At 47.7% G+C, this 141866-nt stretch overlaps 5 protein-coding genes and 1 long non-coding RNA gene across 13 annotated transcripts in view; 3 read left to right on the top strand and 3 right to left on the bottom strand.

Moving 5' to 3' along the window:
• Loxl2 (lysyl oxidase like 2) overlaps window positions 1-44147 on the top strand; it is an 83718-nt gene extending 39571 nt beyond the window's left edge. The window contains exons 4-14 of one of the 3 annotated variants that reach the window (XM_040737311.1): window positions 7662-7873; window positions 12290-12512; window positions 16011-16212; window positions 21649-21800; window positions 24023-24190; window positions 26751-26913; window positions 31286-31529; window positions 37664-37779; window positions 38727-38863; window positions 40854-40965; window positions 41561-44147. In XM_040737311.1, coding sequence (XP_040593245.1) covers window positions 7662-7873; window positions 12290-12512; window positions 16011-16212; window positions 21649-21800; window positions 24023-24190; window positions 26751-26913; window positions 31286-31529; window positions 37664-37779; window positions 38727-38863; window positions 40854-40965; window positions 41561-41640 — 1809 coding nt within the window. In that variant the 3' untranslated portion in view covers window positions 41641-44147. Of the gene's footprint in view, window positions 1-7661; window positions 7874-12289; window positions 12513-16007; window positions 16213-21648; window positions 21801-24022; window positions 24191-26750; window positions 26914-31285; window positions 31530-37663; window positions 37780-38726; window positions 38864-40853; window positions 40966-41560 lie in introns of all 3 variants that reach the window. The other 2 variants (XM_040737279.1, XM_040737349.1) reach the window with 2 other exon arrangements.
• A 1489-nt stretch (window positions 44148-45636) lies between these two features.
• On the bottom strand, window positions 45637-53756 carry R3hcc1 (R3H domain and coiled-coil containing 1). Its single transcript, XM_040737475.1, has 9 exons — window positions 53670-53756; window positions 53210-53337; window positions 52704-52841; window positions 51538-52036; window positions 51115-51192; window positions 49790-49962; window positions 48427-48497; window positions 46785-46880; window positions 45637-45932 (listed from the first exon to the last, which is right to left on the bottom strand). The coding sequence occupies exons 1-9, from the start codon at window positions 53739-53741 to the stop codon at window positions 45799-45801; spliced, it is 1389 nt and encodes a 462-aa protein (XP_040593409.1). The 5' UTR covers window positions 53742-53756; the 3' UTR covers window positions 45637-45798.
• Window positions 53757-58666: 4910 nt separating this feature from the next.
• On the bottom strand, window positions 58667-73573 carry Chmp7 (charged multivesicular body protein 7). The gene is made up of 10 exons (XM_005071017.4): window positions 73198-73573; window positions 71233-71404; window positions 63011-63196; window positions 62586-62719; window positions 61834-61882; window positions 61473-61592; window positions 61115-61213; window positions 60848-60908; window positions 60253-60432; window positions 58667-60036 (listed from the first exon to the last, which is right to left on the bottom strand). Exons 1-10 carry the CDS (start codon window positions 73494-73496, stop codon window positions 59984-59986), a joined length of 1353 nt encoding a protein of 450 aa, XP_005071074.1. The 5' UTR covers window positions 73497-73573; the 3' UTR covers window positions 58667-59983.
• Window positions 73574-74184: 611 nt separating this feature from the next.
• On the top strand, window positions 74185-87750 carry LOC121136705. Of its 6 annotated transcripts, none has more exons than XR_005873815.1 (4): window positions 74185-74719; window positions 75055-75114; window positions 77592-78937; window positions 87378-87750. It is a non-coding gene; the product is annotated as an uncharacterized LOC121136705 (long non-coding RNA). The 6 variants fall into 6 exon arrangements; XR_005873809.1 differs by having other exon boundaries at window positions 77561-78937; XR_005873785.1 differs by having other exon boundaries at window positions 74194-75114; window positions 77561-77663; window positions 78787-78937.
• A 9980-nt stretch (window positions 87751-97730) lies between these two features.
• Window positions 97731-121617, top strand: LOC101833926 (tumor necrosis factor receptor superfamily member 10B). Its single transcript, XM_013114016.3, has 8 exons — window positions 97731-98067; window positions 99774-99858; window positions 106912-107025; window positions 109169-109280; window positions 110077-110288; window positions 110741-110853; window positions 116809-116884; window positions 118484-121617. Exons 1-8 carry the CDS (start codon window positions 97918-97920, stop codon window positions 118846-118848), a joined length of 1227 nt encoding a protein of 408 aa, XP_012969470.1. The 5' UTR covers window positions 97731-97917; the 3' UTR covers window positions 118849-121617.
• Rhobtb2 (Rho related BTB domain containing 2) lies at window positions 121604-141561 on the bottom strand. Its single transcript, XM_005071016.4, has 10 exons — window positions 140995-141561; window positions 136926-137127; window positions 135963-136066; window positions 134562-134747; window positions 132643-133661; window positions 132260-132378; window positions 130193-130343; window positions 124962-125050; window positions 124209-124314; window positions 121604-124085 (listed from the first exon to the last, which is right to left on the bottom strand). The coding sequence occupies exons 2-10, from the start codon at window positions 137115-137117 to the stop codon at window positions 123868-123870; spliced, it is 2184 nt and encodes a 727-aa protein (XP_005071073.1). The 5' UTR covers window positions 137118-137127; window positions 140995-141561; the 3' UTR covers window positions 121604-123867.
• Window positions 141562-141866: the final 305 nt, after the last annotated feature.

Raw genomic sequence — 141866 nt, 5'->3', positions numbered from 1 at the left:
TCCCCAAGCCTCAGGATACCCACTAAAACAATGGTATCCCAGGATATCCTGAGGGGTCAACAGAGGGATACTGAAGAGCCAGGAGAAAGTCATTTATTTATGTCCCTAGACTCTACAGGCTGATATTCTTCTGGGAATATGGTGGAGCCTGAAAAAGCCTCTTTTCCTTTAACCACAGGGACTGGACAAAGAATCCAGGTTTTTATTAGTCACTGCCACTGCCAGATGTTTCCATGTCTCCCTCCCAGTGACAGCCCTTATCTGCCCGCATCTGGAGGCCCAGGGGAAGTTCTCTAGAGAGACTTCCAGCACAGTGGGCACTTCCCAGCTGGGAGATTTCATTGTCTCTGATCCTAACACCATGCAGAGGGACAGAGTGTGCTGGGTGGTTTAAGAAAGGGGGATCTGTTACTGTCTGGGTGTGGTTTGGGAGAACCCATATAAACCAGGCTCCCCAGCTAGTTGTTCAGCAGGAGAGCTGAACAACTTCCCTTCTGTAAAAGAGAAAAGGTGACAATGACACTTTGCACCTAACTCTTAGGAGAGGAGTAAAAAAGACTGATCAGGGCATCTCTGATGGCCGAGCTTTGGAGCTGGGTGATGGAATGTGGCTCTCTGGAGTTCCTTTCTTTCCTCTCTGGGAGCACGCATTGGAAGATGTATGGAGTCTTACTCTGTGTTCATAGTCTGTGCTGTGTTCACTGAGAGCCTGTATGTAGCCAGGGCTATTGGCCACCATAAGGTACACAAGAGAATAAGCTCTAAGGTACCTTGTTTTCTCGACTGAAAATAGGTCACCATGTCTGAAAAGCAAAGAGTGTTTATGTGGCAAACAGAACCAAATATTTGAAATTGCACAGATCCCAGCAAATCTGGAAACTTGGTTTTGGCTGGTTGTCCATGCAACCCTTTGCAGAGCGTAGACACCATTAGAAAGAGCCATGAGATGAAACAAACAAATAGCATTGTAGCTGCTGGAGTGTGCAAACACTATGCTTTGCTTTAGATACAACAAACAAATGAGCAGTGTTTGCTCCAACTTCAAACATGCTGGATTGGACTGGTACGTTGGAAGGTGGTCTGGAGAAGAGATTAAGTGGGGGGGGGTGGGAAGTTTGCATCTGTGAATGGGCTAAGCTGGGTGGGAGAAAGCCACCCCCACTCTGGGTATGTAGTGCTGTTCTCTGTAGGGTAGTCTAGCGACTTTAGTATGGCAGGGCTAGTGGAGTTCAAGCTGGCTCTGCCACCTGCCCTAGAGTTAAGGTACAAAAGCCGTGCTGGAAAATGAACTCCGAATCTCTCCCTCATCCTCATGAGGCTGCTGTAAGAAGGATCTGCTCGTCCATTCTCCGTGTGTGTCTCCATGGAGCCCTAGGCTGGACATAAAGACGAAAGGGAATGATGGGTGAATCATCTTGCCCTTCTTGAGCTTACCGTCTAGCAGTGGAAAAAGATGATTTCAGACCGCACTGCTGTGTTGCCATGGTGATGATTGCTATGTAAAATCAAAGGAATGTAGTGTATAGTCTGGCCCAGCCTAATACTTGCTGAGTCTGACCCTCAGAACCCAGGCAAGGCCAGAGAAGCTTCTGGGCCACAAGGGGTTGGTGGCTGGAGCAGGTGTCTCACCGGCTTCCTGCCCACAGCAGGGCTGGCCTAGACTCTAAAGAAGCCTCTGTTACCTGGTCCCATTCTTCCAGGCTGGAAACTGAAAGCGTTTTCCAGCAGCGGTACAGAGCTCCTGATTTATAGGAGGTGCAGACAGACAGCGGGCTTGTTTCTCTAGTGGCGTCAGTGTGAGTCCAGCTCTCCACGCTGTCCAACATCCCCTTCACTACCAGTGCTGTCCAGAGCAGAGCTGAACAGTGGAAACCACAGAGATGAGCCGGGCCTGGTGGTGCAGGCCTTGGATCCCGGCTCCTTGGCAGGCAGAGGTAGGAGGACTGCAAGTTCAAAGTCTTCTCGGGCTACGGGGTGAGTCAAAAGCTGGCCTAGGCACTTAGTGACACCCCGATTCATAATAAAAGTCAAATGAAGACTAAAGATGTGGGTTAGTGCTCAGCAGGTCTGAGGCCCTAGGTTCAATCCCCATCACTGAAAAAATGATAAAAAAAGGGAAATCACAGAAATTGAGCCAGGCAGGGTAGTGCACACCTGAAATCCCCATGAGCTGAAGCAGAAGGATGTTGAGTTCAAGGTCAGCCTGATCCACATAGCAAGAGAGATCTGCTTCAAGATAGATGCACACTTACATACATACATACATACATACATACATACATACATACATACCTCTGTCTCTACTAAAAGCCTTATGACAGCTTGCATGACTGGTTGACCTGTGCATCTCGGGGGTCTTATGCAGGGCCTGGGGCAGAGTACCACTCTATAAACACTTATGAAGCAATAAGTGTATCTATGAGTCAATCAAGCAATCAATGACTCTTTGACCTTGAGCATTGACTGGGGAGAATTGCAGGGAATGGCTGAAGCCAGTGGCCTGGGGAGACACATGAAGGAATGACTAGTACATTGTGGTCATTGTGAATGAATGTGGACCAGAGACTGGCATGGACAGGACCAGACCTGAGAAGACATCTAGGGGATTGAGGTGGTAGAATTTGAATGGTCTGTTTAAATAGCCACAATTGCCTGGAATACCTGTTCGGGCTACAGACGTGTAGATGGGAAATCAATAGACAGGAAGAGGTGTGGCTGAGGCCAAATAGGCCATAGGGGTGAAGAAGAGAGAGTAGAAGAAGGGATGAAGGAACTGTGGTCTGCAAAGGTGAGACTCACTTGATGGCTCTGTCTGTGTAAAGAAGGACTGGGGGCATCTGGGTTGTGTGGTTTGAGATGTTGAGAGAGGCTCGGAAGATGAGTCTGAATGTGACTGCCTTCCAAAAGAATAATAGTCAAATCAGGCATTCTGTAAAGAACAGTCAAATCAGGCGTTCTGTGGGCCTTCTGAGCAAGATGCAGAAACTTGGTAGTGGAGGACAGACCAAGTGAGTGGGCTCTACCAACCAATGGTACATCCCAGGAGGATGTTGGTATAAATGACATTTCCTCCACTCCATCTGCACCCCCTGGGTAACTTCCAATAAGAGGTTAAAGCCTGGCTTCTAAAACAGAGGGAAGAGACAAGGCAGCTGGCTAAGATCTGCCTGGTTCTGATGCCTCCAGAGAGGCCATTTGCCTCTAGTTATTCCAGAAAGGAGTTGGCTACAATCTGAGCGCCTCTTCTCCATGCCTCTCCTTGCATCATACCCTGAGGCAATCTCTGACTAGTCTTTCAAAACGGGTGACTCCTCATGGGCAGAGATCCCAGGCTGCCACATTCCATAATTTACAAGTCACCGACAGATGCTGTGCCTATTGATTGGCATTGAGACATAAGCCCGGGCGTCCCTTTCCTTGCACTCACTCTATACCCACTTTCCCCCAGCCCAGCAGACACAGCATGGCAGGCCCTTGAGCTCATTGTTCTTGTTTTCCTCCACTGGGAGTGCCTTTTGGTCACTCACGGGGCCTCCCGGAGGGGTAGGAGATTAGTTCTGTGTGGAACAAGGACAGGGGAATTCTTCAAGACCCTGGAAGGAAAGCTCACTGGAGCCCTGAGACACTATTGTTTTTGGCAAGAGAACCGTCATTCAGGTAAATATTAGAATTTTAAGACATTCCAGGTGCTTGGCAGGCTCCTGGGCTTCAGTTTCATCTACAAAATTGGATCATCAAGATGGTAAAGTTGCTTGCCTCAAAGCCTGGCAACCTGAGTTTAGTCCTTAGGGCTATCCTCTGTCTTCTACACATATGCTATGGCATGCATGCTGTGACATTCACTCTCATACATGTTCTCAACACACACATTCACACACATGCAAATAAATGCATGCAAGAAAACTTTAACAAATCTATATGAAAAAAAAATCTGTCCACTTTGGTATTTCAAACAAACCTCTTTGGGAACTGAAGTTCTGGGAAAAAGAAAATCCAAGCACTTGTGGTTATGGAGGGATTCCACAGCAGTGAAGTAGGAGGGAGGCAGTCCATGCAGGCATGCGCTCTCTAACCCCAAGGTCTCCCAGGACATGGAGCACTGCTAAGCTCACATGAGCCCTGAGTACATGCCGCCAAAGCATGCCTGCCACTTCCTGCTGCCCCGAGGACAAGAGCAGCTCACCCCTCACGTCCACTGCCCTCTGACTCACAGTCCTTCTAGGGACAGTCTTGAACTTCTAATATGCACAGTGCTGGGCAGCCCTAAGGGAAACACCCAGAAGTCAGAGTCTGGGGATCCTCAGCATTAGAGTCACTTCAATATTGGGCATGGAAGGGGTGTGAAAGCAGAAACTCTTCAGGGGCCTGGAACTGGCTTGGAGACTGTTTCATTTTCATTTTGTCCTGCTTATTAATAAGTTGTGAACTTGAACAGGTTGCCCAGCCTCACCAAGTTTTCCTAAGTTTTTGTCTATAAATGGGGGTGTACCATTTAGCCATCTTGTAGGTGCTGTGGAAGTTGAAGAAGGGAATAGATGTAAGGTTCCATTCACAGAGCCTCAAGTGCACTTGACTGACACTTGGTTAGCAGTGGCCTTTGACTATGGTTACCCGTAAAGAAGAAACAGGGCACGGAGGTCCGGGGAAGCCTGACAAAGCCCATAGATGACAGAGTGAATAAATGAATGAGTGAATGAAATGGATGGCACCAGCTTAGTTACTTCTCTATATCTCTGACAAAACACCATGCCGAGGCAACTTTGAAAAGAAAGTGCTTATTAGTCTTATGGCTTCAGAGGGTTAGAGTCCATGGTGGCAGAGCAAAGATCTTGATCCACAAAGAGGAGGGACAATGGGAAGCACAGTAGACTTTTGAAACTTCAAATCTGGCCCCCAGTGACATGCCTCCTCCAAGGAGGCCACACCTCCTAATCCTTCCCAGATGGTTCCACCAACCAAGGACCAAGTGTTCAAACATGCGAGCCTGGGAAGCCATTCCCATTCAAACCAACCCCGTACCTCCCAGAAGAAGGACCTGCTTCTACGGTAAAGACAGGTGTTCTACCTCGGAAGAATGAATGCAAAGCCCATTCTCACTGCTTTCTTTCCTTAAGTGTTGCAGGGATTTAATCTATTTCTCCCCTCTCCATCCCTCAGGTACACATTCCACACAGAGACACGCACAGGCCGTCATATACCACCATGCACGTATATGACCAAGGACTCACATGACACACACACAGCCTTGCCACCGTACACATATCTTGTTCACACATACATAGCCACAGATACACAAAGATAGATTCAAATTCATGAATGTGTTGATGCGGAGAGAGAAATGCATACTATACACACAAAACATATACCGTTATGCACATATGCATGCATCACACAGAAACACATGTATGGACTGAACCAGGAGACGAATGAAGACAATGATACCTAAGGGTAACCCTAAGGCTAATCCCATCCCGAAGCCCACAGGTCTGCCAATGGGCCGTACTCTGTCCCACATCAAGGCAAGAAAGGAGACAGGTATGGCAGTATGTGGCCTCAGGTCCTGTGTAAGTCCCTTCTCAGGGCAGCTGCCAAGTTTCCCAGCCAGTTCTTCTCTCTCTACAGTACCATGCTAGGGTTACGTCTCCCACCCATAAGCTTGTGCAACTGCTGATGGCCAATAAAAGATCTGTGAATGGAATTATGTCAGCCGTGCCTGCTGTGGGTGAGTGAGACAGCCGTAACTTTCCTTCTGGGCATGATGTATCCATGCTGGATGCCAGGAGCCTCCTGCTGTGGGAAGAGGCAGGAGGGGGCTGGCCCACAGCCTCGCGTTAGACCTCAGGCCACTTCTTGGCTCATCACGGCCCATGTGTCTAGGTGGCACGAGTCCTGTGGGGTGATGAGGCTGTAAAGGATCCAGTCTGGAAAACATAACCCTGCCCCGGTAGCTTTCCTTCCGCTTTGTGTGGAGGGGACTGGGGCCAAATGTCATTTTCTCAGCCACATACTTTCCACCGCCTCACAGAGCCTGTGGAGTAGGACCTGGCTTTGGACTCCGAAGCCTGTGGCAGCAGGCATTAATCCCCGGGCATCCAAATAATGGCTCTGTTCAATCTGATTCATTTGCATCCTGGCTGGACAGACAGCGCTCTTGGGTCACTGAAGCCTTCCTTCCAGCTTGGCCCTTACTGTCCCTGGCCTTGCTCAGGGTATGTCTCACACAGCACCTCAGGGTGGTCTGAGGGAGAAAGCCCAATTACTTACTAGCTTTTTCATCCATCAATTGTAGACAGTAGCAGTAAGCCACATTATTCTGCTTAAGGATTAGGTAAGAGGCTGCATGGGAATTGATTGACACAGAGTCCCTCACTGCTAAGCACTGATGGCAGCTCTTGCTATTATGTGCTGTGCTTCACAGTGTCTGAGGGCAAATTTGGAGCTGGGGACATCTATTAGGGACAGGGGAATAGTTGGACTCATCCAGGAACGATCATGGACATCTCTAAGACATCTGTGTGTTAGAGACGGAAAGAGACCAGCTGAGAATCAAGCATAGATCAGTGCTTTAGACAGGACTCTCTGTGGTCAGTCCTGTGGCACAGATGGAGATAGGGACTCCTTTGGGGATTGTTACAAGATATGGCAACGTCTCCAGTGGGACAAGGAACGCGGGGGGGGGGGGGCAGGAAGTGAGAGGTTGTGAATGGGCTACGCCTTGGAGAAGCTTGAAAAGTGTCAGTAACTCTGGGGACCCCCTTCTTCCAGTCGTTTGTCTCATTCAGTGTGGTCTCTAAAGGCCTCAGTCTTCACACAAAGGCATTCCAACTGAGAGTCAGGGAACAGAGGAGAATATCGAGGAGTTGTTGCCTTCTTCCATCCTCCCGTCTAGCCTTCTTCCCTCAGAAGAGTCTTGCCAACGAGTCCCTCTCAACCCAGACCCTAACCTCTATTCCCACTGACCCAGAAAGATTAGAAAGTGACTTATTTTTTTAAAAAGACATTCAGAATTTGCCACAGCCAAATAATCATCCCAGCTCTATTTAGCTGTCAGCTCCCTAGGCTTGAGGCTCACCTACACAGGACATGCTCAACACTGGGTGGCTTTGCTTCTATTCCTGCAAGCAGGTCCTCTGGGGCTTTAGCAGGAGGGATGATGTAAAGTAGTCTGCAAGGTGACATCAGTAGCCTAACGAGGCCCAAGGTTCACCTGCATGACACTAGCACACATGGAAATGTCCACATACATATCTGTTGGTATGTTTGCACACACTTTGGAGTAAAATGTAAAAACCCAGACTATTTTGAGATCAAATAATACTTTCTTACGTTTTTCTATTTAAAGCCCATGCAGGAAGAATCTACTGCCCGTGGCTCTCCACGTTTTCTTGTAGGGAAAGGGAGAGTTTAGGGGGCCACTCAAGACTTCTCTGAGAACTCCAAGTCATCCTTGGTGCCTGTCACCACAACTACCTCCCAATGTATAGCAGTTGGTAACAGTGCCGTGTGTCCATGGGGAGTGCTTGGGGTCCTCTGCAGAGCCTGGAGAGAGACAGACCAGCAAACTCACCCTGTGGGCCCTGAGGAAGTAGTTGCTGTTTCACACCTCTCCAGAGCCAGGCTCCTGTCATAATCCCCATCCTTCCATGTCTCCTCCTTCACAGAGCCTAAATATACAGGTGGAAGATATCCGGATTCGGCCCATCCTTTCTGCCTTCCGCCATCGAAAGCCTGTGACAGAGGGCTATGTGGAGGTGAAGGAGGGCAGGACCTGGAAGCAGATCTGTGACAAGCACTGGACAGCCAAGAATTCCCACGTGGTCTGTGGCATGTTTGGCTTCCCTGCAGAAAAGACCTACAACCCCAAAGCCTACAAGTAAGTGGGCAGGGCCAGAGGGGGCAGGGTTTCCTGGGCTGCGATCCTTGTGGGGTCAGTGCCAGACCTAGTGACAGGCTGTTTCACTGACTGCTTAGCCTTGCTTTTGAGTAACTCACACTCGTGCTTCAGCCCAGGGAAATCCCACCATCAGTTCCAGCAGCCACCAGGGAACATATAGGCTGTATCAATACACAGGTTAGGCAAGGACTGCACTGAGTTAAGAAATGTTTGGCAGGCTCTTGGTGGCTGTTTGGCAGGCCAGTGTCTCTTGGTGGCTCAGGGTGTCTCTTGCCCTGGAGAAGATTACTCGAGTATTACTTTCAGACCAGTTCTTACCAACCCCACTTCTCCCTTCCGCCATCTCTGTCAGATTCTATCAGGGCATGTCTGTGGAGCATTTTCTTGCTTAATGATTGATGTGGAAGGGCCACACCCACTGTGGGCAGTACCAACTCTGGGAAGATGGTCTTGAGTTTTATCAGAAAGCAGGCTGAGCAAGCCATGGAAAGTAAGCGTTCCTCCAAAGGTCTCTGCTTCGGCTTCTGTCTCCAGTGCTCTGTATATGATGTGAGACAGTCAGTAGAAGTTGCTGGGACAAACCTCTTTCACCTTCCCTCCAAAAGGGTGTGAGGGTACAGAAACTTTTCCACATGTGTCTCAAAGAGGAAAGAATGCTTCAGAGTCACTCAGTTGATGGATAATGGTACTCACAAGCTCCAGGGTCACTCAGTTGATGGATAATGGTACTCACAAGCTCCAGTGTCACTCAGTTGATGGATAATGGTACTCACAAGCTCCAGTGTCACTCAGTTGATGGATAATGGTACTCACAAGTTCCAGTGTCACTCAGTTGATGGATAATGGTACTCACAAGCTCCAGTGTCACTCAGTTGATGGATAATGGTACTCACAAGCTCCAGGGTCACTCAGTTGATGGATAATGGTACTCACAAGCTCCAGGGTCACTCAGTTGATGGATAATGGTACTCACAAGTTCCAGTGTCACTCAGTTGATGGATAATGGTACTCACAAGCTCCAGGGTCACTCAGTTGATGGATAATGGTACTCACAAGCTCCAGGGTCACTCAGTTGATGGATAATGGTACTCACAAGCTCCAGAGTCACTCAGTTGATTATGATGCTCCTGGAAGGGGGATGAGGTTGACTAAAGTCTTTGGTTGTCCCAACAGATAAGCCTTAGGTCAAGTAAGGGGTCTAACCTGAATGATAGCAATGGGCTATCACACTCTTTTAATCAGTTCCAAGACTTGGGTCAGTTTACAGACCCAGAATCCCAGAACAAAAGGGAGATATACTCCCCTTGAGAAAGGACCTGGGTACCTTGTGCCAAAGCTTATGCTGCTTTTCTCCCAGCCCTCTCCATAGGGACCCTCTACCTGGATGGCTGTGTGTCAGGAAGGAAGGAGTAATTGGATCTTATGTGGAGTGTTGGGCACTAGCCCTGAACTGACCCAAGAGTCTAGTGTATGTGTGGTTCACTACTCCAAGGAGGAGTTTTAACTGAAGTTCTCACTGGCAGGCTCTCACAAAATCTAGCTTTGCCTTATCTGGGGAGAGCCACTAGGAATCTATGCTTCTAGAGTAACTCCAGATCATTAACTGCTACAGCCCTGCTGACTTCCAACTTGGCAGAAGGCTATCCCCAACCTTAGTCATCCCTCTCATGTCCAGGCCTGGGGGTGGCCATGTTTCCTTTCCCCTCATCTCATTCCTGCTTCTCTTGGGCCAGCTCAACCACCATGGGAGTGAATGAGGATGGGGTTGGGGCGGCGCTCTGGCTGCTGGAGGCATGTGGAGGGTCATGGTGGGCGGCACATTCCAGAGAGCTGACGTAAGACAGAAGCAGAGCTGTCTGGGGAAGACTGGAGCAGGTCTGAGGCAACCCCTGTGCTGGTTGAGTGAGGGCGGTGCTCACCAACAGCTGGAAACGGATGACTTTCCCAGGCCAGCCGTGGGTTCACTGTGCTCTGACCTGGAACAGCTCATGCTCCCCTGAGTGTATTCTGCCCATGTGTGGAAGGGAGGTGAGGTTTCTCAGAGTAAGGGATCTCACAGGAAGTGGGGAGGGGTAGTTGCTCTGGAATTCACAACTGCCCCCTCGTGGACCTCTCCACTGTATGATGTCACTGTGGTGAGCACACATCCCGATATAGTCTTCATGCTAGATAGTCCAGTGTTTGTTCCCACAGCTACACTAGAGTTGTTTTGGTAAAGGGAAGACAATAATGACGTCTAAAGAATTTGTCCTTCCTCTGCGTTCACATGCCATTCACCCTAAGACAAAGCAGATGTTTCCCAGGAAGCTGGACCAGTAACGACAAGACTTCACATAGGTCCCTCTGAGGGTCTCCTGTCAAGATAACCTCTTCCCCCTGGGTGGCAGGCAGCTATGCTGTTGGCCTCCTCAAGCATTTCTCCGAGCCCTGCCAAGCAGGGGCAAGAACACAGGCTCTAAAATACAGACAGCTTCAGGGGATGGGGTGCCCCCCACATACACATACCCTCTTTAGATCCCAAAATTGTTCATACCCTAATCTTCCAGCAAATGATCCTCATCAGTTCAAGCAAGGATCCTCTCTCTCTCTCTCTCCCTCCCTCCCTCCCTCCCTCCCTCCCTCCCTCCTTCTCTTAATGCAATTTCAAGGTTGTATTTATTTTTATTTTATGGTGTTGGTGTTTTGCCTGTATATATGTGTCTGTGTGGGGTTGTCAGATGCCTGGAGCTGGAGTTACAGACAGTTGTGAGCTGCTGTATGGGTGCTAGGAATTGAACCTGAGTCCTCTAGAAGAGCAGCCAGCACTCTTAACTGCCGAGCCAACAGACCCTCCCTTTTATTGCTGGTTTCCTCCTTTAGCCATTTTATTACTGTCTTCCTTTTAAAAGTAAGTGTGTGTGTGTGTGTGTGTGTGTGTGTGTGTGTGTGTGTACATGCCTGCACAGGCCTCAGATTCCCCTAGAGCTGGAGTTACAGGGGTGTGTGTGTGTGTGTGTGTGTGTGTGTGTGTGTGTGTATGTACATGCCTGCAGAGGCCTCAGATTCCCCTAGAGCTGGAGTTACAGGTGTGTGTGTGTGTGTGTGTGTGTGTGTGTGTGTGTGTGTGTGTACATGCCTGCACAGGCCTCAGATTCCCCTAGAGCCGGAGTTACAGGGGTGTGTGTGTGTGTGTGTGTGTGTGTGTGTGTGTACATGCCTGCAGAGGCCTCAGATTCCCCTAGAGCTGGAATTACAGGTGTGTGTGTGTGTGTGTGTGTACATGCCTGCACAGGCCTCAGATTCCCCTAGAGCTGGAGTTACAGGTGTGGTGCTAGTAACTGCACTTGGGTCCTCTGCGAGAGCAGTACATGCTCTTAGCCACTGAGCCATCTCTCTGCCCTCTAGTTACTTGTCACTGTGACAAAGTGCCTAGTTGATGCAACTCAGGGAAGAGTATTTTTCCTGACATTTTGCGAGGTTACAGTCTGTGGTGGTCGGGGAGGCATGGTGGAGTTCATGGTGATAGGTGTGTGCAGCCAGGGCTCCTCACACCCCTGTGCATAGGAACGGAGAGAGCACAGATGAGAATCCACCCCACGGAAACCCACTTCCTCCAGCTAGGCCCTGCCTCCTCAAAGCCCCACAGCCTCTCTGCCACCAGCAGGGGACCAAATGTTCAAGCATACAGCCTGTGGGGGACATATCACATCCAAGTCACACCACCACTACAATTTTTATTTGTTTCAAAAAACTCTCCCCGTGGTCCGTGCACTGTTTTAAGTGCTTTGCAAGCATTTGTTCATTTAACAGCAGCGATGTTATGGTAATTCCTGGCTGTAAACCCTTCCTTCTGAGTCATCTGAGTACTCAGGAGATGTACATATGTAGATTTAGCTGTGGGTGCCAGTTACCAGAACTGGAAGATGTCTTTGCTCTAGGAAGTGGGTCTTTCTCCTGGCACCAGGACTCTTTCCATGGACCATTGCCTCTTCCCAGCATAGTTCTTCCTCCCGTAGTCCCAGTCTGTAACCTTCAGTCCCTATCACAAGCCATGTCTTGATTGTCCCCCTCCACTACAAGTTGCAATGTAGTTAACAGTATTAAGAAGTGGTACCTTCAAGAGGTGTTCCGGTTGTAAGAGCTCTGTCCCTGAATGGACTGATGCTATCTATTTTCATGGGACCGGCTTAGTTATCTTATTAGTTGGCTGTTCTTCAAGGAAGGGGCTTTTACGAACCATGATTCTCTAACTGCTACACTTTGTAAAAGAAAAATGAAGCCTGGAGTGGTACTACATGCCTATAATCCAGCAGGTGGGAGACTGGGTTTTGGGAACTGAATCTGCTAGTTACAAAAGGAAGGGAGCAGGTGTCTGCTGGGATGCCCTGGTTGCCCATCTCTTCCCTCTCCCTGCAGGACATTTGCCTTGAAGAGGAAACTGCGCTACTGGCAGTTTTCCATGAACTGCACGGGCACTGAAGCTCACATCTCCAGCTGCAAGCTGGGCCCGCCGGTGTCCCGAGACCTTGTGAAGAATGCCACCTGTGAGAACGGGCAGCCAGCTGTGGTCAGCTGTGTGCCTAGCCAGATCTTCAGCCCTGATGGGCCCTCAAGGTTCCGGAAAGCCTACAAGCCAGAGGTAAGGACTGGGCAGAAGATATAGGCACTTGGCCACTGTCAGGGGTCATGATTAGAAGGGAACAGGAAAGAGCTGGCCACCGCTGAGACCATCATTATTGCTACCTCAGTCAAAACCAGAGTCCCCTCTGTGGCACAAGGAAATCACCCCATTGTTGGCCAGCACTCTGTTCCCTTAGCTCAGCATGAGCCAGTGATATGGAATAGCCATCCGGGGACCTCGTGCTCCTGCTAAGATCCTGAAGGAAACCACATCCAGGACTCAGGAGCTATAGGAGATACGATACAGCTCTCCAAGGCACACGACACCAGCTGTGTTGTTTCTAACCCACTATGGCTTATTTCACAAAGAAAAGCTAACTGCAAAATGCTTTCACCGGTTAGAAAATCTGCCGTTACTATTCCCAAGTCACCTGTCACTGGCCACATTATTATTACAGGAATCACTCATTGGTTTGTGTAGAACAGTGGTTCCCAGCCTTGGGTTGTGACCCCCAAAGGTTGTATCAGATATCCTCCATGTCAGATAATTACATTACATAACAAAATTACAATTACAAAGTAGCAATGAAATAGTTTTATGGTTGGGGTCACCACAACATGAGGAACTGTATTTTTTGTTGTTGATTGGTTTTTGTTTGTTTTTTGAGACAGGGTTTCTGTGTGTAGCCCTGACTGTCTTGGAACTCACTCTGTAGAGCAGGCTGGCCTTGAACTCACAGAAATCTATCTGCCTCTGTCTCCCAAGTTCTGGGATTAAACCCAGAACCGCCCACTAGAAGAGAGCCCAATAGAGGAGCTGTGTTAAAGGGTCACAGCGTTAGGGAGGTTGAGAAACACTGTGAGAGTAATTGGGCTTGGGGTGGTGGCATCGCCCCATATGAACTAGGTTATTAACTAGGTCCTCCATTTCAACCGGCTGATTTCCAGAACAGGTGAATGACCAAAACAGGCCAGGCTGACCCTCTGAAACAGAAAGGGTCTCTACCATCTTCCCTCCACAGTCCTGTTCTCTCTGTCTCTCTGTCTCTGTCTCTGTCTCTGTCTCTCTCTCTCTCTCTCTTGCCTTGCCCCCACGTGTGTGTGTGTGTGTGTGTGTGTGTGTGTGTGTGTGTGTGTTCTGGAAATTGCTAATACAGGGTCACTGGGTGGGAACAGCACATGAAAAGAGGATTGATCATAGATCTTGAGCCACAGGCCTGATGAAACCTCCATCATGGGCTAAGTCCTTGGGCCATTTAAAGCCTCAGTAGACATCATGCTCGCAGAATGAGTTCATGCCAGGGGAAAGGCGTTAGGGAGGAACCTGCAGAGGGAGGGCAGTTGGTGGAACAGTAGAAGCCCCTCCCCAGACCAATAATACCACAGCCTCCTCTCCCTTCCCTTCCTCCTGGCCTGTGCTTTCTCTCACTGCCCCACAGAGATAGGCAGTCAGGGGAGGAGGTGGTGGTAACCCTGGGAGGTGTTTGAATGAAAGTCTTGGTAGTAAGTGAGAGGAGCGAAATGCATGCTGGGAGTCCAGCCCAGTCTGTGGGGATTATTTAGAGGTACGTCCTAACTTCCTGGCATTTCTGGGAAACTAAACCTGACCTCAGTGTCCTCAAGGTGCGTTGGATATGCAGAGACGTGACTTCTTTATCAGACATCTGTGTCCCCGTGTCAGAGGCACAGCTAGCTGGTTAGTGCTATTTGTGGGCCCCAAACTGCCCCTGCCCTGAACCCTCACTTCCCCTGCCCTTTGTTCTGCCAGCCTCATCCTGCCTCCTCCCCCTGCCCGCCCCCAGCTCTCCCTGTCAGCTAGAGTTCCCTGATCCTACTGTTTTGGAATTCCTCTGCTGAGCTGTAAGAAAGGAAGCAGTCAAGCTCATACCAAACCAGTGAACGAAGTGGGAGGCTGACCTCACATTTTCCTTGGTTTCCGTCTTCACTCCATGGCCAGCTGGATCGCTACCTGGCCACTTCCAGGGTCTGTGGCTAGGCTATCTGATATTCTGTCTCCATCCAGTTGTGGTCAGGATGGCGGCTCCACGTGAGTGTGAGGGGCCCCCTGCACCCCACTCATGAGCTTGGGAAGGAGGTCACGTTTCTGCTGAGAACAGAGGCTGTAGCCAGTGGTTTCACTCACTGTGCTCTGCTTTCTAAAGTAAGAATGGAAGCTTTGGAAGTCGCTGAGTGTTTCCCACTCACCCATCCTCCTTTGCTTTTCCCGCTAGTGCAAGGCTCAGCAGTCTTAGGGGGAACCTGCGAATGTGGGTGGTGTCACAACAAGGCTAGCCCCCAGGTGTCATTGTGGGGGAAGCAAGAGATAACTGGAGAGAGGTTCCTACTTGGTGCCTTTTTCCTCAAGGTGGCAGAGGGCTTGAATGCTTGAAACATGCCTCCTTCCAGCAGACCTGCCTCATCCCGGCCATCAGTACGTGGCCTGAACGAAAGTCACAGGCTGGGAACTACATTAAGTCACAGTAGAACAGGAATCTGGTCTGGTCTGATTACCGTGGCTTCACAGCCCTCCAATGAGTGTCAGCAGTGACTCAGAACCCTGTAGACTTACCCTGCATATTCTCTCTCTCTCTCTCTCTCTCTCTCTCTCTCTCTCTCTCTCTCTCTCTCTCTCTCTCTCTCTCTCTCTGTCACACACACACACACACACACACATGCAGAGGCATTGAGAATGCAAACATAGGTTTGTACACATGCATAGAAACTGAGGCAAAGCAGCCTGTGTAGACAGGTGAAGCCAACAACTCTATCCTTTAAGACATAATCCACAGGCTTCATGAATCTGTCAGGAAATGGGTCCTGTGTAATTCCAGAAGTCCCAGGAGGGGCTGAGGCTTCCAGACAGTAAGTAAGACTAGAGGCATCTAAGCTACCATCTCCACCCTCTCTGCCCTCTCTGTCTGGACAGGCTGCATCTTCTGGACTAGGAGGGCGGTTAGTCTTAACTAGGAGGACTCCCCCATCACTTGCTGCTCGCCTGCTCTGAGTCAGGTCCTGACTATGTCTGTCTTCCCTGCTAGTGCCCTATGTTTTCACTCTCTGTCTTGCCGTTTCCTGTGGGTTCTCTCTTGCTTCCCCCCCTTATGAGCATTTAGCTCCTCACCAAGGAGTCTTCATGCAGGACTAGACTGTAAAGCTCAGTTCTATTATAAGCAGTGGAAAATAAAGATTCACTAGGAATCTGTGGACTTGGACGGCAGAAGCTTCCCCATGTAGCTCTACACGTTGGGAGGCTCCAGAGCTGGGGGTAGAAGGATGCTGATGCTGGAATCTAGGAGGCAAGCCTGGGAAGGAGTGATGTGCTGATGAGGGTCTTGGATGGCCTTCCTAGCGGTCCAGGACAGAGGCCCATGAGAAGTTACACAGGAAACTTTTGCCACCCGACCCTCAACAAGTCGAGCACTTTCAGACTCTGAGTTATGGGGATCTGGGGATGGAAGACAAAAGGGAGCAGGGCAGCGACAACTCGAAGGACGTGTGTCACTTCTGCACTCAGCAGGACCATCTGTCTCTTCAGCAACCCTTGGTGCGGCTGAGAGGTGGAGCCCAGGTTGGGGAGGGCCGAGTGGAGGTGCTCAAGAATGGAGAATGGGGAACCGTCTGCGATGACAAGTGGGACCTGGTATCTGCCAGTGTGGTATGCCGAGAGCTGGGCTTCGGGACTGCTAAAGAGGCTGTCACAGGCTCCAGGCTGGGGCAAGGTAAGGAATGGAGTAGCTGAAGGTAGGAGTCTCTCTTCAGGGGAAAACATGGCCCTTAGGAACCTAGGCCCAGCTGGTGGCCATGATCTCCTCAAACTCAACTTACTCTACTCCCTCCTTGCAGAAGCCCATCCATTAGGGAATCCTGGACGACCCCTCCCCACCCCACCCCAGCCAGATCCTTAGAGAACACCAGATCCCCATCTGATGGATTTGGAACTGCCACCTAGAGAAAGGATGAATGGGCAAAGTGACACACTAGAGCAGCAACTAGTGAACATGCCAGGTCTCCAGGTCTCCAACTCCGGCTCCGTCAATGAGAAAGCCAGAATCCCAGGTCCTTCCTCCAGGAACCTCAGAAACCATCCAGCATGGCTGCACACAAAACATCCAGCTGTCACCTCGCTTTCTCACCCTGGTGCAGCCTTGCGAACATTGGGCACCTGATGTCCAGAGAAGGGAAAATGGCAGCCCTCTCTGACGTCCTGAGACAGTCATGAGAAGGAAGCTGGCTTTCACCAAGTGTCCCCAGCAAATTGTCGGTATGAGTAAGGACAAAAGTACAGGAGGCATTAATAGGGAAACCTGGAGCAGTGGTGTTTCCTTGATCACAAAACAAATTGCAGCCTCTCCTGGGTGAGTCCGTGAAAACCACCCAGGCTTGAAAGCCCTGGTCTATCAGGAGCCTTCCCCAAGACCAAGCAGCCTTGTGAGTGTCCAGCCCGCCCCTGCAGAGCTGTGTTCAGGGGAAGGAGGTTTTGGTCTTTTCTGGAACTCTGTTCAGCACTGACCAGTACATAGAGAGGCTGCTATGCTTGGGCTACAGAGGGATAGGATGGCCTAGGCCAGTGGTTCTCAACCTGTGGGTCATGACCTCTTTGAGGGTCGCATATTAGATACCCTACATAGTAGATATTTATATTTCAATTCATAGCAGTAGCAAAATTACAGTTATGAAGTAGCAACGAAATAATTTTATGGTTGGCGGGGCGGGTGGGTGGGGCGGCAGTAATTTACCACGTGAGGATCACAGCCATAGGGTCACAGCATTAGGAAGATTGAGAACCACTGTCTAGTCTGTAAGAGGAGAGACCCATACCCTTGCAAATGCAGCCATCATCCCATGGAAGGAAGTCTGGTGAGGACCCTGGTCGAAGCCTGAAGGAAGTAATTTGCCCTCACTCACCCAGGTCCCGAACACTACATCAGTGGTTGTCTCTGCTCAGACTCCAGCATCCCGGTTGACCTTCACCCCCAGCTCAGTTAGAGAACACAGAACTCCCATGTCCTAGCAGCTCAGCTCATCCACTCTAGCTCATCTGCTTGACTGGCCTGCATCATGCCATGACCCCAGCTGTCCTGGGAAGGAACTTAGGGAAGTTCCTGGGGTCACAGACTTCCCTGCTGGAGAGGATCTCAGCTTCTCTGGTTCATCATATGAGGAATCTAAGGCTCAGGGAGACCTAATAGTTGGCAGACAGACTGAAGGTCAAGTTCCCTCACTCTTTAGATTTTGGCTTCCTTTTTGACACTGCCTGAATCCTTGCTTGACTAGTCTTGATGACATTTGATCATTTCTTGTGCCGATGTTGCAAGTGTGTACTAAAGGGTAGGTGGTTAGGGACAGATGCAACAGCAACAAACACATCGTGTTACCTGGAAGCCTCTGGCTATGCCACACAACAGCCCATTCTCCTTAGGCCCCATTGAAGGAATCAGGCTCCTCAGTGTTTCCACGGTCTACTCTGCTGGTTGATTCACATGGTCTGAGCTTTCCTAAGGTCCACAGGACCACAGCCACTCACCCCAAGGCATAAACAAGCACTTGATGACATGGACATTCCATGTGTCATGAGTCTGTGCTGTATGACCTAATTCTTTTCATCGCCCAGAGCAGCCAAAGGTTTACAAGTGCCTGAGGAATTCTAGGAAGAAGAGGCCTTGGGTGCCTTTGATGTTGGCCTTCAAGGCACCATGGAAGATTTATCTGCCTTCTGCCACGTTGGGTAGATGACGATTGTAGACAGGAAAGGAAAAGTACCACATTCAAAGGCATGCCCCAGAGCAGATAGGGTCAGCTCCTGAGTCCTGGCTCCAGTCGATGGAACAAGAAACCACACCCAAACCCATGGGTAGTGAAAGGGAAGAGGCTGAGTCCTCACCCTGGCCTAGTTACTTGTCTGTGACCTTGAAGAACCTTCTGGTCCTGAGATACTTCACTGTAAAACAAGGTAACTGGATAGGTGATGTGTGGGGCTCTCTCTGGCTCTGGTGTCACTAGGATGGATGATGTATTCCAACACATGCACCTTCCCTGACAACTGAACCAAGTGTGAGGGGACCTGTGTTCCTGAGTGCCTGTCCTTACTCTGTGCACAGCAGGTACTGCTCCAGAGATGTCCAGGAGGGTACACGGGGTGGGGGACTGAGGAAGGGAGGCACCTCAGGAAGAGGGGGACACACTCCAGTTGAATAGGTGTGGTCAACTGAACAAATACTTGGCAAACATTCCAACTCTGCAGACCAGTGCTTTCCAGCATAAAGTAATTTTGAATTTTTTAGTAGTCACTTGAGAAAGAATTGCAGGTGAAGTTAATTCTAACAATATATTTTTGTTCAACCTAGTGTATGTAAAACATCACGATTTTAACATGCAGTTGATAGAAATGCTGTTAACAAGATTGCTTGCATTTCCATAAAACAGCTTGTAATTCATCGTGTATTCTATGCTTACTGCCCATATACTTGCCCTGGCTACGTTTTTAGTAACCAGGCTCCTGAGTATTGGGAAGGGCAGTGCTAGAGAAGTGTCAGCAAAAGCCTTTTGTCCACAGTAAGAAATACACATGGCAGGTCTGTCGCACATGCAACAGTGGGTTGTTGTGATGTTTACATGAATTAAGGTAAGATGAATGTTTGGGATCCGAAACATAGTAGACACCTACCATGGCCATCTCTCTGCCATCACCCTCAAATTTATAACACAAGCCTTAATCCTATGACTCTGGCTCTGTATTTTGCTGTAGCCTTGTAATCTTCCAGCAACATTTCAATGTGTATCTTTACTAATGTATAAAATTCCAAGAAATTAGAAACGTATTCATTTATAAATTTCTAAGGAAGCAGAAACTTAGCACTTGCCTTCTTGCAGTCAGTTTTTGGCTTCAGGACAGCTGTATGGTGACTGTATCTAGACACTCTGCTCCCCTAATAGGTTCAAAGACCTTCCTAGGCTCTGCGGCCATCTTCGTGTTTATTTCTGACTACATATGTTGTAAGTCTCCACATGACTCCCGCCTACCCAGGGACTGGGAACTTTCCAGGGCAGACCCTGCCTCCTGAGTCCATAATCCACAGCACTGAGGCTCAGTGATGTCAGTTGCATCTGTGTGGATGCTGTGGGGATTTCCTGCCTTTCCAGGACCATCTGGGAATATAGCAAAGGAAAACATGTTCCCTGCCTCCTGGAGGGGATGATGGCATCAGGGAACCAGTTAGAGAAGAGTACTCAAAGTGGGAGACACACAGACACACACACACACACACACACACACACACACACACACACGACCACAGGACCAAATACAGTACAGACAGGGGTGGGGGAGTGAAGTGAGGACCAGAGAGGCTTCTCCAGGGAAATGAAGGATGGATGGGTGTCAGTGGTGGGCTGTGAGAGGGAGTGGACCAGGCAGAGGAAGGAGCACTTTGCTCCATGACAGAATCCCAGATCCCTGTGGCTTATCTGGGAGGAGTCTAAGGTTCCTGCAGCTGAGATGGAAGAACCTAAGAGCTCTGTGACTGAGACAGGAGGCGTGGACAGAGCTGGAACATGAGTGGGAGGCCACATGGTACAAGGCCTCCAAGACCATCTGGTGCCATTGGATCATGGGCACTGCTACCTAAGGGCAGTGAGAAGCCCTGGGAGGCATTTAACATGAATTTAAAACCCCATGGGGTTTTATGCGGGGGAAGATATTGGAATAGGGCAGAGAGGGAGACTAAATGTCATTTGGTCATTGTCCACAGGAGAGGAAACTGTTATGGCTCAGGAAATGGGGGGTAGGAACCAAGCACCCAGATTTGGGGAAATGAATGAGCCAAGTGTGATGGGTGGATTATCTGGGTTGGAAGAAACCCAGAGATGATCTTGGGGTTCCAACAATGCCATGGGTGCTAGGAGGTGTCATTTCCTGCAGTGGGGAGGGACTGTAGAGAAACTTCTAGGGACAAGAGGCAAAGTCCGATGACTCTTCAAGCAGAGGGGCCTGAGTACCCCTTTTCTCCAGTCCGAGGCTCTCTCTCATTATCCCAGCCTCAGAAAGACGAGCTTCTTAGCACCATCTCCATGTCGCCTTCAGCATGCTTCCTGTCTGCCCTTCCAAGTCCACTCCCCACCCTCACCAGGATGCCTAGTGCCTCGAGGCATGGTTGGGTTTTGCCAACACAGGATACTGGAGGTGACCAGAGGAAAAAGACATAGACATTGCCATGGGTGCTCTGTCCCTCCATGGAAGGTGACAGCTCATTTCAGGGGTCTTCTCCTCTCCATACCCCTGCTACATGAGTTATTGGCTCTTATCTCTCTCACAGGTGAGCTTATTATTAGCCCGGAGTTCTTAACTGCCCTGTGATTTGCACTCCCTATACCTCACCCTTGGCTGTATTTTAAAATGCCCCCCTCAGACCTAACTCAGACCTCCTAGTTTGTGTGTGCTAACTGTTTCCTGCAGGGACTTCTACAGGTACAACCATAGTTACTACTTTGAGACTCCTAGATGCCTAGACTATGGTAGCTGCAGGTGAAGGTGTCACCATCTAATCTGACTCCTTTATTAGTGACCAGGGAGGCTGAGTGTTTGAGTTACTGTTCCCATTGATGTGACCTGACAAGAAGCAACTTGAGAAAAAGATGGTTCGTTTGGGCTTAGTTTATTTAAGAAGGGATATAGTCCATCGTGGAGGGAAAGGTATGGTGGCCAGAGCATGAGGCAGCTGGTCCCATCGCATCCATCTGATGTCAGAAAGGAAATAAATAATGAACAGGAAGTGGTACCTGGCTTTCAAACCCTAAAGCCCTCTCCCCCATGACTCATTTCTTCCAACAAGGCTCCATCTCCTAAAGTTTTCACACTCTTTCCAAAACAGCGCCACCAGCTGGTGACCAGGCATTCAAGCACATGAGCTTGTGGGCAGTATTTACATTCAAGCCATAATACTAAGTGATCTGACCAAGGTCACATGAAAGTTTAGTAGTGAATTTTACTGCACTTATGGCAAAATATGCACCCCCAGTTCTCTCCAGGGAGAAGGGGCTGTGGTTGGAAGAGTTGTGAAGACAGAAGAGGCAGAGTCTGGTGTCTAGGATCTTTTTTGCCTGTTCTAGGACACTTCCTCCAGGTGATTTTATAGCACACATCTTCTTTCCCTTCCTAGGGATTGGACCCATCCACCTCAACGAGGTCCAATGCACAGGGACGGAGAAGTCCATCATAGACTGCAAACTCAACACAGAGTCGCAGGGCTGCAACCACGAGGAAGATGCTGGTGTGAGATGCAACATTCCCATCATGGGCTTCCAGAAAAAGGTGAGTAGATGGAATTCCCAGAGGGATCTGTAATGCTGAGGTCCCAAAGAATACAGACCAGGTGGCCTTACTCTGAATGACTGTCCAAGGTATGCACAGGTGCTCTAAGATGAACTCTTGACGCTGGCTCTGCCACTATCGCTATCAATGTCATCACCAGCCAGGATTTCTAAGTGTGCCAAATGAGCAAACATATAAATGCTGCTCTTGGTGTGGCAGCCGTCTGACGTCTCCCTGTGGATGAACCCTTGCTTTTGGGACTAGCCATGTGGTACAGTGGCAGAGGGACTGAAGGTCTACCACACCTCTGACACCCCTGGCATAGGTTCTCTTCGAGGACTCCGAGGTGCCTCATGGATAGATGGCAGGTCTGTGGAGCACTGTGTGAACATAGCGCAGGCAGCAGTGTGTAAGCAGAAGGAATTGAAGGAAGCCAGCAGAATTGCAAGCAGACTCAACCCTTCCTGAGGCAGGGTTTAAAGTTTGTCAGCCTTGCTCACAGAGAAAAATCCCCCACCTCCTTGTCCTTCAGAAGTCTAGCCAATGCTACAGAATACTCAAGATTGGCGGGCTGTGGTGGTACACACCTTAATCCCAGCACTCAGGAAGCAGAGGCAGGCAGATCTCTGTGAGTTCGAGGCCAGCCTGGTCTACAGTGCTGGTTCCAGAATAGCCAAGGCTGCACAGAGAAACCCTAACTTGAAAAACCAAAAACCAAGCAAACAAACAAACAAAACACTCAAGATTTCCTACACAGTGCTCTCCGCTGTGCCTTCAGTTTGTTGGGTGCTGCGCCATATGTCATCGAGCTAACATTGTATGCTTATTTAAACAGACTCATCATGGCACCAGATGTGGCAGGCTCCTGCTTGGACAGCAGTCCTGGACCTTGACACAAGAACACTAAGGCATGCCTGATGCAATTCACCATCCTTAACTGGTCATAGGTGTGAACCCAGCAGTAGGCAACTGAGCTATGCATTCCTTGTGGGTGAACAGGAATGCACACACGGCGGAATCTGCCATCTGGAGCTGCCAGAAGTATTCTAAGGGAACCCTGTTAGCACTGCAACCCATGGCAAGCCCTAAGTCCCAATGTGCTGAGTCATTCTCCAGATGAGTCAAAGCTCAGTGGCATGACAGACCTTAGCCAAAGAAAGGAGGCTTTCCAGAACCTTTTGATGGTCAGTAGATAGAGCCAAGCTAGGCCAGACGCTTGGTTGCTGCCACAAAAGTGCTGAATTCCCATTGCCAACAACTCTCACCTTTTCAAAGACCCAGGTTCAGGGCTATGCTCCCTGAGCTCAACCCCAATGCAAGATGGCTTTATGTTTGCTGTGATGGCCAGACAGACACAGCATGGGCAGGCATGAGACTAACAAATGTGCCAGCCACCGTGCTGGGAGAAGCACAGCATCTGAGTTTTATCACCATAGGTCTGCTTCTGCTGACAAAAATGAAATACCATCAGCTTCACCAATGGGATTGGTTTCTTCCTGGGTCTGCCAGGAGAATACAGCCAATCAAAGGCATTGCCAGGCTCAGTTTCTTCTGAGGCATCTCTGTTCTGACCTCTTTCCAGCCACCTTCTTATTGTCCTTATGTAACCCCTTTCTGTGCCTGCTACATCCCCCGGGGTCTCTTTTCTCCTTATAAAGGCATCAGTCTGGTTGAATTATAGCATTCCCATATGGTCTCATGTGACCTTAATTGTCCCCTTTGAGACCACACCTCCAAGTGGAGCAAATAGCATTGGGGCTTATGCATAGGCATTAGGGAATGGGATCTGGGATGTGGTTTAGTTGGTAGAGTGTTTGCCTAGCATGCACAAGGCTCTGGGTTCTGTTTGTCCAGCTACAGTGAAGCTTCGTTTCTTCTATCACTGGGAGAACAGAGGCACAGTGAGAGGCTCTGTGAGTGGTCTGTGGTACCTAGTATCTGTGAGTGAGTGAACAGATCTAGCAGGATCCAGATGCTACACACATAACTCATGCCGCCTCTTAGAAGGCACTTACATTACCAGAAGAGTGGTGTTCAGGATGGGGTCCAGACACCTGGGTGAGGCCTCTCTGAGTTCATGCTGGCATAATTTGACACACAGGAGGACTCTTAAGGATATTCTGAACCCAGAGGTGGCCAAATAACTACCTGGCTCAGAGCTAGTGGCAGTCGGGAGAGAACCTCCTGTCCATCCTCATGACCGTGTTTCTCCCTATCCACAGCTGCGTCTGAACGGAGGCCGCAACCCCTATGAGGGCCGAGTGGAGGTACTAACAGAGAGAAATGGGTCCCTTGTGTGGGGGACTGTATGCGGCCAAAATTGGGGCATTGTGGAGGCCATGGTGGTCTGCCGGCAGCTAGGCCTGGGCTTTGCCAGCAACGCCTTCCAGGTAAGTGGTCCTAGCCTCACAGCTTGGTCCACCCTCCATCCAGCCTGACCTTTCCCATCTTCATTCAGTTCTTCTGGTCAAGTAACTTTCCCCAGCCACTAAGAAAGGGCCCGATCAGGCAAACCCCGGACCAAGGCAAGAGACCTCATTCTAGCCAGAGCCCCTTCTCTGACAACCCTGAGGCCTGGGGCAAGTGTTTCCTATCCCAGTTTCAATTTCAAGCAACAGAATAAGGGGCTCCAGGTGTGTCCAGCCATTTGACATTGTGACACAATGTTGTCATGTACAAAGTTCACACCGGGCCTTCCAGTTGCAAGAACATTAGAGAGAAAACTCATAGTTTTAATTAAGTTTTTGATTTTGTGTTTAAACAGCATCGTTAGCTATGGTGGGCTTGTTGAGACCTCCTGTGACCCACTGGTTGCAGGCTGGACACCCCTGAGTCACTTACTGCTGTCTGTGAACCACTGCAGTCTGCATGTTGGGGCTCTCCACAGGCTGAGGGCTGAGCCTGAAGTGTCCTGTATGCTGTTTGTAGAGGGGTATAATTCAGTCCTTGAGGAAAGTGGGGAGCACCCAGTGCCAGGATCAACACTCCAAATGCCTTAGTTTGTTTCCTTGAAGCCCTCTGTGACTGGACCCTTTCCTCCTTGGTGTCTGTGCCTCATTGTCACATTGGCTGCGCCTTCCTGCCTGGGCCACTCTCTAATGACCTAATGACTCAGTAGAGACAGTAAGGTCACTCTGGTCTTCATTTCTGCTTCCCTGCCCCCTGTCACAGGGAACACAGGTCTAGAGGCCCAGGTATTCCCAAGTCAATTCCTGCATGATAGTCTGTGGCAAAATGCCCACTCTTGTGTGAGCCAGCTGTCCCACGAAGGATCCATAATCCTCAGGTCCAGCACTGAGCATTTTCAGGAAGCAGGACAAGACTTTGTGGGCCATCTTGTCTGCTGACCTGACTGTCTCCTGGTTCCAGGTAACCTTTCCTGGGGCCTGAGGAGGGAGCTCAGCATCCGTGCTGAGCTTGTCTGCCATGGACTGACACGGGCTGAGTCCTGAACTAGGGGTGTCTGTGTTCTTTGTCTGCATCTCACCCTTCTAGTATCCAGGAGAGACACGCTCACACCATCTTGGAGCTTAGCTTCCCAAGGCAAACTAGACACACACAACACTGATTCTCCAAATAGCAGATCTCTTAGCTAGATAGTTTTCTTCTCTGATAGACACTTAGGCCTCAGCTTGGGGTTCCAAACAGTCACTGAAGACAAGTCCTATCTCTGATTAGGGCCCTAGGTTTTTCCTGTGGAGAATTAGAAGGATTCTGTTCAGATTCTGTGTAAAACAGAACTAATAGGATGTAGATACAGTCATCCCTCAGTGATCTGGGGGACCAGTCTCCACGATGCTGCAGTCCTCCTATGAAATGGTGCAATGTTCCTTTGGAATCTACACATGTCCTCCCCTGCCAGGCGTTGGTGGCGCACACCTTTAATCCCAGCACACGGGAGGCAGAGACAGGTGAATCTCTGTGAGTTCGAGGCCAGCCTGGTCTACAGAGCACATGTCCTCCCCTGAGCTTTCTTGTCTTTGGATGGCTTGTCATCTTTAATATAGTGTAAATGTTATTCTTATGGTTATGGTATTGTTTTTCTTGGCAAAGGCTATATGAATCCCTGGCTGTAGAACTCAAGGAGAGAGGGCCACCTCCCTATCTCTAGGCTATCTGAAGCTGTCTATCTACCCATCAACCAATAGACAGAAATTGATTTGACACAATTAGCTCCCATGATTTGGGAAGCTGACAGGTCTAAATTGTACAGGGCCATGGACCCAAAGAATGACTCAAATCCAAAGGCATTCTGCAGGTAGAAACCCTGTTCACAAAGGGGCCTCCATCTTTTGTCCTTGTAAGGTTGTCAACTGACTAAACGAGGCCTATCCCCCATGATGCAATACAATTTCAATACTCAAATCAACTTAGTTTGACATTAGTCTTAACTAAAAACTACTTCATAGAAATATCTAGAGTAGTGTTTAAGCAACTATCTGGGTACTGTCACTGAGTTAAGTTGACCCATAAATAAACCCTGGAAACCTCAGGAGCACAGGATCTTATGTTCTCTTAAAGCTCTTTATCTGTCTTCCTCCTACCTACCCCCGTTTTCTCTACTGGAAAGTTCTTGAACTATAAGAGTGTATCCTAACAGTGTTTTGAAGTTCTGTAGCTAGAAGGAACATAATCTCAGCATCACAAACCCAGGGGCTACTCAGACAGCATCCTTTAAAATGCTTTTCCTAGAATTAAATCCAGAAGTTGAATTTTATGAGACAGCTAATTATTGGTATATGTGAATGGATTTCTCCTCTCCTGCAAACCCAGGGTTAGTCGCAGATGCTCACTCATCCAATCACCAGCTAACCACATGGCTGGGATAAATGGTTATCTGTGCCTCATCTGGCTCCATCTGGAAAATGGGATCATAAAACCTTGAGCATTTTGTGAAGTCAGAAGTTGACAAGGTGACATACTAATGACTTCTTTGGTTGATTTCTCCAGGAGACCTGGTACTGGCATGGAAATGTCTTCGCCAACAAAGTGGTCATGAGTGGAGTGAAGTGCTCAGGGACAGAGCTGTCGCTGGCACACTGCAACCATGATGAGGAGGTGACCTGCCCTGAGGGTGGGGTGCGGTTTGGTGCTGGAGTCGCGTGCTCAGAAAGTAAGAATTTCTAAGAACTGCTTCTCACTCTTCCCACCTGACCCAGGTTCTAAAGGAGTTCAGGAAACAATCAGTTATTCTTCCCAGACTCTGGGGTTTCACAGTGTGTGCTCAGGAGAGGGAAGCACAGTGGATTCTAGGTCAAAAGGGACAAACAATACCTATTCCACAACCACAGAACCTGGCTGATGACAGGGTAAAGAGGAAACAGGGAAGGATTAGTTTAGGTAATGTGTATCAGTAACTTTTCTAATTTTTAGTACTGTTCTTAGTTAGGGTTTCTATTGCTGTGAACAGATGCCATGATCACAGCCACTCTTATAAAGGAAACATTTAATTGAGGCTGGCTTATAGTTCAGAGGTTCATCTCATTATCGTCACGGTGGAACATGGCAGCGTGTAGGCAGAGAAGGAGCTGAGAGTTTTACATCTTGATATGCAAGCAACAGGAAATGAACTGAGATATTGAGTGTGGCTTGATCGTATATGAGACCTCAAAGCCCACCTCCACAGTGACACAGTTACTCCAACAAGGCCACACCTACTCCAACAAAGCCATACCTCCTAATAGTGCCACTCCCAATGAGCTTATGTTCATTTGTATTCATACTACCACAAATGCCAAATGCCTGATAAAAGCAACTTAAGAAAGGAACAGTTTACTTTGGCTAAAATTTGAGGATACAGTCAATCAGGAGAGGGGAGAGAGGCAAGCTGGTCACATTATATTCACAATCTGGAAACAGAGAGAGATGAATGCTGGAGTTCTCCTTTCCATGTAATTCATGGACTCTAGCCCATGGAATGGTGTCACCCATATTCAGGGTAGGTCTTCCCACCTATGGTGGTTCAATAGGCTCATATATTTGAGTACTTGGCTCCTAGGTAATGAACTCTCACTGCTCTACATACAGTCCATCTTCATCTTCACTTTCATCATTTTCTCAGCTGCATTTCCTTCTCCCCCACCATTACTGTATGTGTCTACCTGTCCACCTCCCCTTGCTGTATGTAGCATGCAGACTCTCGTGTGGGGTGGGGGAGAAGGTACATGGCTCTTTGATTTCCTTCCTCCAAGCCAGGCTAATGCTGTCTACACTTCCACTCTCCCGTTCAGTCTCCAGTGAACCCAAGACATCTATATCTGTTACTAGAATACTTGGTAGCTCCATGGCTGCCTATCTCTAGGCTACTAAGTCAAGTATAAACTACGTGTAGTTAACCTATCCTGAGTTCAAGGGAAGCTGACCTCCTCCCAGGAGAAGTCCCTATGGACACCTCTCTACTCAGTTCAGCTCAGAGTAGCTAGGGAACCAAGTCCTCAGTGCCAACCAGGGAAGCCACATCTTAGAAGAGTCGCACCACACTGTCGAGGAAGTCTGGGCACTGAACATTATCACACAGGGCATGCCCTTGAAGGGAATTATTTGCCAGCTGATCAAGTCTCCTGATGGAGGTTTTCCCCTCTCTGCCCACATCCCATCTGGGTGCCTTCCCTCCCTATTCCCCATTCCACACATTATTCAGTTGAGTGGATTTGCTCAACAGAGACTGCCCGCTCAGGTAAATGCCAGTGAGTTTGGTTCACTGAGAACCAGAGATGGGACTAGGTCACCTGGAGAGTTCTCAAGTTGCCAGTGGTTTATCTACAGAGTCAAGAAATCTCATTTTATCTACAGAGTCAAGCAAGGCAGATATGAAACCACTGAATATTTTACCAGGAGACACATGCAAGCCCAGTTCACTGCTTGAAACAAAAACTTGCAGAATAAGTATGGGGCTAGTTGGGAATAAACTGGAGATGTTCCCACGTGCATAGTCAAGAATGATTTCTTTGGGAAATCAAAGCTCCAAGCCATACTCTTGAGACATTTCCCTTTGCTCTAGTTCCATTCCTGTTGCTGGGATAAAATATCCTGATGAAAGTAACAGGAGAAAAGTGTCCACTTGGTTCATAATTCCAGTTTAGACTCTAATATTGCAGGGAAATCAAGGCAGGGACTTAAAGTGTCACGTCCATTTCAAGAGCCGGGAGACAAATATACCCATGCTGCCTGCTTGCTTACTGTCTACCAACCCTTTCCACAATAGGCTGGGCCAATCAGCAATAAGACAGTCTCTGACAGACATGCTCACTGGCCAGTCTGATCTAGGGAATCCCTAAGCTGAGATTCCCTTTGCAGGTCAAGCTGATAATTAAAACTCACCAACACAACATGCAACAGTTAGAAAATGAGATTTCTGCGTCTGTTGGAAGTCGGTCTTAGAGGACCAGTATTCTTAAGCCTTTCCACTCAAGATGCCTGAGATGTTTTTTACATGACTTTAACTAGTGTATAAAATAAGCATACAAGTCAAACATTTGCTGATAACAAGTCACACGTTTCCTTTGCAAAAGTTCTTTTGTATACATACAATTTTACCATTTATTAAGGATGAAATCAAATATGCACAGTTAGGGTTTCCGTTGCTATGATCAAAAGCAACTTGGGGGTGAAAGGGTTTATTTCAATTGGAAGTCTATAAATCCATCACCAAGAGAAGGAAGTCAGGCCAGAAACAGAGCAGGGACCTGGAGGCAGGAACGGAAGCAGAGACGGTAGAGGAGTGCTGCTTACTGACTTGCTCCCCATGGCTTGCTCACTCTGCCTTCTTACAGAACCCAGGATGACGAGCACCACTCACAATGAGCTGGGCTCTCCCACATCAATTACCAGTGGAGAAAATGCACCTGCCACAGATTTGCTCACAGGCCAATTTGGTTGGGACATTTTTCTCAATTGAGGTTCCCGCTTTCAAATGACTCTAGCTTTTGTCAAGTTAATATAAAAACTAGCCAGCACACATACTAATAAGATGGGTGTAATTTTTATTTTTGCATAAAGAAATCTTGATGAATAAGAGTTGATCAGTACTTTGATATAATTGTTAATGCTAAGAACACCATTTGCATAAATATGTAATACAAAGCAACAGAAGTATGTATAGGGCCATTTCAGAGATGATTGGAAACCTGTTCTAATCCCAAACCAAAATTTTTTTTTTGTTTTCCAAGACAGGGTTTCTCTGTATTGTTTTAGAGGCTGTCCTGGAACTCACTCTGTAGTCTAGGCTGGCCTCCAAAACAATACAGAGAAACCCTGTCTTTAAAAACCAAAAAAATAAGTAAATAAAAATAAAAGTGAAAATTCAAGTCAGTATCTCAAGCAGCACTTTTTGAAATGGGATATTATAATACAACTAAAGATATGCTGATGTGACATTTATTTGCCAAGGAATGATGGGAGGAAAATATTAGAAGTCTTTGTTGCCTATAATTAAACCATGTTTCTCCAAGAACGGAAAGCTCTTGTGTACAGTAAAAGCGCTATAAATCATAATATATGGAAATCTTGAATATGAGTTGACATGTTTTCGGCAGTGTTCATTGGTGCTGCACATGTGTCATGTACAATGCAAAGCGTGCATGCTGTGTGTTCAGAACCAAGGCTGTGGTGAAGTCACGCAATGCAACATAGGCAGGCACTGCTAGAAATACCTCAGCCTCATTATGCATTTGATTTTCAAATTAATTTTCAGTCATTGTGTATTCAGAAATCTCTTACTGTTCCCGAAATTTTCAAGACCCCCACATTCACTTATACAACTTCATGTGGGGGGTCTCAGCCCACAGTTTATGAAGCTCGGCCTGGGACATTGCTGTGGGCCGTTCTCTGAAATGCATTCGTTAAGCCCATGTTTCACAGGAGCTCTGCAATTCACATCTGTGGAAAGAGGCCTTCTTCCCCTATCTCCTACAACATGCATCCAAGTTTTTGGTTTTTTGCTTTCTTTCTTTTTTTTTTTTTCTTCTTGCATCTAAGTTTTAAAATCACGAGGCTCTTCCTCCTGGAAATATTCAAGTTAGCCAAGGTATTGCCTCTCTAAAAGATAGAAGCAGGTGATTAATTAAATATTACAGAACCATAAAATGAATGTTGCAGTGTTTAGACATCAATAGTCAAGATGCATTTTGAGGGGCATGGCCATAAATTCACATGTGTGCTGGGAGAGTCACACCAAGGGTGAGTGGTGTCTCCATTATTGTTCTGCTTTTTACTATGGGAAGCTTGAGGGGCTTGAAAGTGGAGAGAATGATCTAAGGAGCCGTTGGTCTAGCACCCGAACATGTCAGCAGTTTTCCCATCCATACTGGTAACTGAAGGGGATGTCCAGAGACTTCTGGAAAAGAGAAAGTATAATTGGGGGTGACAGGAAGGTAATATGGAGGAGCCCTAGGCCAGCTCCAGAAGGACATGAGAATGATGACACTTTTCTCAGGGGTGCCCTGGGAAGGGGTTTCCTGTCTGTGACCCACATCTGTCTTCCCCAGCTGCACCCGACCTGGTACTCAATGCGGAGATTGTGCAACAGACTGCCTACCTGGAGGACAGGCCCATGTTCCTGCTGCAGTGTGCCATGGAGGAGAACTGCCTCTCAGCCTCCGCTGTCCACACCAACCCCACCACAGGCCACCGTCGTCTTCTACGCTTCTCCTCCCAGATCCACAACAATGGCCAGTCCGACTTCCGCCCCAAGAATGGCCGCCACGCGTGGATCTGGCATGACTGCCACAGGTAGGCCATGGCTTCATTGGTCATTCAGTTACCCAGCCTGGTGTTCTTCATGTACCCAGACCGGAGACCTAGAATGCCAGAGTCACCTCCTGAAGGCCAGCAATCTAAGACGTAGGCAGAAGAGTAACTTGTGTCTCTGGAAGCCATTCTCCTCTCCTGGCTCACTGGCTGCCTCTCCTTTTGCAGAGTCCCTGTCTCTTGGCTTCAGTGGCCTTAAGAGACATGCTGATGTGAGTGCCAGGGTCCTCCGGGGACAACCTTCAGTCGGCAGTTTCCACATGCACGCACAATACATTTGTACTCTACAAGGAACATTCAGGTCTGCAGCCTCGGACCCTCAGTCCATATAGAAATATATTTTGCATACCATTATGAAGTTCTTTTGAATTAAATTTTAAAGTTAGCCTACAACTTAATGGGTTTCATTAGGGCATTTGCATACACATGGTTGTACTTTGATTCCCTCCCCCCCCCCACTGCCATTCCCAATCTCCCTTGGCCATCTCCTTATTTTTAATATCTCTAGGGAGACAGGTGTATAGAGATAGGAGCTCCAGGATTCAGAGTCATGAGAACTGGTCTAAGCCTGCTAAGCCAGCCCTGACCAGCAGCCTGACATTAGGCCAACTGAGCCACATTGCTGGGACTTCTGGGCTCCCTTCCAGCTCGTCTGTGGCTGTGATCCAGGTGCTGCAAAGACTGGGTCAGGACAGAACAGTGAGGAATCCTATAGACAATCCCACCAGGGCCTATGGAAGCCACCAGAACCTCCTCCCCTCCTATTTTCCTTTGCTCTTCTCGACTTGTAACCTAATCCAGGCTGTGCTGTCACTGCTTGGTCACATTTTGTCCTCAGTCTGGACAGGAAGAGGACACTGCAGACACACTGTTGGAAAGGAACTGCTATTCCTACTTTGAGGAATCCCTCTTCTAGAGGTCCATGAACTCCTAGTAGATCTGTTCTCTGGGCTCAAATATTCCATCTATGATGGGAAACATTTGCACTAAATCCCTGCCTTTCAAAGTGAGGCCCCTAGGCCAGTGTGTCTACCATTACAGTGAGAGCTGGGCATGCTGAGTGCCAGGGATGGCTGCAGACCAATGAACCCATCTGCATGGACCTCCACTGGTCTGTGCGCACATCAGAGCCTGGAAAGCTCCTTCTAGGCTTCCATCCAGTTCTAACGCTGGAGTCACATAGAGGCAGATGTACTCACATTTGGCCATTCCAAGGAATTCCATATAACAGCCCAAGATAGCATAAGGAGTTACAGTTCAGGGGTCTCAGCCGGGCTCACCAGCTCTAAAATGTGCTGCTCTCCCTATTAGCTCTTCCAAATTTTCATCAGACACCTCCCTATGCTTTTTTTTTTGTCATAAATCATGACCCATTGACATTTAAATCAGTTTGAGGATAGGGTTGTACAACCTATTCCAAAAGAAAATACTATGATCCCAGTTAAGCTTCTGATTTTCCTTTAAAACAAGTAGCTGAATGTTGTAAATATCCTAAAGCCCAAGGAATCACTTAGTCTTTGCCAGGATATAAATTGGAGTAGAATTAAAGTCTTGACAGTTTCAGTTCCTGATTTCCCTTAGAGACCATATGGTGAGAAGCCAGGACAGCAGGAGCTGCTGCTGCTGCCTATGGATCTGTAAGTAGAAGGTAATTGCATCCCAGCCATTCCTATGGTGGGCCACCCAAGATTGCATGATAGGAACCTCCAAGTGCCATACGCTTACCCTCAGAGTCATCGGTCTCCACTCTAAGAATAGTCATATGGTGACATCATGGCAGCTTTGTGACCTGGAGTCCCCGGGACTGTGACCCTCCCTCTGCACTTTTCTGTGGTCTCTTCTCTCCTTCATCTACGAATGCTCCCATCAGAAGTTTGGGAGGAGAGGGTGGAGAAGAAATGGACAAAGCATGTGACCCTTTTCCTGGCACCCCTGGTTTCTTGTCAATTAGACATGGAGGTAGCACCCTCAGTGTTGTTCTCACACTTGCACTGTGAACTTTGGTCAGTGACCTTGGTATAGTCCCTCTTCTGTCCTTGTTCCCAGGGACTGGCCCCACATCTTTTTAACTAACATAGCATGCTGCAGTTTCGATGTGGGATGGACAGTTAGTCACAGGTACATAACTATGACCACAAGATCCAAGGAACTTCATGAGACCCGCACACACACTCAGTCTCCAGAGCTCCAGGTGATATTCTCCAGGGTCACTGGTTTTGTTTTACTGCATTTTCTGAGACAGTGTTGACCTTGGATTCCCTATCTAACCAGAGCTGTCCTTGAACTCCTGATCTTCCTGCCCCCAATTCCAAAGTGCTGGGATTATAAACATGAGATAATGCCTGGTACTTTAGGCTCATTGGGAAGCCCTTCCGGGGGAGCTGAAGTGGGTCCCTTGCAGAGGCTCCTGAGAGCTCACCTCGCCCTTCAAGAAACTTGTTTCTGAAAGAACTGGCATTCCATTTCAGCAAGGTTACAGACACTCTGAAGAACGGGCATTCCATTTCAGCAGGGTTACAGACACTCTGAAGTCATGAATGGAGCTAAGTAGGAGAGAGCCCTGGTTCAGATTAATGTGAATGAGGAAACAACCACTTCCACAATCTGCTACAGAGAGGAGCAGAGCTTTGCTCTTGAAGACACAAAACTGAAACACAAAGATTAGAGCTCTTACACGCACTTGTGGTACCCTTGCTTGACCTCAGCACCCTCGGTGCAGTCAACTATATCCTGGGGCTTGCCCTTCACTTCCTGGGGAATCCCAGGCAGACTGGAGTGGAGAGGAGGGAGCTGGAGGAACAGGGGAATGGGCCCCAGCACAGGCTTTAACCCTGGATTCAGGAATGACACAGCTTCAGAAAGGCTAGTATCAGTCCAGCCTGCCTGCCCCCACCACACGCCTCGTAGCACCCCACAGGGTCATCATCCACGGACGTAATGAGGCCTCTGAACCAGTTAGAGGCTCCTCTTCTCACCATTCAGTAGGCACGACAAATGTGGATGGCAAGCTAGATGCCACAGCAGGACCCTTGTCTTTTATGGTGCATCTTCCTCGATCTATAGTGACAGTACATCAAGACATGAAGAGTTTCCTCTGAACACGCTGTGTCTGTCTTCCATCTACTCTTTAACCCAGCATGACACATCCCTAGAGGACTACCAGGTCTCAGGACACAGAGCCCTGGAGTCCTACAGTAAAGGCCAGCCTTCACTTTATCTACATTACAAGGACTTCAAAAGCTATACACGGTAACCTGTGCCTGTAATGCCAGTATTCGGTAGGTAGAGTAATGAACTTGGGGCCACATAGTGAGTCCACGGCCAACATGAACTAGTCTGTCCCTGTCTCAAGAAAAACCAGGGCTGGTGGTGTGCTCAGTAGTAGAGCACCTAATATTCCTAGCACCACAGGAAGGAAAATCAAATAAACAAATATATAAGAATTCTATGAAGCACCAGGCCACACTCCCTTTTTTTTTTTTTTTAGTATTCTGGGATTTCTTCTCAAGCCTGCAGTTTCCAATGCCCACCCCAGGGCTCAGTCTGAGCTGCTAAGAGGGCCACTGTGTTGCCCAAGATTTTCCCTCTTGCCTTCCCAGCACCCATCAATATGTCCTGGGTGGAGGCCTGTGGGAGGTGGCTTCCATTTCTACCTCAGACCAGCTAGGAGAGGCCTGTGGCCCCCAAGGATGTCTAAGAGATAAAGCAGATGCAATTCAGGACAGGGATCGGCAGGAAGCAGCGGGCCGTGAGGCCTATGGCTTCCTCCCAGTACTCATTCCCAGGAAGAAAATGAAGCTAAAGAAGACTAAAATCCAGACTTCAGGAGGCCACCTCACAACAGCCCATCTGTGGCTCCATCTGAATTCTGTTTAGACAACGGAACATAAACGTACTCCCCTGCGGTCTTTCCAGCCGGTCGGCAAGGCACATAAGCCCCTCTCTGAGGGAGCAGACATTTTTCATTCCGTGAGTCAGACCTCATGTCTCATCCGCTCCCCACAGGGAGCCAAAATAGACTGCCTCAGAGTCATCACCTCATTTGCTACAAAATGTTCCTTGTAAGGGCTGTTCGCTGGCCCTGGCCCAGAACCATTTTACCCAGAAACATGAATGACCTGGGGAAGCCCAACTTAGCAACTTCTGACATTATTTATATAGCATGGGCAAACTTGAGAGGAAGAAAAGAACCTCTAATTTCCTCTCTGAAAACCCTTTCCACTTCCCTCTTCTCTCCTGCACACATGGCGGAGGAAACTCCGGGCTGCTTCACCAATAGTCAGGCTGGGTGACAGGACATCGGGAGTCTTGAATACTGCAGCTGTGACTGCAGATGGGTGGAGACACAATAAGGACACCAGCCAACACTGAGAGCATCCTTTGTTACAGCCTCGTTTGGGCTCCTTTGCATGTCTGTCCTTTTATTTAGTTTTTGAGATGGGTTGTCCTGTACCTGGGTTGGCCTCAGATTCACTTATGCAACTGAGGGTGACCATGAACTTCTGAGCCCCTTGCCCCACAGGACACCATGCCCAGTTTATATGGTACTGAGGATCGAACCAAAGGCTTCCTGCATGCTAGGCAAGCATTCTAATAACTGAGCTGTGTCCCTGTATCTTATTTGAGCCTCAGAAGTTGGCAATAATATTCTTGCTTTACCAAAGAGGAAACTTGGGCCAGGTGTAAACAAAGCCAGAGCTTCTGCCCCTATGGTTCCTGGTCTTAAGAGGCTTCCTTTACTAAATGTCCCCTAATAGTGAGTGTGTTAGTATAGTTGCAGGTATGACACACACATGGCAGGTGAAGATGAGGCTAAAGCCAGCCTGATGTCTTTTGACCTAGGCCTGCATAGTGGAGGTTTCTGGAAACCCCTCAGCTCTCCTCAGTTGCACTGCTTCCCTTGTTATTCCTGAACCAGATGTGTCACTCTGCAGGACATCTGTTCTCAATTTCTCTCAAGTGACGGCATGGACTGTCATAAACAATCAGCCAAGGAAACTGCACCCGGCTTGTACACATCTTGTATACTCGCTGCCTCAGCTAGCTCCCGTCTAGATCCCTGGAGATATGCTAACCTGAGCTGCTGCCTTGTCCCTCCCTGAGAACCACCCACTCTCCGTCCCAGAAGCCTTCTAGCCCTTGTCCTTCCCCTTCCTGTTTGATTTGCTCATTTTTAGCAGCAAGCCCATGCTGCTCCCTTCCCAGGGCACCCAGGCCAAGCCCAGGCCTCCTCTCACACACCGGAGTGCCCATGCATCACTAGGGTAATGTGTGCCCTTCTCTGGGTACACGCCCTATTTCTTAGTGACTCTTGTTTCCCTGTGATTGCTACCCCCCCATTTATCTTCTCCCTTCATTCTCTATTCCTACTTAAAAACAAAAATATGTGATCTTAAAAATTAGTCTGTTGTAATAGTTTTATATTAGTCTAAAAAAATAGCTGAGGAAACTAAGTTAGACAGGTTTGTTTAGTTCACAGTATTGAAGGTTCAAAGCCATGGTGTCCAAGGGCAACAGATGGTGGCACATCTGTGTGGGCACGTGCATAGGGGCAAACACACCTGAAGCCAGCCAGCAGAGAAAGAAAGGGACTATGGTCCTGAAATCCCTTTTAGGGCATGTTCCCAATCACCTAAAACTCTCATAGGCTGCACCTCCCAATAGTCCTTAGTGTCCCAATAGCGCCCCCACAGGAAAGAATGATACATGGGCATTTGTTAGACCTATAGCAAATCTGGAGAAAGGTTCCTTGTGGGGAGTGGGCTGAGAGCCACTCAGGAAGGTCCCTGCATATTAAGATGCTTATTGTATTGGACTGATGAGATGCCAGACACTGTGTTGGGCTCACTGATACCTACAACATTCCACGAATTAAGTTATGCCATTCCCACTCCTGATGAAGGCACCAAGGCAGAGCAAAATGTCTGGCACCCCTGCCCGGAAGTTACTGTCTTTGCTTTGGCCTTCCCTTCTCTCAGTTCCTTCTTCATTTCTCTCCCTGCTACCCTTGGCCCAATGCCTCGAGGTTCTCGTAGAGGCAAACCACCAGCTAGGAAGCTGCTTCCAGGTAGCCATGGTTCCAGACACTGACGTTGGGCCCTGTTTCTGGCTTCCAGGCACTACCACAGCATGGAAGTATTCACGTACTATGACCTGCTGAGCCTCAATGGCACCAAGGTGGCTGAAGGCCACAAGGCCAGCTTCTGCTTGGAGGACACAGAGTGCGAAGGAGGTATTTTGGAAGGGGAAGGTCGGGGCTTCACAGAACTTTGAGCACTCCTGGGCTGAACACAGTTCATCTGAATGGAGGCTAGGCCACGTACCTCTCCATGTGGCCTTTATTTGTCAACTCCTGGGGCCTTCAATGGCTACACATTGGGGCTGGGGTTCTAACTGGAGGGGAGAGGGCTACATGGCTTCCAGGTGAGGTCTGGTCACTTGAGTCTGACTCACAGCCTCCACCTCTCTGCTTGCCACAGACCATTCTTCCTGGTGTCCCAATACCATGTTCTTCTCCCCTTTCGGGCTCTAGAGCTCTGTGATGTTCCCACCTCCTCTCTCTGACCCTCATGCATAAATCATTCTGCTTCTACCTCGGGTAGGTCATCCCACCTTACTGTGATCGCCTGATAGTACACCTGCCACTCTGACACACCAAGGACCTTTGCAGGACAGATATCTGTCCTCTACCTGTTGCCCACGTGAGGTTGTAGATGCTGGTGTGGCCCACTGCTGACATCATGAAATCACACAGAAAGCAGGTTTTGAACACCTACTGTGTGCAGACAATCTGTGAGGGACCAAGAAGACAGATTAAAAATGAGCACAGCTGTTGTGGTGGTCTATAGAAGAAAGTTGAGATGACCTCATGTTAAGCTAAACAGCAAGCACTACAGATGTTTCGGATCACCACGACACGCATCTCTGTCCCAGGCCAAGGATTTCACAGGAATGCCAGCATAGTCCAGATTGGTCAGGGAGCACTTTGTGGAGGAGGACCTTTAGCCAAGCTTGGAGGAAATGTAGCACGTAGGTAGGGAATTGAGTGAGGAGGTTCCGCTGAAACGAGAGGGTGTCAGAAACCCACATGGGAAGGATGGGATGGAACAGGGCCAGGAGGCTTGGGGACTAGAAGAGGTGAGGTGGGGACCGTACATGCTCTCCTCTGCCCGCCTGCAGACATTCAGAAGAGTTACGAGTGTGCCAACTTTGGAGAACAAGGCATCACCATGGGCTGCTGGGACATGTACCGTCATGACATTGACTGCCAGTGGATAGACATCACCGATGTGCCCCCTGGAGACTACCTGTTCCAGGTGAGGCGGGCAGAACCCAGGGCTGCTGGGAGGAGGAGAAGGATTTCATCAGCCTCCTTCCTGTGGGTGTCCAGAAACAAGATTCATGAGGCCAGACAGGGTGCCATCCTATCTGTCAAGCATTATACATAAGGCACGTGGGCCCGAGGGATACTGGGTCTGCAGGGCATGTTGGGAGCCCATAATGGAACCCAAGACGTAGAGACAGTCATATATAATTCAATTAACCTTGGGAGCTTGACACCAAAATGTATCTGTGAGCTGATTTAGACTTTGAGTCAGGAATTGGTCCATGAACCCTGAGGCAACCTACACCTCTGCTTCCCCTTCAGCCACCATCCTGATTTCCTCCACTCTTCACAGCCTTGCTTTGGTGTGTTCTATTGAGGCTGAAAGCAATTGTGTTATCTGCAACTCTGATTTTCAAGTGAATCTGTAAGGCTAGAAAGTCCAGCTAAGGACACCCTACCCAGGAGACTTCTGTGAGGGCTCCCGGCTGCCCTGCCCTGAGGAAGAGCCAAGGAGCCCTGGCCTCCACCTTCCTGCAGACAGTGTGGCATACTCCAGCAAGGCCCATGTGGCAGGGGTGGAGGCACCGCATCCCAGTTGTCTCCTGGCGTGTGGCTGCATTCCTGCCTACAGAGGCTTCATTTCCACAGAGCCCCACGTGTTGTGTTTTCCAGCTTGCCCTGTTGGATGGCAAAGTGTGTGAGCAGAAATGGGTTGGTTGTTCTGCTTTGAAAGCATTCCTAGTGAGGAATTCAGCCAGCCCAAGGTCTAGCCCACAGTCCCTACTGCTAGACGCTCCTTGAAGAGCCAACACCTGCAGAGAAGAAAACCACAGGGTGCTTTGAAATGGCCCCTGGGCTTCATCAGCTCTGAAAAGTAGACAGCCAAGCACTTTCTAGTCACAAGCCAAGCCCAGAACCACAGCAGGCCTGAGAGCAGAGTGCTCTTATTTAAAGAACGGACGTCCATGGCTATGGATGTGTGTGCGGGGTCTAGTGGCTCATGTTGGCAGTTTTCTGTCACTCAGCAGGGTACATGTATATCTGCTAAAAGTGCTTGAAGGTCTCTGGTGTCCCAGGTTGGCCTTTTCCCAGGAAGTGCATGACCCACAGACTTTCCAAGTGAAGGAACACTGTTAATATCCTCATGTCACAGCTAGGCAAATGCAGGCCACAAGTCTCTATGTGTGTTCTTGTCCCCTAAGAGGGACAATCAGCAGATGGGTAGACTTTGGGGTATGCCAATGTTTCTAATGACACAGAGCTGTGGATGCTCTGAACTATAAGTCAACAGGACACAAGAACTAGCCTCTGTGACAGACAGTAGAGCTTACTGTGTGACAGGCAATAGGGATTGGAAGAGGACTTTTGAAGGGAGGAAGTGGCCAGGGATGTGCAGACTCAGAGGCAGGGGTGGGTGGGCAGATAGGTTTCTGGGGTCCTTGCTTTGTCTCCTCCAGATATAAAGACCTCAATACACTTCCCTCATATGCTCCCGATGTGAGTGTGGGGAGGACTATGAGGATCACAGAAACTCGCCCCAGTCCCGCTCCAACATGGGCCACTCCCACCCCGAGAACCTGGCTGGAGCGCTCACGTCTATGCTTCAGGGATGCTAGAATGGTCAGGGAACTGTCTGGACCTTGGTGTGGGAGGTGCTGTCCATTCCCACGTTGGGTGTGTTGGGCTGAGGGGACAACTAGGATTTAAGGAGAAGAGAAATCTAAGAAAAATCAGGCCACCCCAGAGAGGGACATTCAGCAGTTTGTCTGAATGGACAGTGCCCATGGCACATGGACTGCGTAGGTTGTGGTTAGCAGGCCAGACACAGGCTTTCCAGAGTGGCCCCTACCAGGCCAGGATACAGCATCTGACCCAATCAGCCTGATTTTGCCACAGCCTCTCTTAGGGGAGACCCAACCACAATTAAGGGGGATGGCTAGCAAGGGAGTTGCAGCGCCCTCTGACTTGATTCCCTGCAGGTTGTCATTAACCCCAACTACGAGGTGCCAGAATCAGATTTCTCTAACAACATCATGAAGTGCAGAAGCCGCTATGATGGCTACCGCATCTGGATGTACAACTGTCACGTAGGTAAGTTCCCTCGGCGGCCCCACCCTCCTCAAGAGGCTAGGACACAAGACACAGCTGCCCTACTTTCTCCGGGAACCAGAGGCAGCTAATCTGGGAGAAGCTGGGAGTGAAGCCAGCATCAAATTCCTAGCTCAGAAAGAAAGCCAGAGATGCATGAAGGCCTGGGTGGGGACTGGGTATTCAGTCAGCCCTGGCCAAAGAGAGAGGGTGACGCAGTATTGGCTGGCCTAGCAAGAGCAGACCCCAGGTCTACATAAGGACTGGAGCTAAGGTCATCAGTCCAGCGCTCCTGTGACCCAACTATGTAGGCATCTGTTTCCGGGCTCTGTATTGGGTTTTCCTGCGAAGCACTCTCCTGCCTCGTCACCAATGAAGTTTTTTCCTTGGGAAACAAGAAGGAAAGCAGTTTTTGCCTCTGTTGGTACAGGACAGGTCCCACTCCTGGTGGCACTGTATCTATTTAAACACCCTAAGTTTGGCACTGTACCTGCTGCGTTCCTGGCTCTAGAGCTCACTGGTACCATCCTGGGGTATGCTCAGCAGGGCCACAGATGAGCATGTGCCTAATTTTGTCTCCTTGACTCCTGCTCTCCAGGTGGGGCCTTCAGTGAGGAGACTGAGCAGAAGTTTGAACACTTCAGTGGACTTCTAAATAATCAGCTCTCCGTGCAATAAAGAAGACCCTGGGCCAGGCATGATGGCTCATGCCTGTAATCCCTGCACTCAGACTGAGGCAGGAGGATTGCCACGAGATTTCCACTCCAGACATTAGACCACGCTTCTGTCTCGAAAAAAGAAAAGAAAAAAGACACAAGAGAGAAAGAAAAGAAAAATGACTTAATGGTCACCTACTCATTCAGGTGACTGTGTCCCCTGCGGGGAATACCAGTTGCCATCTCCCGGCTATCCAGATCCAGCCGAGAAGAACGGTGCTCTTTCACCAGGCATTGCTACTTGTCCCCGTCCTGAGGCCTCAGGGGCAGGGGCTTTGGCACATGGCTATGGGAACTGGCTGGCAAGCTATGAGAGGTTCCCATCCAAGTTTTGGCATTTCCTAATTGTCATATCACCAAGCTCTGCATTTCTTCTAGAGATGTGGCAAGTATGAACTTAGCAACTGCAGAGGTGGTCAAGCCAGATTCCATTTTTTCCCCCTTTTAGGTTATTTCTGGAAAACTTGAATATCAAGACCTCTATATTAAGTGTTTTTTTCTCATTGTACAAACTTCTTGACAAAATCAACTTGAGGAAGGAAGGCTTTATTTGGACTCATGGTTTGAGGACCCAGTGCCTCGTGGCAAAGAAGGCATTGCAGCAGGAGCATGCGGTATCTGGTTTCAAACTCACGATCTAGCTGAGGATGACCTTGAACTTCTGATCCTCCTGCTTCGGCCTCCAGAGTGCTGGAGATGAAACCCAGGACTTCACACATGTAAGGCAATGTGCTCTTTAACAATTAGAGCTGTTTCTCGGCACCCACCCTTCTCAGCACCCACCTTTCTCCGCTGCTGTAAACTTGTGCATGTTCTTTTCCTTACCAAACTGTATCTTTATGCTCCTGGGGGGAATACCAGTTGCTTTTTTTTTTTTTCTGTGGGCCTGAATAAGAGCAGTGAGCAGAACCATACCACAGCCTGAATGTCATCCCATCTTAAAATGTCCTCCGCCAAACAAATTAGCCCATCACTCTGACGAATCACCCCAGTGCTCAGGACACAGGCAGGGTGCAGCTGGGTTCTTTCCAGGACATAACACGGTTGGCCTCTAGCTCAGATCCAGATAGTCAGATAGTCCTAGCGCCCCCATTGAAACCTCAGGTATCAGGCCTCTCTTGGCATTCTGGTCTTCCAAACTCCCACCGGAATAGCCCATTCAGCTCTGTTCTCAACACTCTAGGGCTTTTCAGGCCCAAAGTTTCAAGATCTTCCAGATTCCTCCTGCAAACCTATTCCCAGAGCTCAAGAACTCCGTGGCCAAGCTTATCACATTGATGTCACCACTCACAGCACTAATCTTCCTGTATTAGTTACATTTCTCGTTACTATGACAATACCTGACAACAGCAGTTTAAGGGAAGTTCAAGAGTTCAGTCCATCACAGTGGGAAAGGCATGGCGGCAGGTGCCGGAGGCAGCTGGTCACATTGTATCCATAGTCAGGAAGTCCATAGCTGGTCACATTGTATCTATAGTCAGGAAGTCGATTGGTCACATTGTATCGATAATCAGGAAGTGGATTGGTAAATGCGCCAGCTGGTCACATTGTATCAATAGTCAGGAAGTCGATTGGTGAATGTTGGTGCTCCATTTGCTTTCCCCTTTGTATTCAACTTACAGCCCATCCCGAGGAATGGTGCTACTAGTGTTAGGGTGGGTTGTCCCTCTTCTATTAAACCTCTTCTGGAAGCACCCTCATAGACCCACCCAGAGGTGTGTTTTGGGGGTGCTTCTAAATCCCATCGAGGTGACAATCAAGGTTCCCTATCACAACCTGTTACACCAACTTCTGTATTCTATGCAATTATACCCACAGTTTAAAGTACAATAGCAAGACTTACATTCCAAGACTCCAAGGGGATGACTGAAGATTTGGATGGTTCTGAGACAGGATAGGAAGAGAAAATCGTGGGGAACATAGGATGGGCCCTTCACCTCAGAGTCTGGTTGAAGCTCTTGCCAGCTGAGAATGCTGACACTGAGCGTATTGTGAATGGTGCTAATATAGAGACAGTGTTCGTCTTATATAGAGATAATTCAAGTAAGAATGTTAAAATAGCAAGGAATTAGGAAGTACAAATGCCTTTCCTCCTTTTCCAGCTGTAAATGGACAGTGTCCTAGAACTTCACCAGGAACCCCATTTACAGTAAAAAGCATATCTCAAGACCCTCATGACCCATGGTTCCATCTTATCAGGGTTCAGTCCTATCCAAGGCACCTCTGGAGCCACCCTATAATCTATCAAGGGGAAGAGGTTGGGAGTGGGACTTAGAAACCCATCAATAATACCAAAGGCTTCCAAACCCCTGTGTATGGCTAGTTACTAGGACACTCAAGAACTGCTGTCCTTTGAGAAGCCCACAACCCAGCTCTCAGATGTGCCTTACTCTCTCCCTGAGCACCTCTTAGCCCCTGTAACTTAAATTTATATTTAAAATATTTTAAATAAACTTTAACTCTGCTTCATTCTTGCTCGTCTGAAATATCTTCTCTGTAGCAAAGTCAAGAACCGAGGTCTCCAAGGGGAAAGAGGACTTCAGGTGGATGTCAATGGTGTTGTGACATCTCCTGTTACACTATTCAGGGCGGGCCCAGCTTGTGTTATCCTGCGTATTGCTGCAACCACATACCCAAGAAGTGGCACTGGGGGATGCAAGGTTTTAGGCACATGGTTTGGGGGCAAGAGCAGCTTGAAGCTATGGCAAAAGCAGGGAGCTGCTTGCTCAAATCTCAGTGGACCAGGACAAAAGAATGCTAACACCCATGTGACTTTCCCCCTTCATTCAGTCGAGGACCCCAATGCACGGGATGGTACTACCCGTGTTCAGAGTGGGTCTCCCTTCCTCAGTTGACCATGTCCTAACAGACACATGCAGAAATGTGTCTTCCATGGGACTCTAGATCCAGTCAAGTTGATGATAAAGTTAGCCATCATAGAACCTTAATATGTAATACCATTTTTGTCTATACCTATGTAACTGTTGTGCAAGTGTTTTGTTGTTGTGACCAACATCCTAGAGAAACAATGTGCAAGGAGGAAAAAAATCTTCATTTGGGCTTATGGTTCGGTCCACTGTCAGCTGGCTCCATGTCACTGGGCTCATGAGACAGCGTCAGTCATAAGTTACTGACTTCAGCTGTGCTATCCACTGGACCATAGGTTATACTCACCAACACCTCCCCCACCACCACCACCACACACATGCACTTGTAGGCTGAAGTGAAATGTTCCTTATTCGTACCTAGGTTTCATTTGAATCACTGCCCCCAGGCCCAAAGCTTCCTACATCTAGGAGTGTCATACATGCTTAGTTTCACACTTTCAGGAAAGGTCCCTGTGATCTGGAGGGCTCTATCAGTACACAGTAGTGTGTCAGAAACAGGCAGGGCAGCCGGTCACAGGGCAGCTAGCTTCCCAAGGAAGAGAGTGTGCACTAGCAGAGCAGGTCTGCAGCCCTCCCTCGGGTCTCCTGTGTTAAAAACGTGCTGGCCCCAGCAAACCTGAGATCAGCAATGACCCCCAAACTCTAGAGTGGGCACCTCCAATACTACACCCAAGGTTCAAGAGAGGAGAGCACTGTCCTGTCTTACAAGGATGCCCCTGGGCCTGTTTCTGAGGGGAACACAGTGTGCACTCAAGCCTCGCCTCTTAGCTTTGTTCGAGCTTACTTTTGTAAGGAGCCCTTTTGTAACACACATCCACAAATAACACCCAAGCACTGCTACACTCACAGTTGCGCACAGCACAGGATGGCACGCTGGGGTTTCTGAAATGGGGGAGACTGGGCAGGTGACATGGACAAGTATTACCTATTCCCCAAACAGGCCACCCATGCACAAATGCCCCCAAAGTTAAGATGGGATCCTCCAGGCAAGGTCAGTAACCACAGACCCACAGTAAGAGATGGAATGGCACCCTCCAGTGTCCCTCAAGGCCACACTTGGATGCAATCAATACAACTTTAAATTTTTATTTCTTTTCAATTTCTGGGACCAGATCAACAAAAGCCCACTGTGCCCCACAGCAGTTCCAGTGGGGACAAGGGGCTGTCCTTGTGTCTGTAAAGGCGTGATGGTGTTGGAGTCCAGTCTAGTCTGGACAGCTGGATCTGGTGCCTCAAGATGGCAGGAGACTCGGAGCAGCAGACGGCTCTTTCTTTCTGTTGTGCTGGAGCCCCAAGGCCCGGGCTACCAGCCTGCGGGCCACTGCTGAATCTGTCTGCGGCCTCTCCTTTGATAGCTGCAGGAGCTCTGGAAGGAAGACCCAGTGGTGGGGCTTGGCCAGGATGTCTCTCCTCTGGGTGACAGAGCATCCTTGAAAGCCAGGTGAGGGTCAGCCATGTCTAGTGGTATGGCAGAGGCTGGGGCCCAGCTGTGCCCACAACAGCCAGGTGACTGTGAGAGGGACCCAGAAGAGCCCCGGGCCTGTATTTCTGCCTCCAAGTGGGACCTGACAAAAACCGGCCCCTCCTGTCAACCTGGTTCATCCGTACAATGGAGTCAGAAGGAATTAATCCCACATCCCCTTGCTCTGTGAGATTCTTTGGGAGGAAACACTCTGGACAGAACACCCGGACTGTTGGACATAAAGACGGGATATTTACTGTTTCTAAGAAGTGTAGGACAAGACCATGTCACCATCCACAGTGGCATGGATGGCTCTGGCAGACCTCCCCTGGGCCTATTCTGCTGGTTCCAACTTTGCTATCATAGAAACTGACCTCTCAGAGCCCCCGCCATGCTTTCTGGAAGAGGAAACGGAGGGAAGTGACCTAACAGTTGCCATCTGGCTCCTGTACAAGTGACTCGCCCCAGGTAACTGAGGTAAGTAACAGAACCAAGGTCCATGTAGGCCTTTTACCCTTCCAAAGGACAGTCTTCACAGCCCTCTGGAGGAAGGGCCTCTTCCTAGATCAATGACCCGAGGAGGGTGTGGGCAGGAGGACAAATGCGCATAGTAGCTGACCCTCTCCAGGCCCAGGGGAAGCTGAGCCCCGCTAGCTGCTGTAGCGCAGGCTCTTGAAGAGCAGGGAAATAAAGAAGGAAAAGCAAGCCAAACACAAAAGCACACAGCCTTCCCGTGGAGGGGCAGGCTTCCCTTACTTGGCCTCTGCAAGGCTTTGAGCTTGGACAGCTTGGTTCCCTGTGTGAGTGGCCGGATCTTGAGCACGGAGAAATCCCTGGCCAGGGCCTCAGCGGCTGGAGAAAGGAGAGGAGATCTGGGATGACTCTTGTGCTATGTGAAACCCCCAGGGCTCTGGAGCTCATGCATCACTCCAAACTGCCACAGCAAAGCTGACAGTGTCACCTCGTGCCCCAGATCCCTGTGGAACTGTACAGTGGGCACTGCCTGTACTGTCAGATGATGCCCCAGCCCAGTGTTCAGATTCTCACAGCAAGATGGGCGGGCTCTGCCTGTGAAAGCTGGCACTTAGATCAGAATCTCCTTCTACCCCCCAAGGTCCCCAGGGACACCAGTACTCCCTGCACATTGGGCCAAGATGCACATGACATCAGGACATAGCAGATATGCTATATGGACAATAACTGAGGCCAAGGCATGAGGCACTCTTGCTGTATTGTTTACGGCAGGCCCATGAGGCAGCCTACTGACTGGTTTTGTGTGACAACTTGACACAAGCCAGAGTCATCAGAGAGGGAGGAGACTCAGCTGAGGAAATGCTCCCATGAGATCCAGCTGTAAGGCATTTTCTCAATTAGGGAAGGCCTAGTCTATGGTGGGTGGGGCCATCCCTGGGCTGGCGGTCCTGGGTTCGATAAGAAAGCAGGCAGAGCAAGCCAGGGAAAGCAAGCCAGTGGAGCAGCACCTTCCATGGCCTCTGCATCCACTCCTGCCTCCAGGATCCTGTCCTGTTTGAGTTCCTGTCCTGACTTCCTTTGGTGATGAACAGCAATGTGGAAGTGTAAGCCAAACAAACCCTTTCCTCCCCAACTTGCTCTTTGGTGATGGTGTTTGGCCGCAACAACAGAAGCCCTAATTAGGACACCCAGCCAGAGCTTATTCTTCCATAGTCCTCTGTGGCCCTTTTTCCTGCCTACCTTCCAGGGGTTCCCTCCCCATCACTCTCTCTGCTCCTCCCCACCCTCAATTTTAGACTTCACAAAGACCAGGTCAAACCCAAGTAGGGTGCTCCCAGCTCTGATGTGCAGAGGCTCTGATGTACACACGTGGTTCCAGATGGGAGAGTCTCTTATTTATTTATAAGTACACTCAAACTGGCAGTGGAATGGCAGGGGCAGCATGGGACAGTGGCTGAAGGGGAAGAGGAGTCCTGAGGTCACAGGGAGGAGGCCCTGGCACTGGGGGGGGCGGGTGATGCCCCCTGCACCTGAGGCTGATGTGAAATCTCAATGCCCATGCACCTGCCTGCTCCCTGTGCCAAACGCCTGTGACCCAGAGCAACAGCACTTGATATTTTCATTCAGTTCGGGGAAGGACCTATGGCTTAGCCCATGTCACCTGTTCTGGAAATGTTACTGATTCTAACAACTCTGTACTGAAACTGCCAATAGAAAGAGGAGAGGCCAAAGCCTCCCTGAGTTTCCCAGGCCACTCCCCCCAGCTCCCAGACTGTAGTTCAGGTTTGCTGAGAGCCAAGCCGATGGGCTGAGGTGAGGGTAGTCTATCTCTGGACATAGATGGGCCTCCACTCAGGGAACGCATGCACCTCTGCTCTCAATGGAGGCCAGAGAAGGAGTAGAGCCCAACAGGAAATCATCTTACCTGAGGCCTGGCAGGGAAAGATGCCGATGGCGTGAGTATCATCCACCCACTGTATCTTGAACCCCTTCTCTCTGTGTGGGGAGAGGACACAGGAGCTCACAAAAGCTAGTACGCAAGACCCTTTCCCCTTGAATCCTGAAGGCTAGGTCTATCCCACCTCAAACCCTAAGACAAAGCTATCTCTTCCATTAGAGGGGATTATTGACATACTTTCTCAACAAACAGTGGTGGCCCAGTGTGGCTGAAAAGGTAAATGGTGCCACCCCCTCAGCTGTCCCTTCAGCACAGACAGGGGCAGAGGACAAGGGACAGTGGTATGGGAATCAGTGTCAGAGAGGAGGGCCAGGAATAAAGGGGCTTTTCTTTAATTTTATTTCATGTTGAGTGTTTAGCGTGCATGTATACATGTGCACCACATGCGTGCAGTGCCCACAGATCTCCTGGAACTGGAACTACCAATGATTTTGAGCCACTATGTGGGTGCTGGGACCCAAACCCAGGTCCTCTGCAAGAATAGCAAGTGCTCTTAACCTCTGAGCCATCTCTCCTGCCCCAGAAAGGGGCTTTAAAAAGTCCACACAGGGGCTGGAGAGATGGCTCAGTGGTTAAGAGTACTGTCTGCTCTTCTAGAGGTCCTGAGTTCAATTCCCAGCAACCATATGATGGCTCACAACCATCTATAATGAGATCTGGTGCCCTCTTCTGGCCTGCAGCTGTACATGCAGAACAGAGCACTGTGTACATAATAAATAAATTTAAAAAATAAAATAAAATACAAATGAGGCATTGAGAGGCGGGCAGATCTCTGAGTTAGAGAGGCCAGGCCAGTTCACACAGTGGGGCTATCTAAAAAACAAGACAAAACAAAACAAAAGTCCACACAGGTAAAGCAAAGTCAAAGGAAAACAAGCAAATTAGAAAGAAAAAAGAAATGACAGAAGGTTGCATCCATGGGACTTGGGGAGAAGTCAAGGAGTCCTGTCCTTAAGTATACCCCTCCAAGCTCCTTCCAGCCTGCTCAAGCAGGTGCCCCATAAACAGCTTTCATACCAAGATGGCCCTCGGGCCACTGTAGACCCAATGACCCACTGGCATGTGGATAACAGTGTCCTGAGACTGATGGAAGGCCTGTGGTCCCACCAAGGGTATGCACAGACAGAACTTGGCCTGGGTCTCAGGCTTTTGAACATGTCAGTGCTCAGCCCTTCCCTTCCCTCAGTCAGAGTCATCAGGCTGACCTGCCTCAGAGAAAGTAGCCCAGACATCAACGCCTATCTCAGCCTTCCTTTCTGGGGCAGGCAATCATCCCGAGCAGGGGAGGGCTATCCTAGCTTCGCCCAGTCTCCCCACCATTACTACTTACTGGAACTCGGAGAAGGTGGTCAGCAGGTCCTCAGTCTTGAGTGTTGGCTTAAAGTCATAGATCTCCACCACGTGGGCCAGGTCCCTCTCCCCGGGTAGCTCTTCTGTAAAGGAGGATGTGTCCAGGTGGATCCTCTCTACCTCGATCTCCTTTTCAGTTAGGTTGGCTGTGATCTGGGAGCAAACAGACCCTTTGGCAAGGGAGAGATAAGGCACAGGGCCCCCACTGACGCTTCCCAAGCTCATAGTGCTCAGGGAGACGTCGGCTTGGTAGGAATCGGGGTATGGCAGCTTGGTTTCTCAGCAGGTGGAGGTTTTAGGGGAGGATGCTTGGTTTTATGGAGTCCTCGCTAGATGACTGCCAACTGTGCCCATTGTGTTTCACCTAACCTTGAAATGCAGTCTATGTACCCTCCTTACAGATGGAAACACGGAGGGCCAAAGAGTTAAGTAGTTTGCCCAAAACTGCATAGTCTGTAGGAAAAAAAAAGAGCTGAACAAAGCCACTATCTTTACTTTCCTTACTAAAAATGTGACTTTTCTCAAAGACTGTGCATAAGGCAGCAATCAAAGATACCTACCCGCCCAACTGACCCAGAGTCAACGTTAGGGGCAGATACATGGTCTCAAGAAAATACAATTTCTGCCGGGCGATGGTGGCGCACGCCTTTTAATCCCAGCACTCGGGAGGCAGAGGCAGGCGGATCTCTGTGAGTTCGAGGCCGGGCTGGACCGATAGCCTCCAAAACAATACAGAGAAACCCTGTCTCGTAAAAATCAAAAAAAAAAAAACAACCCACAATTTCTAAGCCGGGCGGTGGTGGCACACGCCTTTAATGCCAGCACTCAGTAGGCAGAGGCAGGTGGATCTCTGTGAGTTGGAGACCAAGCCTGGTCTACCGAGAGAGTTCCAGGACAGCCTCCAAAACAATACAGAGAAGCCCTGTCTTAAAAAAAAAAAGGGGGGGGGGAATACAATTTCTAAGGCAGAGCTCCAGGCAAGAGTGTGACTTTCTTTAACAGAGAGCAACGCACCTGTGAGGTCTCCTTGTGACGTATGTACTACCTTTTTCTCATTCGAGGAAACGACTCTAAAAAACAAGTGACTTGCCTAGGGCTAGCCATCTCCTAAATGGTTATCCTGGGACCCAAATATGCCGTTCCTTCTCCAGGTTCCCTAAAATTTCCCAACACCCAGGTCTGAGCCAATGTACATCCCATTAGCACACCCCCTTCACCTCCAGCCCAAGGCCCTTCTCCCATACCCCTGAGGCCACACCCACCTCACCTCCGCCCTCCCTTTTCTGGGCTCAAGAGCCTCATCACCTCCTGTAGCAGCTCACTGAAATCATCATGGTCGGCGTCATCCTCTTCATTTTCTTCCCCATCCTTTTCTTCTTCATCCTCCTTCCCTTTCCGCTCATCCATCTTCTCTTCCTCCTCATCCTCCTTCCCTTTCCGCTCATCCATCCTCTCTTCCTCCTCATCCATCTTTTCTTTCTCCTCATTCTCCTTCCCTTTCCGCTCATCCACCTTCTCTTCCTCCTTATCCATCTTCTCTTCCTCTTCATCCTCCTTCCCTTTCTGCTCATCCATCTTCTCTTCCTCCTCATCCATCTTCTCTTCCTCCTCATCCATCTTCTCTTCTTCCTCATCCTCCTTCCCTTTCTGCTTGCCTACATCTTCATCTTCCTTACCCATCTTCTCTTTCTCCTCTTCTTCCTTCTCTTGGTCCACCAGGCTCTGCACCAGCCTCCTATTTTCCCCCTCCTTTTCCTCCTCCGTGGCCAGCTGTGGGCTGGACCCCTGCCGCACGGCTGTCTCCACCCCTTGTTCCTTCTTGGAAGGATTCTCAGAGGGCTCAGTGTCACCCAACTCCAACTGTGAATCATTTGCACAGCCTGAATCTGGGCTCTTCGGGAGCTCTGTTCCCTGAGTCACCAACATGGGAACTCCGTGATCAGCTTCAGGGTCCCCAGCCCCTCTTGGCTCTTCTGAAACTCCACCAGCTGGGGCCTCTCCCCTGAGGCCCGGGATGGAGGGTGCTACTGGTTCATCTTGCCTTCTTCGCACCCGGGGCACATACAGAGGTTGATCTGGCTTCCGCCCGCGATGCCACCGGCCAGCAGGAGCACCTCGGGAACCAGCAGCTGCTCCCTGATGTGAGGTGTACCGAGGGCCACGGTACTTGCTGGGATGGGAGGCAGGAGGGCGGCAGGGACCAGAGGGGCCATCTGAACTGGGTACCCTGGAGTAAAAACAGAAGCTTCAGAGCAGGTCTGGGTCCACAGGAAAATGGCTTACTGGAGCCACCTATCATTCAGGCATGACACTGGAAAGTCAGCATTAAGCAAAGGTCACGACCACAATGACCCTCCAAAGAATCTCTCTCAAAGGCATTATGGCAAAGGCAAAAATCCGATGCCTGACACACCCACAGGAGTTTCCTCATGAACACTACAATCAAATCAGTGGGTGCTGAGCCTTTGGGGACACATGAAAGCAGGCTAATATTTGGTTTTAGAGCTGTTGTCAGGATCAGAGTCACAATGATAAGATGTCCATCCTATGAGATGCACACAGGAAGAGGAATGACTACAGGCTGACAGGTTCTTGCTCTGAACCAAGGTCTCCCTGGAGCACACGCTCACAGAGAGAGGGGGGCAGACCCACCCTTACTAATCTAACTATTCCTGTGTGCTCTCTTCCCTTAGCCCAACATGAACAGCTGATTCAGTCAAGTCAGCCGCATCCCTGATGAAGCAAAAAGCAACCCTGATTTCACACAGTTGGGGGTTCCTGGCCCTCAAGTTCTACCCTCCTAGCTAGCCAGCTAGTCCAACCATCACAAAAAAAAAAAAAAAAAAAAAAAAAAGGAATTGCTGAGAAGCCTCCAAAGCGGTAAGATCACAAACCTGATGTCCAGGTGACAGACGACTGTTCTCCTCTTCCAGCCCTCCCCAACAGAGAAGCTGCTCAAGAGATCAAAAGTTTCTGCTGTTCTGTGAATCAGGTACCGTAGGCGGCTGGAGACAGGGGGGAAAAGAAGGACCCTGGGAAGGGACAAGAGGGAGTTATTAAACCGAGGTTGCGGGTGCAGCTTCTGGACCTGATTCCCACGGAGGCCACTCCCGGGTTTATGGTAACTTAACACCAAACTCAGTGTGCCCAAACGGGTCCCTGCAGAGTAGATCACAGGGAGCTACAGTTCTCATCATTCCGAAGAGGGTGGGTACTTCTGCTTAAGTGGGATGACACTCGGATACAAAGGAAAGATGTGGCTGGACAAGGCGGCAGAGGCTAAAGGCTCAGGTCAGGCAGGGCCTGGCCGGTGGAGCAGCCAGTTACCCGGGCACAGCTCCTGGGGGAGGGGCAAACCCTACCCTTCTTAGCATTGAAGCCGCCCCCTAGTTCCCCGTACTTGGATAGCTGCTTCTGCAGCAGGAAGCGATCCAGCTCCTCCTGGACCCGGTGGACAAAGTCATTTTCGGCCGAGGAGAGGAAGACACCGTCCAAGCAGAGAAGGGCCAGGGTGACAGATGGCAGAGCCTGTAGGGGCGGTGGACAAGGCCGGGAATACAATATAGGTGCGGAGGCCGCCCACAGCCCCAAGCGTCCGTGCGGCAAGGACTTTGATGACTTTTGAATCCCTGGCCGCCGTAGAGCCTGATGGGAGGCGCGAGAGTGTGGGGCCGAGGGCGCTCACGTCCAGGGCCAGGCTGGGTCCCCCGTTGCCAGCGCCCGCCTTGTCTAGTGCTACCCGGGTTTTCCAGTTCTCGAGCGCAGCCCGCCGAAACTGCCCCGCAACACCCAGTCGCCCTCCCTGGCCGCTATCAGGGGGTCCAGGAGGGAAGCCCCCAACAACCGCAGCACTCACTCACCGCGGCAGCCCGGAAAGTAGCCGCGGCGCTCAGGATCCCCGCCCCCCTGCTCTCCAGCGGGCTCAGCGCCATCGTGCGGCTGGGAGGAGGTATTGCATGCCGCAGAGGGGCGTGTTCTTGCCTTGTTTAGAGGTGACCCTCCGGTACAGCGCTAACCCCAAACTCACATGGCTTCTCCCGCAAAGACGCGACTAAGTGATCATACTCTTGAGAAAATGGAGACCCAAAGGGGTGAAATAACTTGTCTAGAGTTACTTTGACCTTCATAGGCACCTTACCACACATGTGCACACGTATACATACACACATAGTTAAAAATTGTTGAAAGGTTTCCTCTGATTGTAAAATCATATATAACATACAAGTGTCTAATGTGTTAGTAGAAATCAAAGAGTGGAAATGGAATGCCTTGTATATCTCTCTGGCAATTCACATGCCAGAAGAAAATGGAATAATATCTATGGGATTTTAAAGGAAAAAAATGTTAACACCAGACAATTCTGTAAGCTGTGGTGTCTACAGACAGTCTCAAATCTGTAGCCACATGGGAACAGATGGAGCGCTCCTGCTTGGGTTCAGGTGGTGGGGACAGGGTGCTGTAGCTTGGAGACACCCTCCACCTGCCATGCACAGCTCATCTCCCAAACCTTATAGTAAAATCCATAAAAACTGCAATTTTTTTCTAATGGTCTAGTCAATTTATTCAAGAATAGAGTCAACAATTAGTCACCACGATGAAAGCAGACTGCTTTCCTCCTGGTGCCCTTCTCTATGTCTCTCCTCCTTTTCCATTCATAAATTATTAGTCATTCTCATTTTTTAATTTGCCGATAAGAATCTAATGATGGCCTCCTTGGTGGGTATACTTGTGACTTAGTGCTATAGCTTGAAAAAGTTCTTATTCCTTCAAATTCATGCAGTAAGAGTTCTGGTTGTCGTTGGCTTTGTTTGCAACAGGGTCTCGCTGTGTAGCCCTGACTGGCCTGGCATGTACTATGTAGACCAGGCTGGTCTCAAACATGAACAGATCTTCCTGACACTGCTTCCTAAAGATATGCACCACCACACATGCCTCATGCAAGAGCTTGTTGGTTGGTTGGTTGGCTTTTTTCGAGACAGGGTTTTTCTGTGTTACCCTGGCTTTTCCTGGAACTCACTCTGTAAATCAGGCTGGCCTCAAACTCAGAGATCTGCACACTTCTGCCTCCCAAGCACTGGGAATAAAGGCATACACCACCACCACTTGCTTCTTGAAGGGGTTCAACCCCTAAAGCTTTATGCTAGTGTCAGACTTTGGCATACAAATGACCTTTGGTCATCAGAGTGTAGGCCCCATGATTAAATCTCACAGACTTCATAAAAGACAACAAGGGGGGCGGCACAGAGTGACAGTTCATTTGGTAAAGTACTTGCTGGATAAACACAAGAACCTAAGCTTGTATCCCTGGAACCCACAAAATAATCGAAACAGGTCTGTAATCCCAACAGTGGGAGGGTGGGGTTTGGGGGCGGAGACAGGATGCTAATTGACTCTCACTAACTGAACAGGTTCCCTGAATCGGAGAGCTGCAAGTTCAGTGACAGGCCTTGTCTCCAAAAGTGATGTGGAGGGTCTGGAGAGATGGCTCTGCGATTAAGAGCATGGCTGCTCTTCCAGAGGTCTTGGGTTCTGTTCCCAGCACCAGCATGGCAGCTCACAACTGTCTATATCTCCAGTTCCAGGAGACTCAGTGACCTCTCTTGACTTCCTGGGGCATTTGGTATCAATGTGGTGCACAGGTATTTGTGCTGGCGAAACACTTAGGCATATAACAAAATGAATTTATTTTTTATTTTTTAAGACAGAGTTTCTCTATGTAGCCCTACCTGTCCTGGAACTCACTCTGTAGATCAGGCTGGCCTCAAACTCACTGAGATCCACCTGCCTCTGCCTGGGATTGCCACCCACCACCTGGCTATGAATAAATCTATGAAAAAAAGTAGATTGAGGAAGTTGTTTCATCTTTGTTCTTCACAGGTTCTCTCTCTCCCTCTCTCTCTCTCTCTCTCTCTCTCTCTCTCTCTCTCTCTCTGAATATAAACAAGAAACTTGAAATTTTTGATGAGATCAGAATTGTGTGTGGTGTATGTGCCTATTCATGAAAGGGATTTTTGTGGTGTTTGTATGATGTATTTGTGGGATGTGTGTGGAAGGGTTCCTGTTGGGTTGTGGTGTGGTTTGTATGTATGTATGGTGTGTGTGTGAGTGAGTGAAACTCAATTGTCACTGAAGACTCAAGAGATGCTCAGTAGGTACAGGTGTTGCTGCTGAGTCTGACAACCCGAGTTTGATCACTGCGACCCACACCACAGGAAAGAACTGACTATCCCAAATTGTCTTCAGATCTCTACCTGTGGACTGTATCGTGTATATACACACACACACAAAATCAATCTTCAACAATCATTGGTTGTAGAATACTGTTTTAACCCCCAAATCCAAGAGAGTCAGTTATGAATACGTAAGCAAGAGGTGTTCTCCAGAACTGGGGTAGATGTGGGGGCGTGGCAGGGCAGATTGCTCATTAAGTCCCCTTTGCTGTGACCAAGTGCCTCTGTGTTAGCAAGAAGCTTAGGGAGGAAGCGTTTGTTTGGGCTTATAGTTTAAGAAGGGACTTGTTCATCACGGCAGGGAAAGCACGGTCACAGTTGGAGGGCAGACAGAAAACAGGAAGTTGGGCTGGACTAAAACACCACAAGACCCACCCCTAAAGACCCATTTCCTCCAGGAGGACTCCATCTCCTATAGGTTACACAGTCTGTCAAACCAGCACTGTCAGTTGGGCACCAAGTGTTAAATACAGGAACCTGTGGGTGGGTGAGTGGGGGTGAGCACTTGACTTTCAGAACAACAGAGACAGGGAAGACTGTAGAGAAAAGGCGGGAGAGGAAGGGCTGGGAAGGACAGAGGGGATAGAGGGGGAAGCCAATGTAAATCCACCCTTCCCTGCTCCACCTGATTGTCTTCTGTGGGTATCACCGGAATCTCAGATAGTTTGTTGTTGTTGTTGTTGTTGTCGTCCCTGTTTCTAGGAGACCATTGCCCTAGCCTAGTCTGAGTTCTAGGCATTTTTAAAGGGCCAGAGCAAACAGTGTGTGGTGGTACTTGCCTGTAATCCCAATACTTAGGAGGTCAAGGCAGGGGCATCTCCGACTTGAGGCCAGCCATGGACTGTAGGAACTCATATACTGAATTCTCTTTCCCAGTACCCTTCCTCATTCAGTTTATTTACTCTTGACACAATGCCAGGTGGTACTTCTGACATCCAATTTGCGGATGTAGAAACCAAAATAGGAGCTGAAAGATAGCTCAGCAGTTAGAAGCATGTACTGCTCTCCCAGAGGACCCGAGTTCAGTTCCCAGCACCCATGACAGGTGGCTCACAACTAGTTGTAACTTCAGAGGGATCAAATGTTTCTGGCCCCATGGGCATCTGCACTTGGGTACATACCCATTCACACATAGTTTAAAAAATAAAAAAGAGGCTAAAGCACATGGAAGACTAATTGGCCAATGTCTCACAGCCACAAGGAACTTGCCTTGCTCTAGTTTCATCACGCTGGCCAGGTGAGGCCCAAGGTTCCTCGTCAGGTAGGATGTGTCCATGCAGTAGGACACTGGCTGAGGCTATTTCTACTACAGACCAGGAAGGAGATAAAGGCCTGGCAGACCTTGATAAGCCGAAGATCACCAGACTGGGGACTAGGTCCCTGGCACAGGGTGGGTAGGTGTCCCATCCCAGGAACAGGGTGGAAAAAACTGAGAACGAAGAGGGAGCCAGCAGCACATTGAGAACAGTGGATATGAACTGTCTTAGTGCTCTGGCCTTCCCGTGGCACGTGCTGAGTGAGGATTGCTCAGTAGCTCAAACAGCAAGAGACAAAGAGCAACACAAACCAGGTAACAGGGCTCATCAAATGCTGGCCCTTCCGGTAGTCCCAGCAGCCCCACCCTAGCTCTCTGCACCCGTCAATTGGTGCCTACCATCCAGACCCAGTTCCCCCGAGGCCGCTTCACACAGCAAATAGTGCATAACTGGTCCTGAGTCCTGTTGGGCTAAGGCTCCTTACACCTCTTCCTGGCTGGCTCACCTGCCCACTCAGCTGGAGCTGCAGACCCTGTGTGCAGCAGACCTGGCCTGCTGCTGACTGCTCCCAGCCTCAAACTCCAAGTGGGAACAACAGACCTTGGCCGGAGGCCCACTTCTCCATCAGCCTGGGAGCAGGCAGCTGTGAGACAATGTTTACTAAAAACAATACCGTGCCCGGAGCAATAAGTTACTGATAAGTGCTGGCCCATGGAAATGCCCTGACCTTGACCTTTTCCAAAGACTAACCGCCTCTTCCTGACCCACCGACTGCTGCCTCTGGTGTCAAGGTATATATAACCAGCCAGGGTAGGAATAAAGGAGAGCCTTCTTGAGGAGCCTTCTGGAAGCCACCGACGGGTCTCTGTGTCGTCAATCCCGACACCCTCGGCACATTCTCGGACACAGGCTGCGCAGTGGGCGCAGCACTCCGGCCCCCACAGGCACAGCAGACAGCATGCACAGAGGAGGCCGAGAAGCACTGGTGCTGAACCACAGTGTGGAGCAACAGTCACACGAGCAGGGCCGCTAAGTTCCTGGGAGACAGTACCACCAGCAGCACAGCTCAGGGCTTAGGGAGGGTTCACTCAGGCAGACAGGACTCCTTGTGGCCCTGGCCCTGGTATTTAGCAACTCCCAAGGTGGGAAAGAGCCTAAGTGTGGATATGTGTGGGGCTCTGGGGGCAGGAAGGCACAAGACATTGACAGTGACATAACCTGTTGTGTATGGTACTACACAGCTGTGACTACAGCATTGATGTGGAAGCCAGAGGATCAAGATTCAAGTCCAGTCTCAGCTACATGAGACCTATCTCTAAAAGAGAGAAAAAAAAAATTGACACAACCTAAAGAATAGACGACAACAAAACCTGGTGTTTTCTCTTTTACTTATTTACCAGATTAAAAAAGAAAAAATAGTGATTGTTTTTCTTCACCCCCAATATTTCCGTTTGCCAGAGCTGAGTGGGAGAGACTTTGAACATGATTCGTGCTCCTGGCTGGAAGCAAAGTCCTCCCCCCTGCTCTGTGCCACCTCTGGCAGGAGCGGCAGTGCAAAGAGATCCAGGAGTCATCATCCTGGACAACAGACTGTCAGTGTGGCTGTCATTTTTCCTCTCCACACTGCCATCTGAGCATTCAGACCTCACCTCTCCTGCCTGCCCTGCAGTTCATGGAAAGATGCCACCTGCAGGAGGCGGGCGCAGGGCAGGGCGGGGCGGGGCCAGCACAAAGCAGATGCAGCAGGCCAGGGCCACCTCCTCCTATTGCACATCCTGGCTCAGGCCCCTGCCCTGAGTGGTGGATACATGATGAGATGCTCTCCAGATCCTAACAGGGAGCCTGCCAGTGAGCATCAGGCTCAAGAAACAGGGAATATGGCACCATGTGGCTTGCTCCAGAAAACACACATAATTTATGATGGGGCCAAAGCAAAACCTTAGCTTCTTTTACACCTTGGGGCCTGTAGTTTACTTGGGTTACTCCTGCTCAAGTTCCTTCCCCACACCCATCAGCAAATCTGCTTCTGCTTAAGATGGAAGAGGCTGTGGCCCCCAATGACATAAACCATCCCCGCAACTGCCATGACCCTGAACCATTCAGAGTATGAACACCCAGAGAATTTAAGAAGCATGCAGAGAAACATCTTGCAGACAATGTTTCTTCAGACGCTCAGCTGTTGGGTCTCTCTGAGTAAGACTTGTTTGACTCTCATTCTTAATCCCAATAAGCAGAGAACAGGGGAGCAGTTTAACTGGCACTGCAGATAGCAAAACTTCGCCATTAAAATCTTAGGAGTGGAAGACAGGGCTGGCTTTGATGGGCAAAGCTGCAAACCTTTCACCTTCACTGGCTGGAACGAAGCTGGTGGGTGAAGACAAACCTAACGGAGCCAAAGGCAAGAACTGCAGGCTATGGGAGACGACGGTCAAACACAGAACTGTATAAATTGTGGCACTCTAAAGACGAGAAGGTAGGTCCGTGACATCAGCTGGGAGCACACCTCCATAGCATGGCTTCCAGGAGCTGTACCTGTCCTGTCATGAGTGGCAGCATCCAGATACATCCAAGTGGTTCTTTCCTCCTCATTCAACAACTTCTCAGTGTTTCTCATTAAATAACTATGTACACACACAAGGCTGTCCCTCTGTTACGTGAGGGTCCTTTGCTTGAGTTCCTGCAATGGCTTTAGAGAGTTGGCTCCAATTGCCTTTTTGGAGATTTACTGCTTGGGAACAAACCTGCAAAAAGAAATGACAATATTCAACAGGAAGTCCTGTGACCAAAGCATCCCAAAGCTTAAGCAACTGGGTCTCCATGCGCATAACTTGCCCTCCCTTGCAGGGCTTTGGAGTACAGAGAAACTGAGTTCTTGGGGTGGAACCTATCTGTTCTGTGCCTGGCTCCCCTGTCTGCCAGAGTCACATGTCCAGCATCTGTGGGAAACAGCTCCGTACCTCCTTCTGATATGGACAGTTTTTCCAGTTCGGCTTCAAGTTCAGCATCCAGGATCCTAGGCTCAGGCACACTGTTGGTATAAAGCGTCTCATGGGGGTTGTCGGGCAGGTCCAATGGTTCTTTGGTGGTGTCCTGAAGGAGGATGTCCAACTCCTTCTCCAGTTCCTCACTGTCAAAATCTGGGAGAGAGACAGTATGTCAACCCCAGGAAAGAAAGAGATCAACTGGTGTGCTCAGCACAGCTCAGCTTCACAACCCAGCAGCCCCTCTGCAGGTGGCCAGTCACATGAGTCATGAGGCAAAGATATTCTTCCTCTGTAGGCAGAGCTGGGCTGTCAGATGGGTATAGTCCACTGACCCCAGGAACCTCCCCCTGCTTCTCTTTGTCCTGAGAGGGGACTGCCAGTCAGATGCTTTGTCGGTATGGGCACTGGAGTACAGAGGACCCTGAGGACAGCTGTCTGGGCGGTAACATTAACTCCCTCCAACCATCCATGTATGTGAGCCCCAGAGAGGGCCAAGCTTGTGATCAGGCCTGCCCAGGCCCAGGAAGTGAGAGCTCTCAGAAAGGGGGGGGTGTCCTTGTCAACTCACCTAAACCATTGGTTACCCCACCAGCCAGAGTCTGAGAAACTTCATCCTGCGTGTCACACAGCTGTAAGAGACAAACACAAAGCTCTGAAGGGAATGAAGGCTCTGGGCAGCTCAAAACTTTTGGGGGGAAATTTTTAGGGTTACAGAGATCTGACCGTCGAGGAACAGTTCCTCTCAAGCAGAAGTCAAGCTTGGAAAACTGGCCTGCAGCAAGTCAACTATATTCTCTACAACTCCTTTCTCATGGCCCCTCCCAGGCCCCTGTACCTCCTGGATCTGGTCCACAAGGCTCTCCGCCTTCTCCACTGTGACATCCTTCATGGAAAGTTTCAAGGCTCCCACACCAGCTTGATAGGCATTAAAAACCTAAAGAGAAGATCACGCTACCTATGCAACACTTGCCAAAATATAGACAAATAAACAACTGTACTTCATCTCCAAAGCAAGCTTTTGGCTTCCTTTGGCCACCCAAGATCAATTCACCTTACACCCACAGAAGCTAAACTTCCAAACACTGAAGGGAACCCAGCCACACCCTGGAAGAACCCAATGAAACGGCAGGCCACAAGGGAGGCAGACCCAGTGTGGGAGCCTGGGACCACAGGGCACGGAGGGGCGTGGCTACCATCTGGTCTGTCTGGGAGGCATAGATGCGATCCAGGATGCCTTGAACAGTGTCCAGCTTGGCGTGCAGGGCCTCAATGCGTTTCTCTGTCCTCTGCTTGGCCTTGAGAGACCTCAGTGCCTGGTGGGTATGGAACAGATCAGGGTGGGACATGGAGGCCACAGGGCAAAGGCAAGACAGCCCTGCTCAAACCACAAGCGCATCCCAGCCTTCTTCCTATAAATTAGGCAGTGGTGCCTGACACACACACCTGCAGACGCTGCTCCCAGCACCCCAATCAATCAGGCTGCTCTCTGAACTGCTAGGCCCTGCCCCTCACAGTTGCGGGTGCCACTTCTAGGCTGCAGGGAAGAGAACCTACCAACTGCTTCTTTCCGGCTCGGCATGCCCGGCGGGCTTCCTCTTTGCACCTGTGGGATGGAGGGAAGATGAAGAAGGCTGTGCCGTGGCAGGGTCTCCAAGAGAGAGTACTTAGTGAAAGCAGCTTCAGACCTGAAGGTCCACAATTCCCTACACCCCACAGCCACAGTGATGGCCAGCTACCCACTGCCAGTCTCGGGAAGCGAATCTCAACAGAGGTTTGAGCTCTATCTGTATGTGGCAAGGTAAGGTGATCCAGTCCCGAAGGTGAGAGAATTATACATATCTTTCCACTGCAAGACATAGGATTGATCACTACACATTAAAGACCTTGGCCATGTCTCAGCCTCCCAACACTCCTCTATTTCTCTGGGAGACACAGTCAAGAACTCTAAGTCAATATGCTTGTCTTCCATTCAGGGAAGTGTCTGTGGCTGCTACTGAGGATTCCTGTAGAAGCACCCCAAGGCAAGAGCAAGAGACCCTTAAAAGGGCCCTGTAAAGACACAGACCCACCTTGCCATCTCCCCACCTGTGGACAACACCAGGCTTCAGAAGGACATAAATAAGGTACTAACAGCTGCAGTCACGGGAGGGACAAGTAGTCATTTTTCTCATAGAGTACCTAGTACTTGTGTAATTAATATGTAACTTTTTTCAGTGCTGGGGGGCAAACCCATGGCCTCATACATTCTAGATATGCACTCTACCCTTGCTGGGGCTCCAGAGCTGCTAGATAGGAAAGGAGATTACCTCTCAGATTCTTGGGATAAAGACTCAACCTTCTGAGAGAGAAGCTGCTCACTCTGCATCAGCTGGTAGACCCCAACATCCACATCGTTGACAGGAGATACCTTGGCATGTGGCCCCCTGGCAAACTTCACAATCTGGGAGAAAAGGACAAATTACTGCTGTCCCTACTACACATGCTAGAAATTCAAAACCAGGCCTGGGGTGGGCATATGAGTACAGACTAAGTTCCTGTGAGTCTGTGTGTGTATGTGTGTGTATGCGCGCACACACACATACATGCACACGCACACACACGCGCACACACACATGCATGCACACACATACATGCACACACATATATACACACACATGCATGCACTATATGCACGTGCACACGCACGCACGCACGCATGCACGCACGCTCGCATACAGGCATGCTTCCACACCTTCTCTCCGTTCTGTTCCAAGACGGTGACTCTCTTCTCCTTCTGCAGCTGCAGCAGCACCAGGTAGAAGGTCCTCTCATCTGGGCAGGAGTTGGCACACAGAGTACTCAGCTCTGACAGGGCTACCACGGGGTGTGAGGAGATGGGCGAGTTCTGGTACAGGCGATACACCTCCTCAGCCTTTTCCTGCAGAGAAGGCAAAAGATTCAAAGTCCTGGTTACCACCTCAGGACACATGATCCTTGACTCTGAGCTTCAGAGCCATGAGCCCACAAGGAAAGACTGGGGAGTACCGACCTAGTACCCAGTGACATCTTCTAAGTGGCCTGTGGAGATGGCTCAGTTGGTAAGGTGTCTGCAGGGCAAGTACAAAGACTTGAGATGGGATGCCCAGTACCCAGGTAAAAGCCATGCACAGCAGGACATATCTGTACCCCAGCACTGTGGCCAGTGAGGGGCTGAGCAGGCAAGGGAACTTGTCACCAAGCCTGACAATTGGGAATCACATGGTGGAGGGGAAAAACTGAGTCCCACAGATTGTCCTCTGACCCCTTCAACACACGTGCATGCGCACACACGCGTGCACACACACATACACAGGAAAAGTTTTGTGGATTTGTGTATTTCTTAAACTTTGGGAGAGCAGGTGACTACGTGAAACAAGATGTACAAAGCGGCCGCTCCACACTGGTGTGTCCACCTGGGCTGCGCACTGCTGCATCTGCCTGGCCTGAGGCTCCTCACAGGAGGAATAAGGCAGAGGAATGGAGTGGAACTGGCCATGGTCTAGAGCCAAACCTTACTTCCAACTTAACCCATGACCCCGCAACTGCCAGTCTCATAGATCCTCAGCTTCTTGCACACGAACTGAGTAGATGATGCTAAATCCCTTTTCCATTCTGACTTCTCCATTTGTGCAAAAGCCCAGATGTGAATGTTATTATGCCTGTATAAAGAGTCAAGGGGAAAAACGTGACAGACACGAGGAATAGGCAGGCTGCACCAGTGAGAAGACTAAGAAACACAAGTGTGAAGGAACAATGCCAGTCTCCTTCAGACATGGGAACTCAGAGGGCTCTGAGAAGTAACACAAAGGCCATCAACTGCAATGTCAAAGGGTCGTCATGACTAAGTGAAAGAAGTGGAGAGAGGTGTCTAAGAAAAACAGGGAATCCTGGGCACAGAAGTGTGAATCTGGAGTGTGTGTGTGTGTGTGTGTGTTGTGTGTTGTGTGTGTGTTTGGTGTATGTGTGTGTTCCTGGAGGGGAGGGCAACAAGAAGAGAAGCACTTCAATGCTGTATAAAATGAACATCTCACCTCCTATTCTTTGCTCAGCAGAGGATGGACAGTCACTGGAGGAACTGCCATGTCTAGGCTGACACAGAGCCAGCAAACAGTTGGAAAGGTGGACTGAAAAGTTAGGGAGGCCATTTAAGCAAGAAGAGACATGACTACCTCCCTAAAGAGGAGAGCATTTAGGGAACGAGAGAGATGGGCTAGATCCTAGCAAAACTCAGAGGATAACAGTAGCAGCTCAGGGTGTCTGAACAAGGACTGATGGAGAAAGGGGACTTGCTATGGCTGAGGGACAAACGTTCCACTTCGGACAAGCTGGACAATGAGGTGTGCAAGCCTGAAGTTCAAAGGAGACTGCAGAAGAGCAAGGAGAGCCCTCAAGTCCCCAGCACACACGGGCAGTCAGGATCGCAAGTGTGAGTGACAGAACACAAGGGGGTTCACAGGAAAGTGTGAGTGACAGAACACAAGGGGGTTCACAGGAAAGTGGCAATGGAAGGAAGAGCAATGTTGAAACAGTGAGGTGTCCCACAAGAGAACCACAGGTCTGTCTTAGGGTACCAAGAAAAACCCACAGTTCACTGTGAACAAGTCCAACAGAAGGAACCAAGAAGCAAGTGGTCAACCACGTCCAAGCAGCACACAGGAGTCTAACAAGACAGAGACTAGAGCTCCTGTTAGACCTGACTGCCCCTCCCAGAAGGACTCACCATTCACGTCAACAATGCCTAAGAGCAGTGTGACAGTCACACACAAGATTCAGTACACAGCATTAGCAAAAGAGGTGGAGAAAACTGGTCAGCTGGCTGGCTAGAGGAAACAGGGCCTTCCCCTTACCACATGTCCACAAATACCCAAGAACTGAAATTCAAATAAAAAAAAGCAAAAAGTAATTAAAATAAAAAAGCTAGAAATATAGTACATTGATAGAGCACTTGCTTAGCATACACAAGACCCTAAGTTCGATCCCCAGTGCTGAAGAGAGAATCAATATTTGGTTACTCTTGATAACTAAGCAAGACCAGCAGTTAATACTACAAAGGAAAATGACACTCTCACTGCAGAAATATGAAAACTTCTGTAAAAGACATGAAATGGCTCATCAGGTAAAGGCATTTACTGACAAGTCTGCCCACAGGAGTTCAATCTCCAGGGCCACGTAGTGGAAGAAGTGTCTGACTCCTGCAAGTTGTCCTCTGACTTCCTTGTGTCCTACAATGAGCACATCCATATACATATACAAAGATTCAGGTACACACAAACAAATGTATGGTTTGTTTGCTTGTCTGTTTTAAGGATATCACAAGCAAAAATTAACCAATAATCTAGGGAGCAACATTTCTACCTTTGGGGTTGGGAAGACGGCCCAGTGGGTAAGAGCATTCACTGCTCAAGCATGAGGACCTAACTTTGAACCCCTAGCACTCACAGAGAAAACAGGCATGGCAAACATCTGTAACCCCAGTGCTGTGCAGGGTGGAGACAGAAGGGTCACTGGGGCTTGCTGGATGTCAGCCTAGCTCTAGGTTGAGTGAGAGACCCTGCCTCAAGAGAATAAGGCAGAGAGTAACAGAGCAGGACACCCAACGTCCTCCTCTGGTCTCCACATGTGCATACCTGTGTGAGCATACAACACACACACACACACACACACACACACACACACACACACACACACACGGTTTTATATCTTTGAAGCCAAACATATCTACTCCAAAACATAAAGAATTCCTACAAATTATTAAGAGAGGCAATAAAGTATAAAAACAGGCAAAATATAGAAATAGGCGATTTGCACAAGGGCCTGTGTAAATGATAACAAGACAGGTAAGGAGATGGGGTATAACGTGGTAGAATGCTTGCCAAGCGTGCCCAAGGCTCAGGGTTTGATTTCCAACAACACAAAAATAAATTTTAAAAGTGATAGACATAACATACATATAGGAAGTAGTTTAAAAGGCTGGCATCATCCAATGCTGACAAAACATGGGGAGTTACCTTCCTAAGACACTTTTTTTAGTGATTTATTTATTTTAATTTTATGTGCATTAGTATTTTGCCTGCATGTATGACTGTGTGAGGGTGTCAAATCCCCTGGCGCTGGAGTTAACAAACAGCTGTGAGCTCCCATGTGCTGGGAATTGAACTCAGGTGATCTGAAGAGCAGATAGTGCTCTTAATTGCTGAGCCATCTCTCCAGCCTCCTTAAGACACTCTTGATTAAAGTAAAATTTCTGAAAAGTAACAGTGTTGCAAGGGCTCATACCTGTGATCCCAGTGCTTGAGTGGCTAAGGCAGAATTGCCACAAATTGAGACCAACTTAGACTGCATTGTGAAAACCTGTCTCAACACCACACAAAAAAATCAGGTAATTATTTTGTATGTGTGTGTGATTATGTGTTCACAAGTGTGTGCACATGTATGTAAGTATGTATGTGGGGGGTGTATTCCACCATCACTCCCCACTCTTTATTTTCAAGACAGGTATATAATTCAGCTGGCCAGCAAGCCCCAGGGACCCTCCCGTCTCTGCTTTCCAGCACTGGGATTACAAGTGCTAGCCTCTGTACATGGCTTCTTATGTGGGTGTTATGGATCCAAACTCAAGTCCACACTGAGCTGTTTCCCCACCCCCTAATTGGAGAATTATTTTTGTCAAAAATGTAAAGGGAACAAAACTACAGACATATATGCAGAAGCCTAGCAAAGAGGGAAAAAAGAGAAACTGTAATAATTTAAAGTCTAACTTGTGGGACAACCAGTGTACAGTGGCAGGTGTACAGATCACTGTGTAGTTGTCAAAAAAGAATGAGCTAGATTAACATTGTGTAGGACCCAGAAAGATACTCCCAACCTATTAAAGTGGAAAGAAAAACAAGCTATATGGCCATTTTATTTCTAGAAAAATCAATGGAACGATGTATATACATGTATGTGCATCTTCATTCATTCAACAAATATTTATTGACTACTATATACTAGATATATTTCAGGGTCCTGAAGTTCGTGGAATCCCTTTTAATAGGACAGTCAGACAATAGCCTAGTAAACATACAGGCTTTTCCAGTTAGTTGTAAATGCTAACAGGAAAATACAATGTGTCTGGAGAGATGACTCAGGAAGTTAAAGTGGCTGAATGCAACCCTGATGAACCTGAGTTTGATATCAGGAACCCAAGTCAAAAGCCAGATTTGAGGGCATGCACTCCTATATTAAATAGGTATGTGAACACACTTCCAGAACACACACAGTTCTAGGAGAACTGCCTGGAAGCTAATGGGCCAGCTAGTCTGGAGTCCACAGTAGGGCAGAAACAAAAGAATCCTGCTTCAAAACAAGAAGCAAGGAGAGAATAACTCCCAAAAGCTATCCTCTGACCTCCACACATGCACCCTGACAGATACATATCTACACACACATGTCAACACCAAAGAGAGCTTTTTACATCAAACACTATTAAAAAGAAGATTGAAAATAAGAGTATCAGGGTTAATAAGAAAAATGTGTTTGTCCCTTTGACTTCTAGTGGCCTGCCACACTGTGTATATAGTTAGCAAACATACACACACACCAGAAATACTTCAACTTCCCATAGTTCTTCCCCAGATAAGATCAGCATCTGGGGTACCTGCTCTTCATCTCACTTGGGTGTGTGTCAGAGATGTGAAGTTTGGTACAGTTGCCTGAGCCTTAATGCTCAAGACATAAGACATTTCTGCTGAAGTCATTACAATGTGGCCAAAGTGAGGAACAGTGATGACTGAACAGTTAGAAGTCCCAAAGTAACAAAGGGTAATGTAACTGTTACAAAACCAATTGATTCAAAGGGTGAAAGTATTAGAGCTAACTTATCCCTGATGCCCACCCCCCCCCCCCCCCGTGTGTGTGTGTGTGTGTGTGTGTGTGTGTGTATGTGTTAAACCATGACCAGGCCAGTACCACCAATACTACTGTGACCGGCATGGCATGCTCTTCTGCCAAAGCATGCTTGGAGACCCATCAAAGGTGCTAACCCATGAAAACCAGGGGAGGTGTGGTGCTGGGTGTTGATATTGTAATTGCACATCTTAAGAAGCCTAAATTTGTGGCAACCCTGAAGAAACTGCTCAGGTTGCCAGTTTCCGAAAATGGAGACAAACTGTCAGCCACATTTTTGACGCAATGAAGAAAGGTTGGAAGCAAGGGCATCATCACAGTACAAGGTGGAGAAAACTGAACAAGACATCCACCGGTACAAGGTGGAAAACACTGAATAGGAACTGGAAATTGATGAAGGCATCCAGTTTGGCCAAAGACATATTCTCTATACTTTACTAACGCACCAAGAGGTCAAAACATGGATGTCAGGACAACTGTGTTCTACTGAGTCAAAAGAGCCCACTGAACCTCTGCTTACCAGACTCAGAGGCATGATCGCAGAAGTTGCTATGAAGGAGCTCTAAAAGGGCCAAGAACTGGTCTCCAGGTTGTAACAGGCATAGTTTCAGCTTTTGATAATAACAGAAAGGTCAGCTTTAAGACATGGCTACTGTTTATTGAAGAAAAGGAACTGATCCCAAATCTACAAGGTGTTCAGCTTTATGACTTAAGAAAGGCAGGATGCAGTAGGGGTGTAGAGACAATACAGTCACTTGGGAGCTAGTTCCTGTGCACAGTGCAGCAGCAGAGACAGGAGAGACTCCGCCTGGAAACAAGATGAAAGCAGAGAACTGACTCCCACAAAGTTGGCCTCTTGACTGCCATGGCATGCACACATCTGCACTCACATATACAAAGACACAAATAAGAAATCTTCATATAAAAGACAATTGGGAGAGGTCATTGACACCTCTATGCTATGCTTTTGAAAGGAGAAGGTAACAAAGCTCAAAGCCATTAGACTTCACAACTCCCAACTCTAAAGGCAAACCTAGATGAGCTACCCAGGGCTTTCAGATGGCTGACTGCGCTTCGGGTGGATATGGACACTGACATGACTGAAGAACAGAGGGAGATGCCCTCAGTGCTGTGAGAGCAGCTGCTGGAGAAGGCAGTCTGGAGGCTGGGAGATGCTGTGCTCTGCCTTGCTGAATTCTAGCCTGCCGACTATAAGGCCTGCTCATGAAGACTCAAAATATTGCATAGAAACCAGAATACTCAACATCCCTGCAATGACCTTGTCAAGAATGCAAATAATGAACTCTGCAAGTCCCTCAGAACTTTGGCTCTATGGAGTGCTATGCCTGGAGATTCTGTGAACATGACAGAAAAAGGAATCATGGATCCAATGAAGGTGCAGAAAGCTACTTTACTGTGTGGTGCTGGGAAGCCTCTGTTAACAATAGTAGAAGTCCTTAACAAAAGAGGAGGACCCTGGAGCTGGCGTAGCAGACGACATAGGAAGTAGGATGGGAGATAACATGGAAGGTGGCAAGTTCTAAACCCTAGAATCCTAATTCATGGTTTTTAATCAATTGTGACAGGAAGCTCAAGGCAGGGTTCCAGCAATGGCTTCAGAGAAGTCAGCTGAAGACAATGACTGAAGAAAAGGCTGGAGGATACCAAAGGGAATCACAACCACTGGGTGAAGTCAAGAGGAGCCTTTCTGTTACAATTCCATGACAACCTTTATATAACAAAAGTTTGTTTAGCATTTTTTAAGAGAGGACTGAGGAAGACAGAGCATTTGCCTGGCATGCACAACGCTCTAGGTTCAGTCCCCAGTACTGGAGGTAAAAAAAAAAGTCATTTGGGCCAGTGAGATGGCTCAGCATGTTAAGGCTGTTGAGGCAAGCCCAATCTGTGGAACCCACATAATGAAAGGAGACAAATACTCCTGCCAGGTGTTCTCTGACCTCCCATCCCTGCCAATAAATAAATATAATAAACATTTAAAGTAATAAAAGAGAGCTGGACATACATATATGCATGCTTAGAAACGGGAGAGACACACGCAAAAGTAGGAATGGGTCAACAGAAAGGAAACTATTTCTTTGCATCTTTTTCTTTTTAATAGCAAAATCATAGGTAATTTTTGTTTTGTTTTGTTTCTGATTTCTTGTCTAGCCTTGGGAAAAGTCAGTGTTCCTTACATGTTCCTCCCTATAAACACCTTTTTCTTCTTTACCCGACAAGAGCCCATGACTTTTGAGGAAACAGGACTCACCACACATTTGAAATCTGATGTCACCAAATGGAATGTGAAGGTTCTGCTTAGTAACAGGAGGTGGCACAGACTCATACTGTGCCCTGTCAAGCTCTAGGCTCACTTCTCAACCACACTGCTTTAGAAAGTGACTGCTGTTTCCAGGACAGCTATGTAATTCCACCCAGCTCCTAGTGTGGAACAGCAGAGACGTGCGGCTGCTCAGACTCTGAGAGAGCATGTGTCCTGCAGCCAGCACATGGCCTGGGCTAGGAGGAAAAGGAAGCACGTGAAGAAGCTGACTGGACAGCAGAGTAGAAGGGGATGGCGCCTGCTGGCCAAATCCAGGCAGAAGAGCAGGGACAGCGAGAAGCAAGTCTCTGGTGAGCTGGGTAAGGAGGGAGAAGGGTAAGGAGGGCTGAGCTGGAGATCAGTAGCAGGCTTGCCCAAGGCACACAAAGGCCAAGGGTCAGTCCTAAGTGCAGTAATAAATACATCATTGGGAGAGTTCTTGAAGTAAACTAGAGAAAGCAGAGCACACCCTGAACTATAGCTTATCATTAATCCTTCCAACTGGGAGGAAATAACCCTCTGTTACTGACAATTCCTAGACAAAACTCACTCTTGAAATGTAAAAATAACTCAATGAACATACAACCATTCAAAGTTCACAGCAAAAGACATCATGTAACTCAGCCATCAGTCCTGTTACTTGGCAAAGAGACAGTATTTTCCTAAGATGGTTTGTGGTGACCCTGTCACACCTGATGCCACCCAGGCCCCCTTTTAAGCATAACCACCTTAAGCAGCTCCACAGCCACGAGCACCTCCTCAGCTGGAACTTTGTTGTCCCCCAGCATGTTAGAAAGAGTCCACTTGAGGGGCTTCAGCAGGAAGACTCCAACACCCCACGAGATCCAGCTGCTGTCCACACTGGCCATGAAGTCTGATTCTCGCTGCAGCTCGCCTCGACTGTAGAGAGAGAGACAGAGAGACAGAGGCATGTAGGGATGTGTGATGCAAGGGCCTATCCTAATCCATACCTGCCCCTCTACCCCCAGAGGCATTTCATCATCTTCATCATCATCATCATCATCTGTTCTGTACCAGCTACTTGGAGCAGTGTCACCCGCACTCCAGCCTCCTAATCCCTTTGCACAATAGATGGCATCACCTATATTTAACTAAGGAGGAGACTGGGTTCTAAGATGGTAAAGAAGGCCAGATGACACCCAATTTGTTTGACTCGGAAAATGCAAGTGTCCCACTAAGACAACAGAGGCACAAAAGGCTTTACTGGGCCCATGCTGATGTTTCCTTCTGCCTATGGGCCTGGGAGCAATCAAATGAAAGCCCTGTGCAATAGGCAGGACCTAAGCAAGAAAGCAAAGCTACATGGAGCAGGGTCTTACGTTATCCCTAAGCTAGGCTGGAAGTGAGACATATTTCCTGGTAGTGGTAACAACAGCGGCCAAGTCTAAGTGCTTGCCATGGGCAATCACTGTGTTAAGGGCTATATAAAGATCCTCAGGTTTTCACAACCACCTACACAATGTTGTCACTGTAATTTGATAATTGGTCAAAGACTTACAGATGGCATGTCACCTATGCAGGGGCCGGTTTAGAAAACAGTAAAGCCAGGATCTGGGGACAGTTCGGCCATGAAGCAAAGCTGTTGATACGTGGATAGCAAACCTAGACAAGTATCAGGGAACTTCAAGCATCAGCAGACAGGACAGGAGTTTCAAGGTGTCAAAGGTCTCTGAATTTGAATACAGGCCATGACTATCCTGCATCAAGAGGCTCATTTTGGTTTAGTCCCTCACCGACTTAACTGCTTTCCACTTCAGGCATCGGGTAAACCTTTTCCCACAACACACTTTCTCAGAGGAGAATTGCAGAAAGGTTTCTTAGGTCAAGGTCAGGCAATGAAAGGTATTGAATACAGAAGTAAAGAAGGGTGGCAATTTAATGAGAAAGCATTAGACTAAACGAAACGGCCTGGACTTACTCTGTATTCATTGAAAGAGGCACGGTGCTAGGCTGGGCTGGGCATAATACGTGCAGTGTGAAATAAATGATTTAGAATCCAAATACCAGGGATCCAGTCCTGGGGTTACTATAGCTGTGCAAACTAGGAATAGGTTACTTGGTCTCCCGGAGACTGTTTCTTATTTTTAATAGGGATAATCTTGACCTGGATTATTGAAAAGGCCAGAGACTGGAGTTACCCAGTTAAACTCTCCTGTCTCCCACGACCTGCACACTGTACCTGTCACACACACACAACACCTAAAGCCCTTTCAGGTTACCCAGTTAAACTCTCCTGTCTTCTGTTCCTAACAGTTCAGTCCTGGACATGCTAGTTGTATGACCTGTGCCAGAGTTCTCTTGTCAAGATGCCCTACAACACCACGAGAACTCTCTCCCTAGCTCTTTCTTAGTTCAAAGCACCCATCTCGGAGATCTGCTACAGAGGTAATTCAAACCTGGAGGTCCTGTTGAAATAACTGCATAACGGGACGCCAGTCCAAGTGTGCCGCTGACACCTCTGCCAGGGTGGTTCTCGCCTGGACCACTCATGACTATCCCGATCACTCCAACCACCCCGACCCCTTTCTCTCTCTGTCCAGACATCCGCGGAGCCACGTCCCCGTCCTCCTCCTCCACCCACTGAACAAACCCTGACCGCTGAGTCCGGGCTGTCAAAGGGCAGGGTTGAAGTCAGCCCCGGGGAGCCGCCCCCCGCTCGGCCCGGTCCTCACCGCAGCAGGTCCTGCAGCACGGTGGCCAGCCCCAGCGGGACACTACCCTTGCGCTGGAAGGCCTCCTGCAAGTCCCGCAGACGCAGGCGCACCACCCCTTGGCGGCGGCTGTGGCTCAGCACCAACGGCGCCCAGAAGCCCATCTTGCTGTCCCAGTCGGTGCTGTTCACCTCGCGACTCCTCTTGAAGGCGGAGAACAGGAAAGACATGCGCTCCTCATCCTCCTCCCACTCGGGCGGCAGGAGGCCCGCCGGGTCTCCCCCGGTCGGGGCCTGGGCCTCCCGCCCCGGGGACCACATCGGAACCCCAGCCCCGCCAAGGAACCGAACACAAGCCTGGCCCGGGTCCCCTTCCGCCCTAGGTCCCTCTCGGCTTCCGTCGCTCCCTCACGCCCTCCTCCTCAGTCATCACGTCACCGCCGCCGCCAGCGTGATAAAAGTCCCGCAAGTCCTCAGGGCGCAGGCGCAACGCTGCATTCCTTCGGCCAGGAGTTGGAGATGAGGGCGTTCTCGCCAAAGAGGCGCGGGGCGCAGGCTCAGAATCTTCCTTCCATGGCCTTTGTGCGACGGGAAGGGTTTTGCGCGTGCGCCGCAACCATAGAGTTCGGGGAAGCGCTCTAGAGGGGCGAACAATTGCGCCTTCCCAGGTGATTTGGGCTTACAGTAGCAGGACCGGGGCTACGGGACCTGCAGGTGGATTTTAACTTTGGATCTGGTTTGCCGCTCCTAGTTCAGGAGCTTTTACATTAAACAAACCTCCAAGATGCCCTTCTTTCTCTAGTCTATCAGCTGATAAACAGAAATGGTCCCAAAAGCTCCATGACAGTGCACACACTTTTAGGGCTACATATGTTTCTTATCACGTTCCTCTCGCCCTTCTGCTCTGGAGTGTCCTCTTTCTTCTAAAAATCCGTATCCAGCCAGGTCTTTTTTAAGAAGCCAGCATCATGCCTACTCGCCCCTGAAGCCCGGGGCTGTCCGAGCTTCCGGTATCGCTTCGATCTCGCGACTCCTCTGTTCCCACAAGGAGACAGCGATGCCAAGTGTCTTGCAATGATAGCGGTGCTGCAGAAAATACTTTATATACTGCAAGGTTCTTAAACCTTGCTCTTTTATTACTTTGCAGTTTTGAAGAGTCTCACAAAATCTCTTCAGTCATGAGAATAAATTGTTGTTGTAATAGTGGTAGTGTTGTAGCCGGGCAGTTTTTACCCAAAAGGAGACCAGGACGAGCCCTTTATGAATTTGAAGTTTTTTGTTGAGCCACACGGACCCGGCCGAAGGCAAGCAATCTTGTGACTACTAGTCTAGAGAGGCGGCCCCGATTCGTTAAAGACGGGTTTATGAAGGGAAAGACACAGGTTCAGTACTTCCGTTGACGCGGTGGCTGTTGGCAAGCATAGCAGGATATGAACTTTTAACAAAACGGGGCATAAGTAAACTGCCATGGCTTCTCGGTTTGATCGGGGAGCAGAAAGACTTGTTGTTACGGAAAAGAACAATGCAAGTTCGTAATGGTCCCCGTAAGTAGCCGTGTATGCCTGAGCGTCAGGCTGACGTTTTACTCCGAGATACGGTCAGGAATTAATGAACATATTCTTTTCGTTTCATTAGCGGGGGATTTTCCTGGAGTGGGGGACCTCCTGTACGCTGAAGAGCACTCTGCCATTGAAATATACTGATTTTTTAAAAACAGAGTTTTAAATTTTTATCTTTGTGTTTTGCCTGCTTGTGTTCAAGTGCGCCGTGAACATGCAAGGCCAGCAAAGGCCATCAGAGGGAGTCGGATACCCTGGAATTGCAGTTACAGTTGGGAGCCCCCCTGTGGGTGACTTAACCTAAGTCCTCTAATCTACAGATCCAGCCTGGAAATATGCCTATTTTAAAAGAACCGCCAAGCAAGCAAACAATCTAAAAGGTGAAAGGAACAGTTTGTGTAAAACTTAAAAAGTAAATCGGAAGTTAGTTTGGGCTTAAGAAAAAGTAGTTTCTGTTAAACAGTCGCCTTTATAAAGTGGTAGGTATTTCCTGAAGGGTTGTTTGGAGGAAATGTGAGGCGATTCAAGGTTTACAGTAGTTGAAACAGTGTAAGGGTGAATTTTCATACGCATTGAGTTTTGTCTTTGAATGCGTAGAGCAGTGTTTAGTTGTGTATCGATTGATATTTATGTATTGCTGCATTCCCCTGTTTTCAAACATCTCATTGAATGCTCTTCCCAGATGCTTTCCCTACACTGCACTTAATGCTCACAGTCAGCTTGTCACTGTCCCTGATTTTAAAGAGGAAGCTGAGCCAGGTGTGGGGGCATACAGAGTTCCAGGACACCCAGCGGGAGGGAGGAGAGATGGGGGAGAGAGAGGAGAGGGAGGGAGGGATGGAGGGAGAGAAGAGGAGAGGAGAGAGGGATAGCGGGGAGAGAGGAGAGAGAAAGGGGGAGGAGAGAGAGGGGATGGAGAAAGAGAGGGGAGAGTGTTAGTGTTCAGGCATCCGTACTGGCCTGTCCTTGGGCTTCTGAGAGGATGTCCTCACTTGCAGTCACTAAGAGCACCGCCTGCGCACATACACTAGGTTACCTTTTACAGACTTTTTCTTACCCTCCCTCTCCCCCTCACTCTCTCTGCCTCTCTTCTGCCACTCCTGTCCCCAGAGGTTGGTCTCCTTTCTCCCCTCCCCCTTTTCCCTTCACTTTCTGCCAAAAAAAAAAAAAACCCACACCCAAGCTCGGCTGCTTGGCGTCTTTCTCTTGTGCGCCACTTTTTAAATTACAACAGAGAGAGAGGAGAGTGGAGAGATGGGAGAGACAGAGGAGGGAGGAGAGAGAGGAGAGAGGGAGAAGAGAGGAGGGTGAGAGGGGAAGAGAGGAAGGGAGAGAGAAAGGGGAGAGAGAGGAGAGAGGGGGGAGAGAGAGGAGGGGGAGAGAGAGGAGGGAGAGCTGTAACTACTGAATCTAGTAGAGAAAAGATTAGTATAGAAGGTTAGCAATTGTTATTCACTAGGAAACAAATCTATACCATGCCATCTGTCATGTCCAGTAAATCAGCTGTGTCCTCAAAGAAACTAGATTTTCTAAACCCGGCTAAGGGTCTGATTAAGCCAAAACATTTGCAGGAGAACAAATTGCTGTATCTGGGACTGCTTGCATCTGAAAATCCCACTACATACCACCCTCCCAGGCAGAGTGGTCAGCTTCCACCTCATGGAGGTTGAATGGGCGACTGGACACAGAATCAGTAGATCCAAGGATCATGCATACGAATCTCAGAGACTGGCCTTAAGTGCATCCTCTCTGAACTGGTTTCTTCTGGATGGTTTGTCTTCTGCGTTTTGGTTTCGTCCCTCTTAGTAAGTTGCAGTGTGACCCCAGAAGGCTTTTCCTAGGACACCTGTTCTGCCTCTGCTTCTCATGAATCTACACAGGTATGAAAGTGCCTGTAGAAACCTGTTCTGAGACCGGAGAACACAATTTCGCCTCCATGTACCTTACTGTGGCAGTGATATGTATTTGTTGATGTCACAGACACCTAAAAGTCTTCCGGTCCCAGCTATGATCTACAAACAGCCCTAGACTTCCTGGGGGTTTTCACTCCACTCTAATGATGCTCCAGGTTATGGCTCCACTCACCAGGAGGTCTCCTCATGCTCACAGAAATATGCAGGTCCCGAGGGCTTGTCCACTTATTTCTTTTGGTTTTTGTTATTTTTTGGGTTTGTTTGTTTTGTTTGGTTGGTTGCTGTTTTTGGTTTTTTTTGGGGGGGGTTGTCCTGGAACTAGCTCTTGTAGACCAGGCTGGTTTTGAACTCACAGAGATCCGCCTGCCTCTGCCTCCCGAGTGCTGGGATTAAAGGCGTTCGACACCACCACCCAGCTGTCCTCTTATTTCTAATACTAATACCTAGTTCTGAGAGTCACGGCCTTTAGGATTAACCAAATGTAAAAGCAAAAAATAAAATGCTTATTACCTATGGGATTTATAGAGAAAGAAACCAGACTTGTTAGTATCCTGTTTAGGTGCGAGAATATAATGGTATTCTGGGAGCTTTTCTAGCCTTGTTCTGTTGTCTCCTGTGTTTTTTGCCCTGTGTTTATCTTTCCATAACCCTGTGTACCGCTCCATGGTGTATTAGATATCACACTGCTTTCTAAATCTCCATTCATGTCTGTCTCTCTGACTAGCTTTGCATGGATGAATTTAATTAAATGATTAGTTTAAAAATCTATTAAAGCCTATAATTTATAGCATTAAGACTATTTAGTTATATAAGTTGACACGACAGTTGTATCCTTTATTTATATTAATGGATGATTTGTTCCTCAGTCATTTTGAGCTAAATGACTCTAGATTTAATTGTCTTTATGCTTTAGATTGAAGAAATGTCTTGCTTCTTTTATTCAGAATGGCACAGCAGTCATTTGGGAAACTGACTGTCCAGCTTATCCATCTAAAATCCCAGTATCAGGCTGGGAGGTAAGCTAGTGTAAAAGCATTTACCACACAAGCATGAGGACCTGAGTTCAAATTCCTACATAAAGCCAGATGGCCAACTCAGACAAGGTAGAAAGCAAAGCCAACAGCAGAGGATGTCCTCTAGCCTCCATACTGACATTGTGGCATGCTTGTGTCCTCACAGACAACCATGCCTGTGTACTCTCTCTCTCTCTCTCTCTCTCTCTCTCTCTCTCTCTCTCTCTCTCTCTCTCTCTCTCATACACACACACACACTCATAACATTTAAAATAATTTATCATTGATAATTACAATAATAAAGATCACCACCTTACCTCCCCTCCTCTCTTCAAATCATCCTTTAGAAACCATCACTTCATCTTAATAAGTTAAAAATTGAACAAACAAAGGAGTGTCTCTGAGGTTAAAAGCACTTGTTCCTCTTGCAGAGGACTTAGAATCAGTTCCCAGTATCCATGTGGTGGCTACTACCATCAATAATTCAAGTTCCATGGGATCTGATATCCTCTTCTAATCTTCAAGGGTACCAAGCATTCATGAGTTGCACATGTAGGCAAAACAGACGCATAAAATAAATAAATCTAAAAAAGACCAAAGTAAAACAACTTTGTAGAGAATGGGGAGAAGGCCCAATTGGTAGAGTGGGTGCCATGCAAACACGATAATCTGAGTTTGAGCCCCAAAACTCACATAAAAAATCCAGGTGTAGTGGCACAGACTTACTATCTTAGCACTACAGAGACAGAAACATGCAAACACCAAGGCTTGCTGGTGGCTTAGGCAACTTAGCAAGCCCTGAGCTGATGAGAGACCCTATCTCAAAAACAAAGCTAAACCCCAAGGTGGATTGTTCCTGAGAAACAACACCACAATTGCCCTCTAACCTCGATACATGTGAACACACATGTAACGTTACACACAGCCACATATACACATGTACCCACATGAACACACACTCACAGACACACATATACAAAACAACTACCAATAACAAACAAATAAATAAAAACAATCCACAGCTCTCTGTGAGCATTATTAGGAAGCTAAATGTTTGGGGTGGCTACTGGCCCTGGATCCATTCTTCTTATGTATCTAACATTGTCTGGTTGGTTTCCATGCACAGAGATGTGACAGAGAGGTGGACAGAATGTGAGACCCAGAGAATGACAAGGAGTGCTGTGAAATGCTGTCTTTGGGGCATGACATGGTCATTGCATCCATGAGCTCCCTGCAGCTGTAATCGTCTGCACAAGATCAAGTCAACATTCTAACAGGTAATACCAAGTGGGCTCAGTGGGTTATTCACCAAAAATGGAGAGGACATTAAGCAGGGAAGGGTGTGTTGGAGGTGTCTTGGGGGAGAAGAAAGAGGAAGAAGGAGCTGGGGGTACACATGATCCATTCGAGAAATTGTCAAAGAATAAATAAAAGATACTCTTTTTTTTTTTTTTTTGGTTTTACGAGACAGGGTTTTTCTGTATTGTTTTGGAGGCTGTCGGTCCAGCCTGGCCTCGAATTCACAGAGATCCGCCTGCCTCTGCCTCCTGAGTGCTGGGATTAAAGGCGTGCACCACCACCGCCCGGCAAGATACTCTATTTTTTAAAGGAAGAGAAATGATTATGGAATCACTGTTGGTATATAAGCAATTACTGGTTCTTTTTTTTTTTAATAAACATTGTATCCTGAAACTTTGCTATAACCCATTATTGGTTCCGGTTTTGCACTGATGATGATGATTCTTGCAGTTTTCTTTGTGTGTATGTGTGTGTGTGTGCTTTTCCTATGTGTACATGTGAAGGCATGTATGCATGTGTGTAGGCATACTTTTGAGGTCAGAGGTTAACACTGGATATATTCTTCAATAGCTCTCCATCTGATTTTCCCCCAACTTTTCCAGTCAGTTTTTATTAGTAGTTTCATCATAATTTTCAGGGCCCTGGGGTAGGAACCATCATATACCCAGGTGTATTACTATGGGTTCTCTAGAGTAACAGAATTATAGAATGAATATATATGTATATATATTATACATGCATATATGTGTGTAGGAGAAAGATCACATACTCAAGATACATGGGGGTACATGGGACAAGTGAGGAATAAAAGGGGAAGGGAAAGCAAATCTCTCTCCTTTGGATGCTGGCCACATTTCCGAGGGCTTCTTGTGTAAGTGATTTCTCCTGGTAATAAATATCCTTGTTTCCCCAATGCATTGATTCTTCATCATATATATATATATACATATATGTGTGTATGCATATATTTACATATATTTATATTCCACATTATATGTATAAAGGGGATTTATTCAAATGACTTAACAGGTTGTAGCCCAGCTAATCCAACAATGACTGGCTGTGAATGGAAAGTTCCAAGACCCAGGAGCTAGTTGCTCAGTGCAGGAGGCTGGGTTCTCAGCTGGTTTTCAGTATATACTGGAATCCTGAAGAAGTAGACTCTAAAGCCGGTGAAGCAATGGACTTGTTAGCAAGTGAGAGCAAGCAAAGTAAAAGCTTCCTTTTTCTATGTCCTACTATAGGCTTCTAGCAGAGGTGTGTCCCAGATTAGATCTTGATTAAAGATTAGATTAAAAGTGTGACTTCCTACCTTAAAGATTCGGATTAGAAGTTTTTTTGAGACAGGGTTTCTCTGTAGCATTGGAGGTTGGCCTGGAGCTCTCTCTGTAGACCAGGCTGACCTTGAACTCACAGAGATCCACCTGCCTCTGCCTCCTGAGTGCTGGGATTAAAGGCATGTGACACCAACGCCTGGCCTAGAAGTAGATTTTACCTCTTCAAATTAAGCAGAAATTCTTCACAGGTGTGCCCTCTGTTTTGGGTTTTTAATTAATTATAGATACAATCAAGTTCACAACCAAGAATAGCCACAATAAGTCCATCCCTTGTCAACTTGACACACAATCATATCTTCTTAGGTCATGAAAATTCCCAAATAAAAACAATAACCAGGTAATAAAAACACCTAACCATAATTATCCCATGAACAATTGCAAATGCCATTATATATTTAACCAGGCCTAATTACGCCTAACATGATGTAACTATTCCTTGTACAACCACAAATGCATTATAATTTTAGAATAGGTAGTAATGTCCCATGAGGGATATTCTTTTAGTATCTCTAACTTAAAATATGACAAACATTGATATTCTTGTAGTTGATGTTTCATCTCATGATAAAGAAACTTAAGAAGAAAGAGAACACAAATATCTGTACAAACACATTCTTAAGAAAATATAACAGAAACATTCATGTCAATTGTAATCCTCTTTTCTGAAACTGACCACATGGTCTTAGCTGGTGTTTATAACTACCTTCCTTCATTACCCATTGCGTATTTCCTCCATTCTCAGAAAGAACCTCAGCAGATCTTGGCTCTTTTCCAGGAAGAGTGACTCATACCCTCATTCCTGATGGGTCTCTGCACTTTGTCACCCTGCTTAGACTAGGCTGTTGTAGTTTCCCACTGACTTGAATCACAGGGTGCGGTAGTACCAAGAAATGACGTATAGGATCTACACTCCAGATGTAATCCTTCCTACCTCCACTGTGGTGAAGCAATCCAATTTCCCCTTGGGAATCTAGATCTATCACTCCTCCTAACACTGCTACTCCTTTCTTTTTTTTTTTTTTTTTTTTTTTGGTTTTTTCGAGACAGGGTTTCTCTGTGGCTTTGGAGGCTGTCCTGGAACTGGCTTGGTAGTCCAGGCTGGTCTCAAACTCACAGAGATCCGCCTGCCTCTGCCTCCCAAGTGCTGGGATTAAAGGCATGCGCCACCAACGCCCGGCCCTGTTACTCCTTTCTTAACCTGTTGGTTTAAGGGCAACAGAAGCTAAAAGTGACCAGAGGAAAGTCTCAGCTTCCAGTTCACTGAAATGTTTTCTGTGGCTCCTGGCAGGAACACTCACACTTCTGGAACCAAAATTTATAGGCCAGCAGAATTTAAGGTCGTGGGAATAGAAAGAAAAACTTTTCTAGTGGGCCACTAGGGGTGATAGTGAGTGGAACTATTTCTTTTTCCACTGCTTGGTTCCTGGACCCATGGATCCTGGCTATGGGAGAAACTGTATCATATATTAGACACTTATGCAAAGCATATACCACCTTCTGGAGGACACGCCCGAGACCTCCAGGCTGCTGCCACCTAATTGGAATTATAACTATATCTTCAAAAGACCAGTCCATCTTTCTATCATTCTAGCTGCTTCAGGATGGTGGGAACATGGTAAGATCAGTGGGTTCCATGGTCATGAGCACACTGTTACACTTCTCTGGCTGTGGAGTGAGTGAGTTCCTTGGTCAGAAGCAGTACTGTATGGAATACCATGATAGTGGATGTGGCATTCTGTAAGTCCATGATGGTGGACTTGGCAGAAGCATTACATGCAAGAAAGGCAACCATAACCAAAATAAGTATCTACTCCAGTAAGGATAAAGTATTGTCTTCTCCACAGAGGAAGTAGTCCAATGTAGTCAACCTGCCACCAAGTTGATGACTGGTCACCCCTGGGAATGGTGACATATCCAGAGCCCTGTTAGGCTCTGCTGCTGGCAGATGTGGCACTCAGCAGCAACTGTAGACAGTTCAGCCTTGGTGAGCAGAAGTTCATGTTGTTGAACCCATGTATAACCACCATCTCTGCCACCATGGCCACTTTGTTTATGGACCTATTGGACAATGACAGGAATAGCTGGGTAAAGAGGCTAACTGTCCACAGAAGGGGTCATCCTATCTGCTTGATTATTGAACTCCTCCTCAGCTGAAACCAACTTTTGGTGAGCATTTACATGGGACACAAGTATCTTCACATCCTTCACCCATTTGGAGAGATCTATCCACATTCCCCTTCACCAGTTTTCCAATCATGCTCTTTCAGTCAATAGTCTTTCATCCAGTCAATGCATTGGCCACAGCCCATGAACCAGTGAACAATCACACATCTGGTCATTTCTCCTTCCAAATGAATGATCATTCTGTTTGTACTGCCCAATGTTCTGCCCACTTTGAAATTTCCCTTCACTGGTGTCTTTCAGGGTTGACCAAGAAAGGAGTTGTCATGCTGCAGCTGTCCACATCTTGGTGGTACCTGCATAATGTGCAGAACCGTCAGCAAACCAGGCCCTAGTCTTTTCTCCCCCGGTCAACCAATCATTGTATGTAGGTGTATGGTTGGCAGCAGACAGCATTGTAATAGGAGTAAAAACCTATAGGCATTTGGGCAACGTCTCCATGTAACTAACCTTCTTGTGCCTTCAGAATCTGCTCAGGCCCAATCTCATATATACCGCTTTCATTTGATAATAAATTGCTGCTGTGCATATCCTACCTTATGACTTGGTGGGTCAGACAACACCCAGCTCATGATGGGCAGTTCAGGTCGCATAGTAACTTGGTGGATCATTGTCAAATGTTCAGTTTCCACTAAGGCTCAATAGCAGGCCAAGAGCTGTCTCTCAAAGGAAGAATAGTTGTCTGGAGATGATGACAGAGCCTTGCTCCAAAATCCTGAAGGTCTCTTCTGTGATTCACATATAGGGTCCTGCCGAAGGCTCCAAATAGTATCCCTCCCTATCTGCAACTGACACTCAAGTACCATCTGGTCTGCTGGATCATATGGTTCAAGAAACCTGAACCTGTTGAAGAACCTATTCCAGGCCCCACAAAAGTTAGTAGCCTTCCAAGTCACTTGTTATATGGGCTCACCCAAGTGAGCGACATGCTGTTCCCAGAATCTAAATAGGCCCACTAAACATTGTGCTTCTTTCTTGGTCATGGGAGGGGTCAGTTGCAATAAGTTACCCTTCACCTTAGATGGAATATCTCTGCATGCCCCACACCACTGGGCTCCTAAGAATTTCACTGAGGTAGAAGGTCCTTCAATTTTTGGTTGTATTTATTTCGTATCCTCTGATGCATACATGTGTTACCAACAAGTCAAAAGTGGCTGCTATCTCCTGCCCACTTGGTCCAATCAGCATAATGTAGTCAATATAGTGCATAAATGTGACATTTCATTGAAGACACAGATGATCAATATCCCTCTAAGTTGTGACACAGGGATGGAGAGTTACTATATCCTTGAGGTAAAACTGTGAAGGTATACTGTTGGCCTTGCCAACTGAAGACAAATTGCTCCTGGTGGTCCCTATGAATAGGTACATTTGATAGATAAATAACTGCATACCATGTACCAGGCCATGTGTTAATCTGCTCAAGTACATCAGTTACTATCAGAGTCACTACTCGATTGAGTTTTCAATAGTAAACTGTCATTGTCCATGATCCATCTGTCCTCTGCACTGGCCAGACAGGAGACTTAAAAAGAGATATGTTGTGAATCACCACTCCTGCATCTTCCAAGTCTTTGATGGTAGCATTAATTTCTGCAGGGATGCAATACTGTTTTTGGTTCACTATTTTCCTTGACAGAGGCAATTCTAAAGGCTTCAGTTTAGTCTTTCCAACCTTGATAGACTTCACTCCACAGGTTAGGAAACCAACATTTAGTTCTATCTATCCCAATTACACATTTTGGGACTTGGGAAATAACCACAGGACGAATTGGGGACCCACTGGACCTATCGTGAGTTGAACTACAGCCAAAACTCATTAATTACCTGACCTCCATGAGCCCCTGGTTTATCTAGAGGGACACAGTGTTTCTCGGGATCTCCCAGAATCACTGTTAATTCAGAACTGATCTCCAACAGATCCTAGAAAGTCTGATTATTTCCTTTCCCCTAGTGTACAGTTATCCTTGTAGGTCCCTCTGGGGAAAGACTGGAGAAATGCTAACAGTAAAACTCTTAGGTATTTTATCTAGGTCCTTCCTCAGGGGAAGCTGGCTATCCCTTCATTGAAGGGTTTCTGGGTCTACAAACGGGCTCAAGTCTGGAAATTCATTCACAGACCATGACTCCCCTTTGTCATGATTCAATAGAGCCTTTCTTTCATTTGATACATTTTCTGCTTATACAGATCAAACAAAAATTCAGTAGGATTCTTTTCTGTCCCATGCCTGGTAACACTATGATTGATTAGCCAGTACCACAAGTTCATACAAATTGTGCTACTATAAATTCACCTTGCCTATGCTGACCACTACAGGTTAGACCTTCATGGCCATTGCTTTGTCTGTGCTTACCATTACAATAACTAGGATTACCTTGCCTTTGGTAATTCAGTTCCTGCTACCTCAGGGATCAATTAAATCTGTTGCATTTAATTCATCCAGTTGAACAGCAGCGTCTCCGGCACAAAGAAAAAGGTGACAACAAAATTCTTCAAACGTGCTGGTGCCTGCCCCCTCACTATTTTGTGTCTTATAGGATTAGTGAAGAGTATGTCTTCTGGGCCTTCCCGCTGTGGAATACTAGATTTTACACAGCATACCCATTCTAGCATTGCAATTTACCTCAATTTCTTCCTTCCTTCCTTCCTTCCTTTTTTTTGTTTTGTTTTGTTTTGTTTTTCAAAACAGGTTTCTCTGTATTGCTTTTGGAGTCTATCCTGGAACTTGTTCTGTATACCAGGCTGGCCTCAAACTCACAGAGATCAGCCTGCCTTTCTCCTGAGTGCTTGGATTAAAGGTGTGCTTGAATGACTTAGCAAACTCATTAAGCTCTTTAGTGGTGTAGCACTCTTCCTCTTGGACTACACTTTCTACCCTCCACCCCCCAAGGAGTCTGCTTTGTCTTGAGTCTGGCTATAGGTCTAGAGACAACTATTGGTGGGTCCTGAGGGACATCAGAACTATATTGCCTGGCATTTGCTTCAGAGAAAGTCATTGATGGTTTAGCAGACAATGAAGGACAACTTTCCTCAGCCAAAAATGAAAAGGGAATGTATCAAGGGTGGAACTGAGGGCAAAGAGACTACTTCCTCTGGAGTCTGAGGGATCAAGGTTCTCAGCTTCAATAGCGACCTCCCACATATCTTTGTCACAAGTCACAGGATCCTATTCTTTACTGATCATTGTCCTTACTTTAGCCACTGACACTCTCCAAGTCTGGAATTTGAGTTTTTCCTGTAATTCAGCCAACATTATAATGAAGGCTTCGGTTTGATTTTCCACAACTTGAGCTCTGTGACTGCTGCAGAGAAGATTCTCTTCCAGGGCACACTTAGAAACCTTTAGACTGTCTATACACATCTGCAGCCGGTCAGCTTTATCACTAAGTTCATTATTGTCCTTCACCATAGTCTGTGATGCTAGAAGTTGGTTAATTGTATCATGGAGCTCATTCCTGTCCTTTGTCAATTTATTCAGAGATGCTAAGAGTAAATGACCAACATCATCACTTTCCTTAAACTGTCAAAAGTTTTATATACATAGTCAACAAATCCATTGCTGTATACAGTTGGTGGATCAAGACATTCAAATGCATTTATCTCCTTAAGTTTGTAAAATAGTCCATCCCGTGGGCTTTCAGTACTCTCTGAGCTCCCAGGAAAGGCTTCAGAGACTGGAGAGACTTCGGTAACCTCAGGCATTGGCAAATTGGAAAGCCTATTTCAGATACATAAAAAATTAGTGCTTATACCTCTGTAGCTCTAGAACTACTTCCGGTACCAGTGAGGGTTGGCTAGAGTAATAGAATGTATAGAATGAACACACACACACACACACACACACACACACACAGAGAGAGAGAGAGAGAGAGAGAGAGAGAGAGAGAGAGAGAGAGAGAGAGAGAGAGAGAGAGAGAGAGAGAGAGAGAGAGATTAGAATGACACAGTCTGTGACCCAGCTATTCCAACAAAGATGGCTGGCTATGAATGGAAAGTCCAAGAATCCAGTAGTTGCTCAACCCACGAGGCTGGATGTCTCAGCTGGTTATGCTGGCATCCTGAAGAGGTAGGCTCTAATGCCAGTGAAGGGATGGACTTGCTAGTAAGGTGAGAGTAAACAAATAAAGAACATGAGCTTCCTTTTTCCATGTCCGTATATAGGCTTCCAGCAGAAGGTATCACCCAGATTAGGTCTGGATTAAAGATCTGGACTAAAGGCGTGTCTTCCCACTTCAAATTAAGTAGAGATCTCTCACAGGTGTGTCCTACATTTGGGGGCTTAGTTAATTCCAGATGTAGTCAAGTTGACAACCAAGAGTAGCCATCATATCTGTGTCCCCCTTTACTATCTGGGGAGAAAGACTGAAGGCAGAGGAGAGGGACAGAGGCAGGCCAGATCTTTTCAGGAAATGTGCCTTCTGCTCTAAGGTCAACCCAGGCTGAGGCCTAGGATGTGGAGCTTGTTCACATGTGGGTACCACTCACACAGACATCACTCCTCTTTGCGATTTGCAGCCATTGCCTTCCCACAGCGGTGGAAGTCTAGGTGGTTCTGCCAGCAGTTCCTGACCTTCTGGTTTGGGAAGCAGCTGCCAAAGGGGAACAGTCTCATAGTTCTTGATTTTAGTCGTTATTTCTTTTTTTTTTTTTTTTTTTTTTTTTGGTTTTTCGAGACAGGGTTTCTCTGTGGCTTTGGAGGCTGTCCTGGAACTTGCTTGGTAGTCCAGGCTGGTCTCCAACTCACAGAGATCCGCCTGCCTCTGCCTCCCGAGTGCTGGGATTAGTCGTTATTTCTTTAGCCAAGGTGCTGACTCCTAAAGACAGCTCTAGAGAAGCAAGAGTTTAATGGGACCCTTAGCAAAGATGCCAATCTCTCCATCTTATTTTTTTTTGAGACAGCCTCTCTCACTGAAACCAGAGCTCACCAATTCCGATTCAAGCCCCCAGGACCTGCCAGTCTCTGCCTCCACAGCACTGGAACTGCAGGCATGTATCAACCATGGTGATTATCTTTTTGGTTTGGTTTGAGACAGGGTTTACCTATTTAGACCAGGCTGGCCTCAAACTCACAGAGATCCATCTGACTCTGCCTCTTGAATGCTGGGATTAAAGTTCTATGCTCCCACACCCAGCTCATATCTGGCTTTTAAAAGTGGGTCTGCTTCAACCAATGACTGATGGGAGCAGAGGCAGACACCCACAGCTAAACACTGAACTGAACTCCTGAAACCCAGTGACAGAGAGCGAGGTCTGATGAGCAAAGGGGTCAAGACTAGGCTTGTTTAACCCATAGAAACAGCTGACCTGAACAAGAGAGAGCTCTTGGACCCCAGACTGATGGCTGGGAGGCCAGCATGGGACTGATCCAGACCCCCTAAATGTGGGTGTCAGTGAGGAGGTCTAGGCAATCTATGGGGCCTTGGGTAGTAGATCAGTATTTATCCCTGACATACAAATGGACTTTAGGTGCCCATCTCACAATGAAGGATGCTCTCTCAGCCTGGACACTTGGGGAGGGCCAAGGCCCTGCCCTGAACAAAATGACACACTCTGGATATCCCCCATGGAGGACCATGGATGGGGGACTGAGGGGGTTGGTAGGGGGGAATGGGAGGAAGGGAGGGAGAGGGAGTTGGGATTGACATGTGAAGCAACCTTGTTTCTAATTTAAATAAAAAATCTTTTTAAAAAGTGGGTTCTGGAGGATTAAATTTAGATAGACCCTCATGATTGCTCAGCAAACACCTGAGCAACTGAGTCATGTCCTCAACCTTCACTTCCTGTCACTTGTTGATCAATAATTTTGTTTCTTCTTTCCTAGTCTACATATTATGTACTTTCCATTTCCTTTCCTTTTGAGCCTCCCCAGGATCATTGACGGGGATGGTCTAAGTGAGTATTAGTGCATGGCCCCTGAATTTAGTGGGAACTTCACCACATTCTTATGTTAGTTAAAGTTTTTTTTCCCCATTATCATTGCTGCACCCTCTCCATTGACCTGGGTGCTATTTAGAAATATGCCATTTAATCTTCACGTGTGTGTGAGGTTTCCTTCTGTAGTTAGACTTTAAATACATTGTGATCCTAGAGCACACATTTTATCATTTTTATTCTTCAAATTTCATTAGTGTACATGTCACAGCACAAAGAGGTAGTCTTTCTTGATGAGTGTTCCATGTGTGCTTGGCAACAATCCATATTCTACTTTGAAGTATTCTAGATATGCCCGTTAGGTCCAGCTGGCTGATTTGTTGTGGTTGTGGAGGTCATCTGTGTCCTTACTTTCTTCCAGTCGGACCTGCTCATTCTGGACAGATGGGCGTTGAGGTCCCCACTCCCACTCCAGCGCTGGGTCCATCTGTTCTTTCTTGCAGTCCTATCAGATTTTGCCTCACGTATTTCACTACTCTTTTGCTTTGTTAAGAATTGTGATATATTCTTTGAAAATCAGCATTTCTATCATTATGTAATGCTCCTCTCTATCTCAATAGCTTTTGTCTAATCTAAAAACTTCTTTGTGTGAAACTGATACAGCTATTTCAGGTTGGTGGCATGGCTACTGTAGATACGTCACATCAGTGCACAGCCTTGCTGCTTACATGGTACCTAGCCATTCTCTCTTAGTCTCTATCTAAATCGGTTTTGTTTGCTTGAGACATTATATAGTGGAATCTTGTTTTTTAATACACTCTGTAGTCTTTCTCTTTTAAAAATGTATATTTAGACAATTGGTATATAAAATAATTGTTGATATTTTCAGATTCAAGTCTTTGTTATTATATTCTGCTTGTTTTGTTTAGCTTTTATTGCTTTCAACTTCTACTCCTATTTTGGCCTTCATAGTTTTAACTGAACATTTTATGTAAAACTATTTTTTTATTTTTGAGACAGGGTTTCTCTGTAGCCTTGACTGTCCCAGAACTCACTCTGTAGGTTAGGTTGGCCTTGAACTCAGAGATCCACCTGTCTGGATCCCAAATGCTGGGATTAAAGGAGTGTGCCACCATCTCCCGGCCATGTAAAACTATTTTTAAATATGTATTTATTTTTATTTATGTTGATATGTACTACATGCCAGAGGAGACTAGAGGACATCAGATCTGTTGGAACTAGAGTTATAGACATTTGTCACCCACGTGTAAGTGCTGGAAATTGAACCCAGCTGTTCTGGAGGAGCAGCAAGTGCTTTTAACAGTCGAGCCTTCTCTCCAGACTACCTTTTCCTGTTTAAGTAGTTGCCCTTGAGTTTATGATATTCATTTCTGATTATCCTAGTTTCTTTCTATATAATACTGTCTCTTCATAACAGAAATACTTTAATAAAGTATGTGGATTTTTTAATATGAAAATAGATCTGGGATTGGACATTAGCAAAAGGTAAAAATGTAAAATAACAAAAATCTGAGTTCATCAGAATTACCTGATTCTCAAACATACATATGCACCTAATAACAAGCTTCAGAGTCTCGAATCAGGAATGCACAGGCTTAGAGAGTAACAGATAGCTCCACAGTCATGGCTAGACGTTCGACATGGCTTGCTGAGTGACAGAGTGACTAGTCATGCAATGACGATGATCATGCCATGACTAATCTAAAAAAAATCTCCCACCCTAGAAACTCTATCCACATAGATAATTTGTTCACAAATTCTGTGCATTGGAATTCTGTGCAGCAAAAACTCCAATGAAATTGTGTTCTCTAATTGCAATGGAATTGAGTTATAAAATTAGAAACAATAAATGTGTAGAAGAGAGTTACACACTCCTGCCACAGAAGCAGGTAGGATGACTGCAGATCCTCCAGATCCAATTCCCCAGTTTCATCCCCAGCTCTGCAGCTAAACACCCACTGCCGCCTCCCTTCCCCAAATGTACCCGTCTCCAGTGGATCCCAGGATCTTCTCCTCCAACCCCACCACACCCATTGCTTTATTCCAGCCCCCAACTCCAAGCAGGCACTCCCGGGGAACACACGGGTCACTCTGACCAGGGAAACAGGTAGGCTGATTGCAAATCCTCAACTCTCCCTCTGCTCCTCCAAATGCAGTGCCCCAGTCTCATCCCCAGCCCTGTAGCAGATGTTCTGCTGTGGGCTCTCCTCATTCGCTGCACTCATTCTCAGGGAACTAAGCAGATCCTGATGGAACACCCAGCCTTCCCCCTTCAGTGGACCTCTTCACCCTGCCCCAGCCCATCCTTATTCCTAAGTGTCAGCTCCCAATACTTGGAAACACATTTTTATCTGGAGTCTTTAATACCCACACTTATCAGGATCCTTGAAGAATTTCCTACCAGGAAACACACAGCCACCATACTCTCCTAAAAACCAGAGAGGAAGCAAAAACCAAGGAACAAGATGGCGGGAGCAAACTTGTACAGCCTCTGTAGAAATCAGTGTAGTGGTTCCTCAGGAAAATGAGAGTCAATCTACCTCAAGGTCCAGATAGACATACCACTCTTGGGCATATTCCCAAGGATGCTTCCTCCTACCACAAAGACACTTGCTCAACCCTCTTCATTGCTGCTCTATTCAAAATAGCCAGAAATTGGAAACAATCTAGATGTCTCTCAACAGAAGAATGGATAAAGAAAATGTGTTACGTTTACACAATGGAGTAGTACTCGGCTGTCAAAAAAAGATGACATCATGAAATTTGCAGGTAAATGGGATGAGACTAGAAAAAAACCATCCTGAGTGAGGTAACCCAGATTCAGAAAGACAGTATGGTGTGTATTCATTTATATGTGGATATTAGCTGTAAAGCCAGTGATAACCAAGCTTCAATCCATAGAGTCACGGAGAGGCTTCCAGTACTTGGACTGGGTTAAATCTAATTAAGATGTTGGTCAAAGGGGTCTCATAGGAATCCCCAAACAATCCAGGCTGTTGCCAAGACTACAGGTTTCCCTCCACAAAGTGAAAGCAAGGTCCTATTGCCGAAGCCAACACCTACACAACTCACTGAACATGAAAAGGTCCAGCTGGTACCTACATAGAGCTTTCAGCACTACATGCTAGTGTCTTTTGCACAGGAAGGTGCTCTGTATGCCACCAAAGGAGAAACAAACACCAACCCAGTCACAAACCCTCTAATCTACAATGGTGTCCTGCCTGCTAGAGCAATGGTGGTGCAAAGCTTGTGGGAGTAACCAACCAATATCTGATTTGACTGGAAGCCCATACCACGAGATGGAGCCCATAGCTAGCACTGCTTGGGTGACCAAAAACCAGTGACTAGGGACTTGGGCTGAAACCAAATACTATCATTCTAAAAAACAAACAAACAAAAAGTAACGATAAAATGACTCCTAATGACATTCTGTTATACTCATAGAGGGGTGTCTCACTCAGCCATCATCAGAGAAGCTTCTCAGGAACAAATAGAGAGACCCACAAGCCAGACCTGCACAGTGAGTGAGAGGCCTCAGAACAGTCGTTGGAAGTCCCCATCAAATCCCTCTCTTCAGGGCTCAATGAACCCCTTGCAAGAAGAGATGGAAGAAACAGTGTAAGAATCAGAGGGGATGGAGGATACCAAGGAAACAAGCCCGTCTAGATTAGTATGATCAAAGCTCATGTGGATTCAGGGTCTGAGGAAGCATGCACAGGGCTTACACAGTCTGCACCAGGTCCTCTGTGTATATATTACGGCGTCCAGTCTATGTTTTTCTGGGACTCCTGAGTGTTCCAATAGGTGGGTTCTGAGTCTTGTGCGTTTTTCCTTCTCTTCATTTGTGTTGTCCAACTTCACTGTGATAGTTTTGTTTTAATTATATTTAATTGTGCTATATTTTATTATTTTCCCTTAGAAGCCTGTTTTTGTTTTTTAATGAGAGTCAGAAAGGAAGTGGATCAGATGGGAGGAGATGGGAGGAAGAACTGGGAGGAATAGAGGGCTGGGAAACCGTAATCAGAGTATATAATTGGGGGGATCTATTTTCAATAAAAAGGAAAAAGAAAGAAAAGACACATTTAGAATCTATACAGTACTCTTATTAATATGGGTCAGAGAAGAAACTGTGGAAATTAGAAAACACTTGGACTGAATGATAACATCGATGAGCAAGCAGAGCTGAGTTTCATAAAAATGGAAGTGCTTACGTTCCTATAAAGGGAAAACTTAAGAGTCCAAGTGGTGGCACACACCTGTAATCCCAGCGCTCAGAAGATGGAGACAGGAGGAGTTTCAAGTTCCAAGTCAGACTTGGCTTCATAGCAAGGTCTTGCTGTAGGGGAGGGAAAGGAAGGAATGTATTAATGATCAAAGTTTTGGCTTAAAAGCTAGAAAAAAATGGAGTAAAATAAATAGAAGAAAAATAATAATGAGGAGAATAAATATAAAATACAAAAAACAGTAACACTGACATAGATAGTAATTTACTGAAAAGAGTAGGAAAAGGGCTGGAGAGAAGGCCCAGCAGTTAAGAATACTGGCTGCTCTTCAGGAGGACCTGGGTTCAAGTCCCAGCACACACACACACCACACACACACACACACACACCACACACCACACACCACACACACCACACACACACACACACACACACACACACACACACACACACACACACACACACACACAGAGCAGCTCAAAACCACCTGCAATTCCAGTTCCAGGAGATCAGACGCCCTCTTCTGGCCTCCTCAAGCACCATATACACATGGTACGTAGCCATATGCAGTCAAAACACCTGTACATATACAGTTAAAGGTTTATAAAAGTAAAAAGAGAAGAGTAAGACAACTTACTAGTCCTTAGCAAAGTTCATTTAAAAGAGAGGAAACCCCCCAAAATTATAAAAAATCCAAATTTTAGAAAGTGACTATCGCTATTATGATCAGTATTCAAAGGCTTTACAAGCTACTTTATATTATGATATTAGAGCCCTGCTAAAGGGGACAAATACCTTGAAAATGTTCACTAGCTAGACCAGAAGGGGCCTGAGAGATGGCTCAACAGTTAAAAGCACTGGCTGCTCTTCCAGAGGACCCAGGTTCAATTCCCAGCACCCACATGGCGGCTCACAACTGTTCGTGACTCCAGTTCCAGGGGATTTGGTACCCTTACACAGACATACATGCAGGCAAAACACCAATGCACATAAAATAAAAATAAACACAGTCTTTAAGAAAGTGTTCTTTAGTTAAAAAATAATGTAGGAAATAGAAGCTATGGTGGCTGGTCAGCAGTGAATTGTACTTGCTGTTCTTGCAGAGGACTCAGGCGTGGTTCCCAGCCCTCAAGGCAGCTGCTCTCCAGTTCTGGGAACTCTAATGCCCTCTGAGGTGTCCAACTGCACCAGCTATGTGGGCAGTTCACTTACATATATGGAAGCACCCACACATACATACGAAATAAAATAAGATTTATCTTAAAAAGAAAAGGAAAATACAAGTAATGCTACTGCCGAATACTGTCAATCATTTAAGAAAGAAATATAAATATTCTTATACAATTTCCTCCAGAGGCTTGAGGTATATTTTCTTTTTAAAAAAATAATTATTGTGGTATATTTTCTAGAGCCAGGATGATAATGACATGTGAACTGTACAAAGTCAGTGTAGAAAACGAAACTGATGGGCTAATATCCCTTGTCAATCCAGACGCGGAAATATTACCAAATCAAATCTAGCAATATGTTAAAAAAAACAAGCCAAATGTGGCTTCAAGCAAGATGTAACATCTGAAAGCCTTCAATTTAATAGCATGAAAGAGAAAAACCACAGGATCACCTCCACAGATAAAAAAAAAATCACCTGACAAATTCTAACTGCCATTCATTAAAATTCTTAGCAAACTAGGAGTGGGAGGGAGTTTCATCTGAAAAGGGCATCTATTAAACTACAACAGGCTCCAAGAGATGACTCCACCTCCAGGCCCATGACCTCAGTTTGAACATTGAAACTCACATGATAGAAGGTGAAATCCAACTCCTGCAAACGGTCCCTACCATCACACATGTCCTGTGGCATGTGCATGTGTGTACACAACACTCAATAAAATAAATGTAATAAAAAGTGTAAAACTACCACAAACATCATCCCGAATGACCCAGAAATCTCAGTAGTAGGTATATACTCAGATAATAATATTTAATATTGATTTTTTAATACTTTCCTTATAAAGCTGAGAATAAGACAAGCATATTAGCTTTTTAAATCATTTCCATTTAATGTTGCACTAAAAAGCAGTTCCAGCCAGGGCAATTAAATAAGATCTATAATCAAAAGGCATTAAAGACTGAAAAAGAAAAAACTATGTTTTTTTTTGTTGTTACAGACAAAATGATTGCTTACATACAGAACTCTAAATAACGTATAATGATGTTATATGTAGGAATGAGTTCCACTAAAAATAGCATCCAAATGTTTGGGAAAACATTTACAGATGGTGTGTGGTACCTTGTGTAGTGGTGATCATGGAAGAGAAGGGTGGAATAGTGGTGTTGTCGGGGAAAGGGTGTTTGCACATCAGTGTTGGGAATGTAAATGTGTACAGTTATTGGGAAAAGTGTGGAGGCTCTACACAAAACAAAAGTAGACCTCTTAAATGATCCAGAAATCTTACTCTCAGGTTCAGACTCAGATCATCAAAGCTGGTGTTTAAAGGTAATTCTGTTTACGTCTACCATACAAAGGGAAGGAACTTTTTTTTTTTGAGACAGGGTTTCTCTGTGGCTTTGGAGGTTGTCCCTGAACTAGCTCTTGTAGATCAGGCTGGTCTCAAACTCACAGAGATCCGCCTGCCTCTGTCACCCGAGTGTTGGGATTAAAGGCATGCGCCACCACCGTCTGGCTAAAGAGAAGGCATTCTATCATTCATCAACACGTAGATGGACCTGGAGGACACTGTGCCAATGAAATAAGCCAGATACACCAAAGGGAAGGAATATAGATAGCATGGTCTATGGCAGTGAGTCTCAACCCTCCTAGTGCTGTGACCCTTTAATACAGTTCCTCATGTTGTGGAGACCCCCAAACATAAATTATTTTTGCCGATACTTCATAACTGTAATTTTGCTACTGTTATGAATCATAATGCAAGTATCTGGTATTTCTGACAGGTGTTCCATGTGAAAGGGTTGTTTGACCCCAAAGGGATCAGACCCAAAGGTTGAGAACCAGTGGTACAAAATCTCACCACCTCAGCCTTGACTCCAGGGGTAATCAACAGTATGTACAATGTCACTGTCTTGTGAATCTGGGCTTGTGCTTCTGGCCAGCTCTTTCCTGTTCCAAACACACTGTCTTCTTCTTCCTGGCTGCTCTCTGCAGTGACTACCTTAAATGATTCAGATGCAGGTGATGACTTAAGGTTATCTCCTAACCATGGGAGTACAAGGATACCTAGGAAAGGGCACACGATCTCACTGGCCCCACAGGTGCCTTCTACAGCCAACACCCAGTTTTCAGATATCCTCATGCTTCGTCAGCCCTTCTCCATGACCTGGTGGGATCTGTGCTGAGAACACTCACCTGGAAGGCCAGCGGTGTACCACGTCTCCGGACAGCATTGTGAGCTGCTTCTTGTAATGCTGGCATTATCTGAGCCAACCAGGGAGAAGCTGGGATATTGGACAGAAATCAGATTTTCTCGCTTTTTCTTTCTTTTTTCTTTTTTTCAGGCAGGGTCTCTATTGTGTAGCTCTGGCTGTCTCGGAACTCAATCAGTAGACTGGACTCTGGCCTTGGAGTCACAGAGATCTGCCTGCCTCTGCCTCCCAAGAGCTGGGACTAAAGGGGTGCGCCACCACACCTGGCTCTAGAAGTTACAGATTCTTAATAAACTGAATACTTTATTTGGGTACCAGAAACCTTACTTGAATCATCTCAGGCTTTAAGCAACACACTTCCTGGAAAAGTTTGCATCTCCCCCCCTCTCGACACCCAACACAAATGCACACACACACAATTTTATTTGGGGTTGTGGGTTCAGAAGTGAACTGAGACAAACGTGAAGAAGTTTGTTCAATTCTGTACTGTACTAGAAAGCTGAAGGCAGATGGAAATCCTAACTCTTGTTATAATTTTTCGTTGTTGTTGTTGTTTTTCGAGACAGGGTCTCACTACATAGCTCTGGAACTTACTGTGTAGACCAGGATAGCCTCAAACTCACAGAGATATGCCTGCCTCTGCCACTGGGATTAAAGGTGTCACTGTTCCTGATATGTAGATAAATTAGATAGATGTAGTGAAATTACTAAAATGCACAAATTAAGTTTCAGTATACAATCAGTTTTAAAACGCTGATGTAGGCAGATGAGGCCAGTGTATGTGGGTCCCCCCCCCCTTTGGTTTTTCGAGACAGGGTTTCTCTGTATTGTTTTGGAGACTGTCCTGGAACTCACTCTGTACACCAGGCTGGCCTCGAACTCACAGAGATCCGCCTGCCTCTGCCTCCTGAGTGTTGGGATTAAAGGTGTGCGCCACCAACACCCGGCATGTGTATGTGGTTTTGATACAGGATTTCTCTGTGTCCTGGCTCTCATGGAACTCACTCTGTAGAGCAGGCTGGCCTCGAACTCACAGAGATCCACCTGTCTTTGCTTGTGCATAGCCACGGCCTGACAAAGCCATTTATTTCATCATTTCCTGTTCTGGGTTCTCAGATATGGCTTGGCAGCGTAAAGACTATAACAATGACAAATTAAAGAAGAGGAGGAGGAAGAGGAAACGATGAGGAAGAGGAAGGAAAAAGAAGAGGATGCAGAGGAAGAAGAGGAAGTGAAAGAAAAGGTAGAAAGGAGGAGGACTCACTACAGCAGCCACCTTCTGAGGCAGCTCCTCCAGGGATGCAAGCTGAAACTCAAGTGTCTTCTAGCTGAGTGGTTGGACGCTGGGGCGGGGGTGGGGGGGTGGGCACACGCAGGTGTTCCTGTGACCAGCTCTGTGCTGTGTTCAGTGTGCGCAAATGTAGGTCTTTAGGCAGCGAGGGGTAGGTGTCCAGTGAGCTTAGTCTTTCCTTGATGGTACAAAAGTGTTCTGAACGGTATAGTAGCACAGATTTATCTTCTGTTACTAGGGTGACAATCATAACATTAGTCAAGGAATGAAGGGGTAGGCAGACTATCGAATATTATGAGTTTTTTAAATTCATGGACATATCCATGACTTGAAAGCTATAATAAAAATGTTATGATTCTTTAAAAAAAAAAAAGTTGTTGAAGTTCTGTCCTAAGACTATACTCCCCGCGACTGCGCTCCCAGGTTTCAGTGTAGGAAAGGGATTGGATGTGATCTGGCTCCTCCCAGAAAGAATGGTGCCCGCCCAAACTCCATAAAAGTTGCTTCGCGCGCGGGAGCGGGACTTTGGGAGCCTAAAAAGTCCGGTCAAGCACGGTGCCGCAGGACGGGCACCAAAGAAATTTGCTGGGCTGAGAAAACGTCTCTTTTTCGTGAATTCTGAGAAGCCGCGGGGTTCGGGATCAGTGCAACCATGAAGTCTCTGGGACCCAGAGTGCCCGCTGCCTCTGCGGCCTGGGCAGGTCACACCCCAGGGCCCAGCCTACTCCCGGGGCGCGGACCTAGGCCTAGGGTCCTGAAGACCGGCAAGTTACAAGTTGTCGTCGTCGTCGTTCTGCTACTGGTGAGTATCGTTGTCCGTCCGGGGAGAGGGCGCTGCCCGGGCAGAGCGCACTGCCCAGTACTGGGGCAGGAAGCCGGAGACAAGTGCCCGGCAGGTCTGGAGCGCACATGCCCTGGGGCACGCGCGCGCGCGCGCGGGAGGGGATTTCTGACGGCGTGCAGGGACACCACTGTGGAGGAGGGAGAACTCGACGGTGAAGGGTGGTTCGATGGTGGGGTGGGGGTGGGGAACCCGAAGTTGGGGTAGGGCAGATTGGGATGGAGAGGTGGGCGGAGGACTTAAAACTGGGGAGGATATGACGAGGCAGGCCTCCACGGGGGGGGGGGGGGGAGGACCAGACGGCAAGTGAGAGGACCCAAAGGTGGAAGGAGGAAGGATCTGACGTTAGGTGGGAGGCTGGGCCGGGGGAGGAGGGGACAGGGAGGGGAGAGGGGAGAAAGATCTAGGTGGGGCGCAGAGAGGCGGGAAGGAAGGACCCAGCTGACCCAGCAAAACTCACCTGGGACGAGGTGGCTGGTGGAGGGGGAAGGACCTGGTTACCCTTCAGGACCCACGGGACAGAGAGAAACTAGAAGCGGATGCGGTGGGAGTCAGAGCGTGGGGTTGGCCCTGCCTAGCTGCTGGCGCTGACCTCTGACACCTGCCTTCCCAAGGTTAGGAGAAGCAGCCCTGCCAGACATTAGCTTTATCTATGAGAACATGCACGTCACAGTCTCTCTTTTTGGCCTCTTGGGCTCTGCAATTCATTGGGTTTAGAAAGAGTAAAAAGGCCCCAAGAGACCTAGAATCTGGCCTTTTCCCATCTGCCAGCACGAGATTATTGAGGGGAATTCCAGTTTCTTGGAGTCCACTGTTTCTAATAATAGTCAGAGAGGCACACACTCGTCTCTTTAGAGACACTTATTTTATACATATTCACATATTAATTATATTTTACTATATATTCATTTTTGCCAGGCTGGTTGCAGTTCTCCACCTCCTGTTTTAGTACTGTCGGGGTGGAGCATGCCTATGTCTGAAAAAAAAGCAAGTGGAATAAAAGCAGGAACCAAGGTTGAGGCATGTTCAGTCAGTGCCAGGCAGCACTGCATAAGAACCGTTTTTTTTTTTTTCCATACTCTCTTGGCTCTTAGCTACTTTTGGTACTTCTTTTTTAGCTACTTGAAAAAACAAATAAAAGAAAGAGGAAAGAGAAGCAGAGGGGTGTTTGCCAGCATGGAGAGCTGGATGGAGGAGTGAGCAGTTTGTTATTTTAATGGGTACCGACTTTCAGTTTTGCAAGATGAAAAGAATTTTGGATTTTGTTTACATGACAGTATGAAAGCACTTAGCACTGCTGGCCTGTATGCTAACAGTGATTAAGATGAAGATGTTTTAATGTACTAAGCCGGGCGTTGGTGGCGCAGCCTTTAATCCCAACACTCGGGAGGGAGAGGCAGGTGGATCTCTGTGAGTTCGAGGCCAGCCTGGTGTACAGAGTGAGTTCCAGGACAGTCTCCAAAACAATACAGAGAAACCCTGTTTTGAAAAACCAAACCAAAAAAAAAAAAAAAAAAAAAGAAACACAATGTACTGGAAAGTTTTAGAAATGAGCGAGGGTCTAAGGTCCATGTCATTTTAGAAGCTGGAGGGAAGGGAATGAGAGATGGCCTTGGGATGGTCAGAGCCAACAGCCACTTAAGGCAATTCCTGCCTTGTTTCTGCAGAATTTGATAAATACAGTGACAGGCAACCCAATTCGTGACCGCCCAGCTGACCCACAGAGCCCATCAGATGGAACCTGTCAACCAGGTACATTCGAGATTGATTGCCAGTCTTTGGCCCCATCCTCTCACCCCCAGCTCCGCGTTCTTCCAGTCTTCTGGTCCTTTCAGTTCCAATTTCTTTTCTGCCATGGATACTTATTGATCATCTTCTAAATCCAAAGTCATGAAGCTTTATCTCCATGTTTTCTGTGAGTTGTGGTAGTTTCCATTTAGTTTCTTGAATTAATTTTATATGCTGTTTTTTTTTTTTTTTATTTTACACAAGTCTATCCAGTTCCTCTTCCTTCCCTTCCTTTCTTTTTTCTGTTTTATTTTGGGAGGGAAGGGATTGCAGGGGAGGGGTTGCAGGGGTGGAGGGCAGATGCAAAGGGATGGGGAAGTGAATGGACTCAAGATGCATGATGTGAAAGACCCTTGGAATAATAAAAAGAAAGGAAAGAAGCAGCAGAAAAAGAGGAGGAGGCGGAAGCAGCAGAGCAGCTGCTGCCCCTTCCTTTTGGCCATGGCTTCAGCCTCCTTCCAGGATTGAACGGAACAGGTTGCAGGTGCTGAGAAGGCACAGTTCCCATGGAGGGGACTCTGTGCTGGAGCCACCTATACTGAAGACAGCCCATCTCTGCTGAGTGCTGCAGACAGTGGTACTTTTTTTTTTTTTTTTTTTTTTTTTTTGGTTTTTCAAGACAGGGTTTCTCTGTGACTTTGGAGGCTGTCCTGAAACTTGCTCTGTAGACCAGGCTGGTCTGGAACTTACAGACATCTGCCTGCCTGAGTGCTAGGATTAAAGGTGTACACCACCAACGCCCGGCGACAGTGGTATCTTATATTCCTTCACTACACAGACCCTGTCACTAGGAACACTATCTACTACTCCAATCAGTGGAGGACCAACCTCTTTCACTGTGATAGGGATGTAGGCCTAAGGTCCTAGAAGAACTGGAAAGAGAACAGGTACTCAATTGCTTCATCTTGAGTTGGTTTTCCACCATCTGCCTATGTAGTTTACCAAGGTTCATACTATTCTTTCCTAATCCTCTCTTTTTATTTATTGAGGTTGGGGGTCTTACTATTTAACCCTGACTGTCCTGGAATGTGCTTATGTAGTAGACCAATCTTGTTCCTGAGCTCTAGGCTAACTAGGGCTACACAGTGAGACCTACAACCCCAGAAAAGCTAGGAAACAAGGAGGACCCTAAGAGAGACATACAAGGACCCCTGAGAAGGGCAAAGAGACAAGTTGTTCCTGAGTAAATTGCAAGTGTGGGGGGAGGGGGGAGGAAGGTAGGAGAGAGGAAAGGGGGGGGGAGAACATGAGGGATCAGGAAGGTAGAGTTGAGGGAAGAACAGAAAATGAGAGCAAGAAAAATGATACCTTAATAGAGGAAGTCATTATGGGCTTAATGAGAAACCCGACACCAGGGAAATTCCTAGGAATCCACAAAGATGACCCCAACTAAGAATCTAAGCAGTAGTGGAGAGGGGTACATTAAATGCCCCTCCCCTATAATGAGATTTCTTAAATGCTATTATAGAGCCTTCATTGTGGTGCCTGCGCCATGAGCGAGTTTAATATATTGGGTGAAAGCCTAGAGATTGAACTAAAAGACAAGATGTCTGGCTATTCGTGCTAAGAGGTCTCTATTGTAGAGAGGGAGCAGACTTATATAGGAGCAGACTTATATACAGGCTTATAGCACAGTGGAAAAACCCCAGGTGGAAGAGATCGTGTTTTCCTCATGCTAGATGTTCATGTCAGTGGGGCAAGGCCAGGGCAGTGAGCCAGGACTAGAAAACAGGATGCACTTGTTGGCTGACCAGCAACTTCACAGAGATCCCATGGGGGCTGGGACCCAACATCTTCCCCATCTTTATATATATATATATATATATATATATATATATATATATATATATATATTAGTGCCTGTCTCAGGTGACTAGGACATCAATGGAGAAATCACCCAGGCTGCATGACCCTCCTGTCTTATGTTGGCTGGCATCCCCTTAGTCTCACCTGTCATTGACTGTCTAATTTTTCTGTAGACTCAACCATAGTCGGGCTGAAGGATTCTCTGTGGTTCTTGAGTGACAAATCAAGCCTGGGCTTGTCTAGCGCCGAGGTGCCTTAGCCAAATGAAGTATACGATAATAAGTCCCATGGCTACAATGCCCAGAGTTAGGGACCTGGCCCATTTTTTGATTAAGCAGCCTGCCATCTGGGATCCCCTAAGGATGATCTCTCCAGAGGATGGAGGATCCCGGGTCTCGTTCAACCTAATAATTTGATCGACCAATTGATGAGTATAAACTTTGGCAGGGGGTAACACAAATGTGCACTGGGGTAGGTGACCTGGTTTAAGGGTGTATTTAAAATTCCTACCTGGATTAAGTTATTTAAGGAGCTCTGAGTGCTGAGAGCCTCTGTTACCTCCTCTGCTGGTTTATTCACTGTGCTGGCTGTAGTTAAAGACTGTGAGATGGCAGTCCCAGATGCAATGGCTCCTGTAGCAGCAACAGCAATAGCTACAGTCACCCCAGCAGTGATGCTAAAGTCTCTTCTTTGCTGCATTAGGGCTAGTTGCATTTCTCTGGAGAAATACACTAGCATAGGTGCGATTCCAGGAACATGAACGAACCACCAAGGCTGATATTTCACCACTCCAACAGCTTTTTAAGTGGCCATGTCCTATTCAAATACTGAAAACGGGCTTTGGTTATTCATCACGGTCCATACCTGTGTCCAATTGTTTTAAATGAGTTCTTTTTTCCCCAAAGGAAAAAACTGGCGAAATGAATTCTGTGTCTCAAGGGCAAACTGCTAGTCATCCAGTTCTTTATTGGTTCCGGGATGAAAGCTCACGGGTCTGGGAAGTTGATGCAACAGGCCTGTTGAGAAACTGGAAATCTCAAGCCGAGATTTCCTTTCTTTCTCAGGCTGTAGATTCAATGACAGTAAGGGTCAGGAACGCTGGTTCAGGGGAATCTCACTCCAACTGGCTTGGGCAGGCTCCACGTATCTCACCAAATGTTCTGGCAGCCACCAAGCTTTATTCTTTTCCTGCAACAAAACACAAAGAGACCCTCGACCCCAAATTAAGGCAGAATTGTGTCTTCTCCACTGTCGAGTACATGGTTCTCTCCCCCTGACCTGAACAAAAGTCGCTCCAGTTCCATCATGCCAGAATCTGTCTGCAGCAGATTGCTCCCTGGCATCCACATTTAAAATGAAGCGGGAATGATTTAGTGCATCACGTGGGGACTGGGTACATTACTGCCCCCCTTTTTTACATCTTTTGACACATATATGGTGGCTTTTCCCGTTTGTTTAGTGGCTGACAAGAAACCTGAATACCTGTCAACTGCCATGCGCACATATTTTAACTTGTCAAATTCTGCAATATGAGTAAGAACCATTTGCTGTAATTTTTAAATTAGTTTGTGGGCACACCTCATTGTTTGACAATTTTGGTGAGCAGTCTCTTTAGTCAAACCAAATTGCTTTCTTAACATGGGCTATTCTGATGATGAAAGTTATGAGACTGCAGAGCTTTCTACCAGAGATAAAGCAACCAATTTTGTTTGAACTGTTTGCTAACATCTGTTGATGCTGGACTACACTGTAACAGTAGAAGAACTTGTCTACCCCTCCTTAGTTAACATCTAGGTAAACTGGAATCACTGAATCACTAGCAGATGCCCTTAAAAAAGTACGTAACTATTTAATATTTCCCAACAACTTCTGAAAATCACTCAAAGATTGCAAGCTATACTATGTCCCAAATAACTTTTGAAAATTACTTGAAGTTTGTGAGTGCTTTTTCTGATCCAATTTGTAAAGCTCTCGATAGCTGACTGACATGGCCTAATTGACTCCTTTGTAGGTGGGACCTAACAGGGCCGCAGTTTCCCTGAGGCTTCTTCTCAAAAACTTTTTTTCTCTAGATTTCTTTTTCCAACCATAAAAGTTTAGGAGAATACCTGTGTCCTCTCCTCTGCTAAACTCTATCATCTATGTAGATTCCCTCTGCTCTTAGGCCCTGCTGCAGGCTTCTGTTATTTTCCCATTGACTGGCTCTGAAGACTCAAATCGCCAACCTCTCCTGTTAAGAAACTGACTGGCTGGATGTTCTTTTTGGCTATATCTAAAGCAATTTAGGTAACTTCTTAACTATATTTGAAGTAACTTAAGTATCCTTTTAATCATATCCAAAGCAATTCAAGCAGTTCTTTTTGTCAACATTCACACATTCACAATCACATTTCATAATACCAGTATGGCCACACCATACATATAGAACATGCATACATCTTTTAGTCATCCTTTTTCCCTAGGTCATAATTAGTTTGTTGAAATAAAACTTCCTTAATTTAAAACTCTTGTAACAGAACAGCTCCAGCCAATCCTTGAATTAAAACAAAAAAGGCCCTCATGGCCTTCACCATCTTTTCATTCCCAATCATAACCAGGCAATTTGAGAGGAGTTGTAAGGGGTAACAATAACATCAGGTCCTTTGCCAAAGATTTGCAAACTTATCTTATATTCCCTAAGAATAAGTTGTATAACTGCTTGTGGGTATTCTCTAATTGCTTTAGAAGGAGAGGCATGATCATGTACCCAAAGAGTGGGTCCAATCTGCCAAAAGACCCTAGTGGGAGCATGACTTGAGCGAAATGTTGTCAATGACCAATAAAAACCAATCTTTTGGAATTTCTATCAGAGCAGACAAACTTGGTTGTGTGGCACCCATGGCTATCACAGTTTTACTGACCTCTCTCAAATCCTGTAACAGGTGCCATTTTCCTAATTTTTTCTTTATAACAAAAGTAGGTGTATTCCAAGGGGAGGTGGAAGGTTCAATATGTCCAGCTCTTGTACTAGCTGATGAGCAGTCTCCAATTTTATTTTAGATAGGGGCCATTGGTCTACCCACACGGGTTGTTCTTACTTAATAGGCTGTGTGGGTGGAGGCTTAGTCACAATGGCCCCAGCTAAAAATGTCCCAGTCCTGTCCAGTCTTCCAACTTACGGGTAACAGAATTTCTTAAAGCAACTGGTTGAGTGGTGATATCTGGTTGAGTAGTAATAACTGAGTGGTAAAAAGTGTGCCCCTCATCATCTCTCCATTTGAGAAGTTCTCAGCTACATTCAGGAGCTACAGCCATACCCACTCCTTGTAATGCTGCACAATTGGAGCCAATCATTAGGAGTACAGTTTAAGGCTAAACATGGGCAGGAATTTACTAACTCTTCCTCCTGGGCATTTTTAAATATTTTTTCAAGATCAGTCATTTGTTCCTTCATCTTAGCACTATCACAAGATAGGGCATCTTTCACTAATCTCCAAAGGGGAAAGGCAGCAATAGGAAAACTTTCTGGTCCCTCTTTCTGAAGAGCCTTTTGGAGATAATTTTTAACTTGTTCCCAGTCAGGGATATTAAGCCCTCCTGAGTGTAAAAACCATGGATTTGTCTTTTCCAAACTTAAAATAAAATCTTTAGCTGTCTTCCTCTCAATGTTGGTACCTTATCTCTCTAACAATTCTACTAACTGTTCTATCAATACACCTTAGAAGCTGAGGTACCCATTTTCAAAATACACCCTCACATCCTTACCTGCTGGCCAGCCTCCAGGGCAATCTCTCAGGTTCCTCTTTCTTTCCCAATATTGGTGAGTCAGGCAAAAGCCTGGAGATTTAAATAATCCACTCTCCAATTGAGGTTGATCCCTCAGGCTTGGAGATTTAACCATACAATTTTACTGTTAGAAGTTGAGGTACTCATTTTCAGTTCCTTTCTTTCCTGAGTCTTTACTTTCTTTTACAATATCCTTTCTTTCCTGATCTTTCCAAGTCTCTCCAAATCTCCATGGGACCTCCACTCGTGGTGCCCATGCCATGAGTGAATCTAACATATCAGGCAAAAGGCTGGAGATTGAACTGTCTGGCTGTTCGTGCTAAGAGAATCTTCTTTATTGTAGAGAGGGAGCAGACTTATGTACAGGCTTATAGCACAGTGGAAAAACCCCAGGTGGAAGAGTGTTTTCCTCCTGCTAAAGGCTGATGTCAGTGGGGCAAAGCCTGGGCAATAAGCCAGGACTAGAAAGCAAGATGCACTTGGACTGGAAAACAGGATGCACCATTGACCTACAGATATCATATGGGGGCTAGGACCCAACATTTCATCAAGTAGCTGATGGAAGTAGAAGCAAAGATTCACAGCTAAGCAGTGAGCCGAACTGGAATCCATTTGTAGAGAAGGAGGAATGATGAGCAAAGGGGTCAAGACCATGCTAGGGAAATCCACATAAACAGCTGACCTGAGCAAGTGGGAGCTTAGGGACTCCAGACTGACAGCTGGGGAACCTGCATAGAACCAACCAGGCCCCCTGAACATAGATGTCAGTTGGGGGCCTGGGCATTCAATGGGGCCTCTGCCAGTGGAACTAGTATTTATCCCTAGTGCATGAATTGGCTTTTTGAAGCCCATCCCCTCTGGAGGGATACCTTGCTCAGCCGAGATATAGGCGGGAGGGTCTAGGTCCTGGCCCAAATGATGTGACAGACTTCGATGATTCCCCATGGGGGGGCTCGCCCTCTCTGAGGAGTGAATGGGGGTGGGATAGGAAGAGAGTGGGGAGAATGGGAGGGAGAGAGAGCTGGGATTGATATGTAAAATAACATTGTTTTTTATTTTAAAAAATTTAAATAATAACAACAAAAAAGAGGGCCAGGCGTTGGTGGTGCACACCTTTAGTTCCAGCACTCAAGAGGCAGAGGCAGGCAGATCTCTGTGAGTTCGAGGCCAGCTTGGTCTACAGAGCAAGTTCCAGGACAGCCTCCAAAACAATACAGAGAAACCCTGTCTCGAAAAACCAAGAAAAAAAAGACAGAATTTTATTAAAAAGTTAAAAAAAAGAAGGAAGGAAAGAAAATGCTCCGTAGTCATGCCCACAGCCAGTCTGAGGAAGGCAATTCCTTCATTGCAGTCCCTCTTCCCAGGTCTGTCTGTCTAGGACACAGGTCTTCACAGCATCTCTGGAAGTCCTGAAGTTCCCTTCACTGTCTCTCTTTTCCTCCTCAGGCTACTACCTGTCAGACGAGAACGGCGTTTGCCTGCGCTGCAAGGATGGCGTAGGTTACACCGACTTTGTCAACAAGCTGAATTCGTGCAGAACCTGCAGCGTCTGTAAGGAAGGTACGGAACAAAGGGGCTGTCTCCCATCGGTGGGGCTCATAACTGCTGTGGACTTGGACACCTCAATGCCAGCCCAATTTCATCTTTCTCCCACCCTGTTCTCCGTTTATCCTTAATGCAGTGGGACACAAATTAAAAAGCCAAACCCCTGAAGAATTAATTTGTGCTGTTTCAGGAATCATTGAGACCATCAGTTGCGAGTGAGGTAGAAACCAATCTGCCCTTTGGCACCCCCAGATGCAGGACAGGGTAGTTGCCACTGCCTTCACCACCCATTCATTTATAACACGGCACACTTGGTGAGCAGGAGGTGCCCTGGTGCCAGTGGGCAAAGACTTGTCCTGAGGAGTGGCGGCCTCCACCGAGCACATGACATTAGAGCTGGGCCTTGTTCTAAGTGGAACAGGGAAGCCTCCAGTCGGAGTTCCAGCATTGAGGAGTAAAGAGCCCTGCACATTTGGAATAGGGCATTAATTCCATTCTGGGTCCAGCATGAGTCTCCTCAACTCTGTAATGGATTTGATACCCAGTAGCAAATCTTGAGTGACCACAAGTAGTAGTCTGCTTTGCATTTTCCAGAAGTTGAAGTCAGAAGGGTGGGTAATGGGATGTAACACTAGCTTAGAAAGGAAAAGACCCACTGAGAGTCTCCCCCTGTCCCTGTGGTCAGTCTCCAGCTACAGGTAACATTCTGTGTTCCATCCTTACCCTCAGAATCCATCAGCCTTTTTCTTTTCTTTTCTTTTTTATTAGTTTTTTTCGAGACAGGGTTTCTCTGTGTTGTTTTGGAGGCTGTCCTGGAACTCGATTTGTAGACCAGGCTGGCCTCGAACTCACAGAGATCCGCTGCCTCCCGAGTGCTGGGATTAAAGGCGTGCACCACCAATGCCCGGCTCAGCCTTTTTCTTAGTATTGGCTGCCTTCTAGTCCTGTGAGACCTGAGGCCACTCTTTCTAGAACCTTCAGCGTGCACTCATCTTTCCAGTTGTGGGCCTGCTAAAGTGTTTAGGTGGTAGATTATTGTTTTAATTTCTTTTCCTGTTGCTGAGATGAAAGCTCTGACAAAAGCAAGTTAAGACTTATGCACAATGGGGCTGGAGAGATGGCTCAGAGGTTAAGAACACTGGCTGCTCTTCCAGAGATCCTGAGTTCAACTCCCATCCACCACCTGGTGGCTCACAACCATCTGTAATGAGATCTGGTGCCCTCTTCTGGCCTGCAGGCATACATGCAGGCAGAACACTGTGTATGTAATAAATAATTAAGAAAAAAAAAAAAGACTGATGCACAAACTGACTTAGTGTAGCCCATTCCATGGAGAGATACATTGCTCAGCCTAGACGCAGGGGTGTGGGGGTGGAGAGGTGCCTTGATCCTTCCTCAACTAGATGTGGGACAGACTCAGACCCCCTAGGGGAGGCCTTACCCTCTCCGTGGAGCAGATGGGAGGTGGGGGGGGGGATGCGATTGGAATGTAAAAAACGTAAATTAATTTTAAAAATGTAAAAAAAACAAAAGCAAGTTAAGGAAGAATGGGTTGCACCGGCTCCCAGTTCAAGGGTACCATCCATCATTGCAGCGAAGTTAAGGTGGGCAGGAGCTTGAAGCAGCTGCTCAACTCCCGTTTTCAGAGAGTAATAGATGTGTGTGCTCAGCTCACTGTCCCCTTTTTATGAAGTTCAGGAACCTAGTCTAAGAATGGGGCCACCCAGGGTGTATGAGCCTTCCCGCCAGTTAGCTTAATCAAGATAATCCTCACAGACGTGCGCAGAGATCTGTCTCCCAGATGATGCTAGATCTTATCAAGGTAACAACTGAGATTAACCTTCATAGTCGGTTACAAAGAAAGGAATGGCTGAGTAGTTGCAGGCTGGGTTCCCAGCTGGCTCTGGGCTAGGCTTCTCTCGTTCTAGGCTCTGATCTCTTGGTAGGTGTGAGCACTCAGTCCCTGCTTAATGCTCCTCCTGTTTCCAGGAGCTTGAAGACCATCCTCTGTACATCCCTTGCTCCTGTCCTCATGTGGTGGTAATAAAAACTGATCCTTGTTACTTCCTAAGTTCAGTGGAGCTGGAGCTGAAGGAACTGTGTTGTGAGGAAGTGTTACCATGGTAATCAGGAAAACTCCTCCCTCAAACTCTTACAGATAAAGATGAAAAAAGCAGATGCATCGCCACCAGAAACACGGAGTGTCAGTGCAAACAGGAAACCTTTGAAGATGAAAACTCAACTGAGTTCTGCCAGAAATGCTCCCCTAAGTATGGCATGGGGCCCAGGGCAACCCCAGAAGACCCAAACTTCCTGTATTCTTTTTTCCTCTCCAAATCCCTGGAGTTCCCACACCACACGATATCCCTAAACATTTGGGGTCCTCTGAGCCTGCTTCTTTTCCCTTGACCAGATAATGTGTCTACTCTCCCTAGAATATAGCTTGAGAATGAGTAGCATATAGCCTGGTTTGTGTTTACATCACCTCAGAATTCCTGTGCAGACAGAAGCCTGTAAAGACAAAAGTGCTACAAGCCCACAAACATGATAACAAGGCTGTGTGTGTGGCTCCCTGGGGGTCCTCAGAGGCACCTGAGCCAACTCAGCCAGCCTCGCCCCGGGCCCTGTCTCCTCAATACCACATGTCTCACATGTCTTCAGCCGTTCGAGGGAAAGTAGTTCATTTCCTCTTCCCTGACCACCTGGTGTTGACAAAGGGACATGGCTTAGTGGTGACCACACAGGCTTCTGTCCTTCTCTTTTCCTAACTTAGGGTCTCCCAGTGGCCCAAGGCAGTCAGTTCAGCACACACCCTGCAGAAAAGGCCAAAAGGCTGTCAGCATGCCTTCAGAGAGTTCCCCAAGGGCTGCACTGTCACCATGCCTACAGAGAGTTCCTCAAGGGCTGCACTGTGTGTGCCCAGATGTGTGCCCAGACACAAGGAGCCTGTCCTTCCTTTCACACCATCTCGGGGACATTGGGCAGAGTGGGTGGACTCCCCTTTCACCACATCTGGCCAGCAGCCTTCTCACAAAATCGTATCATTTGTTCCTTGTGTGTGCCCAGGTGTACCAATGAAGAAGAAGAAAAGATTCCCTGTACCCCGAATACGAACCGGAAGTGTGTCCCCAAAGGCCCTCAGAAACTTGGAACTAACTTAGGGCTCCCAGTGTCCCTGGGGCTCCTGGGGCTCCTGGTGCTGATTGTTGTGGCTTTAGCTCTTTGGAAGACTGGGGTATGGAGGCAAGTACTTCAGCGTGTGAAAGGAGCCTATCCAGGTGAGTGTTGGCTGAGGGTGGGTGGGTCCCGTGGACATCGAATTTTAATCTCCTTCAGAATTGCCCTCCCTGTGTCCCACACCCCAATGTCCCTGAAGTCTAGCTCCCTCTCTTGCCCCTGCAATTGATATACCATCTGCCACTTTCTCTAATTCCCTCCCTCACTCTCTAAACCAAGTCTGAGATAGTAGGGCGTGGTCGGGGCAGAGTCATCAACTCCTAGACTGAGGATAAAAGTCAGGACAGGAGAGGGCGGGGGACTGCTCTGGTTATAGCACAACCAGACAGAGATTGTATGTGTGTTGTTTTCATTCAGTTTCTCGCCTGAGGGCAGTCCCAAGCGAGAATGACCCCTCCTTATCCAGTGTTGGAGTCGCTAGGTCACTCTGCTTAGATAAAAAAGGCTGATGGGTCCCCTGTGCACTTGCTGTGGGGATCTCCTTCTCTTCTAGGCCATCAACAGAACTCTGAAAATGTGAACACTGTGGGCTTGTCTCTTCTGAGAGGGCAGACATCCAGCGTGGGAAACGACTCTCACTACAGCCCTTCAGCAGAGGCCCCAGAGGTACTGCAGACCAAAGTGTTTTTAAATTTGTGTATGAGTGTTTTGTCTGCCTGTCTGTCTGTGCATCACAAGCATGCCTGGTGACCTTGGAGGCCAGAAGAGGACATTGGATCCTCAGGAACTGGAGCTTACAGCCAGTTGTGAGCCTCCATGTGGATGCTGGGACTCAAACCCAGGTCCTCTGGAAGAGCTGCCAGTGCTCTTAACCACTGAGCTATCTCTGCAGCCCTGAGAAGCAGGGCATTTGAGGGGCTGTACAGCCCAGGGAGGAGGCTACATCTGCACTTTCCCGGGTTGCTGTCCTGGCTCACTAAAGTGATTGGAGCTCTGGATCCACTGTCAATCAAGTGGCCATTGAACTTCTACAAGGCCCCAGCCCATGTTGCCCAGCTCCTGTGGGCGGGGTCAGGTGGGAGTAGTGGCCTCCCCTCGGCACACAGTGCCAGCAGCAGATCATGGATGTGTGAGCCTAGGGTGACCACATAGAGATGAGTGGGACCGTGGGACCCTGCAGGGAGCCTGGGTATGGACTCCAGAGTGGCCTCTTCGCCTTCTTAAAGTCATTTCCACACACCTGTGTCCCTCCAGAGGATCTGAAATTCGGAGCCATTCTGTGGGACATGCTGAGTCTCTGTGACATTCTTGCTGTGTGTGTCCTCAGAACCTGGGGCAGCCCAGAATGGATCAGATACTGTGGCAAGGAAGGGTTTGACGTATTGGGGCCTCATACATGCTAGAGACTCTGCAGCCGAGCTACATCCTCGGTCACTTTTTAATTAGATTTATTTATTATTTGTTATGTATACAGTGTTCTGTCTGCATGTATGCCTGCAGGCCAGAAGAGGGGATCATTACAGGTGGTTGTGAGCCAACATGTGGTTGCTGGGAATTGAACTCAGTACCTCTGGAAGAGCAGTCAGTGCTCTTAACCTCTGAGCCATCTCTCCAGCCCCCCTCGGTCACTTTTTAAAAATGTTTTATTGAGACAATATCTTACTAAGTTCCCCAGGCTGGCCTCAGCCTCCAGAGTAGCTGGCGTCACAGGCCTATGCCACCAGCCCTGCCCAGATACTTTTTTTTTCCATTTTCGCCATTTGATTAGCTTTCTGATCACATTTGTGGGAAGGAGTCCATGAAGTAGGATTTCCAGTCAAGGCTACAGAAGTGCTGTTTGGTATGCACATGGAGGCACACACACACAATCAGATATACAAAATTACACATGCAGGGTCTCACACACACAGTCACACATATACACACTACTGTTTATCATTTATATCAGCTCACAAGTTTTGACTGGACATTTAGCACTTTCTGTTGATTTTGCTGTAGGAAAATATCAATGGTCTGGTATGTACGTGGCTTTGTTTTAAACATTTTTGCGTATTGTTATCCTAATGTCATTACGAACTTTGTAAGAAAAAAATGCCCCCTGTGTAAGTATGCTTTTCTCACATTGGTAATAGATTTCTAATTTCTTGTATAGCACATATGTGTTCATGTGTATATACACATATGCGCTCATTAGAATGTAGAGCCCAAAGGTCTTTGTCAAATGTTTTTCTCAGTTCTCTTCTTCACTTTACTATTTTCTGAGGCAAGATCTCTTCCTGGACCTGGAACTCACTAGCTAACGTGGCTGGCCAGCAAGTGTCCCCACCCACCTGGTACTTGCAATACAAGTGCAGGCAGCCATGCCCATCTCTCTCCACCCTACAACTTTTTTATGTTATGTGTATGAGTGTTTTGTCTGAATGTATGTGTGTGCGCCATGTGTGTTTCTGGCACCTGAGGAAGTCATAAAAGGGTGTCGAATCCTCTGGAACTGGAATTACTTTCCTTCTATGCCTGGCTTTTATGTAGTATTAGCAATCTGGACTCAGGCCCTCATACTTCTGTGGCAAGCACTTTACTGACTGAACCATCTCCCAGCCCCAAGTTCTTAATTCTTGTCCTTTAATTTGTTCTAATACTTCATTTTTAACTGTTACAATCAGCCTATGCATTTACTTCTCGTCACTCATAGGCCCCTTAAACCCTTTCCCCAACATAAGATGAGCCTCTGACTTCTTGGGGAGATTTTTTCCCCACTAATTCCACTTTTGCATATTTCTGTATCATCTAGATGGAATTTATTTTGTGATCTGATATTGTTCCTTGTCACCATGTGGTTCTTTCAATTCCATTTAAATATCGAGCCCTCCCCACCAACACCCCTGGTCCCTCCCCCCCCCCACAAGTCCAGTGTCCATCTAGACAGTGACTTCCTTCTACCTGGACAGTTCTGCAACTGTGCTTAGTTTTCATTTTATAAAGAGAAAGGGAAATACAATTTGGTTTTTGTTTTGTTTTGTTTTGGTTTGGTTTTTGGTTTTTCGGGACAGGGTTTCTCTGTGTAGCTTTGTAGACCAGAATGGGGGCATAGGGTCTCCTGGAGCTGGAGTTACAGGCATTTGTGAGGTGCCTGATATAGGGACTGAGATCTGAACTCTGGTTCTCTGGTAGGGTAGTAAGTGCTCTTAACTGCTGAGCCTTCTCTTCAGCCCAACATTCAATATTTTTTTTTCTCACCACAGGAGGCAATATTTTAAGACAAGACCTTTTTTTTTAATATCTAAGTTTTGTGTTTTTCTAGAGGCGTGTGATCCTATTTCTTGACAACACTGTATTTCCTGTGTTTGCTTTGTCACCTTTGTAAGTTGGGTCTTTGTCTTAATGTCTTTTCCTGTTGTGATGAGTGACCCTGGGAAAAACAACTTAGGGGCGAAAGGGTCTATTTTAGTTCACAGTTCCGGGTTACAGCCCGCCATAGCCGGACTCTTAGCAGCAGAATCCTGAGAGAGCTAGCCTCATTCCGTCCACAGTCAAGAGAGCAGTAAATGAATGCTTTTCCTCTGCTCTCTCCCCTTTTCATCCAGCTCACGGCCCAGCCCATAGAGTGGTGCTGCTCTCATTCAGAGTGAGTCTTCCCACCTCAGTTAACCTAAGTGAGAAAAGCCCTCAAGGGTGTCCCCACCGCCAACTCACCAACAATTCCTCGTGAAAATTCCTCCCAGGGGACTCTAGATTGTGTCACGTTGCCTCAAACTAGCCATCACCGTTCTCTTAATTCCATTTCTGAATTTACTCTTTCTGCCATGTTTTAAAACATTCATCCAAAGTTATGTTCATCTCTTATTATTATTTAAAATTCAGTTTTTAAGTATAGAGACATCCAAAACAATGACTTTTTTTTTTCTGCTCCCTGCTAGGAATCCTGTCTCTTGGTTTGTTTGTTTGCTTGCTTTTGTGTTTTTACTCCCTTTTACTGTGTAGCTAGAGCTGTCAAAACAGAGCTGGACAGTGATTAGAAATGGGGGTGTGGCTTGGAGAGGAGTATTTACATTCCATGTAGAGCTTTCTGGGTTTGAACCCTAGCACCACAAAACAAGACAAAACCCAATGGCTAGAGGAAGGGTTTTTTTTTTTGTTTAGATTTTTTTTATTATTTTAATTTTAAATAGCTTGTTTTACATGTCAATCCCAATTCCCTCTCCCTCCCCTCCTCCCGCACCCCCCCAGCCATTCCCCCCCAGCCTCCCACCCCATTGCCAATTCCTTCCGCATAGGGGATATCTAGAGTCTGTCATTGCACTCAGGGTAGAGTCCAGGCACTCCCCTAAGAGTCCAGGCAGAGAGAGCAACCCTCTTTGGGTTATGGACACATGATGTCTGTTTGTATTCCAGGGATAAACACTGATCCACTGCTCAGGGCCCCATAGGTTGCCCAGGCCTCTTCACTGACTTTCACATTCAGGGGGTCTGGATCAGTCCCATGCTGGCCTCCCAGCTGTTGGTCTGGGGTCCAAGAGCTCTCCCCTGTTCAGATCAGCTGTCTCTGCTGGTTTTGCCAGCCCATTCTTTGCCAATTTGCTCATCGCTCCTCTCTCTCTGTCGCTGGGTTCCTTGGGTTCAGTTCAGTGTTTAACTGTGGGTGTTTGCCTCTGCTTCCATCAGTCACTGGATGAAGGCTCCAGGATGGTTATAGACATCAAGTTCATTATCAGGAATGAACATCCGAGGTGGTCTCTCCACTATTGCTTAGCTTGCCAATTGGTGTCATCCCTTTAGCTCACTAGAGGTCACACTGGTGCCTGATCTGTCTTCTAACCTATGATTCCCTCTTCCCCCTACTCAACCTTCCTGTTCCCCCATGACCTACTCTCTCTTCCTCTTCTCCCCGTCTCTTCTTCCCAGCTCCCACTCCCCCCCACCCCTTGCTGTGTTCCCAATCTGTTCAGAGGATCTTGCCTCATTCGTCTTTCTTGGGTACCATGCATATCTCTTAGGTTCTTTCCTGTTTCCCAGACTCTCTGTCAGTGGAAGTGCAGACTGGCACTATCCTGATGAAAGGGGGGGATTTTGGCCTTGGTTTGACCTGTTAATTTCTAATGTGTTACCATTGTGAATGACATTGGTTGCCTTATGTAGACATTTCCTTCATTGTTGATGTTTCTGAAAAAACCAGCCTGTCTCCATCTTTTTTTAAAGATTTTATTTATTTATTATGTATACAGTGTTCTTCCTGCATGTAAGCCTGCACCAGATCTTATTATAGATGATTGTGAGCCATTATGTGGATGCTGGGAATTGAACTCAGGACCTCTGGAAGATCAATTAGTGGCCTTAACCTCTGAGCCATCTCTCCAGCCCTCTGCCTCCATCTTAAAGGCCATCTTATAGTAAAGACAAAGTAGGCTCATTCCTGTTTATGATTAAACCTCTGTTTCTCAAGGTTTGGGCTATGCCCCCCCCAACATTAACCTCAAATGGTTTTATATTGCCTGTTCTAGGAATGGCAATCATGTCTTTGTTTCAAAAAGTTAATAACCATCTTGCAACCTTCAAAAGTTTATATGACCACCTCTGACTACCTGTTGTTATGACTACCAGTTGTTACGATTACCTTGTTATGCCTACCTTGCAAGCTTGTCTTTGTTTCAGGAGCCCATGTAGGGCTGACTTGTTCTGTTTATGTTCTGCACCTGTAACCCCACCTATTTTGTCTGCCAAATCCCCCATTCGGAAACCCCCTACCCTGATTTCTGTAAGTGTTTATCTTCCTCACATCCAATGCTGACCTCTCAAACCCTGCCTTAGGGTGAGGCAGCCCGTGTGTATGAATTAAAAGCTTGCTTTAATTAATTTGACCATGACGATTTGGGTCCATGATTTTTTTTCTCCCATCTTTGGGATTAGCAGTATCCTTTGGTTCCAAGTTGTTTTTTTTAAAGCCAATTTAGGGGCTAGAGAGGTAACTCAGCAATTATAAGTGTTTGCTGCTCTTTCAGAGGACGTGGGTTCGGTTGTCAGCACTGCATCAGTTGGCTCACAGCTGTGTGAAAACTCCAGTTCCAGGGCACCCGACCCTCTCGTCTGGCTTTCACAGCTCTCTCTCTCATACACATGACACAAAGTCACATACACAGACATACACATAGATTTAAATCCTTTCAAACGGTCAAATTTCATATTCAGTTGTACCAAATACCTTCCCAGCCCCCATGCTATTAATGTTTTCATTTCCATTCTTAGACAGTTGATGTGTGAGCTGTTATTGATTAAAACACCTTTAAAGCCTTGAAACAAATCTTGACCTTGGAATTTTCAAGGCTCTCTCCTCTGTAGTCTCCAACTTAGTTTTGTAAGAAGCCTGGGACAAAGAGGTTGGCAAGAAGGGAAACCCTAGAGTAAGGGGGAATATTCAGTCTTAACTGAGGCTTATAAGTTGTACACTTGTCGCAGAACATTTGAGGTGAGCATTTACGCCACACTGGGCCACCAGCGTCAAGAGCCTTCGAGCAGCTGAGGCAGGAAATTTATCTTGGAGACTTCACTTAAGTCTGGTAATCAGGAACAGGCCTGGGCCCCAGGTCTCCTGACTCTGACCAGGGTGTCTGTGCCATTTGTTTACAGGAAACCGAGGTAGCTGAGAACTCTCCAACAGGAAGGCAGCTTCTGGTTCCAGCGGACGGAAATGATTCAGTTGGTGGTGAGTGTTTCGTATGAGACAATAATAGTGCAGAAGCTGGTAGAATAGGAAAAGTATTCCAACTGTTACTTTTTATGTTATTCTTATAGCAGATAGTGCTCTGCCAAGACACCTAATGATGGGTGCAATGCCTATACTATTGTCACCGGACTTAGGAACCATAAATCCCCCTCTCCTCCTGTCTCCATTGGAACCTCCCCCAGTGCCTCAGATTGCCATCGTTAGAATCTTTCTGCCCTTCCACTCTCCCACCATTCCTCCCTTCTCCCTTGTAGTCCCCACCCACCTCCTCCAGGGTCTCCAGAATGGTGCGCTGGCCTGTGTTAATACCCACGAGTCTTAGACTAGAAGCTCCTGACATGGCCACACTTAGCTTGATGAGCTGTACTACAAATCACAAACCTGGCTTCTGAGATGTCATACGAAACAGTGGAAGCCATCTCATGAATAATGTTTCAGATATTAGCTACATGAGTTGATGAATTTCACAAGTACTGAGTTATCTGTGCACCACTTGCTTCCTTTCATATTTAGTTAGTTAATAAGTTAGTTTTACTTGGGTTCTGAAGACAGAACTTATGCCCTATACAAAAGCAGCATGTGCTTTTAATCACTGGACTGTCTCTCTCCAGCCCCTACACTCAGTGCTGTAATGCTTGGGACTGACCCAGGGTTTTGAGTATACTGGGTAAATACCAACTAAACTATAACTCTAGCCCTCCTTTCATTGGGCAAATAAGGCTGTTAGAACATGTCCTTGTGACTCCTGGGGCTCATGGGACTCCTATCCCTGCTCCTTCTGTTTCTCAGGATGAAGGGTGACACATTTCATACACACCTCATTTACATCATAGTTACTGCACAAGTGACTTTCCATTACTTAGCTACAGGTTCAGGTTTTCAATCATTCCTTTTCCAACATCTAGTGGCGGTGATGGCAGCAGTGAGGGAAGCCAGTTGGCATGGAAAGGTCCTCCGCCTCTCTCCTCTGTTCTTTCTGCAGAAGCAGATAGGACTGCCCGATACCCCATTCACCATGAATACAGCCTAAACAGCCTCCTTTCCCTGAGATACTATGCACCCACCCCGCTGTGCCCTCTGTGGCTCATGCCACATGCTACTACCCTTACACACACACACACACACACACACACAATCATGCACCTTTGCCCATTGGGCCAACAACCCTCTTGCAGAACAAGATTCTTTTTTTAAAAGGTATGTTAAAAAAAAACTTAAAAAATTTTACTTTGTATATATGGGTATTTTGCCTGCATGTTTATCTGTGCACCACTTGCGTGCCTAGTGCCTTGCAGAGGCCACTTGCAGATTTCTTGGGACTACAGCTACAGCTACATATGGGTGTTGGGAATCAAACCAGGACCTTTGGTAGAGCAGTCAGTACTCTTAACAGCTGAGCCATCTCGCCAGCCCCCAGATTATTGGTTAGCTTTGGTTGTGGCAGGGCCCCAACAGCATTCATGGAGTGGCAAGGGAGTGCATTAGGTCCTACCCTTGCCTTCTAGATCTGGTTTAGGGTCCTCCATCCTCTGTAATGGGCTTGCAGCTAACCTGTCCCCAATGTTTTCTGACACCCAGCCCTGAAGCTCATCTTCAATCAGTGTTCGAATATTGTGCCCTTTAAATCCTGGAACAACCTCATGCGGCAGATGGGCCTCACAGACAATGACATTCAAATGGTCAGAGCTGTAACACAGGTCCCCGAAGATGCCTTGTACCAAATGCTGATGAAATGGCTCAACCAAACAGGCCGGAGCGCCTCCATCAACAGTCTCCTAGAGGCCTTGGAAACCATAGGAGAGAGGTATGCCCGGGACACAATTGAAGACCATGCAGTGAAATCTGGGAAGTTCATTTATCAGAAGGCTACAGCAGAGCCAGGCTTGACAACACACATCCTCAATATCGGCACTGAGGAGACACAGACTGGAGAATCTCTATGAGATCAAGGCCAGCCTGGTCTATATGGTGAACTCAGAACAGCCAGGACTGTATAGACCTGTGTGAAAGGAAGCTGCACAGGCCCTTCAGTGTCATTGGAATTAATTTTATTTTTCTGTATTTATTGTATCGTATTATTGTACTGTCATACCAGAAGCTGGACCCATACCTCCTGAACACTAGGCAAACACTCAAACACTAGACTGCATCTCCAGCATCCTAGTTTGCCTTTGTTCCTGTCTTGAACATCTGACTCCCAGGTGTCCAGATCTCTCACTTCCTCAAGTGAGTTTGCTGACTTGGACACATAGGGAACATAAAAAGTACTATCTGTGGTGACTCATCCTCTGCCGCCTTTCCTACCACCTTCTGGGGCATCAGTGGCATCCTTACTCCAAGTGCCTCTGAGATCCCAAAAAGGCAACTTCTGTTTTGTTCCAGTCTGGACTTCTGGATTCTTCTTAGTTTGGGTTCCAGTCCTCCTTTTTATGTATACTTGATCTGTCTAGGTGTGGATAACTGGATCTTTTAAGTTTTACAACTTTATGTTTCTGTTTGTTTTTGTCTTATCGTTCTGGGTAGTAGATGAAGGTCATAGTTCATGTTGAGCAAGTTCTTTGCAACTGTGATAAAACCCAGTTTATAAATCACTGAGTTTAGCACTTTATAAGTATATATAAATACTTACATGTTGGCCGGGCGGTGGTGGCGCACGCCTTTAATCCCAGCACTCGGGAGGCAGAGGCAGGTGGATCTCTGTGAGTTTGAGGCCAGCCTGGTCTACAAGAGCTAGTTCCAGGACAGCTTCCAAAGCCACAGAGAAACCCTGTCTCGAAAAACCAAAAAAAAAAAAAAAAGTATATATAAATACTTACATGTTGTATCCACACTGATGGACATGACTGGTCCATGATATGACATTTGTGATGGATAATCTTGATTAGATTGAGAGGAGCTGGGCCAGAGAGATGGCTCAGCAGATAAAGGTGCTTTCCACCGAGCCTGATGGCCCAGGTTCTAACCCCAGAAACCACATGATGGAAGGTGAGAACAGATTTCTCCAAGTTGTCTACTGGCCTCTGTATATGTGGTGTGGCACGAGCACAGACACACACAATTTTTAAAATCCAAATTGAAAGGTGCCTAGGAGATTGTAGCGCACACTTTTGGGTGTGTCTGTAAGGGCATTTCCAGAAAGGGTTGACATGTAGGGCAGCAACGGAGATGGAAGGACTTGCCATAGATGGAGTAGCACTGTCCAGTAGGCTGGGGGCATGAATGGAATGAAAGAGAGGAGGAGGCAGCCAGCCAGTGCTTGCAGGCTTAACTCTTCACAACTGTCTGCTGCTGCCACCATCACTAATGACATCCTTCCCCTTTGACCTTTCCACATAGAGTCAACCCCAATGACTCTCCATGGAGTCTCAGACCACCAACCTTGGTTTGCGATATCTTTGACTCCTCTTATTTTGGGGCTCCCCATTTCTTGGACTGAAAGGCTCTGTGATTCCAGGCATGCAAGCCAATTTCATGAGTCCTCCTTTATAATGCTATACTATTGGTTCTGAGGCTGGGGTGAGGAGATGGGAGATAGGTTAGGCTAGAGGTGCCCCATAAGCTGGTGTGCATTTCATGTTAGTGGCTGGGATCAAGGGAGGAGGACACAGAGACTTGCCCCTCCTGCCTGCATGCTCTCCGGGATGGTGCATATGAATGTGAAATGCTAGTAACTCAGGAATCTCGGTTCTAGTGAATCTAGCCCTGGGCCACGCTGGGGCACAGAAATCCATCCTTGAGCATGCACGCCCTCTGTAAACACTGCAATGTCAGTTCTCCAGGTTTGGGTTTTGAGTCTGGGTCTTGACTGTGAATCCCAGACTGCCCTCACTTGCAGTCATCCCGTCTCAGCCTCCTTAAAGCAGGGATTCCATGTGTGCATAACCATATCCATGAATATTTTTAAAATACTGTGACAGGGATTTCTGGAAAGCTGGAACATCCAGATTTTTTTTTCATCCTGTATGGATCCCTATTCTATTTTTTTAAAACTAATTTGTTTTTGAGACAGAGTCTAAAAATATATGTAGCCTGAGCTGACCTTGAACTTACCATGCAGACTAGGATGGCCTCCATCCTAGTACCTGGCCTTCATCTATTCTTGTGATTCTTATATTTTGAGTTTTAAAATTTTTATTTTATGAGTATTTTACCTGCATATATGTGTATGACATGCCTGGTGCTCACACAGGTCAGACAGTGGCATTTGATGACCTTGAACTGGAGTTGCAGATGGTTGTGACCCACTATGTGGGTGCTTGGAACTGAGCCCAGGTCTTCTGGAAGAGCAAGTGCTCTAAACCACTGAGCAATCCTCTTAAGTCCTCATTATTTCAGCCCTCCTTCTGCCAAAACCTTCTCCAGAATATTCTAGCCACACAACAGGACAGTGCCTGGAGATGGCTGTTTCCAGGTATTCTGTAGTGTCTTGTTGCTGTGGCATCCATGTAGCTTCAGGAGGGAGGGAGACACCCCCCCCCCCCCCCACCTCTGGGTATTCTTCTGATCAGTGTTGGTTATGTTATTCTGAGTGTAAGCATTCATTGTACCTGTATGCAGATGTTGGAATTGTACATCAGGGTTTGTTGGGCTCTGTACCCGGCCCCAACAATAGCTGTGGGTTTCACCCTCACATCTGATGTCCTTTCTTGCCTGCCCTTGGAAACATGTTGGTGACATAAAATAAAACAAGGCATGCCATTAGGTACAAAATACTCAATGTATTATGAATTCATGACCAAATTAAATATGAAACCTTTATATAAAAAGGTGTGGGGTTTTTTTGTTTGCACCCCCATCCTCTAAAACAATACTGCGTGACATAAGTGACATAGTCCAGGGGAGCATGTTCTTGTGTCACTGCCCCCCCCTCTTGTGGGGAGCTTTTATGCCTCAGGCTTGCCCCGTGCTGGAGTGTCTGCTACTTCCGTCTCCCTGGAATCCAGAGCACCCATGTCTTAAGGGACTACAATATGCACCTCCCCTCTCCTGGCTCACTCAGTGCCCTAGGAGGCTGTAGGGCTCCACCTGGTGCACACTGGCTCTGACAGCTGTGGGGGTGGGGTGGGTCCCTGAGGGGTGAACTGGCCAGGTTGGGGCATGGACTTCCTTGGGCTTCCACCATCCACAAAGCTTCACATTCTCCCACTGACCCTGTCCATCATCACCAGTGATGCCCAAGTTGCTCGAATGGGAGACCCAATTACCCTTCCTCTTTAGGGATGGACTCCACTTATTACTCCCAGGAGATGTACCCCTAACTCTGTCCTCAAAGACGGTGAGGGGCTGCCTCACCTTTTCTGTGTTTATAGACACCTCATCTTCACACTTGAAGCCGGTTAGAACTCAGCTGCAGGAGGGCGCACTAACCAGCAGAGGGCAGCACCCAACGCACTTCCCCAGCTGGCAAGTCTGGAGGACTTAACCCAAAGGGTAGCCGCTGTCTTGGCCGTTCCAGGCACAGACTGGATTTCAGTACTATGTGAGACCTGCTACTGCCTATTCCCTCTGACAAGGCAGGATGCATTTGTTTCTGGGTTTGCTTTAATCCCAGACCCAAGCAGCCTATCCATGTCCCGGGGAATCAGTCAGTACTTCCCACTGCCTCATGGGACTTCACCTCCTAAGTCTAAAATATGCTAAAAGGTGGTGAAGTATGGATCATAATTAGGAAAAGGGAAGGGTCAACTGAGGCCTGGTGTTTGTCCCAGGGGGGGTTTCAAGCTATTGTGTTCATTCTCTAGTCACTTAAGATTCCTCTCCGGACTAACATTTTCTCCTCCCTTTATCCTCAACCAGTACCGGGTTGGGTCGTGTGTCCTGTTTCCCAGTGTGTCCTTTGCTGGCATTTAACCTGTGCCCAGAACTCCCACCCCACCTACCCTGTCCCCGAAAGCACATGCTCTGTATACATCCTGTGAAGTCACCCTTGGAAGAGGGGGCTAGCCTGCATCAAGATGGGAAAGTCCAGAGCCACTTCAGCCTGGAAGTCAAAACCTTCCCTGCAACCTTGCAACCTGTAACAATCGAGTCCCAGGCAACAGCATCCTCAGATATGGAGGGTACAAGTCCTACAGGGTCTCTTTCAGGGTTTCATTCTTGGGCTGGGGCATGAGGGGGACAGGATAGAGTGGTCTTGGTGGTGACTTTCTTTTGAATTGTCATTTGTTGGGCTGCTTTTGCCCCACCCCATAAGAAGCAGTGTTAGCCCAGAGACAGGGGGAGAGGCCTAGAGGATCATGGGATTGCTGAGCCCAGCACCCACCCTTCTACATTCATGACCAAATGTGAGGAGTGCAGGAGGGGGGAAGTAGGAGAGTCTCGTTGTACTGCCTACAACCCTGAACCCGGAATCAATGCTGTCACCCACTAGGCCTGCATCGCCTGTAGCCCTGAAAAGATGCTAGCAGGATGCAGTTTACTCCCTAGCAGCCACAACTCATAGCGCAGAAGCCTTGACGTGGGCCCTGCAGACTCCTTTCCTCCCTGACTTCTCAAGCGGGGATTTGAGTAAGCCCACGGAACAGTGCTCACAAGGTACTTGCAACCCTCAAGTCTGTTGGTGGAAAAAAAAACATGACCATCTCCTCGGGAGGAAGCTGCCTCCCTGGCCAAAGCAGAGACCAATACAGACAAGCCCACGTGGGGAAGCTTTCCTCCACTGACTCTATTGTCAAGTCCAGAGAGAAAATATCAAGAGCTCTGAGCTCTTTCCTGCTCCCCACCTTGGGGCAGATGGTTTCCTGCCCTGCCTGGAATTGTAGGTGGTGGACCCTGTTCTGATCTGCAGGGCCGGGCTCCTCCTGGCCTGAGCCACATTGGCTGGTGAGAATGGCTCTGCCCTTAGGGCCCTGCTTAGGTGAGTTCCCTCGTCCCCTGTTGGGTGGAGAGGATGATAAGGAAGAGCAGAAGGACAAGGGCTAATGAGGACAACAGTGGCGGGATCGGAAGAGGGTGGCAGCATCTCAGACCACAGCCGAGGAGGAGGACGGGGACGCCGAGCCCGCTGCTGAGGAGGATGGTGATGAGGGACTGTTCCAGAACAGCCACCGCCGCTTGGGCTGCCTCCGCAAGTGTAAATAGTCCTCTTTCTCGCGTTCCTTCCGTGCACGCTGATAGTGGTCCTCTTCTTTCAGGTACCAGACTGGTGGCCATCGGTGCTTCTCGAAGTACTCCTGGTTTTCTAGAGCACAATGTAAGCGGTGCTGAGTTAGGAGGTAGCCCCAGGTCAGCAGTAAGCTCACCCTGCCCATGGTCCAGGTTAGCTCCTGCTGCACAGGCTGCTGGGGCTGGCACAGAGACCCACCTGGGGACATGGCCTTCATGTCTCGGGGGAACTTGCGGCACACGTTGTTGTAGTTGGTGCAGATGTGGTGGAGACACCAGTCGGCCAACTGATAGGCACAATGGAACTGTGGATGGCACAGAAACGCATTCCTGTTGGAGCAGGGACTCTGCATAGGGGCCTACGGAGCAGCAGCACTGGGCAGTGCCCGCAGATGCTCTGCAGTCATAAAGTGCCCCTCCCCCCACAAGCGAGTTAACCCAGCACTGAGCAGGACAATGCTTGATGTGGGCTCCTGGGCCCCATTACCAGCCCCCAATCGCCACCAGCATGTGTGCATCTGTCCCGCGTGCCCTTCCTCTGGCATCTGCAGACAAAACAGTCTGCGCTAAGAAATGGGCAGCCAAGTTTAGAAAACCCAGCACCAGCCACACTCAAAGACCAAATTCCTAGCACTGTGACTCCTTTGGCAATAAGGAGGGAGGCAGTTAACTTCAGAGGGGCAATCCTCAGTACCCCCTCCCCCCACCCTATTCTGGAGTACCCTTTGATGACCTGTGGTCTCGGCCCCTCCATCTCATGGCCAGCTGTCTTTGCAGATATCCAAAAGTTCTCTAGTTGCTTCCTGGTATATAAGATGATAGAAACTCTGCCCAGCTGGCAAGCCAAGGCTGTACACCATCCCAACCATCACCTCCCAGAACCCTATACTCTGCTTATGGGCAGACAGAGCCTGGAGTCAACCTTTGCCAGTCTCTTCCCCAACTGTGATACCTGTGCCAATTCCAGGAACACAAGGACATCCCCATCAATGTCCACCATCATCTGGGTTGCTTCCATCAGCCCCGTCACTGTGTACTGCTCTGTGACACACACAAACAGCCACCAATCAGCTGAAGACACATGGAAATGGACCCACAGTGCTTTGTACCACGTCAGGGGCCTGCTGCAGGGAGGGGTGCAAACTGATCAGGCCATGGATAAGTCCCAACAGGCCAGAAAGGCCAAGGGAGACTTTAAGTTTGTTCCTATTGGAGGGAAACTGGCCCGGGGGTAAGACCTCAGGGGGGTAGGGATAGGAAATGAGAAAGATGCGAAGCCTACTAAGAGGTCTTTTCAGAGTACATATGTCCCACCGTATAGTCTGATATGACACAGTCCCATTCCTTCCTCAGCCACCGATGAAGAGGGCCTGAAGTCTGGGGCTTGTTGATATGAAAACAGCCTGAGAACTCTGATCTGGAACTGTGGGTTAAACCTTTTTACTTATACTAATTTAAATTTTATTAATAAATGATGCATTAGTCTTCCAGTTTACAGTAAAACATTTATATGAAGGAAATAAACTCGCTTGGTCCTGAATTTAATGAAAAGTATCAGAATGAGCCCATGAGATATTTTATCCTTAAAAGATGAGTTCTTTTTTTTCTAGCTCCTCCCACAGGAAAGGCCTGGAAACAGGAAGTATCACAAGACCAGTTAGCATTTCCATTGTCAACTATAAGAAACCAGGACTTTCAAGCTGGGGGTGGTGGCACACACCTTTAATCCCAGCATTCGGGAGGCAAGGGAGGAGGTTCTCTGTGAGTTCGAGACCAGCCTGATCTGTAAGAGCTAGTTCCAGTACAGTCTCCAAAGCTCCACAGAGAAACCCCGTCTCGAAAAACCAAAAAAAAAAAAAAAAAAAAGAAAAGAAAGAAAGAAACCAGGACTTCCAGCATGTCCAGGTCTTGGGTTCATCACCATAAAGAAACCAGGGTGCTCTGAAGAAATGCTAAGTCCAGGATGGAGGCAGAAAGGTACAGGGTGGAGCTAAGACATCTTTTCATTCCAGATAGCACAGAAGCCAAGGACTCTAGAGTAAACATGAAGAGACTGCTATTGTTAAAGGTATAATATTTGAACTTCAGTAGGAATAAATGTGTTCGTTGTGGTGGTACATGCCTACAGTGCTAGCACTCTGGAGGATGAGGCAGGAGGATCAGGAGTTCAAAGCCAGCTTAAGCCACATAGCAACTTCAAGGCCAGCCTGGGCTTTTTAAGATCCTGTCTTAAAAACAATAAACAAACAGAATAAATACAATTAAATGAAACCAATCAAATTTGTTCATGATAATGCTTTAAAAATTATCTCTCTCTCTCTCTCTCTCTCTCTCTCTCTCTCTCTCTCTCTCTCTCTCTCAGACAGAAATTGGTTGCCCTCAAAAGTGGGAGGAAAGAGTTGCATTTCAAAAAGTTATACAGCGAAGGAAAGGACCAAGTATTACTGTCTTTCCTACAGACTCGATTCCTGGGTAACCAAACAATAAGTGATGGCTGTGTATCACTTTGCAGAAGAAGGTATAGCATTTTTTTGCAGCACCCAATTAGTTGATAGATTTAGGCAGTGATACTCAATAGCTACTAAAACCACAAAAAAGAAAACCAGGCAATCTTTGTCTCTTGATGAAGAGAAATAACCTATAAAGCAGTTGGTTTTATTTGTTTGTTTGTTTTTAAGCACGCACCAGGATATAGAACCTAAATTGAATGCCAGTTTACAAGAAATATGGTGGGGAGAGAATTTTATTAACTACACCATGAACGTGGAATAATGGGGGCTGGGGTTCTAGCTCAGTTGGTAGAGTACTGGTCTACCATGCATGAAGCCCTGGGTTCCATCCCAGCACCACACAAACTAGGTGGGGTGGTGCACAACTATAATCCCAGAATTTGTGAGATGGAAACAGAAAGATCAGAGTACGAAGCAAGTTTAGCCTTCAGAGGACCCCATCTCAAAAAAAGAATGAAAGAAAGAAAGGAAGGAGAAAGAAAGAAAGAAAGAAGAAAGGAAAAGAAAAAGGTAATTTAGTCAGTAAAAATCTAGATCACAGAAAACTGCAAGACCAGAAGACCAGTGTCGGGTTTGCTCCCCAAAGCACACAGAAAGAACCAACTCCCAAAAGCTGTCCTCAGACCACCACACATACACACAATAAATAAATGTATTTTAAAAAGACCAGAGTTGGAGTAGGCTGGCTACTTTTTGTCAGCGTGACACAAACTAAAGTCAACCTGGGAAGAGAGAATGTAGCAGGCTTTCTTTTGGGCCACCAACCAGCTCCCAAATCACGACTCAGAGACTTAATATTAGTTATGAATGCTCAGCCTTAGCTTACGCTTGTCCCCCTAGCTCTTATAACTTAAATTAACTAGTTTTGCCTCGGGGCTTTTTATCTTTTTTTCATTCTGTATGTCCTATTCTGTATCTGGCTGAATGGCAGCTAGCTGCCTGCCTGCCTGGCGCCAAGCCTCTACCCACCTTTCTCCTTCATTCTCTTCTCCCTTCTCTAGATTCCTATTTATTCTCTCTACCCATCAGCCCCCCCCCAATCTCTCTACTGCCTAGCTATTGGCAGTTCAGGTTTTTATTAGACCAATCAGGTGTCTTAGGCAGGCAAGGTGAAAGAGCAACATACCTTCCCATAATTAAACAAATGTAGCACACCTCTGCATAGTTAAAGTAACATTCCACAACAAGGGAACCTGGATCCAGGAAATGCCTCCATGAGGTTAGCCCGGGGGCATGTCTGTGGGGGCATTTTCTCCATTACTGATTGATGTGGGAGGGCCCAGCCCACTGTGGGCATAACCAATCCTAGGCAGGTGGTCCTGGTTGTATAAGAGCAAGCTGAGCGAGTCATGGACAGCAAGTCAGAAAATTCCATCTTAGTCTCCACTTCAGATCCTGCCATGGTTTCCCCTGATGGACTGCAACTTGTAAGCTAAATAAACACCTTCCTCCCCCAAGTTGGTTTTGGTCAGTTTTTTTAAATCACAGCAGCAGAAAACAAACTATGACAATTTGTTTTTCAACAAATAACTTTAGGAAGATTCTTTTTTTTAATGGGCAGGAACTCACTGATTAAATGAAATTCAAAAAGTAATACACACACAAATAAAATCAAGCTATAATATTTAAAGGAAGCATGGTTGGATGATAAAACTATAGAGTGTAAGGAAGTGAGTCTGTAAGAATTACTCTAAGAGAAGAGTAATGGGTGGTGTGGTTTCCTCAACAGAAAAGAGAGGAACTGTAACAGTGTGTGTGTGTGTGTGTGTGTGTGTGTGTGTGTGTGTGTGTGTGAACTTCTGGTGTGGCCAGGGAGGTTCAAGTTCCTGACATCCATCAAGATTAGAAAAGGATTTTGATAGCCTCAAAAAATGTAAAGCCACTCACATTTTCTGTACATTCACCAACCACCCGAAACTCAGCATCTCTCGCAGACCCTTTAACAAGGCACATACTCATGTTTTAGTGCACATTTTCTAATGTTCACAGATCCTTCCCAGGGGTAAAAGTAATTAGATGTTACTTTCTGAAAGGCCTTCCACAGGGTAGTGCAGCTTGACATTTTAAACGGCAGCCATGGGAAAATTACCTATGTGGGCTTAACCAAGGGTGCTTCTCTGACTTGCTTCCAATTCCTGCTCTAATGAAAAGAACTCCTTTATGGGTCTAGTTTTTCCCTGAGGTAATTACTTTAGAGTTTTTTAAAAATGGAATTACTCCATGTCAGAATTAGAAATGCTGTGGTCTCTGGAAAGATCACACCTTTTTTCCATGGGCACCTAAGGGCGCTATAACTACAACCCCCAGATACAGCCCTTGCTTCTCTCTTGGGTCACTGGACTCCCCTTGCAGGCCTGGCTCTTAATATCCTGGGCTGATCAATGAGTCCTGTGTTCTTCCTGTGATTGACACGTCCCCTGTAATTCCTCTGTCATTACAGGACTGCTATCTCCCTAGTATCTGCTGCTAATCTTAACAAAGTGCCTAGGGTTCCAGCAGCTTTGACACTGGCCCTTGCCTGAAACCTGACTCAAGTTCTAAGGCTCTTCTCTCTGCCCTCTCCTGACCCATCTTGACTGCAATGCTAACGCTAGGATCAAAGTCAACAGCAACATAAACACCAACCCCAGCATCAACAGAAGCCACCTGCCTGCCTGGGTCTCCATCTTTAGATCCCCTTCCCACTGAGGGAACCTGGGTGCCTACTGCTGCATCTCCCAGTCACCCGGATCTTCCTTTACCCTGAGGGCTTCTGGGACTGGCTCATTTTAAAAGCTGAGCTATGGCTCTCAAATCCCCCTCCCCCACTGTGTGTGTGTGTGTGTGTGTGTGTGTGTGTGTGTGTGTGTGACTCTAGGAACTAAACCCAGGGCCTTTCACAAGAAGGCAAGTACCACCACTGAGCCACAACCCCATTGCTATGTCTCTTTGAGACAAGGTTTGCTAAACTGCCCAGAGCAATTAAACTTCTGCAGCTCAAGCAAAACTTGAACTCAGGCTCCTTCTGTCTCTGCCTCTGGTTAGCTCTGATTACAGCCTGTAGCGCCGGGCCCAGCTTTCACAAGCCTTACAAGGAACTATAAGGGGTTACTCAGTGCTTGCTTTATGTTTCTGGAAGAGGTAGAAAAGGTGACGTCAAGGAAGAGGAAGGAGAGGAAGAAGAAAAGAACGGGAAGCTGACCAGGAGAAGAAACAAACAGCAGAATATGTTCTATTCCTTGTGACTTCTTGATCTTGCCTGTGTGAAGGTCAAAGTGTCACCACCTGTAGAGACCATTTTGTGATGTCACCAGACCTCCAAGGTGACCCCACCCACCACTGCACATTTGTGTCCTTAGACCAATCTACACACATCAGCAGACTGAATTCTTTCTTTTTAATGAGCATGTGTATTTTGCCTCCATGTCTGTCTGTGTGAGGGTGTTGGATCCCCTGGAAATGGAGTTACATATGGGACCTGGGAATTGAACCCTTGTCCTCTGAGAGAGGCGCCAGTGCTCTTAACCACTGAGCCATGCCTCCAGCCCCCAGCAGACTGAATCCTAAGAGCACTTTTTCCCTTGGCATCCCAGTCTGCCCTCAGGAGCAGAGAGGTAACAAAAGATACATAGTCACTCCCTGGGGTTGCCATGACCTTGCCCCAGGGAGGTCCAGGCACACTACTGTTAGTTACCTGTGAGGGCGACCAAATGTGGTAGGCAGAGGCGGTTGGCTAGGACTATGAGCTTCATGTCATCCAGGTCTGGGCTGGAGGTGAACATGCCTGTGTAGAGGTACTCCAGCACGGCCCTCATGCAGCTCTTGCTCGTGTATGGAAACACCACCTAGGGTAGGAAAAGCAAGCAGGGGCATGATGTCTAAGGCGGCCCAGAACATCCCCGACATAGCAGGTGAAGACCTCACTTGGTGGGCTAGTCGCCTCCAGCCAACTAGCCTCCTGGGTTGCTCCTGAATCCTCTTAGGGAACTCCCATAACCTTGGCACCCAGCCTCGGTGACCTGACAGGGTTAGTGAGTGGGGCTCTGGTGTCTTCTAAAGGGACCTAGATTCATGACATCTTCCTGAAGCCACGCTAGCAGGAGGAAGCTTGAAGGGGCCATTGGGTCAGCTACTCCCCTGAGTCCCGGGTGCCTGCAGCTAAAGTGGGTTACAGAATGAGCAAAGGGAACCAGCTGGCTGCTCGGCACTGCTGCTTGGGGCCTGTGGGATCCCTTCAGAGCAGTAGGGAAACAAAACCTGCTCTCTCATCAATGCGAGTCTCTCTGGACTGGCTGGAAATCGGGTGGTGATTTAAAACGTGTCTATGGTGCTGAGAAATGCCCAGGGAAAAATCCTGGCCCCATATCCTGTATGTCCAACTTCTGTTCCCACTTCAGAGACCAGTTCAGCTCTTAAGCACTCTGCTCCTCTTTCCCTTTCTCCTTCCTTTCCAGAAACCTTAGGGAGCTCATATTCTAATTTACCCAGCGCAATCGCTGGCTGCTCGTAGTTCAGGTTTTCAGTCGAGGATATGGTGAGCATGGTCTAAGGGGTAGGAACTGAGCAGGGGGGTGGAGGGCAGCCAAGGTACCTGGCAGAAGTCAAAGACCATGTCCCTGCTCTCCAAAGAAATTACAACCAGATGTGAAAACCACATGGGGATACTTTGAATTGTATACATCGGTGCAAAGTAGAATCTTACAAACTAACTATAAGATAGAGTGACGGGCACCTGATGGTCCAGGAGACAGCGATGATGGAAAACACCAAGGGCTGTGTCTGGGGCGCCCTGCTTGTCTGAGAGAATGAAAAGAGGGAATAGACACAGGAGAACATTCCTAAGGGCTGGCCAACAAACCTCTTCCAACTCTAGGCTGAGTTGGTACCTGAGAGGCTGGCAAATGAGGAGGAGAAGGATGGGATGGGCACTGACCAGAGAGAAAGGGGTCTGTATTCGTAAATGCTTTTATACTATGTATTTGATGCGCTGACACCTAGGGCCTGGCTGGTCCTTTCCAGCCTAGCCAGCCAGCTCCTAGAGCTAGCAAAGGAGCTGCCTGCAAGTGGGCCTCTCTGCCAAACTCACACTCCAGTCTACCGTTTCCTGCTCCAATCACTCCAGAGCCAGGTATCAGATAACCAGGACACCTCCACCTCCACTTCCTGGCTGACTCTTGATCTTCCCTGTGTGGCCCCACGGGGTACATTCCCCCTCCTTGGGATCTATATCAAACCCCTTTTCAATGCCATTATCTCCTGATCTATTGGTCTCCCCATAGCTCAGTAAAAATAAAACCTTTCTTTGAAGACACTGCTGACTTCAGCTTGGAACACGGACTTTTCTAGTGGTTCTGTGTGTCTCAGAGAAGCAACAGAGTTTAATTAAGGAATCAAGGACCTGTCAATCCTGAGTTCTAAACCTACCCTCTTTTTTTCTAGTTGCATAACTTTGTACAAGTTACATAACTTCTCAGGGCATCCCTTTCCTGCATATAACAGGTTCGGCTTACTATCTGTATATCTGGGTAAATGAAATGAGATATATATGGATGAGTTTTCCAAACTACTAAGACAGTGTTATTCCCTCTCCTGGGATATTGAAAAACTTTTGGCTATTTGAAGCATCTCATAAACTTGTTTTGAGACCATCACTGTACTTAGAACATGACCGATACTGAGGAAAGTTCCATTAATGATGGTGTCTCAAATTCAAAGATGTAAATGTCTCTCCCATCCTCTCCCTTCCCATCTCCAGCCTCACCTCCCTGGTAGAACTCTCCACAAATGGCCCCCCAAACATGGCAGCCATCCAGTCACAGCTGGAAATCAGTAGGGGTTTATGGGCGCTGATGGTCCCATCATCCAGGATGAAGGTCACATCTGTCCAGGAGGAGAAGAGGCATCATGTAAGGACACAGTGGGTATGCCGGAGAACCAGCCCCAGGGGCAGTCACTGGGTCCTGACTACCCCCTGACTTCTATGTGTAATAGGCGGTAGACAATCAAGCTGTTGGCTTGAGCAGGAGGACAACCATATTTCCAGGGCACTGGGAGCTGAAGCCAACTCCCAATACTAAAGAGATAACTCAGGCCCCTCAGAAAGTTTCCTTGAGAGAACCCTTATCTTCTAAGAATGTCCCATACCTGAGAAGGTACCCTTTGCCAAGCACTCCTTCACCCGGTTGGTCCGGCGAACATGGAAGGCCTTGGTGATCTCCTGATTCATGAAGGCCTCGTTGTTGAGAATGTTGGCCACCATCATACGTAGATCAAAGACCTCTAGCAGCTCGGCAATGTGGGCGATATGCATGAGGTCCCGCTCATTTTCACCTAGCTCCCCTGTGTACAAGTACTTGAGAACAGCCCGGAAGGGCCCCGGCTGAATGGAGTTATCCATCTTCACCACCACCATCAGCCGGGATTTGAAGGTCAGAGGATCCTCTGCCATTTCTTCCTGTATACTCACAAAAGCTCGGCTCCAGGAAGAGAGCACACGGCCCCTGCCTGGCAGGTACCCTGTTCCATTACCTCTTAAGATCCCATCACTGGTTGAAGCCCGGAGGCCAGCAGGACCAGAGCCCCCAGCCTCATCCACACTCTCACACACGTCAAAGCTGGCTGCCCGAAGCAGGAAGTCCCGCCCATGGTGGTGATGGTGATGATGGTGGTGTTGCTCAGGGTGGCCCCGGTGGTCCTCTGGGTGGGGGCCCCCAGGCCCTGAGGGGCCCCCCAACTCCTCCTCACTCAGGTCCATGAGGAACAAGTCATAGAATTTGGAGGAGGAGGTGGAGAGGTAGATCTTGTGGGCAAAGATGCGCACGCGTTCCTGCAGCACCAGGATGACATCCGCACAGAGCGGGTCTTCCAGGAGGTGGGCGGGGCACTCCTCGCTGCTGGAGGGGGGGTCGGGCACCACGATGATGGGGGGTGGTGGCTTCGGGGGCAGGAAGGGTGCTTGCAGTAGAGGCCGCTGCACATTGCGCAGATGAGATTTCCAGAACTGCAGGTGACGGCGGGAGATGAGTGCAGCCCGGATGGCATTGTCAAAGACGTCCTTGATACCGAACTGGGCCACCACACTGGTCTCGTAGTAAGGGATCCCCAGCTCCTTGGCCACTTCCCGACCCTTCTCTGGAGGGAGGATCTCATTAGGCTTAATGGGCCTGGGGGCGTGCGAGAAGGGAAAACAGGCTTGGTTGGAGGTGCAGGGAGCCTGGCCATTCTTTCACAGGCTGGAGGGGCTACTCAACATCTGCCCTTCCATCTACTCACAGATGTCCCTTAGTATCTGAAGGGGATCAGTCCCAAGATCCCCCTCAGATTTCAAATCTGTGGAAAATCAAGTCCCTCATATAAAATGTCATTATAGTTACATTAACTGCGCATATCCTTACTATTCTTTTAAAACTCTTCTAGATTATTTATGCAATATAAGTGCTATGCTATAGTTCAGTGTTTCTCAACTTGAGAAATCCACTTGGGAGGTCAAATGACCCTTTCACAAGGATCACCTAAGACCATGAGAAAACACAGCTATTGACATTATGGTTCATAACAGTAGCAAAAATTATAGTTACAAAGTAGCAACGAAAATACTTTTATGGCCGAGGGTCACCATAGCATGAGGAACTGAACTGAGGAGTTGCAGCACTGGGAAGGTTGAGAACCACTGCTATGGTTGTTGTCATGCTTCATTTAGGAAATAATGACAGGGGCGACGGGAGTCTGGACATTCCCATTCACGTTGGCTGAACCCACAGACATGGCTCATGATATGAAAAGACAACTATATTAGCATCACAAAATTATAAGGCCCTTTCCTACAAATATTCTCACACACGTCTTTTCCTTATGCCTTTCTTCCCAGAATATAGCACAGGACTGTTCCCGCGATGGTATACAATGACACGGAAGGATGAATGAGTGAGTGAGTGAGTGAATGAATGAATGAGCATGGGTGGAGAGATGTAAGGGTCAGTGGGACTCCTTCAGGGCTGAGCAGGGAGCCACAGCGATGCCCTGCCCCCTGCCCCTTCCCTCTCCCTGAGTACCCGCACCCCTACCTAGCCAAGGGTCTCCTGGCCCTGTTAACAGCTTCCAGGTCAGCATAGCGCAGGTCCAGCTGGCAGCCCACCAGAATGACAGGAGCTCGGGGGCAGAAATGCTTGATTTCTGGGTACCACATGGTCTTGACATGGTGGAGGGAGTTGGGGTTGGCAATGGAGAAACACAGAACCACCACATCAGATCTGGGGAGAGGGAGAGAAAAGTTACCTGCCCCTGAAAAGAGGAAAACATGTCTGGCTGCTCCTGCCCCCTCAGCTACAGCCCACCCCGTCTTATGAACCCATTTTCACTATCTGCTACATAATGTAAATTAACTGTAACTATAATTTACATGGGCATTTAGAGCACAAAAATCCATTTGGCCTTATAACTATCTTATGAGTCAAAAATTATCATTTTGGGCCTGGGGATACGGCTAAGAGGGTAAATGATTTTTATGTAAGCATGAAGATGTTAAGTTCAGATCCTCAGTACTCATACATACACATTGAAAAGTCAAGCATGGCTGTACGCATTTGTATCTCCAGGGACATCCCTGGGCTCTTTAGCCAGCGAGACTAGCAAAAACTGTGTGCTCTGGATTCAGTAAAAAGTCCTGTCTTGTCAGGCCTGGTGGCCTATGCCTTTAATCCCAGCACTTGGAAGGCAGAGCAGGTGTATCTATCTCTGTGAGTCCAAGGCCAGTCTGGCCTACAAAGCAAGTTTCAGGACAGTCAAGGCTGTAACACAGAGAAATCCTGTCTGGGGCGGAGGGAGGCCCTGTCTTAAAAAACAAAACAAAACAAAAAACCTAAGGTAGAAGAAGACATCCTGGATGCCCTCTAGCCTCCACAGTTACACACACGGGTGCAAGACTCCCTTCCCTCCAATTTGCGCACTCACAAACGTGTATATGCCAATATACACATCTACACACACACACATTACTATTTTACTAGGCCTGGTGATATAGGCTAAAAATTTGGGAAGCTAAGGCAGAAAACTTCCAGTGCAAGGTTGCCTGGGCAACCGTTAGTTCAAGGCCAATCTAGGCAACTGAGGAAGACCTTGTCTTAAAATAAAGTTCTTTGCTTGTTTTGCTTTACAAAGGGCTAGAAATATACGTAGCCCAGTGGTAGAGCACTTGCCTATGATGCATGACGCTCTAGATTCAATGGCCAGCATTGAAAGAAAAAAAAAGGAAGAAATAAATGATCATCATCTCAGAGTGAGAAAAGTCAGCCCAGAAATGCTCAGAGTCAGTAGGTTGCAGAGCTGGGACTCAAACCAGGCCTCCAAGCCCACAACACCTCCAGTCCCAGGGAATACCCACCATCCATTCTTTCTCACAGTTTCTACTGCAGGGAGTTACTTAGTTCCTTAGAATGGAGTGAAAAGTCTCCTGCATGACTCCTTACCTTCCATAAGCAAATCGCCGGTCTTTGTGGTGGTCACCAAATGTGTCCCAGAGGCGCAGGGAGACGCTGACATCATCTACCACATCTCGGGAGCGTTCCAGCACCTGGGCATGGGGGTAGACAGGACAATGGCTCTTGGGGGTAGATGCCAGCTCAACCCTGATGACGAGGACAGGGCTGGCATATGTGTCTCACACAACCTGCAGTCCACCTGAAATCTCTGGAGACTCAATAACAAGGGGAGTCTCCATGCTGAGCAGAAGCGGGGGAGACCTCAAAAGAGCACACTAACTGTTGGAGAAGGAAATGTTATTACTTTGGGCTACGCTTGCACAGGACATGGTGCCCAGCCAAAGCTAGACTCCTAGCCACCGGCTTACCCATTTGTGCTGGCTGGTTTTATGTCAACTTGATATAAGCTAGTCATCTCAAAGGAGGGAACCTCAACTGAGAAAATCCTTCTATAAGATTCAGCAACAGGAGGTCATTTTCTTAGTGATTGATGGGGGAGGGCCCAAGCCATTGTGGATGGTGCCATTCTCGGGATGGGTTCTATAAGAAAGCAGGTGGAGCAAGCCAGGGGAATCAAGCCAGTAAGCAGCTCCCTTCCGTGGCCTCTGCATCAGCTCCTGTTTCCAGGTTCCTGCCCTGCTTGAGTTTGTGTCCTGATTTCCTTAAGGTGTGGAAGTGTAAGCTAAATAAACCCTTCCCTCCCTAATTTGCTTTTGGTCGTGGTGTTTCATCACAGCAATAGAAGCCCTAACCAGGACACCAATGAAAACACAAATGGTCAAAGATACCTCCCTGGGGGTTGGACTTTCTTCAGATTTCTTTCAAGGGGCTCCTTCTACTTCATCCACCTCTGCCCCACCCCTAGGGGGCGCTCATGAGCTGCAGCGACACCAAGCTACAGTTCAAGATATATAGCATGGACATCCAACCAAGGGGCCTTTGTGGTCTTACCTCCTGGCATACTCGATACTGGTCAATGGCCCACACTGTGGGCACATGGGTGGCAAGAAGCTGGTACTGGGTGAGGGTGGCATTGCAGGCCCGGGCACAGATGAGCCTGGTCTTGCCCACGGCGTTGTCCCCCACCACCACGCACTTGATGGTCTCTACGTTTGGCCTTTCATAATCCATGTCAGAATCCATTAATTGGGACCTGAGGGGCAGTAAAGGCGATATCAGGCATGCTATTATACCTGAGGACCAGGGTCGGTGCAAGCAGCCCTCCTCCACTGGGTCTGCGACCTTGCCAAGCATTAGCGTTGATGTGAAGAGGGAGGAGTGGGCAACATTCAGGGAAGTAGCTTTGCAGGGGCTCTAGGAGACAGGAGCTCATTCAGGCAGAGCAGTACAATGCCACCAGATGGATGACTTATCTCCCTCTGGACCCCCACCATCCTGCAGCTGGGCTTCTGGATGAAGGCAGTCTGTGAGAGATCCCCTGTGCCTGGTCCCATCCGCACTCCCCCAGAGAGAGGGAATCTGCGTGGTAGCTCTCTCATCCTCTCCTCCTCTTCCCTGGGACTGTAGCAGCAGCAGAACAAACAGCTGAGAGAAGCAGACTTGGGGCCAGGTCCCACCCCTTCCCAGCATGCTCCAATGCAGAGTCACTTTAAAATTTAATGGACATGTCGGGGCTGGGCAGCAGCTCTCCCCTGGCCCTTTCATATGGTAGGTTTCCAAAACTCAGCCTGCTCACCTCCACCCTCCTACCCTAGCCTCTTTTATGGGCTAGGAGAGGTTTTTCTGGCAGCCTCTCTGAGTAGGGGGCCTTCTATGTACCTGCCGAATCCACAAGCCTCCCCTCCTTACTCTGTTTCTGATGCCTTGCCCACCTGTCTGCTCAGCTGAAGACTTCAGATGGGGATGGAGGGAGTCCTAGCCCAGAGCAATACACTCTGTGGTCCATGGGCCTTCCCATCCCCTATCTGGGCTACCTGCAGGATCCCACAACCAGCTCTCAAGAGTAAGGTCTACCTCCTTCCAACCTCCTACAGAGGAAGAGGCTTAGATTGGAGTCCCACTTCTCTGGCTCTCTGAGGAGAAGCTAGACAAACTGTCTGTGTGGGTAACTGGGTGCTGGAGGACGTTCAGGGTCAAGCTTAGCCTAAATTGCTGCCTCAGTTTCCTTTGGTGGCAGGCAGAGAAGTAGTATGTCCATCCCAGAGAGTAATGGATCAGATGGACAGAGGCACTTCTCTAGTTAAAGTGTGGTATCAGTGGTTAAGCTGAGGCCCTCAGTTTGAGGAGACGCTGAGGACAGTCTCTCCATTGGCACCTATCCTTCTAGAAGGGGTAAACAGGATGGGAAGGGAGAAGGGGCAGGGTAGGTGCGCTTAGGGCTATCAGTTTGCCCCCTGCTCATTCCTGTGTACCGTGAGACATCTCTGGGCTAGAGCCACCTGGAGTAAGCCTTCCCAGGTACAGAAAGGCTGAGCACAGAGGAGTCCTGGAGGCTGCCCAGGCACTTTACTGCTGAGCCATCAAGTCCAGAGCCAAGGCGCCAGCAGCAGCAGAGGAGCTCTCCCTGGCAGGCTGTAACTAGATGCTAACATGCAGGAATGCAGAACTGAAATACTCAAGTAACATGGCAACTGGGATTTGGGCAAGTGGATGCAGCTCAGCAACCTAAGCAAAAAGTGCAGCAAGGGCTTTTCAATGAGACAAGCTCATCACCCTCCTTGGAATTTTACAGGATCTGGACCCTTCCACTCCAAGGGGTCTCCACCAAGCTCTGATCCAGTCTGTGCAGCAACTATCTGCAACATCCTTCTCCCTCCTGGTCCTGTCCACCAGGCAACTGCTATAGCTTCCTCTCCTCTCTTCTGAACTGAGAACATAAAAACTTCCTTGACAGTTCCTAGTCTCAAGTTAGACAGATGAGGGAGGTGTGGGTACCAGGCAGAGCCAAGTAGGTGTGGTTTCTGCTTTATGGGATGGATAACAAAGAAAGGAAGGAAGAAAGAAAGAAAGAAAGAAAGAAAGAAAGAAAGAAGGAAAGAAGGAAACAAAGAAAGGAGGAATCTCACCTATGAAGACAGAAACCCAGAGGGCAACAGAACTCCTTCCAGCATGTAGGTCTGGAAGCAAACGGGAGAGGGACACACAGAGGAGGGGCCTGGGATCTTAAATCGAGGGGCGTGTCCAAATTCAGCTGCTTTATGACATAGCACTCACACACACACACTGTGATTTTGCTTCCAGAGTTCAGGAGGGGACAGCGAGCCAACAGGTAGGAGAGTGATACAGGAAGCAGCCTGCCTAAATTGCTGTCTAACCTGAACACTCCAGCCCATCCCTTCTCTGGCTGCCCCTTCCCACTTCTCTCACACACTCACCAACTGGCTCTCCCCTCTTTTGGTCATCATCATCCCTGTTGCAACAGCAAGCTTCACTGTCCTATCTAGAAAGAGGCAAAGCTCTTCACTTTTTGTGGACATCAGTCTCTACCTCCAGAAAATGGGTATGATGGTGTTGGAAGAAAATTTTTGAGTTTTGGTAAACTCATGCCAAGAGAGTCTGGGTGAAAGAAGGCATTTGTCTTCTTATGTAATATAGTATTATATAATGCTAGATTGCATATCATGTGTAATTATATCTTTCTTTAAGATACAGGCTGGCCCAATTAAGCCAGGAGAACTTTTGTCTAATCGGGCCTATCTTATTAAACAAGGATCCTGTCATGGAGACACCATGCCAACATTAATATAATGTCTGCTCTAGAATATTACTACTTTCTGGACTGCTGCTGATGCATGATGATATAAACCACTCAGTGAACTTCCCCACTGCCCCTCTGGCACCCCTTTCTCCAGTGACTCAGACTTTTTGCTCACAATTGTCTCAACCCCATTCCTTCAGAGACTCCTGACCAACCACCCTGACCTGGGTATCACAACCTCCAATTCACTCCACTCCTTGACAATCCCAAAGTCACTGGTATTTCCTCCCCCAACTCTTGTCCCCAAATCACCACTCCCCTCTTCACAAACAGCCCTCTGCACAACCGCTTTCCCAGTTCTTTGGACAGATTCAAAGGTGTGCTCAGATTACCCACAAACCTCAAGGGCTCCCAATCCCACCCCCGCACCCCTACACACACTCTTTGCAGAGCTCAAAAGCCCCCCTTTCCCTCCCACAGCTGATAGGAGGCTTGTTCATCTGTGGCTGCCCTAGTCTGGTTGTCAAGGAAACGACAATCTCCCTGGGAGCCTGGCTTGTCTCCTAGCAACCAATATCCCACATCTTGCATCTTACAAAAAAACGTGAAAGGGAGGAAAATCGGGAAAATGAAAGTAAAAATCAAGGAATATGGCTAGAAAAGGAGAATCTGGAGGAGAGGAGCAGAGGAAGGCTGGATTCGGAATTAAAGGAGCTCCCACTGGGAAGCTGACATTGTAATATGGGCGAAGGTGGAGGGGTGGATCCTCCCCACGCAGAAAACGTAAAGCAAGGCCCAAGGGGATCTTGAATGATCACGTTAACAGAAACAGAAGCCTAAATACAGGATAAACCTTTCCAATCCGAGGATACCCAAACATTAACAAACAAAGCTCAACATTTCCACCAGTACTTTGCCAAAACTCAGCTGGACAGACCACAGTGGAGTTGACTTCAAAGAAACATCTCCACAACCGTCATCAAAGACTCCAATTGTACTGACTTTTAAAAAAAAGAAAGAAAAATATACACCTCTACCACTCTTAACCTCTTATTTTTCCACCTGACATGCTGCCCTGCACATACAATTTTTTAATGAAATAAATAGAGAAGGGGGAGGGGCACACCACGCCAATGCAAAACATACACTTTTCGCTAAAAACACCCAAGAAAGATGAGTTTCTCTCCCCTCTGAACCAAGCAGCCTCAGCAAGAGCCCAAGGGAAGAGTGGAGACCGGGGGCGGGGGGAGGCAGGTGGGGCACATGCAGGAGTGGGGAGGGCGCTGGACTGAGCCAAGGCGAGGTGGCATTTGCAGAGGCTGCTTGCAACCCGGCCACAACAGAAATCAATCATGTACTTACACCACTACATGTGACGGGGTAATTTCTAGTGTAGGGAACACATCTCTTCCTGCTAAGCACGTTCATTTTAGTGAGATGTCTGGGGTCACTCCTCGCGTGCAAGTTGGGGCGCCGCCGACGCCGCTGCTCTGTGCCGGGGATTCAGCTTCCTGGGGTCCCGGTTCGGGTGCGATCAGAAACTCTGGCACAGGAGCCCAGGCCGGACCGCGGCGCGTGAGCAGCCTCGCGCGCTGCACTGCAGCCACTGCCTCTTCCGGATCAGCATCTCCGCGCGCCCCGGGCGCCCAATGTCATGGAGGCTTGTGGAGCCGGACTGCGCGCCGCCGCTCGGACCTCAGGCCGCTGGGCCGCGCCGCCGCCCGGCTGCGCTGCGGAGGTTGCGGACGGCGCGCAGGAGAGCGAGACGCCGGGCGAGGCCGCCGCACGCGCGAAGCCTTAAGACGCCGAGCGCCGCAGTCCCAGGGACCGCTCACGACCTCCTTTTTTCATTCACAAAAAAAGCAAAGTTGGGGGTGGGGGGAAAAGGGAAGGAAAAAAAAGGGGGAAAAAATCGCACCCAGGAACGGTTGCTGTGACAGGGACCGCCCACAGCGGCGCGCGGTTGGTGGAGCGGGGAGCGAAGGGGATTGGACATCCCTAGGCCACGCCCTAGACACGCCTCCAGGCCTGGGCACGCCCCGTCGCTCCTCTGAGCTCTTTGCGCCTCCTCCCTTTTTCCCCAGGGAGCCACGGATAGTGGCCAGCAACTGACCCGGCCAGCCTCAAAAACTTGCTGGACTCTCAGAACAATTTTCCCCCAGAAGGATAGGAAGAAACTCCTCTTGGTGCGCTTTGGGAATGCGAGTTAGAAGGCCACGGAAATATTTTCCTGT

The sequence above is a fragment of the Mesocricetus auratus genome, unplaced genomic scaffold (assembly GCF_017639785.1).
Source record: "Mesocricetus auratus isolate SY011 unplaced genomic scaffold, BCM_Maur_2.0 Super-Scaffold_2245, whole genome shotgun sequence".
NCBI classification, from domain to species: domain Eukaryota; kingdom Metazoa; phylum Chordata; class Mammalia; order Rodentia; family Cricetidae; genus Mesocricetus; species Mesocricetus auratus.
This window is presented reverse-complemented; position numbering and strand designations above follow the sequence as displayed.

Excerpts from the sequence above, each read along its gene's own strand:
- R3hcc1 (XM_040737475.1), bottom strand. The coding sequence starts at position 53,741 with ATGGCGCTGAGCCCGCTGGAGAGCAGGGGGGCGGGGATCCTGAGCGCC. Across the intron at positions 52,037-52,703 it reads GTCTGTCACCTGGACATCAG|GGTACCCAGTTCAGATGGCC; the intron begins GTTTGTGATCTT and ends TTTTTACTCCAG. Across the intron at positions 45,933-46,784 it reads CAAAGCCTTGCAGAGGCCAA|AGCTCCTGCAGCTATCAAAG; the intron begins GTAAGGGAAGCC and ends TCTTCCTTCCAG.
- Chmp7 (XM_005071017.4), bottom strand. The coding sequence starts at position 73,496 with ATGTGGTCCCCGGGGCGGGAGGCCCAGGCCCCGACCGGGGGAGACCCG. Across the intron at positions 61,214-61,472 it reads CCTCCCAGACAGACCAGATG|GTTTTTAATGCCTATCAAGC; the intron begins GTAGCCACGCCC and ends TCTTCTCTTTAG. Across the intron at positions 60,037-60,252 it reads ACTGTCCATATCAGAAGGAG|GTTTGTTCCCAAGCAGTAAA; the intron begins GTACGGAGCTGT and ends TTCTTTTTGCAG.
- LOC101833926 (XM_013114016.3), top strand. The coding sequence starts at position 97,918 with ATGAAGTCTCTGGGACCCAGAGTGCCCGCTGCCTCTGCGGCCTGGGCA. Across the intron at positions 107,026-109,168 it reads CTGCAGCGTCTGTAAGGAAG|ATAAAGATGAAAAAAGCAGA; the intron begins GTACGGAACAAA and ends AAACTCTTACAG. Across the intron at positions 110,854-116,808 it reads CTTCAGCAGAGGCCCCAGAG|GAAACCGAGGTAGCTGAGAA; the intron begins GTACTGCAGACC and ends ATTTGTTTACAG.
- Rhobtb2 (XM_005071016.4), bottom strand. The coding sequence starts at position 137,117 with ATGGATTCTGACATGGATTATGAAAGGCCAAACGTAGAGACCATCAAG. Across the intron at positions 134,748-135,962 it reads CGGCGATTTGCTTATGGAAG|ATCTGATGTGGTGGTTCTGT; the intron begins GTAAGGAGTCAT and ends CCCTCTCCCCAG. Across the intron at positions 124,086-124,208 it reads CATGAAGGCCATGTCCCCAG|AAAACCAGGAGTACTTCGAG; the intron begins GTGGGTCTCTGT and ends ATTGTGCTCTAG.